The sequence below is a fragment of the Nelumbo nucifera genome, chromosome 7, assembly GCF_055504915.1.
Source record: "Nelumbo nucifera cultivar China Antique chromosome 7, China Antique-T2T, whole genome shotgun sequence".
Lineage (NCBI taxonomy): Eukaryota > Viridiplantae > Streptophyta > Magnoliopsida > Proteales > Nelumbonaceae > Nelumbo > Nelumbo nucifera.
In genome coordinates, this window is record NC_142655.1 from 25,518,577 (window position 1) to 25,662,755 (window position 144,179).

The following is a 144,179-nucleotide window of genomic DNA, read 5'->3' on the forward strand; positions in this document are numbered from 1 at the left end:
TGTCATATCTACCGTCTTCATTGCCGTATATGAGGTCGACTTACAATGTCAAAATCTATCATCATCAACATTATTACCAGTAGTTAATGGGGTCGTTGCATGAATCCATTCTGTTCTATCTAATTACCAATTATTACCATCTATAATGTTATAATGTTTACCGAGGGACCCAAATCCATTGCATTAATTTATGAGAAATAAATACTATTGCTTGCTTAATTTTATGTTAGGTTTAAAGTATTGATATAGGATGTATCGTATTTTATCATGTTTACAGCTGTTTTTATGAACTGCTTTTTGTTAAATAATATATAATTATATTTAAAATAGAAATTTGAAAAAAAAAAAACTAAAAAAATAAAAAGCGTATTGGTTAAAAGTATTGATTCACCTCTGCTCATACTTTAAACCATGTATTGATGATACTTTGAACCATCATTTTATGTGGTCTCCATCATGGCCCTGAAAAGCAAGCTTGGGCTGTTTCAAAGCTTTCTGTTCATGACACGTTATTTCACTTAGTTCTTCATTTGTCCTTCTCGATCAAAAGATATTGATTACAATTACATCTTTACCCCACACCCACGCTTTCGTGTCATTCACATAAAGCTTTAAAACAGACTTCCCAAACATACCCCGCCTCAGTGTGGGCCTGGCCCAGAGTTTTTTATTTTTTTTTTCCCTGAGGCCCAGGAACTTTTGTGCTGGCCCCTTCAGGCTTCAAGTTGTAGAACCACAAAGTTGAATAGCTAATACACACGTAGTCATGCTTCATGCAACCCAATCATAGCCAATGCTTACCCTAAGAGAAGTAGGATTACACTATCAAATGGGCAAATCATGCTCCACGTGTTGATTATTAAACTGGACCCACGAGGCATTCCTCATTTCTCAGCCTTTGGATTGGAATGTTGTATTGGTTGGGGTTGGGGTTGGTCTTGGTCCCACCACTTTATGTATTATTCAATACTAATTGGAGACCTCCCATTCAAAATTATTACTTTCCTTCCTTAGAAAAGTAAAAAAAAAAAAATTACATTTATAATTTCTGTCGTATCGTTCAGATTTCAGAAGGCAATTTGCAATTTCCATATCACCAGAGCCTGAGGTCTGATCTCTTTAAAAGGACTCAACGCGTGTGCTTGCCTACTTCTCACTGTGTTGTGCACCTATCTATTTGATTCCTACCGTCCTACACCGAAGAAACATGTGATTCAACTACTTCTCCCTGGCCCCTCCCACGGCCACCTCTATAACTATAAGAGATCTCCACCATTCAATCCTTGGCGTTGGCCCACCACGCTCCAGATTATCACGTAACAGTTGTATTTGAGGTTAAGTGGGTCGGTTGATACTAGATAATTTGTTGGGTTAAGGCTGCAAAGAACAAATTTGAGGGGGATGGATTTGTTCTACCCATTTAAAAATTTCAACGGCCCAGATTCATTATGGTAAAAAAATCTGTTAATTAAGAGTGGAAGTGGCCCGTTATCAAATGGCCCCCTCATTATTTAGTTAACCGGTAACCGATAAATCCCCGTCAACTGACCTTCGTTTCCTTAAGAGCTACGTCTGAGGATTGACTAACCGCTGATCTCAATACAGTAAAAAACTGCTGGCCCAAATGGTTTCAGTTGTGCAGGTTATCGGTGGCCCCACCTTCGGGATGAAAACAACACAACCGGGCTCCGGTGGCCGCCCACATTTGTTTGGTGCCACGTGCCACGTATTAACAATTCCGTCTATACATGCGGTCGGTGGTTTACGGACGTCGTCGTCGCACATCAGGTCGCAGACTCGCAATGGCCACGTATCGAATAATAGCGTATACAAATTAACGGATCGCCGTCAAAGTTAACGTCCGTTTAGCCTCGGAAAGAGAGACCAATTGAGAATTTCTCTCCTTTGGTCCGGACAAGCTGCGGATCTTTCGAGATTGTCCCGAACCAAGAGCCTCGGTCTTTGGTTCGGATTCATGCGATCGGACGGCCTAGATTGGGTCTCTTATTTTGTTTTGATATTTTAGGCCCAACCACCCAGAAAAGGCTTATACAACACTACTGCTGGTGCTGGAGTCTAGAGCTCAGTTCGTTGTTTGGGGTTTTGGCGCCGTCGTTGTTTTTCGCCGATTTTTACTTCACCGGACGTTAGGGTTTCCGATCGAACTACCCTTTGAGAGCAATGGAAGAGCACGCCGGGGGTTCGGCTCCTGCGTCTGAGTCCATTATGGAAAAGATAACGGAGAAGCTTCGTCTTGGCCACGATTCGTCGTCGTCGTCTGATTCAGACAACGAGGAATCGTCGCCGTCGGCCGTCACGGCGGCGGTTTACCGGCTCTTTGGGAGGCAGAAGCCTGTGCACAAGGTCTTTGGTGGAGGAAAACGTACGGTACCATTTGTGGAAATTGGTTCACTTATTCGATTACTTCCTTTTAGAGCGTAGAATAGTGATTGCTGGTTAAGATTTCTCGATGGGGATAACCCTATCTCTTTTATTTCTTTGCTGCTTTGATTTTTCTGGCTTCGGAATTAGAGTTTATGGTTCTAGATTTTTAGGGTTTGATGATCCACGGCTTATGTTTCTCGATTTTTATTCTCTTTGGGTCGTATTTCTTTTAATACTTGCTTATTCAGATGGATCTTATATTTCGATCAATCGAGCTCCTTAGATTTAGAAGCTAGGAGATCTCGAAGCTTGTAAAAAGCATTTCTATTTTACCGAATTGCGTCGATGCGATTGATGCTTAAAAAGGTTCATATTTTTGGCTTTCTTTTGGGATTTTCATGTTCTTTTCAAAGTAGAAAAGATAATTTTGCGACTCTTTCTTTCCCCCTTCACTTCAATTTGGTAGCTTTGGAACTGTTGTGCACCATAATTTCTGCCCTACAGAATCTGGATTTTTGTTAGACTACTTGAACTACTATTTGTTATACTTTTTTTTTTTATAATAAAAAGTTGGACGGGAGCATGAAACCACCCAAATAATTTTCATGCAGCTGCCGATGTTTTCTTGTGGAGGAACAAGAAGATTTCTGCCGGTGTGCTTGGTGGAGCAACTGCGACGTGGGTTCTCTTCGAGTTGCTGGAATACCATCTGCTGACTTTAGTATGCCATTGCCTGATAGTCTCCTTGGCTGTGCTGTTCCTTTATTCCAACGCCATCGCATTTATGCACAAGTGAGATTTTGCGCCCATGATTCCCGTTCGTTTGATCTAATCGGTTGTTATTTGTATTTGGAATCTCAACTCTGCTTTTCATGCAGGACGCCACCACGCATCCCAGAAGTTTATATTCCTGAGGATCCAGTTCTGCAGTTTGCTTCCGCTTTGAGAATCGAGATCAACCGAGCTTTTGCAGTCCTCCGAGATATTGCATCAGGAAGAGATCTGAAGAAGTTTCTCGCTGTATGCCCATCTCTTTCCAATGGTTGCCATAAAAGCTGCTGATTTTTTATCGTTTGGAAGTCTACCTCTTGTTAATGGATGAATGCTTTCGTATATGGAACCTCATATACTACAAGATTGCATCTTGCAGGCATGATTTATTCAAACTTGTTTTTATACGACTGATAACTCATTAGGGATCATTGGTTGTGGTTAATCAGGTCATCGCTGGTCTTTGGGTTCTATCAATTGTGGGGAGTTGGTGCAACTTCTTGACTTTGTTTTACATAGGTATTACAATGAGCTTTTTTTATTTCTCTATATTTGCTTGTTTGCATTCCTCTTAACATTGACTAATATATACTTGTCAAACAAAAAAACAGCTTTTGTTTTGCTCCACACTGTACCTGTACTCTATGAGAAATACGAGGATCAGGTTGATTCCTTCGCGGAGAAGGCAATGGCAGAGATCAAGAAGCAATATGTAATATTTGATGCCAAGGTTCTAAGTAAAATCCCAAAGGGACCATTGAAAGACAAGAAACATGCATAGGGAGGAAGCTGAGATGTTCTAGTCATTTGTAGGTTCAGACATTTGGGTAGCTTTGGTTTTTTTCATGGTGATGATGTGACTCTTATATCCATTATTGGTTTGAACCCTATGTTTTTGTTTATGTTTTCTAATGCTTTTTGGGTTCCCAAGTTGGATGAGAATGGTGTTTCAAGGATTGGTTCAATCTTTAGATCTTGATCTGCTTGCATTATCTACATGTATGGGAGCATTTGCATGGTTGTCCTTGTCATGAGCCAATCTGGTGATGATATTGATATATTGCCTTGTAAATGGTTTTCCTACTTTGTTTCTTTATCTGTTTAAAACATTAATTCCTATTTGTATTACTTGCAACAAGAGGGTTATTACCTGACTCTCTGTGACATAGGGTATGTGTATTTTGCTTCGGCCAGTAGTGGTTGTGAATTGTAAGGAGGCTTCTTATGTGGGCCAGTTGTGCTTTAGCCTTTAGGTCATGGAAATTTTCATTGTTATGGTTTGAGTTTGTGAAGGGATATAGAATTCATATAGTATGTATCGTGCAATATCTGCATGGTGTTGGCTTCTGCTGCTAAAAAAGTAAATATACTTGGGTATTAGGGATTGCATTGTCTCTTTGAAAGGGATAAATCATTTTGAGAATATCTCTTTGCCCACAATATTTCACTCGAGAAGTAATTATTGGCAGCTAAATGAGCACCGTGTCTCTATTTTTTCTGGCTGGATTTGTTCAGAAACCGGTAAGCCTGCTATGAAAATGGTCTCAAGTTTCAATTTTTCGGGACTTGGTAAACTGTTAGTGTGAAGGGTTGTGGTAAACGTAGCGGACGTGGCATACTAATATGACCAAGATACTAGTAGGATACACCCTAGAACAGAACACTGCGGTAATTTGTCTTGGTCCCTAGTGTTTTGTTATTCACCCAAACACTATAACAAGGCTGGCTATGACCTGGTTTCACTTGAGGTTTTCTGAAACTTTTGATTGATTCATTTTCTCTTTCAAGGCTTGAGTTTCTTTTTTCATTTTTTTTTTTTGTTGATGGTTAGCTGGATTACATGTTTGTCGATGTAGTGTTCAGAACGAATTTTAACTCTTGCAGTGTTGTTGTAGCCTTTGGTTACATTTGTTCAATCAAAATCATCCATGTCTGCGAAAGTATTAAAGCTTGACAATTTGACATGAATCGGTTGCATCATGCCAGCGTTGTGTAACACCAAAACTGAAATCCCAACGGGCTCTGTACCAGATGTATGGTATGCTTTCATTTTCCCACCCTTTTGCTTCTGACGGCTGACCAACCAGTTTTGGAAAAGTTGTTCCTGTTCAAACGTTCAACGTACATACATTGCACACCATGTCGAATTTTGCAACCAATGCGAAAAATGATCGCTATTCATGCCGGAATACCCCCAAACTCAGAAATATACATCCCATATTCCCAATCATCTGCAGCATTTTAAGTTACTGTTACTTGAAACATTTTAAAATTCCCAAAACAACTCTTATTGTACAGGTGTTCAAGATATATATGGACATTAGGAAAATCTATGATACCAAGTATTGGAAGAGTTTTGACCAATCAAAATCACTCCCATGAATACCCCTGACCCTGAGTGGTCATCTTTTTTATGATACCGGTTGTGGGGCGGTATATTTTTCCGACATCATGTCTTTCCCGTATGATAGACATCCTTTTATTTAAGGGCTAACGGCATTGGACCAGGGTACTCAAGTGTTGCATTTAAAATTCAGGTACCCATCTTCTATTACTAAATACTACCCCGAAGTATAAGATACTTACCTGTAATTTACCTAATTTATATAATTTATTTGACATTAAAATTTCAAGTAACTGGCATAGGTCCCAAACGTTGCATCATCTGTTTCATGTGATCAAAGAGACTAACCAAAACGAGCACTCGTTTTCTAAGGTTCCATTATCACATATTATCTCTCTAGCTGGCTATTAAGACCATAGTTTTTGAACCACTGTTGACCTGGATGGTTGGACCATTCGGCCAAAGAACCATCCAGGCAACCAGTTCTATTTTACCCCAAATCCAGTTCCTCCAAAAACCATTGATCAGGGTGGTTGAACCATCAACTTGTTCAATGACTTTTGGCCATTATTAAATTTTAATTATTTTTTTATTTTTAATTTATTTTGTCAGAACAGGCCATCTATTCTGACCAGATGGTCGAATCGTGTCCCGTTTTTGGGTCACTTTTTAAAACATTGATTAAGACGGTGCTTCTGTTTTTTACAAAAATAAAAAAAAAAGTTTAATGGGAAAATGTGTGAGCAAATGTTCTACAAATGCATATCGAGCCCTCAAATCCAGGAAGGTTCCTTCGTTTAATATTAAGATAAAATGGAAGTCATGCCATGCCAATGGAGTTTAAACTTTGAAGCAAAGGACATTTTTCAAACATACCCACCTCAGATATTTCTTCAGGTGCCATTACCAATTACCAATTTTTAAGAAAATGCCGCCTACTGCAAATTTCAAACATTTTGGAACATAAATGCCAATCTTGTTTTTGTCAGACTTACAAATGTTACAGAGACCACACAATACACATTACGCATTCACAAAATAAACCACTCTGCAAATTTCCTTCATATATGAAATACCTACTTTTTGAGTTTTCTCACGTAATAAATAAAGGCCAATTCTACATTGGTTGTATCCCACACTGGGTGGGCTTCAAGGGCTTTTTAAATTACAAGGGGCATATGATACAACACCATAAAAAAATTTAAGACACAACCCTAACAAAGAAAGCTCTAGACCTAATACTTGGTCTTCAGACTCCACAATATCATGTGTTTGATGAACAATGCTTAAATCTTCCAGAGCACAATTGGAGGCAGTAGTTCACTGGTACATGATGCACACATACCTAATATTTTCTGGGAGAAAACCACATGGTGGTGGTTCCAGCTAACCATGCACGGCAATAGCTACATTTTCTGGTGAGCTTTCTTCCTGTAAAAAACTGTGAAGAGCTTTTTATCAATTACTCACCAATGTCAGCATCATCCATAATCATTGAGCTTCGTATACCTTCTCTAAACTTGTATTCTTTTTCAAAGAGAACGGTGCCGGTGAGTTCAGAGGATGGGATGCCTCCTTCAACCACCCCCTAAAGGAAGTATGATAACTGCTGCTTCTTCCTTGAACCTCCTTCCCCATACAATTCATTCCACTGCTTCAGTTCGCCCATAATAGACCCCTCAGCTGCAAAACTAGCCGCAACCTGCATTTCACAGTTAAATTATATTCAGAACTCGGAAATGAAATTTCCTAGGTATTTCACTAAGATGGACGCCTATTAAATGATCCTGATTGGTTGCCACTTTCGGTACCGTTTGATTGGTTATAAGTTTTTTCGGCATCATAGTCAAACCCTTTTGACAATTAATAAATACTACGATGATATCATTATTAAGATACACCTAGATTCATCATGAAAGATAGTCACAAAATACAACATGATGCCACAGAACCACCCTTTACTTAGTCCTTTAGCTTTCCAAAAATAAAATCTGCAGATATTCCAATCTTCACAACAATGACGTCACATAGACTTACCTGATTCTTTGCCTGCCTCATGTCTTCCATGTTTAGTGGCCTGAGGGTAATAACTCTCTCCTCTTTACCCTCTTCTTTTGTATCTGAGGCCTCTTCTGAGTTCTGTCCTTCAGCTTTGTGCTTTCTCTCCTACACATACCAAAGTATAGGACGACTATCAAAAGGTAACTCTGATGCATTCATCTTGCAACGAGTTGGTCAAAAAGAGAAGAAAAAGGTAAAGAAAGGTGCGCATCTTCATTATACGGTCCAGAGCACCAAACTGAACCAAACCAAACCGTAGGTGCGCACGACTATCAACGGTCTTTTATGGTGACTAAAAGACCGTTATTTATGCAAGCATATATGTTGTTTGTGCTTTCTACTTGGCTTAAGCCTAATAGAATGGCCCAAACCATAATAAAATGATTTGGTTTGGCCTCAGATCTCTAAACCACACCAAACCAAATCGTGAACACCCCTAAAGAAAAGGAAATTTCAGAAAGAAAATATTCAAAAGTGTATACATACCAAATCCTTGAGTTTTTCCTGCTGGATTAACTCTCTAACTGGCCGATAAGCTGCTGTTGTACACAAGTTCTGTATTCAACAGTTACAACTTGCAGTTAGTCAAATCAGATAATAAATCAAGTTGTGAAATGATAAATATAGAGATACAAACCTTCAGGTCACTCCCACTGTATCCTTCTGTCATGTTTGCAAGCTCCTTAAAGTCTAGTCCTTCTTCAACCTTTTCTTTGGCCAAAAGTGTCCTCAAGATCATTTCCCGGTTCTCCGCAGAAGGTAAACCAACCATAATTCTGTCCATCATAGCGAGAATTTATAAGAAGCACTATTATAGCTCAATGACAATATTTGGGCGTCATATCTACAAAGTTTTTGTTTCTTTAATAAACTGCCCATTCAAATGACTTAAAACTTGATCTTAGTAACAAGTCATAATTATCAGATCACAATTGAAGGTTCTTAAATGTAAATTACTGAAAGAGGTGGCTTAAGACCAATAAGTTGGCAACTAACATAACATCTGAAAGTCATTTCTTGATATATCTTGGCTTGCTCAGTTTACATTTTCCCTGATACTGCTCCCACAACCCCACCATATTGATTTTCAGTTCGTTAAATGGCAGGATAATAGTGAAAAACTTTCCAGCCAAAACACAGTCGTCTAAGAAATCAAGATGGATGAATAGTTAATTGGAAATTGTTATAAACTGTCAAACTTTAATTCCCAAAGTAAGCGGTATACCTGCGTTCAAACCGCCTAATAATTGCTTCATCGAGATCAAATGGCCTGTTTGTTGCAGCAAGAACAAGGATACGTTCACCAGGTTTCGTCAAAAGTCCATCCCAATGCGTCATAAACTCATTCTTAATCTTACGCATGGCTTCATGCTCCCCAACCCTGGTTCGCTGCCCAAGCATGCTATCAACCTCGTCCACAAAAATAATTGTTGGGGAAACCTTCGCTGCAAGAGTGAAAAGAGCCCTGACATTCTTCTCATCTTCCCCAAACCATTTTGATGTGATTGTTGACATGGAGACGTTAATAAAGCTAGCACCAGCCTCTTTGGCTATTGCCTTTGCCAGCATTGTCTTTCCAGTACCCGGAGGTCCAAAGAGCAATATTCCTCTGCAAGGCTTCAAAAGACCTCCTTTAAATAGGTCCGGTCTTCGAAGAGGAAGCATGACCAGCTCCTGAAGAGATTCCTTAACCTCATCTAGTGCACCAATATCAGAAAATGTCACCCCAATATCACTTGCTGGGATCACCTCTGGCCTTATACGCTTCTCAAATTCATTGTCTGGAGGAACTTCCTGTCCAGATAGCCCTTATTAACACAAAGCAGAATTTAAACTTAATACTAAGCATGTGCTAAAGAACCATCCAAACTTGAGATTTCCTTCTCTTTTTTCTATATATTGTGCAAGTCTCCTAGCTTTTAACCAGATACCAAAAAAAATGAAAACCTAACATTTTGCATGATTCTTTTGTTTTAAAATTAAAAGCATTCACTTACCTATAAAAAAGGTAAAAGCATATACAAAGAACATGCACATCAGCAAAAAATACCCAAGTGCCATAAAACATCAACTAAAATCATGCAAGTTGAAGGAGCACAAACTGTTATCATTTTTCTGTATAATGTTGAGGAGATCGGACTTACAGATGCTTTTGCAGGAGCAGATGAATTCTCACCATCCTTCTTCACTACAGGAGCAGACTTATCAGCCTCACTTTTGTTTTCTGCTGCCAGAGTCTCAACTTTTGATTCAGGCTTCAGACCACTAATTTCATCCCCTTCAGGGTCCTAAGACCAATGAAAGAAAAGAACCATTATCTGATTTGATTGATCAGTACTCTCAGAGTGTTGAAGTAAATGGAGATAACTGAAACCAACCTTATCAGGTTCAGCATTTGCTTCCAGCTTTAAAGTATCTTTACCATTGCTTTCGCCATCCTGGAATATACTCAATCCATGGGACAAACTGTTCCAGAGTCAAAAAAGTAAGAAATAAAGCTTGAACAAGGCAAATTGGAAAACCATCATTAAGTTTGACATCTGACCTCTTGGATGAGATAACAAGCTTTCCATTTCTGTATTCAGGATCTTTGTTGTTCATCAAATGATAAGAAATTGCTGATACAATAATCTCTTCTATGTAATTACTTAGAACCATAGTATCTGCAAGGCATATTGAACCCAGATCATCACATTCGAGATCATTTGCTGCAAGAACCTCAGTAATGTGGTTCCTGTTATCCTGATATTGGATCATCTTCATGTCCTCTTCCAGTTGGGTTTTCCAGCTAACAAGGTGGCTCTCATCTTCAGGTGGCTTAATTACAATGTTGTAAGGAAACAGAAGAGTGAGCCTCTCATCTACTTCTCCATAGTCATTGCCCGGATCCAAAATCCGTGAACCAAGGATCAGCACTGGTCCTGATAATTGCTTAAACATTTTCTGGAACAAAGTGTATATCCCTTGAGATCGGAAAAGAAGTTTCTCAACATCCCTCAGGTAGAGGACAGTGGCACTGGTTTTTGACACAGAAACCAGAACCTGTAAAGAGAAATGAAATTTGATTGATGCCCTCAACATCTTTGGGAAAAAAAAATCCTTGAACTACATAAATAGCTAATGTCAAAATGGCTAAGGCATTTTCACTAACTAGACCACACTAGATATCATAGGAAGTTCAAATTCACTGCAATTATAGCCAGATCACAGAGCATTACCTTGTAAAGTGACCGTAAAAGAAGTTTATCATCAAAAGCCCAACTGCTGGTGCGCTTCAGAGAAGCTAAAGAACACGAGGACCATTAGAAATTTAGAAGTGGCAAGAGAAAACATGTCATTCAGTAATTAACAAAGTTCATATTCCAATCCATTGTTCAAAGCTATAATTTACCCTCTTGAAGTTTATAACTGGTATTGTTCAGGGATGGGGAATTGTGAGTGTAGGATCCTACACTAATCAAATCAGGAGAGAGGTGATGAGCAGAAATGGCCAGCTTATATTTACTCTTTGATTAATGCAGAGTGATGTTAATGATTATTTGTCCATTCATCATAGATTGCTCTTGTAAAAGTCATTAATATCAAATGATTAACCTTCCTCACAGAGAAAAATAGGATACATAGATAGAGTTGACAGTATAGGTGGACCAAGGTGAATTGTTACTCATGTCACAATGTAAATGTCACATATAGGGAACATTTTGGGCAACCACCAAAAGGCTCAAAAATCATTAACCTATAAGAAAATCAACTAAATTGGATGGGTCTAATGGTTCAGTTCATAGTAATCATTTTGTAACCATACACAACATGAGTAGTGCTTCAAGAATACAATTCAGAAACTCCAGAGGTAGGTGGTTATTCATTTGATTGCTTAAGCAAAGCCTCCTAAAAAGAGGCCACCAAAAATCAAATCCTACACTCCAAGTAAGATGGTTTCTTCCAACCTGTGCAATCATGAGGTGTGGAACTAACTTGAATATTTATCTTAAAATGATCAATAAATCCATGATCTCAAAAATAAATAAATAAATAAATCCATGATCTCAAAAATATAAAGAAAGAAAGAAATCCATGATCTCATTGCTAACCTACCAAGGCCATTCTTGCATAAAGAGAAATAATCAAGATGAAAAATCCAGTGATACCACATAGAAATGTCATAATTAATGCTATTAGGCAGAAGCCCTAAATGCCCCATAAGTTTCCAATCACTCTTATGACAAATAGAGCTTACTGTTTAACAGTCTTCTAACAAATTGAAGTTTTGAACACAAACCTGAATTTACAGAAGTGCATTGTGAGGCAGGGCGACTTATGTCAGCTGCAACAGAAGCATTTCCATGATGCTTTGAAGTATTATTAGAACCTTCTGTTCCCCTAAAGGAATAAGACAAGTGAAAAAAAAAGAAGAAATGCATAGTCAATATCTCTGTGTGTGATATAAATATAATTTAAATGTCTTTTTTGTGATTAATCAACAATCTATGGTTTGTCATACCTTGACCTGATATCCAAAGCGCTACTTTGCCTCCATAACTTACCTGTGGCAAAACACTCATTAGATCCATACTAAAATAAAATCCGGTATGAGTAGAAAATGAAGAGAACTACTGAATCCAAACTTGACTATCAAAAAAGCAGAGCTATTTATAAATGTAAAAGTAATTAGCCTTTGATTTTAAGGGAAACTCTCCCTCTTTTGATACAATTCTCCAACATATATATATATATATATACATGCGGAAAGATAAAGATATTAATCTTTTATCACTACATATAGAGATTTTATTTATGTAATTAAGCACCCAATCAACCAGTATCATAAAAGGGGTAACCAATCAGGAGGTATTCATCAAAATTCATGGGGGTTTTGAATTGATTGGTCAAAGCCCTTCTGACAGCATAGATTTTCACTTAATTTAATCCTGGTCAGCAATACCTTTGGAATCAAAAGGTTCCATTTTATAGAGAATAAGCTTTTTGCCACTTTATGGGGTATATGGAGAAACATGTATGCAAGACCATTTCACTACATCAGATCTTTGATTATGTATTGAGTTTTGGCTCAGAATGATTAGGAAATGAATAGCATTGATTTTAGTCCAAGTCCTCGATCTGATCAATCCATCATAAATTTCACATTGCTTTGCAATCTGGGGACTCGTGAATCCAAAGAGCCTAGATGAAATAGGGGTGAATGGCATTAATAAATGCCATTAAAAACAGCCTAGGTCAGTATGCAATTTCCGATTACAAAACTGAGCTTTATCTCCTTGTGTAGAGTCACAGTTTGGGGAAGGGTGCTATATGTGGGTTTTGTAGTATTTGGGTCACAATGTCTGAAGCACCTTTGGGAGTTGGAGCTTCCTTCTGTGTGAATATTTCTAATATTTACTTATAGATAGCAATTTAAAGAGGCAAGCAGGATCCTCACATGAAGAGGTAGGCATGTTTACACATAAGGAATCATTGGGACAGAATGAAAGAAGAGTTATTGAGTTCTAGGCTTTGCTAAAGTGCATACCTATTGTAGACTGGCATATACATCATTGATGTTCATAACTAAGACTAATTCCATTATTTTTTTCTTTTTTCCTTTTAAATGTAGTAACCGATCCACCAAAACACACTTTTACCACCAGATTATCTTATGAAATATTCACACTTCTATTTTAAGATTCAATTAGTTTTGGTTTTGCAAGATACAAATGAAGCCAAATGTTAGTTATGGAGATTTTACTAGGAGTATCAAAGTCATGGTAGTTTGGATTCAAAAATTAGAAAAGTGCTAAAGACAGCTAGGAATTATTTTCTCTTATCAATTTTGTATGCATGCATCAATGGATGGAACAATACAAGTATAAATGGTGGGTTGATTAAAAACCATTTTTGCCACTGGTGTTAACTGAATCATATTTTCATGTAGGAAATGTTTCCAAGAGTGAAAATGTTCTCTTATGGCAGGGAAAAAAGTTTTAAACTATTTTGCGTGAAATACTTCTCTAAATTACATTAAAAATGTATTTGACCTTTTTCTAAATTACAAAAAAAATAATTGTATACACCTACGCAAGTATGGGAAATGTGCCTTGCACCCCTAGTAAGTCCTGTAGTTTATTCAATACGATTACCAAAACATTTGGGGCTTAGTCAGGGGTAAATAAATCAGTGATGGCTTCTAGCTAGCAGTTCAAATTAAATTCAAGAATTTAATATCCAAAATTATTTATTGATCTATCTAGCAGAGAAATTAAAAAATATATCGGCTAAGTTTATTTCCTAAGTGGAAACGATATTTAGTAAAATTTATATGAGAAGGCAACAGAAACCGCTTTTCCCTGGTTAAACAAATTGTCTTACAGAATCTAGAGGAAAATCTAAATTACAAGAGAAGTACTATGAACAATTCACTGCCCATTAGGTAAACTCTTCAATATGAAATTAAAACCTCAAAATGATTTTAAAAAAACAAATTATGTTAAGTGTAAAAGAATAAGTGATCAATAATACTTGGATAACCATATATACCTAGTGAACCAGTCAAGGTTCAAAATTTCGATACGATATGCCCCATATCGGGTGTATTGTATCGTATCTTTTGGGTCCCAATACGCCTGTTTACAGGTGTTTCGGGACCCCACTCTTTTTTAATGAAAAATACATGTATTTAACTCCTCAAAAACCAAATTTTGAAAAAAAAAATCTAAAAAAAACATGTTTCCACGTGTATCGAAGTACCGATACGCCTCTGCCGATACACAGAGGTGTATCAATACTTTGAACCATGGAACCAGTATTAGACATGATACATACCTGACACGATACCAAATACTGAGTGGACACTTGTAGATACATTCAACAGCATTCACACTTAATTTAAATAAAATGATATGTTTTAATAAATTAAACTGTAAAAGAAAAAAAATCTGTGCTAGAAATTTAATTAAATTTGACAAGATTTGAGTATTGAGAAATGACAATTAGCTTCAAAAAACCAGGTAAAAAGACATGACATGAATATTATATGGGATAGCTGTACACCATATCCATATCCATGATTTTAGGAAATGAAAGCCGTACCCCCATTTCCCAATTTGTGTCTATATCAGTATCTAGATATGGATATCATAGGGAATGATAGCTTAAAAAAATGAAGAATAAGGAACATAATCTTTTAGCTTTTCTCAAAGCTAGACTTCAAGGCATTTTCCCTTGAACCTTGCCTCAAAACTAGCCTCAACAGACAAGCCTTAACCACAAGTCTCATTTACTATCCAAACAACTTAATTTAGCAAAAGTTAAATTAAAAAATGTGCCCTCCAAATACTGGTGTAAGGCATAACTTGAATTTTTCCCTTTGCTTCTAGTCAAGTGCTGTTGTTGCTGAATGGACTGATTTTATAGAACAAATCATGACATGCAAACTTGAAAACATATGGATTTTCATGTATAAGATGATTACAATCAGAAAGTGATCAAATGGCTAAAGAGAGCTACTCAACTTCACAATCAAGAATTTAAAATTTCTAGATCTGAAAAAATGATTAGCGAAAGTTCTTCCTTTCTTACCTTTTGTATCCTCCCTCTGTGGAAGGATTGAAAATGAACCAAATAAACTGGACATTCGCTCTAGTGCCGTCTCAGAGATGGACCTCTTAAGGGACTACAAAAAAAGGTGTTACAAGTACATAAGGAAATGTTTCATTTGGAATAGGGTGGTAAATTAATCTCACCAAATAAGAAACATCACACATGACAAGTTATAGTTGTGGGGCAGGAAATGAATGGAAGTAATTTAAAACATCTAGTAAATTCTCATTTGGTTATGAAAGAATTAAGGAGTCATTGTTTGGTGTAATGGTAAAATCGTGATCTGACAAGCATGAGAATGCAAGTTTAAATCTGAGAACGAAGTCTTACAGATTGTTTATTTCCAGTGCCGTATTTGCTCTGTATCTGTAGCAGAGTGACATGAGAAATATTAGGTTTCTTATTGGTAGGACAAGAATAAGCATCAAAATTGAAAACTAACACTCAAAGCCAATACAGCTAACAACCAGACGACCCTACTAGTTCACAAGAGAAAAAAAGAAAAACAATATGAACAGACAAAATTGCCAACCACCCTTACACACCTTCAATGAAAAGTCAGTAACATCTAACAAAAGCAACTTTGCTTCAAAGTAATGTGCTAAAGCCTTTGCAAGCATTTGTTGGTACATCTCTTCAAAAAAAATGGAAATTTGCAATCAGTTATGGAGGCGGATTATGCATAAACCTAAATATTTTCTAGAAAAAAAAACAGATGGATATTTGCAAGACAGCAAGAGAACCTACCAGCAGGTCCAGATAGCAAAATAGTCCGACTCGCAGGAGAAAGGTTCCGGGTGTACTTACAAAAGTTAGCTTCTTTCAAATGCATATAGGCAGCACTAGTCAATAACACCCGTGTCTGCTCACTGCCATTCAGATCAACAAGCGAAGTATATGAGAATATAGATATACTATAACAAGGAAACAAAAAGTAAAATGACATATTTGGGATGCATTAAGTCAAACTTTGGAAGATATAGACAGTATTGCTGAGCTACTGCAGAATTATGGCTCCGATCCCCCATTCCCCTACTCTACCAAGTATCTGGAAAAATTAGAAGAAGAACCAATAACTTAAGAGATCAACATACTCAACCTAGAAGAAGATGATATTGAACTAAACCCATAATAGCAAGACATGACTCTAATCTAAACACGTACTGGTAAAATAGAAATCATTGAGTTCATAATCTATACATGGTTTGCCAGCCGGATATAAACTTGGTCTCAGCAAACTGATGGTTCTTGTTAACCTGGGATATGAAATTATAACCATTAAGGTTCAATCAGCTGAGTTGACCAGTCTATGAAACTGCATGGCAGACCAATCTATTTTTCCAATCCATATGTCCAATAATTTATCAAGTATAAATGACTTTCTCAAGTCCACAAAATCCGTTAGAGATAAATTTAAGAACAGTAACAGCGAAACTATTTCAGAACAAAAAATTTCAAGGACAATGTCAAATTTTCTAGATTGTAAAAGATTGTTTTCGCAAAACCTTATGATACTAATTTAAATTACAACTTATAGTTATGGAGGAAAATACTATCTTGATAGGCTAATGTATATTTTCCCCAAGAATTCTGCATATAATAAGGTCAACTAGTATCTACAAGTTTAAACTTATGTAAAGAGAACTTTCAATGTTTCTCTTGTTTCTTAAAAAGGATTGGATATCCTAACTATCCCTGAAGAAAATAAGGAAGAAACGTAAAGTATTAGTTCAGACAAGTGCTATTTATTTCATAATATATAGGATCTCCAACTCCAACAATTCCAACTATTTCTGCTCAACTACGTAGCAATTTACGACTGGAGATGGGTGAATATATTCACCAGCAACTACCTACATAAACATGAGATAAGAATGAGCCTAGTGCCTCATTCTAACACATGTCCCCAACATTATGACTCTCAGCCTCAACAGTCAATCAAGATACAATAGGAAATCACGAATTGACAATCTTTTACAAATTTTAAGAGGATTTAATAAATTGATAAACATAAGTTGGTTAAATTCCGAATTCCACATAAGATTTTTTTTCCAATTCTCTAATCACATTAAATGAGACATACTAAATCGGGATCGTGAAAGCTTTTTTTTCTTTTGGGTGGGGGTGTAAATGAGACATACTAAATCCCGAAGGCCCTGAACAGAAAACCCATCATTACTAGAGCACCATCACGAAGTCTCTCCACGCCATAATATTAAATAGAAAGAAGCATTGAACTATAGACATTTAAAATTGAAACAGAATCACTCTCGTAATGGTAGAAAATAATGAAAAGGACGGATATGCACTGTAACTCCACAGAAAACTACACTCCCTTCCCCGAGGCAACGTGATGAAGCAGATCAAGATTGTTTACCGTCGTTGATGAAAATAACAGAACAGGGGAACACAGGATAAGCCTGTATGTTTTCTTACCTGAGGTAATAAGGGAACTCATCGAAGGTGACGTTGCTTTCTTTCCCATCGACAACCTGTCTCATCAGCTCCTGCTCGATCTTATCTCCAGTAATAGCATTTGAAGAACTGAGATTCGTCCATTTACTTATTGTCTGTCCAGAGGCTAAACCAAGCCCGACACCGACACCAACACCGACGCTCAAGGCCGACATGAGAATGTGTTTCTGCTCCATTGCCTTCGAACTCCCCAAACCCTATCTCTTTGTCCGAACTTCACCTCCCGTATTCCTATGTTTATTAATACAAAGAACCAGCCCGTTCTCCAAACTGAAAGCGATCTCTCCTTTTCCGGAACAAGGACAATAATTAGAAATTAATGCTTAAACTCCTTTGAGTCCTGCACTCAAATCAAGAAACAGAAATTTTGGAAGTTAAACGAAGCACGGAAAATCCTTCTTGGACTGAAAATCCACTCAAAATCCTGATGGACAAAGAGATGTACGACAAAAGCCGTCCAAAGTGCAAGTAAATATCCGAAGTCGTAACTAGATACCCGATAAATAAACTAAAAGAAACGTTCTAAATAGACAATATTTGCCAGTAAAGGAGAGAATCCGGCATCTCTATGATTTTTTTTTTTTTTGGGTAGAAATATCTCTATGAATATTGAAACGATAAACTAAAATCCCAGAGGCTTCAGAAGATTATCTCTCGACGAACTGAGGAACAAACCAAATGCGGTTCAAATTCGTCGGAATATCCGATACTTTTCGTTCATGAAACAATCCGAACGAAAAGTCTAGCGTCATAAGAAAGAAAACAGGATTAATATCTTCCTAACTGTCGAAAACGACCAGTAAGAGTAGGGCGGTAAACCGATTTTCAAACGCGGAGGAAAACGAACCAGAAAGATCAGTTCCCTTGAAGTTCCGACAAGAGAACCTAAAAATGCGATTGGTGTGACGTGCGTCGATCGTTTCTCTACCTGTCTCTCTCTCTTCCCTGCCTCGTTTTCCTCAGAGATCGCTCCCCCAACCTATATATAGCCACCGAGACCAGAGGATCTCGAGAGTCGAACCCTAAAAAGAAAGGCAGAAAGAGAGTCGTCGCTAGTCGCCAGTCGCCAGTAGCCAGAGCCTTTTTGCTTTTTGACTTTCCGTCCTCCGGAAATGTGAATTCCCGGTAAAAGCAGAGTCGTAATTTATATCGCCGGAGAGTGACACTGGAGTTGGAGTTGGAGTCGGAGTCGGTTCCCGCTTTTTCAGGCTTCTCCCTCGGTTTTTGAGCTTTATAGGAGATGGGTTGGCATGTAAAGTGCCGTGAATCCTACGTGTCACATTCTTGGCGGTGGAATTTGACGATCACTGACACTCCCAGTTGGCAATTTAAATGGTACCGAAGAATACGGTACCTCAGAAACCCACGTGAATTGGATGTTGGTGGTGGCTGACTGTTATTTATTATGTACCATGCCTTTTCGGCACCATACTCGCAATCATTTCTCTTTTCATTTTTAACTAAACTACTAAAAGTAATTAAGACTGGAGTCCACAGAATAACAGGTTACAGCGGTCGCTGGACGCGCCGAAATGTGGAGCCAATAATAGAACCGAAATTTGCTCCTCACATAGTCCAACTCACAAAGACCACGTATCTCCATCCCACAGTCTAGTAGGAATATCTCTCCATCAGTCCCATCAACTCACATGGACAAAAAATTCCAAAATTATGCCTTTACTAGCACGATTCATTCTAAATTTTTTATGGGATTGATTTGGTTTAGCGTTTAGCCAAATGTTTTCAATCCGCCGTTGACCCGGCCGTTTTAATTATCAACCGGCCAGGATTCGGTTCAGTCAAGCTCCGTAGATGATGAAAACCATTAACTTTGTCAAGAACCGTTAGATTCGGCCGGTTCAACTGTTGTTCTGTTTAATCCAGTGACCACTAGGTCGTAAGTTGTACATTATAAAATTTTTGGAAGGTATAACTTTGTATTTTATTGTTTGATTGGGATGGTTTTTTTTGGGTAAATTTTTGAGATTTATACGTCTTTTTTATCTTGCTATTTTCACAAAAAAAAAAAACTTTTTAGCCTTAAATTGTTTTTTTTTAATATTTTTATAAATAAAAAATTTAAAACTAAATTAAAAAACATATATAATACATATAACATATCTGAAACATATTTATACATTATTTATTGCTAAAATATATTTATACATACACACACACACATATATATATATATATATATATATATATATATATATACATACTTAATATATAGGTGATGTGGCATGGTCTAAACCATTCGACCCTATTTGTCGAACCGATGACCCACGACCTGGAGGCAAAAACGGTTTGGCCTCCATGTCAGTTTTTAAAACATTCATTTGATTGTTGTTTTTATTCAAAAAATAAATAAAAATAGGATGTGGCCAAATCACTAAGTTTTACTTTTAATAATGCTTTTTCATTCCATTTAAATTTAATAATGTAAGAGCATGCGTTATATATATGTTCGACCATCATACCAGGGAAAAACTTACAGCCAACAAGGTGAAGGTTCTTTAAGTCCAGCACTTGAAGCAACTCAATGCTTCCAAGCTCGGATGGAATCATTTCGTCAATGGTATTTGATATGGCCAAAACCGACCACCAGTTAGAAACTACAAAGTGGCAGCATGTTGGGGGCAAAGTTGTCAATTGATGAGCTGACCTAGTCTTGACGAGCTACAAGTTGACCTGGTCCTGATGAGGTACCAACTAACCTAGTCCTAACGACATACGAGCTAACCTAGTCCTAACAAGCTACAAGTTGACCTTGTCTTGACGAGCTGATGTAATACCAACTCATAACATGCACAAGTAACACATGGCCAAGTTGATTAGAACATCAATACCAGCACATTCCATGTAGGCCCACTACCTACCACGTGTACACAATGTGTCAACTGAGGGTGCGACTAGTGGACTAAGCTCCAACCATGTGTGAGAGACATGTCGGTTCTTGGATGAAACCCCTCTCCTATAAATATGTGAGTCTACCATTCATTTGGACACAACTAAACATGGTAGTACGCTACTATGAACAAGGCACGCCGAACACCTCAGCACCTGGAGCTCACCAACTCTCCCTATGAGCTCCCCAACTCATCACATGGAGCTCACTAGCTCCCCTTAAAAGCTTTCCAACTCACCCATACGAGCTCTCCAACTTATCCATATGAGCTCTCCAGCTTTCTTTACGAGCTCACTAGCTCTCTACACGAGCTCTCATCTCATCTCACTAAGTTTTCCAGCTCACCTTATTTTCTCTTGTCGTTACTGACTTAACCGCAAGAGTCCATGCCCCTAGAATCGCCCAGGGCCTCTAACATTTCTTATGGTTGCAGGTCTCTCTTAATAGTCGAGGTACCGAGACGAGGTGTTGAGCCAATGTGACACTTCAAGACGAGGTGACACCCTACTCCAACAGCTTTCCACCCTTGCCCTTGTGGTCAATTTTGATCCTCATCAGTATTACTACGCAACCTGAGGACATAAAGCCTCTTCAGTTCTCCAATTTTCATGGGAATGCTCCCATTCAACCTGTTAAATCCTACACCTAAAATCCTTAAGGTTTTGGAGTTGGCAATGCTAGAAGGTATCTGCCCAATTAATTCATTTCTCGTAACATAAAAAATTTTACTCGATCACTACATACTCTGATCTTTGGGATCTTCTCCTGAAATTGATTAAAAGATGCATTGAGATAACTAATATTCTTCAACCCAAGGACATCTAAAAGGATTGGCCCAATGAATGAATTGCTACCTCCAAAAGTTCCAAACTTTGGCAAGCTATAATCTTCTCAGCCACAGACAGAAAATTGCTTCTTACAGATACATAAGCCATGCTAGGAGGGACACAAATTTGTGCAAGAAAACTTCCACGGAGATTGCTGAAAGAAAAAACAAAAACCAACGAGGCTCATACAGTTTACTATAGACAAGGGATTGAACAAAGCCCAAGGAATTTCACCAATAAAATCATTCCTCAACAAATCAAACAAGCAAAGATTTTGAAAATCACCAATATACTTAGAGATTTCAAATCCAACAACCAGTAAACCGATTCCCATATAGCAATATTATCCTTAGAGATTTCAAGTTGGATAGACTTGGCGACAATACTCCTGCAATACTGGTGTTCCACAACACAATTTTCTCCACTTTCATAGCCAGTCGTTCAAGAATCAGACCTTTGATTTTGAGTTCTCGCATGTGTTTGACCGTGGAAGTTCATAGGGGCTCCTCTCCTCTATAATCTATAAATCTTGTTTCAGATTACCCAGGTGCACAAATGCAAGAATTGTAATTAATGAGACAAGCAGTATGAACAGTAAAAAAATGTGATTTCCTAAATTAATTTGGGCATTTAGAAAACTTTAAATGGTAAAATAAATTAGAAAAGGATAATTTGGGCATTTAGAAAACTTTAAACAATTAGATAAGAATCTTTTTCAAAATTAACTAACGGAATACTAACGAAGGGGGGGTTGTGTAACGGCCATAATTTAGGGGGGTCTTTGTCGTAAAAAAAGTGCAATAGGGTTTTTATCATTAACCCCATAGTATAGGGGTCTGTAATTTTCCCTTAATTTATGATATGCACTCAAATCAAGTCAACCCCATAGCATTTTAAGCGGGGAATATTCAGTGTATAATTTATTTTATTTACTAAGAGGTTATTGTTGCTTAGTTCATTTCATTTGTTGACAAGAGAGATTGATGATCTCATTTAGAATTAGAGTATGATGGACAGAATTATATGGTCCATAATATTGTATGGAGTTGAATGGCAATTAATAAACAACAATGTAAAAAAAAATGAATGTGGTGGAATGTGAATGTTAAATGAGTGAAAAAATTTAAATTAATAAAGGTCAAGATTAAGTCATTCAATTAAGGAGCTTGAGTATGGCACCAAAAGGTAGTAAAATGAGAGAAGATATGCTAATATGGTTTGATCACATGCAGAAGAAAATCATCTACAACATCTATAGGAAGTGATGTATGACAAGTTGGGGGGATTGAAAAGGGCATTTGATTATACTGCGCTCGACCGTTGACACTATATGGTTGGAATAAGGCTTAGATGACGATGAGGTGCACATCAATTACCAATTTTGATGCCCTAATTGCACCGCTAGATGATGATGATGACTATGATGAAGCAAATTGTTTCCCTAGTAATATAAAAGCTTTAAACAAGATGTGGGGAAAAGGTTAAAAAAAAGAAGACATTTGTTTATGCAACTCTAAGTATATTTTCCTGCTATAAAAAATAGAGCAACTCTTGCATTTTTTGCACTATTGAAATGTTAGGGCACAATAAAAGACATTTTCTAGGGTGAAGAAAATTGTTCGTTGTTTATCCGCATTTCTACACAAAGAATAAGGAAATGGCATGTTTAACTCCTTCATTCTTCTTTACAGCAATGTTTTTAAACCGTCTTTGATTTATTGTCAGACTTTGTAATCTATGACCCGGTCACATTACTGAGTCTATTCCACCCTTGATTCGATTATTGGCAAAAAAGTGTTGATTTAATCAATAATCAATTATGCAGCCAATTGAACCATTAACCCATTCGACCCAATGACATAATGAACAGATCACAAGTTAAACATTAATTTTTATTCTATCTTTTTATAGTCATTTTTATCATTGATAATAATTTGTATAATTCAATATAATTAATATAATTAATATTAAAATATGCCCAACTTTTTTCCTTTTGTAATTTTTTTTATAATTTCTTTTATTTTTGTATATTTTATCTATTATTTAATTATTAAAATACATTACTGTATAATGTATTGATCCATTTGACCCATGTGGTCGAACAATTAACCCACAACGTGAAGACAAAAAATGGTGAGTCGTATCTTTAAAACACTGATTTACGGTGTAGCTTATTGTAACAATGGTGCTTATTCTTGTTCTACTAGGAAGCCCCAAAGTGGGACTGAGATGAGCAATAGCAGCCAATTCTTTACAACTCAAAGCAAACTTTTTTTGTCTTTTCATTTTGGCCACCTTTGTCGAAAAGAAGTAAAAGAAGAAGAAGAAAAATTAAAGAACGCAAAACTTTCTATTTGTTTTGTTTTTTATTCTATATTTATTCATTGCCATTTACTTTAAGGAACACAACCTCTTTCATCAACTTGTTTACTTTCCACGTAGTGGCCATCAGTTTTGAAATTTTTGATATTACTTTTCGTAATCCCCCAGTCCCAAACAAAAGCATTAGAAGACAGATTGTCATTTGAGCCTGCTTGCGCAAGAGTGCAGTGGGCAGAGAGACGGGAATGGCTCGTCATGCCCGCATCTGCTACAGAGCGCGCCTCACACCTATTTTACAGCATGTCCTAGTCTTATACTGGGAACATCTCCCATACTTGTTTGTAATATTGGGTGGAATGTGGCTGTGAGGTCCTTATGAGACGCGCTTTGTGAGGAGTAGATCCCAATTCTCACCACACCATTGTAACATTGCAATGTAATTTGGCACTGGAGCATTTTCACAAGTTTTTTTGTTTTTGCTGATGTGTCATTCATGCCACATCAGCAAATAAATGGAATCGATAAGAAAATCTCATTTTAGTAGTATGTTTTTTTTTTCAAATGTTTGATTAGCTTCGGGAATTGGGAAAGGAGGGATTTCTTCAATGTCAAATTGGCATTTCTTGAATTGTCTTGATGATATTGAATTGTTAAGGTGATGTGACACATTGAAATTTGAAAAAAAAATCGACTTCTTTATGACATGTCATTCTTCAGGCAACAACCCCATTCAAACACGTGGCAACCTCATTTCTCAATAAAAATTGATGCTGCGCAATATGGTTGTTCCTAGCTGGAGATGACTCGGCTTCCAGCAAACGACGGACTAGACGGATCTGCACATAGAGAACCCGGGGGTGCTTATTCGGTGAGGTCGCTCCGATGCTTAAGTCAGTATGTGTGAGTCGAAAGTGATCAGAAAGCAAGAGAACTAGTAAGCAGTAATTGCACGTACCTCTACCCCCAAAGGGTTGGGGTCTTTATATACTGGAGTCCTCGCGGGCTTTTTGGAGTGGTTCTGGGGTTCTTGCCGTGATGTGGCCTGTTACCGGATTAATAAGAGGTGACGTCGCCAGCCGATAAGGCATACGTTGCCATCCGAATCGGTCGGAGGAGATAAGACCAGCTGTTACGAAGCATGATCCCATAAAACGTGGAATCCGGTGATGAGATTTTCAGGGTCAGCCAGTAAAGGTCGGTCAATATTACCTGAACTGGTGCCCCCTGGGTCCGACCTGTTACGAACGCCGAGGTGACTGGTAACCAGGGTGACCTTGATGCAATCGTGCCCCGGAAAGGATTCATTCCAAGGTGAACCTGCCCCGAGGTGGTTCGGTTATCCGAGCTCGGTCTGTCGCAGACTTGGGTACATTGAGATGAGCTGTTGTTCTGCCAGCTAAGTTGTGTCCACGTGCCCCTCTATTATTAGGTCGGGCCAAATCACCCTACATCAAAAATCATATAAAAAGTGGACTATTCAAAATTTCAAAGATATCCTAAGAAGTAGGAAACTCTCATTCTCAATCAATTCCTAAAATACAACAAAAAATGCTACAGCAGTTATCCACAACCACTTTTGCCTACAACTAAACTATCATTTTCCCTTCCAAGTTTATCAAACTGCAATTTTTTCATCTCTGATGACATAAACGACCACCGTCGATCATTTACGTTAGTCGGCCGGTGACCAGGAAGGTCATACGAGGTTGTTTATGGCGCTGGTGGTCAAGTACCGCACTCAGCGGTGGTTGAGCAATGGTCGAGAAAACAATGGTGCAACTTTGAATAGTGGGCCCCATATCATCATAAGTTAACAAAATTATAATTTGTACGGTTGTACCTGCTCAAAGATAAATGTAATTAAACCTTAATTAATAATCTTAATAATACCATTAATGTTTATTCAAAGTGGGCCAATAATAATTACTGAATAGAGTAATTAAACCTTAAATCATTAATGTTTATTTGTAAATGCAAAATATGAATTAACAAATCCATTATATAATAATTATATTTGGTTAGAAAAAATATTTTAAGTAAATATTTAAATAATTACAAATTTAGTTAATATTATTACTATATAACAAAAAATTTAAATTAAATACTAAAATAAATTAATAATAGTAATAATAATATGAATGATTAAATTAAAGTAATAAACGGTTTAAGTTGAACTTAATGACTCGTATAATTTTACAGGTTTGACATATAAGGGTCAATTTATATGGACCCGTAGACTATACGGGTTTGACATATAAAGGTCAATTTATGTTAATTTACGGGTTTGACATATGGGTCTCTCTCTTATCGGGAGAGTCTCTTTCTTCTAGGAAGAGTCCATCTCTAGGGTTCGAGAGGTTCTCTCTCTCTTATCTAAGAAAGTCTTCATCTTAGGGTTGTCCCTAGGCTCTTCTTCCCTCTCTCTCCCTTTCTTCTTTGTTTTCTTCTTCCCTTCTCCCTTTCCCTCACTTCTCTTTCTTCTTCTTGATTAACTAAGTCCAATCCTCAACTCTCTTTCGCTTCTCCTTTTTCTTTTTTTCTTTTTTTTGATTTTTCTTTTGTTCTTTTTTGCTGGAATTTTAGTACAGGAGGTGGAGTGTTGGGTGGTGACCTTAATCGCTACTTTGATTTTCACTGCCAGTAAATGTTCCCTTATTTTATTCCATCGGCACTTACAGTTCCGGATGGTTAACGTTCCAGTTCCGGCGATAACAATTTCTGAAGTTTCAGTTCCGAGTGGTTAAAGTTCCAGTTGGTTCCACTTTTGTCGATAACAATTCCGGCAATTTCAATTCCAAGTGGTTAAAGATCTAGTTGGTTCCACTTTCGGTGATAACAATTCCAACGATTACATTTTCCAGGTGGTTAAAATTCTAGTTGGTTCCAGTTTCGACGATAACAATTCTGGCAATTTCAATTCCAAGTGGTTAAAGATCTAGTTGGTTCCACTTTCGGTGATAACAATTCCAACGATTACATTTTCCGGGTGGTTAAAATTCTAGTTGGTTCCAGTTTCGACGATAACAATTCCGACGGTTATGGTTCTAGCCTATTAAACTTCCAGTTTAGTAGTTAAAGTTCCGGCAGTTATGGTTACGGATTATTAAAGTTTTAAGGCGAATCACGATTATATTTATCCCTCTTTCGGTGGTTGGGGATACACTCATTTATCTCTTTTGTTAGTGATTCTGCCTCACCATTTGTCTATTGCAAAACTTTCTTCATTTTGTCCTTTATCCATTGTGAGTATTTTGTTCTTTCTAGAGATTTATATTCTCGCTTGATTGTTACCACTTCTTTGTTTTCATACAATGTTTTTGTGCTTTCTTGCTTTGTACTATGACAATTGCCTTGCATTCATACAAGTTTCATAGTTGAATGAAATACGGTATATGTTTGGCATCAATGCTACATATGGTGCTGCTGATGTGTGGGTTGGAAGCACTGTTTTCTAAGAAAATGGTGTCTCTATTTTTTTTTTGTTTGGAAACATTGCTACCTGGTAGGACATTTCCTAGAGAAACAACACCATTTTTTGTTTGACACCAATGCTCCAGGAAACGTTTTCAGCACTGATAGTTATTATCTAGTGCCATGTCATGTCCCTATCATTGCCACCTCATGTCCTTGTTGGCAGCAACGAATTGCAGTTCTAGGAAATGCCAAATTTGGAGTTGCTCCAAGCCATGCTTTTCCGATTTCCAAGGCATGGCTTGGAGCACCATTTTTTATGAAAACGATTCCAAACAAACAAGTGTTTCCTGGAGCACCGTTTTTTTTTTACGTGGTGCTGATGTGTCATCATTTTCTGGAGCAATGGCATCGATGCCAAACAGATGCATGGTGTTTTGCCTTAAAAAAAAATAGCAATTTATAAACAGTAATAAAAAAATGTTAATAGAAATCAAGGTTTTTAAAACCAAATTGGACAATGAACCGGTCAGGGGTCTGGTTCTCAAGTCGAATGGTCCGACCGTTCGAACCAAACAGACGACCCATTCTGATAAAAAAATAAAATAATTTAAAGAATAAAAAAAATAAAAAATAGTCAAAATCGTTGAACGATTTAACCACCCGGTCAATGGTTTGCTGACCAAATCAACGTTTTTGGCAAAATTCCAGTTTTATCAATTCCTAGTCCGACCGTCTGATCCGATCCAATTTTGAAAACCATGATATAAATCATAAATTAACTTCTCCGTACTTCATTACTAGTATATTATAATAATAAGCCAAATTACTTTAAAACGCTCCATCGTTCAACCTGCATCTCAATTCTTTTTGGATTTTTCACTTTTTCAAAAAAAACAAGTGAAACGAAACACTTATGAAGCAGGGCCCAGTTGTGAAACACTCAACCCACTAAGTGGTAGACTAGGCATGAGGTCATTTGGTCCAGCCCGATGGCATTCAAGCAAAAGTGGTGGTCCAGACTAGACTTGGGTATTGGGCCGAAGTGTAAATGAGTTCCATTATTGGCTATGTATTTCATGATCAGGTCCAAAACCAGCAAAAGTTGTAGCATCACTCGCCCACAAGATGTTCGAGAAATTAGCTGAGAAGTGAGAACAATCTGATCCCTTGATGGAATGGCCAAAGACATAAACAATTGAAAAGAAACCATCATGGTGTGGCAGAAGCCTCCCATCCATTCAGGATCAACTTTGATAGATCGTCAGTGGGACAACATGGAGAAGCGACAATAGGGTGTATGGCTAGAGATCAATTGGACACCGTATAAAAGACAAATAGGAGAAATTTTTAGGATTATCTTCAATGAATTTATTGAAACAAGCAGAAAATCAAATAAATGATAATTCATACTTGGAGAATGACATGCAACCACACTAAAGTGTTGCACGTCTTTTGTGAAAGCGTTGTGGCAAACAGAGACTACCCAGAAGAACTATACTGAGTGATGTGTTCAATATGAAATCATTAACTGCAGAATTGTGTTTGAAAAATATACATAAATGATATACAAGGGTATTATTCTCCTCACCATAGTTTCTTTTTATCCTTTCTTTTATGGGTTATACAACCAACAGGTAGCCCATCCCACATACCCTTATAATCCAAATTTGCTCATCACAAAGTGCTCCTCATACCAATCTCGCCACAGATGTGGAGCATTTCTTGTACCACCCCACCCCGGTAATGAAATTTGATCCCAGGTCTCCAGTACAATGAAGCATCCTACCAATACCAACGAGTTGGTAGTTTTTGTTTATGTTTGTGACTTATTGAAAATATGCCTGGCCTCCCTAAGGCTCAGTTTGGTAAGAATATAAAAAAAAATATGCAGAGCATAAAACCTCGTATTTTATATATATTTGCGCTCTATATATTTGTATTTATATTCTTTCGAAACTGAGCCTAATATCCTGAAAAGTGGTTTTTATATTACCATCACATTCAAACATCCTTCAATAAGAGATCAAATCAGCTCCCCACAACGTCCTACAGCATATCCCTGTCGTGTATTGAGAACATCTCCTGGTGACACACCAAAAATGAAGATGTCATCATCGGAAGATGTTCCCAATATATGGTGGAGATATGCTGTGGGACATTCTGGGGGGAAATTTTGTGGGGGCTGATTTGAACTCCTTCAATAATGGTTTTTTCTTGAGAGGTCTAGGTTTGTAAATGGATCATATCTAGATAGGATTATTTAGAGTTATATGAATCCTGTTTTGCAAAATAGGCTCCAAATCCTTTACTGATCCAATGATATTATGCCAAGTGATTAAAGTTTAGGTGATATTCATCAAAATTCATCGGAGGTTGTGATGGTCAAAGCTCTTCCAGAATTCAAGTATTAATGGTTATTTCTATATCCACTAACTACTCAATGAATTGGTATGATATAATTGGGCCAACAGAGGATTTGGAGTGCAAGGGTCGATGCAATATGAGAATGTATCGATTGAGTCTATTATAAAGGATGCTTGCATAGGAGTAAAAATTTTCTCACATAGATGGGAACTTGTGTGAAGAGAGAATTGAATAAAGGCCTTTTTATAGTCTATTCCATCTCAGAATTCATAAATTAATTTCTCAAATGTATTTATCTCCACCCTCTACTAGTATTCCTCGTGAATTAGGAATCTTTCCCCTTGACACTAACCCAAACTATTCAATCGCATTATAAATTCTGAGGTGGACTGATGTAGCATAGAAAGTGGCGGGAAATTCTGCTGGCAGTTATGTTTGTTATATTAGTTGGGATGTTAGACAGTTATGTTTGTTATATTAGTTAGCATGAGTGAGCTGGCAGTTATGTTTGTTATATTAGTTGGGATGTTAGACAATTATGTTTGTTATATTAGTTGGCATGAGTGAGCTGGCAATTAGTTGAGCTAGCGGTTGGACGAACTGTTATAAAGCTCTTGTACTAAGTTGAATGGGGACAGAAATTATACATCTACATTCTCTCATTCCCTTCTTTCTTACTTGACTTCTTTCTTCCATTATCTCTGTTCGTGTGGTTTTCTTGTGCTAACCATACCTGCAGGATAATCCAACAGTTCTTGGAGTGCTTCACAACCTGAGCTGCATCATTGGTATCAGAGCTTGTTCTGATTTTGGATAATGGCTGAATCGACATGACAACAAACCTCCATTCGAGAAGTAGAGGCAGTTTTAACAAGGAAGTTGAATGAAACTAATGCTCGATTGGATCAATCCATCGCTGGGCTAAAGGATATGATAATGGCACTGGTTAATCAGCAAGCAAGGCATGAGCAGACAGGGGGGACGTCAGGGAGAGGACACCCAAGAAATGGTGGAGATGGTAATTCTCTTTCTGATTCCTCCTTCTCCACGAGGGTTACTAAGGTAGATTTCCCGAAATTCAATGGAGACCATGTGAAGGATTGGCTTTACAAATGTGACCAATTCTTCTCTTTGGATAACACTTCATCTGCTGCTAAAGTCAAATTGGCAGTGATCCATTTGGAAGGTAAATCACTGCAATGGCATCATGCTTTGATGAAGTCTAGACTCACTAATAACCCCATGAATTGGGAGGATTATGCTAAGGCCATCGCGAGTAGGTTCGGTCCTGCCTTTGATGATCCGATGTCAGAATTAATGTCGCTCAAACAATCAAGCTCTGTTGTTGAGTATATGGAGCAGTTTGAGAACATCTTGACCAGGGTGGAATTGATTGAAGAATATAAAATCAGTTGCTTCATTACCGGGTTAGAATATGAAACACAGATGCATGTGAGAATGTTTCATCCCACGACTATTCAGCATGCTGCCAACTTAGCAAAGTTATTTGAATCTGCGCAAAAGTACAAGCAGTCGAAGTATATTTCTCAAATCAAGAATGTGTATCCAAAGGCTATGAGTAATAATCAGACATCTAAACAAGGTACTATTAAAAACCCACCATCTATTCCTCTCAAGATTTAGGGAATACCTATCTTGGACAAGCCACCTACGGTGTATTCAACTGTAGAAATGGCTGATAGAAGAGCTAAAGGGTTGTGTATGTTCTATGATGAACCATTTACACCAGGACACCAACTGAAACACAAGAGAGCCCAATTATATGTTGTGGAACTAAATGATGATGAGGATGAAGATGACACTACAGAAGAATGTAAGGAAGAAGAACCCCCTGTTGAGCTTTACATATCGATGAATGCGATTATAGGAAACTCACATTTTCAGACTATGAGGGTGACTGGGTATCACAAGAAACGACCTCTACAAATTTTGATTGATAGTAGTAGTACACATAACTTTGTGGATGAGCAAGTTGTGAAGAAGTTGGGGTGTAAAGTGGAGACCACTAAGCCAATGGTTGTATCAGTAGCTTATGGTAATAAAGTGTATACATCAACCCTCTGTAAAGGATTTAGTTGGCAGATACAAGGCACCACTTTTGTAGCAGATTGCATGGTCTTACTTCTAGGATTCTGTGATGTGGTACTGGGAATTCAGTGGTTGTCAACCTTAGGACCTATAGTTTGGGATTTCCAACAATTGAGAATGGAATTTAGGGTTGATGGGAAGAAGCATGTTGTTAGAGGAGCTACCACTAATAAACTAAGAGTAGTTGATGGCAAAAGAATAGCTAAATCACTGCTGCAAGGAGAACAATTAGCCTTGTTGCAACTCTGCAATATTGAAGAGGATGTTGATGCAATATTACTCTACAATATTGAAGAGCAGCTGATGGCAAAACAATAGCTAAATCTCTGTTCTTTATTACTCTGAATAATGCAGCCATACCTGAAGCAGCAAGCTCTTGGACAAGTACTCATTGTATTTGAAGAACCGGTCGGCCTGCCCCCTTACAGAGAAGGCTTTGATCACAAGATCCCAATTGAACCTGGGGCTCTCCTTGTCAATAAGAGGCCATACAAGTACCCATCTTTACAGAAAAAATATTATTGAGAAGTTGGTAAATGAAATGTTGGAGAAAGGTATTATACAACCTAGTGTAAGTCCTTATGCTTCTCCTGTTGTTCTAGTGGGAAAGAAAGATGGTTCATGGCGCCTTTGTATATATTACAGGGAATTAAACAATAGAACTGTGAAGGATAGGTTCCCCATCCCACTTTTGGATGATCTCTTGGATGAGCTATCTGGCGCTAGTGTATTTACAAAACTGGATTTAAGATCTGGTTACCACCAACTTCGAATGCATAAGGAAGATGTATTCAATACAACTTTTAAGACACATGAAGGGGCTTTTGATCAATTGAAGGACACTCTTTGCTCTGCCCCAGTCCTAGGTCTTCCTGATTTTTCCAAGACTTTTTTCATTGAGACTGATGCTTTAGGTGTGGGTATTAGTGCAGTTCTTATGCAAGATAATCATCCTATTTCTTATATAAGTCGCACCCTCAGTCCTTTGCATCAAGCAAAATCAGTATATGAAAGAGAGTTGCTAGCTGTCTTGTTTGCAGTCCAAAAATGGAGTACATACTTACTGAATAGACATTTTATTATAAGGACGGATCAAAAGAGCATCAAATATTTGTTGGAGCAGAAAATTTCTACTCCAGCACAGTAGGAGATAATGGTAAAACTAATGGGCTATGACTTTGAAATTCAGTACACAAAAGGGCAGGAAAATAAGGCAATAGATGCTCTTTCCAGGTTGCAATCTTCAAAGCTTCTGTTATTGGCCTTGAGTGCACTAGATGCAGACTTGTATCAACAGTTGCAGCAGGCTTGGCATACTGACTCAGCTTTGTAGAAATTGATCCTTGAGCTTCAACAAAATCCAACAACTCACCCTCATTATACTTGGAGTAATGGCCAGTTGCGCAGAAAAAGGAAAATGGTTGTGGGGTCTTCTGCTGCTCTTAAGCAGTCTTTTCTTAAATGGATGCATGATTCACCATTTGGAGGTCACTCTGGGCATACATCAACTTTGCAGAGGGTTAAGTCACTGTTTTATTGGAAGGGAATGTCTAAGGATGTCCACTGATACATACGGTCCTGTAGTACATGTCAAACATGCAAATATGATTCCTCAGCCTATCCTGGTCTACTGCAGCCCTTACCTATCCCTGATAAAGTTTGGTCTGCAATATTGATGGACTTTATTGAGGGGTTGCCTACTTCTTTTGGGAAGGATGTTATTTTTGTGGTAGTTGATCGCTTAAGCAAAGCTGGCCACTTTATGGCTTTACGACATCCATATACAACCCTGCAGGTAGCTCAACTTTATCTTAATGAGGTCTTTAAGCTCTATGGGTTGTCGGATACCATTGTCTCTGATAGGGATCCGGTGTTCCTCTCTGAAGTTTGGACTGAGTTGTTTAAATTGCAAGGTGTTGAATTACTCCATTCCTCGGCATATCATCCTCAAATGGACAGCCAAACGGAAGTTGCCAATCGCTGTCTCGAAACATATCTTCGTTGTATGTGTCATGATTAGCCTGCTTCATGGAGTAAATGGCTTCCTCTTGCTGAGTGGTGGTATAATACCACCTTCCATACCTCTGCTGGTTCGACTCCATATGAGATCTTATACGGGCAACCCCCTCCTCTGCATCTGCCTTATTTGCCAGGGGAGTCTAAAAGTGTTGAGGTTGATCGCAGTCTTCTCTAGCGAGAAAACATGATGAAATCTCTTAAATTTCATTTGTAGAGAGCTCAAAATAGGATGGCACAATTGGCAAACCGACATCGGAGTGAAAGGAGCTTCAATATTGGGGATATGGTATTCCTTAAGTTGCAACCATATCGCCAAAGCACCGTTGCTGATCGCTCAAATCATAAACTCAGTCCCAAGTATTATGGCCCCTATAAAATCCTTGACAAGATAGGTGTTGTTGCCTACAAGCTCGAATTGCCTACTGGAGCTCAGATTCATAATGTGTTTCATGTATCCCAGCTCAAGAAGGATTATTCGGTTGTTGCTGCTTCTGATTTGTCTCCTTTCAGGGTTCCTTCCAATGCCCCAAAAGTCCCTGAAGCTATTCTTGATCGTCAGATGGTCAAGCGGGGGGAAGGGGGCTACTGCAAAGGTCCTGGTCAAATGGCATAATTGCCTTCCTGAAGCTGCCACTTGGGAGTTCTATTATGATCTCTACAAGAAGTATGCTGGTTTTGACCTTTGAGGACAAAGGTTCTTAAGGGGGGGGGGGGATTTGATGTAGCATAGAAAGTGGCGGGAAATTCTGCTGGCAGTTATGTTTGTTATATTAGTTGGGATGTTAGACAATTATGTTTGTTATATTAGTTAGCATGAGTGAGCTGGCAGTTATGTTTGTTATATTAGTTGGGATGTTAGACAATTATGTTTGTTATATTAGTTGGCATGAGTGAACTGGTAGTTAGTTGAGCTGGCGGTTGGACAAACTGTTATAAAGCTCTTGTACTAAGTTGAATGGGGATAGAAATTATACATCTACATTCTCTCATTCCTTTCTTTCTTTCATTATCTCTGGTCGTGTGATTTTCTTGTGCTAACTATACTTGCAAGATAATCCAGCAGTTCTCGGAGTGCTTCACAACCTGAGCTGCATCATGGACTGAACTCAAGTTACCCCTTGAATAAATAGCCAATCCCAACTTCCCAAGGGTATTCTTAGTTGATGGAAACATAAGATTGGCCTTATCATGCATTTAAGTGGTATAAGTATGATTAATGTATGAGAAAACTCCCTACTTGACTCAATTAGGAAGTTCTTACATAAATTTATATAAATCTTCTTGATGAGCACAGGTTCAGGGGAGAGCTTTATTCCTCCGCATTCGACAGCCTATGCTGTCCATGGGCTCTCCTCTATGTGACACGTTAGTTTATACAACCATGCCTCCGGCACTATTAGTGTAATAATACAATTACAAACTTACAACTTACATAGAGGTTTGGAGTTTGTATGGACTAGTGTGTCATGCAGGGAGAGCTCTGTGGACATCACAGGCTGTTGATGTCGACAGCCAATTTTTTTTTCTCAATTTAATGGACTTTTAAACTAATTAATTTACCATTTACATTCATCCCCTATACTTGATGATATTGATGGAGTCTACATTGGTTAGAGACAAAGTCATGCACAACCCGCAGGACAATCACACACCAGTGTTCTATACATATAAAGTATAGGTCCCATGTGGGCCCTATGTGTATAAAATACTAGCGTATTCACTCGTGATAAATTCTCCCATCCCGATGTACACATTGATCAGATGGATTTTGGATGATGAATTCACCCTTTGACAACATTAAAGCACTCTTCAAAGTCTAAACCTCTAGGAGAAGCAATCTTCCTAGGTACAGAGGGGTCTTGATTCGTTATATTCCTTGGCATTTTTCTCTTTATTGGCTTTTCTCAGAACGGGTGGACCCAAACCACCACAACAAATGAGGCGAACAGTGCAACCATGTTATGTAGGGGGACCCTGCTGGGGCCCATCCTACAAGACTGCCGGCCCAATTAAACCCAGAAATTAAAGTTTATAGTTAAGGAAGGCCGAGCAGAGATTGTTGAGAGCACGTATCAGTTATCAACCCTTAATAAGAGAATCTCTCCCATGGGCCATGGGCCATAGGCCAGATCCCTATCATCAGCAGCCAACACACTGCATGAGCTCCTTTAATCTTTATTACTTTGGTCGCTCATCGACGAGATATGTGGGTTACACGCAGTGCCACTAATATATAGTGGCACTTTGATATACAACCACAGATCATTCTGCTTTTTCTTTTTTCTTCTTTCTTGAAAGGTGCAGGAAAGGACTGAATTCATACTTTCCACTGCATTTTCAGTTTTATTAGAGAAGCAAGAATTGAAAAGCAGTTTTGACTCGTACGTACGATATTAGATTTTCAAAAAGCAGAATCTGGAGGATGTAGACAGAAACCAGATACTCCGCTCCACCACCCCTCGTGGCGGTGGCCGGTGGGCTCATTACAGGCACGCAATGTACACAAATACTTGGGAGCCACTTAGCTTTAGTCTCAACTCAATGGATCGCCTTTGTCTGTCGCCATTAAACTATACATTTTTATCAAACACGTTTGGACTGGTTGTTCTTGTTCATGTGTATGCCATTAAGGATTCCACTAACTTTTTTCTTTTTTTCGTTCTTCCTTTTCTTTCTTCACAAAATGGAAAAAAAAAATAAAGAAAAAGAAGCTTTACGACTTAATTAAGGAAGAAATGGACCCAATTATGAGTCACAATACAGGATAGAGTAGTATCAGGCTGTCATAGAAACGGGTCTGGGGAGAAAATTCCGATTGGGAGGTGGGAAATTAAAAATAGCAGGATTAATTAATGGGTAAATTACAACTTATTAATTAACCTGTATTTCCTGAATTTTCATTTTTCTATAAATACCGTTTTGAACTTTTAGGTTCCAATAAAGACCCCTTGTCCGTTAAGTTGAGTGATGGAAGAAATTAATCTACCAAAATACCCACTTCAGAAATTTCTACAAAATAGAAAGTGCATAAAAAAGACCGAGACACTTCTATAAAAATCTGGAGTTGCAACTAAAATTCAAAATATCAATATGATACATCCTAATGTAACATTCAGGGACTGATACACCTATTTACAGGTGCTTTCAGGAACCCTTTTTTATATTAAAAAAAAAACTTAAAAAAACACACAGATGTATAGATATTTTGAACCATGATTGCAATACAATACAATTAATATCAACTAAACCAATAACAAATGAAAATTGAAAGAAAAAAAAAACTAAACTGAACCCCAACACTTCTTTTAGATAATTGCTGAAAAAAAGACAGTTTGAAGATAAAATGTTTAAACACTTACATAAGAATCTTTTTCAAAATTAATTGATGGAAAGCTAATAAAAAGGGTCTTTATGGAAATCTGAAAGTTCAAAGGGTAACTGCCACTATCCCAAAAATACAGGATAATAATCTATAATTTACCCAAAATTAATAATATAAAACTCGATTTGGGTATGAAAATGCAGGGGGAATTAGGATGGTGGATGGATGAAATCGAAATCCGGCCCTAACTTTGTCACAGTTGGTCGGTCGGCTGTACTAAAAAGCTTGGCCTACCAACTTTATCTGTCCGCCGTGGTGCTGACTGCTGAGTATTGTCATTGCCATCTCCAGAAAGGTAGTTGCACATAAAGTTGATTGCACATGGATGCATCTTTACGAGATTAAAAACCCCATCTCTCTCACTGTGAAATTTAATAAATCCCTTGTTTGGTAAAGATTGATTAAAGTAAGGGAGCTTGTGTGGTTAGGTTTTTGTCATCTGTGTACGATAATCACTACTATTGGCTCCACAGATCTGGTTAGGTTTAGTTTATGAAAGGATAAAATTCTTAGTTCTATTTCTATCTTTCTGTGTTAATTATTCGAACATCTGGAAGGTAAATTAATATAAGCTTTAAGTTTACCTAATCAAGCAAGTTATTATTTGTCCCCTAATACTGCTTTCTAGATGCTTTGCCTTTGTAGTTAGTGATGGAGACTTGTGTCAATTCTGTGTGCAGTTCATCCAAACTATGCTGTTTTTGTCTCAAGTCCTAACACGTTATGAACACGTAGGAACATGGGAGCACGACCAGACCACCTTGTTAGCTGCACATGCCAAATGCTCATTCTTTTTAGAAATGCAATCTTAGGCATGCATAGTGCAATGGGGTGGTAATATTGTTTTCATGTTTGTTCCTTCTTTTTCCTTGTCCATTTCTTATGACAAGATGGTGGGGAGTGTTTGTTGGCCTCAAATGCCACACCTTCACCAATTGAGTGGTGGTTCGATTGGCATGTAAATTGGATAATTAGTCCAAGCGAGATGCGATTTTTGAGCCTTACTATCGGTTCTCCCCACCTTTGAGAAGAATTATTAATGTTGCTAGAAAAAGTATTGTATTATGCTATGTAAAATTGAAATATGGCCCCTATGGGGGCAAAGGCGAGTGATTCAATACCCAAAAAAATTGCCACAACTTTGACGAATCTTGTTGATTAAGAAAAAGCGAAGAAAGTTGTAGAAGAACAATATTTATGTTGTTTGTATAGTTTGTGTCCAGGTAGGGGTGTCAATCGGACTGGATTTGGTCCAATCAGATTCAGTGCAATGTGAGTCTATTACAAATGGACCAAGTCCAATCCAATCCAATGAATATTTTGGACTGGTCCAAATCAATGTCTGGACCATCCAATCTGTTCTATTAATTCTAACCCATACCTAGTCTATTGACACCTATATTCTTATCTTCTATGAAGGGGCCAGATATTGGCTCAATCCAACCCAATCCAATATAAATTCATTACAGATGAACCAGGTCCAATCCAATCCAATAAATATTTTGGACCACTAAGTCTAGATTGGTCCAATTCACTTTGTCTTTTTAGTTCATCCAATCCATCCTAATTGATTTTGGTTCAGATGGGATCCAATCCAAAACCAGTCAATTGATACCCCTATGTCCAGGGACAAAGAATGGTCTGTTTTGGTTCACTGGAATAGGGGTTTGGAATTCCAACCATTTGGTTGGACAGAATGGGATTCTGACCCCTCTTTGGAATGAGAATCTCATTTCAGTCGACCAAGAAAAGACCAATGATATAAAAAACTCCAAACCCTATTTATTATCCAAGTTCTCATTGGGAGTCATACACATCTTATGGAATCTGATTTCAATTGTCATCTGAACCAAACCAGTAGGGGAAGAAGACAATTTCGATTTCAATTCCAGTGAATTTCAATTCTGATTCTGACCACGAACCCAATGGTCCTGAAATATTCTTTTGGAAAAAGGATGAAAAACCTGCAAGGTTGTAAAATATATATGTAACCTTTCCTTCATCACCCAGAAAACTCCCAAAAACTTGAAGAAATTGTAATCTGTCTCTTTGTTGCGAGACTCACAACCACATTGTTTCTTTTCAAGAGTAAACTAAATTCTTAATGCTGCGTTTGGTTGTAGTCCAAATAAATTTGCACTGATGCAAAACAATGATAGTGTAATGATTTGGGTGCAAGCTCTGATGTATTTTTGTTTTCAAATTTTACCTTATTTTATTTGATTGCAGATTTGCAGTATTAATGAAGTAAATTAAGACCTGAAGCAGAATTTACATTCTTTTAGTTTGCATTCCCACGCATTTGTATTAGTGCAAATAAAATTGCACTGCAGCCAAACACATCCTAAATAGCAAATGTTTTGAAAATCTATTGAGGGCATTAAATTAGAAAGGCCTTGGATTCCTTGTTTTCCTGCTTCAATGACCTGGTTCGATCATGGGTTCAAATTGCAAAGTACATCTATTAGTCTTCCAAAGAACCACTAAATCCTATTTTGGTCAAATTAGGAGATTGGAAGGGGACAATATATATTGAACCATCACTTGATTTTTAAATCTGAACCTAAATCCAAACCTTAAACTTTAAACCCTAAAATCTAAACTCTAAACCTGAAAGTTAGTATGTAAAATAGCTTGGTCGGATGTATGTCCTCCAACTATAGGAGCCAAGTATTTCTAATTTGTCCATTGGAAAAGTGCTTCACTCTCCCCTTTCCTTCTAAACCCCTAAATTCATTTATGCTCAATTTGGAACGAGTGCAAATACACATATATACAATGCAAAACATTATATATTATATTTCTAAACCTTGCATTTGCATTACTATACATATTTATACATATTTGTATTTGCATCCTTCCCAATCTGAGCCTTACATATGATGAAACCATAGGGGGTGGTGACCAAATATTTCATAGAAATCCACTTAGTTACTTAATACCCATACATCTTTGAGGCGACTTCCACAGTCCTCAAGTGTGAATCCCCTCGTTAGTCCTAACATTTGTTTCTAAAACCACCACATCAGAAAAAAATTTGAAAATACAGATAATAGCTAGGTGATCTATGAAACATGATATCAATCTCCAGATAAAAGCATAAAAGCATGTACTTTTTAAACCAGAAAATCAATTAAGAACACGTGCCTTTGGTTTCAACATTGGAAGCAAAAAACACACATAATCCATAACATGTTTATTGTGTTTTTGTCTCAAATTGGAGAATACATATTCCATAAAAACTGTCATCTTTTTTTTTTTTTTTCATCATAGCCAAAAGGCCGAGAAGTACATACCCTTTAAAATCATACATGATTGTATGATTAAAAAGATCGTAAGTTCGTAACTATGGTCCATGATTTATGTATCATGATAAGTAATGTTAAAATTGTTAGTGGCCCTGCCAAGTGTGATCTTAGTATTGTGTATTGCGAGAGTGCTGAAATTGTCTCCCAACCCTTGGCCGCGAAGGTCACGTCGAACAACCATTGAATCCTATCAATCAGATCGCGTGATTGATGTCACCTAGTTTCCAATTTTGAACTTTGAAGTATGGTTTTCAAAATTGGATCTGACCCGAAAACCCGGGAATCAATTAAGTTATCAGTTTTTTTTTTTCGAAATTGGATTTTTTTTCCAAAAACCGTTGATTTTGGTTAGCAAACCACTAAACCGGATGATTAATCATTTGAACAATTTTGATTGTTTTTTATTTTTTATTTTTTCCCTTGACCAATTCGTTCTCCGAATTAGTTTTAAAAACCTTGCTTTGAAGCATCCGATCATTATAACTACCCCTGTGTTTTGTTTTGGGAAAATTGTATCTTCCTTGGCTATATATGGTAGGCCAAATTTGTAATAGAGGTTAAATTGAATTGAAAGAAGAATTCCTTTGTTCCAATTACTTATCCTCTCCCTTTTCCCTCTTGGACTTGTTTTGGAGCCAAGGAGGCCAAACCCTTATCATCTTCCATGTGAGTAGAGACCAAGGTCATTCTCTTTAACAAATTGCAAAACCAAAAGGTTAGTACTACCCTTATTTCTTAGTCCCTAATTATGGCAGTGTTTTGTTGTTGCCGGTAGTTCTTGAGAGACTTAATATGTGTTTGAAATTGTGAGCATTTATTCACTAAACATTTGTATTTGATTTGTTTGCAAAACCAAGAAAAGCAATAATGAACTCATTTATTGACACTTAGGCGCCATTAAGCACCACATCAGTAAAACAGTGAATAAATGCCTACCCGTTGGAGAAACACTAAAATGAAGCTTCCCCCAATGATAAGCACACACATAAACCAATGCCTGTTTTTTTGAATTTCTATGTGTATGGATCCACATAATGGGGAAAATGCTGAAATGGCACATATGTGACAACACTTATTCAATAAACACCCATAGTTACAAATACACGCTTAGTCTATTTAAGTACTACTAGCTTTGGTTTTATTTTGAAAAAACAAAACCATTCATGTTGGTGATTGGTGAACATCACCTAAGAGTGCTGCAACTAAGGCAAGTTTGGGTTTGGATCATTAGCAAAAAAATTGGATGAGCCTGGCCCAGGTCAAATGTTGCATAAAATTCTTACATCCCTATCACCGAAATGATTCAATTAGAAAGTCTTTTTTTCTAGGAAAAAAATCTATGATGTTGGAAAGACTTTGACCAATCAAACCCCCCGGTTGAATTTTGATAAAAATTCACCTAATTGGTTACCTCTTTTATGATGTTAACATCATAAACCCCCCGGTTGATTGCTTATTAATTTTTCGGTCTCATGTCTTGCTAACATCATAGTCAAACCTTTCTATACAAACTTTAAGATAAACATGTTTTGCAATATCAATAAATGTTACACATATTGGGTATTAAGATAAACATGTTTTTCAATATCAATAACCTATAAATTTTGCACATATTGGGTATTAAGATAAACATGTTTTGCAATATCAATAATAACAACACTACATCCTATAAATGTTGCATATATTGGGTATTTTGTTGTTGTACCTTCTGTACAATGCTCTTGAGGTGTAACAATAACAGCTTGAAAGTGCAAACTTTATGGTATTATAGTGCTTTATTGGTATTGGGATTGGGAAATGTATTTTTGGACAGTAAAAATGCTCTACAATTAACTTCTCAAGTAATCAGTGCAAAAGCTAAACTGCCAACATCATATTTTGATAATTGGATTTTCTGTTATTAAACAAGAGTAATGTTGCAATTATATCATTGCATTACCAAAAATTGTTATGCAATATCATAGTTTTTATATAAATCAAGATGCAAGGCCTTTATTTTCTTCCTCCATCTTGATCTTAACTTTATGGAAAGGTTTTAAAAACGACCCAACATTGGAACCGTAATGGCCACTAGTTTTTGGATCAACGGTTTGACTATCTAATTTGAATGGATGTCCTATTCTAATTTAAAAAATAAAAAAATAATAATTAAAATAAAAAATGGCCTAAAACCATTGAACGAATCGATAAATCGACCATCCAGATCAATGAGTCATTGACCAAATCAATGGTATTTGGCCAAGGACTAAGTTTGGGGTAAAACGAAACCGATTGCCTAGATGGTTCCCAAATTGAATGGTCCAACCGTCTAGATCAATGGTAGTTCAAAAACACTACTTTATGGAGCTATATAAGATTCTCTCTTGTTAGAGTCTTGAGAGAATGAATTTTTCTCAATTTCAATAATATGAAATAATTGAGTATACATTTGAATGCATAAAGATATACATGGATATCTATTTGGTTGACGAGTTTTATGAATTACTCCTTCATTATTTTATCTTAAACTAGCATGTTTGATGCTTTGATTTTTTTTTAAAGATAAATACTTTATACTTTGGGGGTAATGGGGGTAATGACAAATAGGTACCCTAAATTTTCAAATGCGACACTTGTATCCCAAACTTCTAAAAATAGACAATCTCATCCAATACCATTAATCCATATTACGGTATGCAATAAAAATTATCAAAATGCCCATATATGGTATATATTTGAACATGTATCTAACTTTATCTCACACATCATCATCATCATCAACATCTACTACTCCTACCATAATAAAATCAACTTTTTTTACTCTATTTAATTATTATTAATGTTTTTGGGCTTTCCGGGTCTTTTACCAAACATAGCTTCATGACATTTCTATGAGGTAGCCCGCAACCCTATCCGATATTGAATTAATAATTGGTCTGGGATGCATAGCACATAATATGTTAATAGACCAGATTCGGGTGGGTTTAGTGGAATCTGATTAATAATCAGATCGAATTTGGACGTACCCCAACCCGATCAAAAAAAATGTTATTGTTATTATTTTAAATTTATTTAAATGCCTTAATAAATTTTCATTATTAATTGGTACTGATATGAAAGGGCAAATCCCCATTACCCATTTTCCATTCTCATTATTGATTAATTGATGGAATTATCAAACATGGTACAATACTCTTCCCCATTCTTAAAATGGCAAAGGCAAAATCGAATTTGGTCTTGCAGCCTTGCATTAGGAATATCTCCCCATGAAAAAAAAAACATACAACTATTAAGATAATCTCAATGCACGAATGTAAAAGGTTGTGTGAACGATGTGAACACGATCTTGTGAGTACTGAAGCCGATCTCAGTAAAAGCATCGTCATCAACCAATGAGATTGTAAGGCTTCATTCGTTTATCAGTAACATGGGAAAGTTGGTCAATGGGTATCTTTTTTCCCATTGACCAATTTTTCATGTTCTTTTTGCATTAAGCTTGGACTCCACGATAAAATCATCTTTACTTTCTCGGGTAAAACTTACCCATCTCCTAAGTGGGTAAGTAACTTTCCCACCTATGAGAAACTTTTGTAAAACATAATGGGACCATTTTGCCTATTTTAATACTAACTTTTTGTGGGTAAAAATGTAATTATGTTACTTACCTAGGAATCCTAGAAACCAAAAGAACATTGGTAAGGAATATACCTAGGTAAATGTTTAGGTCATGGTTTTTAAAACCGACCTGGTGACCGAACTGGTCAGGGGTCTGATTACTAGGTCGAACGGTCTGATTGTTCAAATCGAACGCTCAGCCCGTTCTGACAAGAAAATAAAAAAATGATCAAAACCATTCGAACGATTAACCACTCAATTCAGTGGTTCACTGACCAAAATCATCTGTTTTGGGGAGAATCCGGTTTTTGGGGAAAACGGAATGGTCACCTAACCGGTTCCCAGTTTTTTCGGTCCGGTCTGATTTTGAAAACCATAATTTGGATAACACTTACCTGGGTAAGTGCACTTATCCAAGTAACTTGTAAAGTTGTAAACGAATAAGGACTAAGTGGAAAATTCATCGATGTAAAACTCAATAGATGGATTTAAAATTTTAATGGAATGTTTGAGCTTTTTTGATGTGATAATCGATTATTGATGGAAAAGTCAACTGACGGGAAGGTTTTACATCGATTTTCCATATAAACTTTACATTGAAAACAAACCTATGAAAATATGAACCAAGAATGAAGTTTAATGCCGATTTGCATTTACACCGATAGCAAACGCAGCCTAAAAGTATTGTGTGATGAATCACATGATTAAGTTCTTCTCTGATTTATTTGAAATCGCATATGTGAACCCGTTCACCGAAGTGTGTACCTACAAATGAAAAATAAAGACATGGACTTAATGGGATTTATTTGTTAACGATGGTCCAACCACTTGAATTGTCCGCTACATGAGAAAAAACAATAAAATCCAAACATTTGGGCCTCCTCTCATTAGAACTTCCCTCCCACCATCTCTCAGCATGTTGTAACTTCTTTCTTTTCTTGTAGAGATTTCCGCTGATCAGGTTGATTTCCTGAGTCCATCCAAGAATATCCACTATTGCTACAAAGGTGGGTCCTAGCGGTGCAAGCAGCGCTAAGCAATGATACAAGAGAGAGAGAGACAAAATTCAGCGGGATTGCGAGTGTTTGTAAGTATCTAAGCAAAAGGCAGTCGGCATCTTTTGCAATGGTAGCGGTGCAATTAGTGGCTTTTGATGCAAGGAGATGTGATGAACTTGACAATCTGTTGTGGTTTCATGATGTGTGTATAATTCAGTTTATAGCGACAGGAATAACTTCATAACTACAAATTAGTTATGTATTAATTTCTCATGTATATCTCTCTACAATTTTGATAAGTGTACATAACTTACAACTGTAATATAAAAGAGTATTCTTCTCTCGTTGATTGAATGAGAGAACTTAATTCTACTCTGTTTCTTTATGGTATCAGAGTTTTGATGAAGAACTTTGATTGATCGTGTCCTCATTTACTCCTCCTTAAAACTCATTCCGATTCAAGTTCTTTGGATGATACTGTTTCTGTGACTAACTTAAACTTACCTGCCACAATATCTCATTTGATTTTTGTAAAACTTGACCGAATGAATTTCTTGTTATGGCGACCTCAATTTTTGCCCATATTGAAGGGATTCTGCGTGATGGGGTATGTTGATGGTTCCATACCGTGTCCATCCAAATTTATCTTCAAGGAGGGAGAACAGACCCTGAATGCTGATTTTGTTTTATGGGAACAACAAGACCGGTTGTTGCTTAGTTGGGTTCTCTCATCACTTACTGAAGGCGTGTTGGCCCAAATTATTGGTTGTAAAACATCTAAAGCAACCTGGGATACTCTTACTCAACTATTTGCATCAAGACCTCAAGCCTGATCAATGCAACTCAGGTTTGAGCTTTCTCATCTCAAGAAGGGAAGCCAAAGGTATGGCTGATTATATTCAAAAAGCTAGGCTCATATGTGACAACTTAGCTGTTATTTGTGAAACTATCTTAGACTTAGAACTGATCCAATATGTACTTAGTGGGTTGGGTCCAGATTTGAGTCCTTAGTAACTACTATAATGGTGGGTTCTAATGATTTCACATTTGATGGTGTCCAAGCACATCTCATGAACCATGAGATTCGCATGGAACACACTAGGTTATTGTTTGATAATTTTCCTATCACTGCAAATGTGGCCTCTCATAATGAAAATCATAAAGAAAAATATGTTTATACTAATCGACAGAAAAACAACTTCAAAAATACTAATTTTACTTCAGGCAAGAAGTCAAATCCTTTTTCAGGGAGTTAAATATGTGGCAAATTTAATCACACTGCACAGTTGGTATCCAGACTCTAGAGCCAGTCACCATATGATGTCTGACTTGGAGAATTTGCAATTACATTCAGATTACCTACTCTTCTATTACATATGAAGACGCCATGGGAACTTCTTTTTCATACAACAACATAACTCCAATAAGTTGCAACATTGGTCTACCTCATGTATTTTTATTTTTATTTTTTTGGGATATCATGACAACTATAGAGGATACAAATGTTTGCATCATCCAACTGGTTGCATTTATCTTTCCCAGCATGTGTTGTTCAATGAAGATTATTTTCCTTTTCAAAATAATTCAACATCAATTCAGTCTTCACCTACATAGTCATCCTCATAAATTATTGGGCCACTACCGATTCTTTCTTCTATTCGCAATGGGCCGGTTTGGCTTGTGGATAATTGTTCCATTTCTACTATACCTCATGCCTCTTCCAATGGTGTGTCAGTTCTTGCTACTGTTCCTCCATCCACTAATGAGCTATCTCAACATTCTCCACTACCTGTCAGTGTTGTTCCTATCACATGCTCTCTTCTTGTTGGGCCTAGTACTTCTTCTGGCTCACCAGCAACAACTAACGTTCATCCTACGATAACTAGAGCCAAGAGTGGGATTTTTAAACAAAAAATGTTTTTGGCTATTGCTCACCCTCTTGATCCTATAGAGCGCAAATGTTATTCTCAAGCTAGCAAGGATCTCAATTGGAATGCTGCCATGACTGATGAAAGAACCACACATGGGATTTAGTCCCTTCATCTGTAGATATGAATTTAATTGGATGTAAATGGGTTTTCCGTCTTAAAAGAAACCTTGATGACACTATTGCTAAATACAAGGCGAGACTTGTCACCAAAGGATTTCATTAACGACCGGGCCTTGACTATGCTAAAACTTTTAGTCCAGTTGTAAAGCCATCTACAATTCGGCTTGTTCTTGCTATTGTGATCTCTCAAAACTGGGTTGTCAATCAACTGCTTTCCTCCATGGAGAGCTTACTGAAGAGGTATTCATGAAGCATCCGCCTGGGTTCTCTCATCATGTGTGTTGTCTTAAAAAGTCCACTTATGGGCATAAACAGGCCCAAATGGGCTTGGTATGAGAAGTTGTGTTCCTTCTTAGTTGCATCTAATTTTCACAAAGCTTCCTCTAACTCTTCACTCTTCACTCTTCATTCACCAGACTGCAAATAGTTCTCTCTCTATGTACTCATTTATGTGGATGACATAGTTGTCACGGGCTCTCAATTCAGTATGTGATCTTATTACACAAATGGGCCGTCAGTTTGCTGTAAAGGATTAGGAGCCTCTTCACTATTTTCTAGGCGTGGAAGCCCATCTTTCATCTGCTAAATATATTTGTGATCTCCTCACTAAGGCCCACATAAATGGTGCATGGCCCATCTCTACTCCCATCAGTTCTACATGTCATCTCCCCAAAGACTTGGGCTCTTCTCTAGATGGTGGTAGTCATTATTGGTGAATTGCATCTACTTATGCTCACTTGTCCTGACATAGCCTATTCAGTGAACAAGGTATGTCAATTTTTGCATGCCCCCACGAGTGAGCGTTGGGCTGTTGTCAAGCGTATTCTCCATTACTTGAAGAGCACAATTGATAATGCGTTATAGGTTCATCCCTCTACTTCCTTTCAATTGCATGCTTATTCTAATGCTGATTCGGTAGGATGACGATTCCAAGGCAGGTACTATGTTTTTCTTGGTGTTCCAAGAAACGAGCTATTGTATCTCGCTCTAGTATTGAGAGTGACATAGCATTGCTATGTTTGCTTTAGAAGTGATATAGCTCCGCTCTTTCTTAATTGAGTTAGGTGTCTCTCTTTCTACATCACCCATTTTAATGGTGTGATAATCTCATAGCTACATATGTCACTGCTAATTTGTTTTTTTATGCACGAATTAAACACATGGGTTCTATGGATTTTTCATTTCGTGCGTGAACAGGTTGCAAAGAAGAAATTGCTTGTCCAATTTATTTCGTCACATGAGCAACTTGCTGATGGGTTAACAAAACCTTTGCCTCGCCTCCGGTTTGACGCTATGTGGACCAAGCTGAACGTTCAAGGTTTACCGTTCACTTGAGGGGGGCTGACAAAGCTATGCAAGAAATATCTGCTGCGGTTACATGACGTGTGTATAATTTAGTTTACAGCATAACTATAAATTAATTATGTATTAACTTCATGTATATCTCTACACAATTTTGACAACTGTACATAACTTACAATTGTAATATAAAAGAATACTCTTCTCTCATTGATTGAATGAGAGAACATAATTCTACTTGTTTTTATTTGAGGTACACGCTTCCCGTGAACCGGAAGGTTCACCGGATTTGGATGAAATCCGATAATCCAACAACTCCCACGGATTCGAATTCGGACTAAGAAGCCATCAATGATCAATCCTATCTGATTTCGGATACCATGCATCCATAATCGAATTGAATTTGGATGGAGACACACCCGGTTCGAGTCAGATCTGATTACAGGGTAGCAGATCCGACCCGTCCTCACAACTTATGACTGACACCTGTTCAGTCGCACGTGGTGGGGCGTGCCCGCGTGCGGAGTTAACAGGATGCACGTTAACCCCGTCCGTTAGCCCCGAAACGATCTCAAAACGGCAAACTGCGAGCTTCTCCCATATTCCCGCCCCCCCTCTGACCCCGTTCTAGCCCGAGCTCAGATCTCCGCCCCCATCTCCGGCACCGGCGATCGCTTCAGTCACCAGGTAAGCTCTAACCCTCGTCTTTTTGTGTGGGACTTAGTTTTTTTTTATTAAATCCTCCTTTGAAGCGTCCGTGATGGTGGTGAAGTTTCCGCTCCCGTCTTTGGCCACCGTAAGCACGTCATTTGGATTATAGTCACCGTCGAATCTCTGTAATATCCGACGATCTTTCCTGGACACCCACGCCGGAAAACCCATGAGACGACGGTTAGAACCTTCCGTCACTTTTCTGAGCTCCTGCTTCGGCAACATTGAAAGTGAATTACTAATGTGTCTATAGACACTGGCTATGGACTGGACTATAACTGACTTGAGAGGACCCGTCGCAGAATCAAGACCTTCCAAACAAGTGTTTTTGTTGGTGAGAGACGCACTGAGGAATGCTTTAGCGTTGGATAGTTTCCGGGTGTCACCAGAACGAATCCGGGACAAAGATTTCTGTAGAGAATTCATTGTAATTTGGTGCAATTCCTTGCAATCTTGGATGGCTCCTTTTTTCTTTTCGACGACCCCCAAGCTTCCAATAATCAGGAAGAGATCCAAGGAGGGTTTAATGAAACGAGGGTTATAGCTTACCTGGTGACCGGAGCAATCGCCGGTGCCGGAGATGGGGGCGGGTTTTGGGGCTAATGGGCGGGGCTAACATCCTTCCCGTTAGTCCCGCACGCGGGCACGCCCCACCGCGTGCGACTGGACAGGTGTCAGTCGCACGTTGTGTGGGGCGATTGTGGGGCGAGGCGTGGTGGGGCGGAGATGCGAACTCTCTTCTTCCTCCTCAGTCTTCATTTTCTCGTATATTGAAACGACCAAGCACCAGTGTTCCTCTCTCTCTCTCTCTGCCCGTGTGGTTGATAAAGCTTTTTATCAGACGGGGTTTCTCTTCTTCCTGATTTTTTTTATTGAAATCTTCCATACGAATCAGGTATACTCTTCTAGACTCCATTTACAGGGTCGACTTTTCTAGGGCCTTTAACCTAACCTAATATAATTTATGTGTTCATTTGCTTTGTTTTGACTGGCAGGTTATTGGTTTACCGTTTACCCTCTCAAAGACTTCTCTTCCATCTCTAAATCGTGTGGTCAAGACACTCAGGTATTACTTTCTTTATTCATTTTTGAACTTTTCCTTGGTTTGGTTGCAATATTATCTAGCCCGAGGCTGCAAAACTAAACTTAATTTCCTAATTTTAGATGCTAATGTTTCGGTTCTTGATACCTAGAAGAAAGAAAAGGCCAAACCAAGTGTCTGAGAATTGAGTTTCCACACGGAAATTGATGCTGTTTCTTGAGACAGTAGTTTATAATTAATGCTGTCTAGGTAAATGTATGGTATCCTCTTATACACAGTTTTGACACAGTTTTAACACGTAACAGTAGAGGTGGCTGCCAAAAATGGGTCAGAATACTTTCATAGTTCCCTCAACGTTTGGTTCTCTCTTTTTTTCTATCAAACCAAATACAGAATCTCTTCATTCTCTAATTTAATTTGAACTGGCATGGTTTTTATCAATAAGGCAATTCTGATGTGGCATGGACACCCAATGAGTCTTTTCACCTTGCTGGTATCAATCAAAGGAACTTGTATTTTCTATTCTTTGTGATTATTTGCCTACTTCTTTTATTGTTATGGCTGCAATTAATCTTCTGTCAATTAGCAATTCGTGATAACCTTGCTGATACTCTTCAATCAATTGATGGGCTATACAAAATAGAAAGGATTTGACACCATGACTGCAAAGAAATTATTCCCAATTCCATTTTACTAAAATGCAAATGTGGCATTTGCTTTGGCAAGTTTGAAAGGGGTGAATGTTCCTGAAGTCTATTACCTTAAAAAGACTTACAACACTTGCTGTCTTGGTAGCTGGATTTTTCTTAGGAAAAAGGGAGGCCTTCAAAACATGTATTAGATTGATCATCGATCATTATCAACCTAGAACCACTTCGTAGATTGATGATTTCCATATGTTCACTTTCTTATGCCACATTGGCATATAAGAAAGAAAAGAGTATTCTTCTCTGTCATACTTCTTTGTAGTAGGAAAAAATGCATCTTAACATCAACAAACATTTAAGGAGCTAAAGTTTAAATTTTGTCGAGTACATTTCCTAAGTGAAATATGCCTCAATTCTTTAAAAGTGTAAGTTTTCTTGAGTATATAATTTTCAGCTGCCCTCCAATTCAACCATGCAAAATACTTCTTAAGTGAACCATTGTCTACATCAACAAACATTTAAGGAGCTAAAGTGTAAATTCTCTTGGGTATGCTTCTTAAGTGAAATATGTTTTTAGTGCTTAAAGAAAAGTGTAAATTTTCTTGAGTATATAATTTTCAGTAGCCCTTCAATTCAACCATGCAATAGATGGCAAAAGATTCTTGATTGGATTGAGGTTCCCATTTGCTTTAGGTTCCTTGCTGTCATCTGCATCATGCAAAGCCCTCTTTGGTTTCTGCCTTTTACTTATAATCAGTGTTTTTTTTGTTATAATTGAAGTCTGTTCTGCTTCTCCTTTTTGTTATGAATATTTCTATAATTTCTGTTCAATTGTTGTACTTGAGGCCCTTTTTTGGGTAAGAATTGTTGGGAAGATACAATACAACAACTAAAAATAACACAAACCCAAGATAAGATTCCTTTCCCCTAAAAGTCGTATGGGAAAATGAGTTCAACCAAAACCACATTAATAAACAAATGATTCTGGTTGAATCATTTGAATATTTTTTTCTTCTCAAAAAACAAAAAAAAAAAAAGATTCAGCAAGGTAACAAGAAAATAGAATAACAATCACCATAATGCAAGACACCATATTTTTACATGGAAAATCTCAAATGGGGGAAAAACCACAAAACCTATGGTCTGAAATATAACTTCCACTATGTGAGGATAATGGTGTTACAAGAAGTTCTTCTCCAGGAGACCTAGAGGCTCAAAAACATCAAGAGACAATTCTTGGATACACATACAAACATCACCAAAGGTGGATTACAGCAATATCAACATGTGTTCTGTAAAATAAGAGTAAACAGAGGAAGAAGAAGAATTTATATTATTATTCATCAATCTCGTATGTATATATACAAGTTACAAATTCTATGTTAGGAAAGAATATATTAGGAAAGAAGACTAATCAAATTCCTACAAATCAGTCATACAATCAAGGTAAATCATATCTCCCTAGTATTTACTTCCTATTTTAATTATACAGTCTGTAACATCTTCCTATTTTAATTATACAGTTTGTAACACTCCCCCTCAAGTTGGAGCATAGATATTAATCATGCCCAGCTTGTTACAAAGATAATCAACCCTAACCCCATTAAGAGCCTTCGTGAAGATATCTCCTAGTTGTTCTCCTGTTTTCACATAACCTGTGGAAATCAAACCTTGCTGAATCTTTTCACGAACGAAATGGCAATCAATCTCGATATGCTTAGTTCGTTCATGAAAAACAGGATTTGATGCAATGTGAAGAGTAGCTTGGTTATCGCACCACAACTTGGCTGGTACTGAAGTTTTAAGACCTACTTTAGTCAGAAGCTGATATATCCACATTATTTCACACACAGACTTGGCCATAGCTCTATATTCCGATTCTGCACTCGAACGTGAGACAACATTCTGCTTCTTGCTTTTCCATGAACTAGATTCCCTCCAACAAATACACAATAGCCTGAAGTAGACCTTCGATCTTCCTTGGATCCTGCCCAGTCAGCATCTGAAAAACATTCAATTCTAGTATGACCATGATTGCCATACAAAATTCCTCGCCCAGGTGCTCCTTTTAAGTAGCACAAAATTTGTTCTACAGCTGTCCAGTGATTAACTGTTGGAGAGGACATGTACTGACTCACCACACTAACTGAATACGCAATATCTGGACGAGTTACAGTAAGATAATTCAACTTTCCAACCAATCTTCTATATCTCTCAGGATCTTCAAATAATTCACCATCTTTTGTAAGCTGCAAGTTAGGAATCATTGGAGTGCTACATGGCTTAGCTCCCAACTTTCCCGTCTCAGACAACAAGTCAAGTACATATTTTCTTTGAGATAAGAATATTCCCTTCTTGCTTCTTTTAACCTCAACACCCAAGAAGTATTTCAACATTCCCAAATCTTTGGTATGAAACTGAGTGTGGAGAAATGATTTAAGGAATGAAATCCCTGTAGTATCACTCCCTGTAATGACAATATCATCCACATACACAACTAACAAAATGATGCCAGCAGTAGAGTGCTTGAAGAAAACAGAATGATCAAACTTACTTTTCTTCATACCAAAATTCTCGACTGCTTGACTAAACTTTCCAAATCAGGCGCGAGGACTCTGCTTCAACCCGTACAGAGACTTATGAAGATAGCAAACTTTCCCATACTCCCCCTGAGCAACAAAGCCAGGCGGTTGCTCCATATAAACTTCTTCTTGAAGATCCCCATGAAGAAAAACATTCTTGATGTCTAACTGATGAAGGGGGGCCAATTATAAGTAGCTGCCATAGAAATAAACAACTTGACAGAAGTAAGTTTAGCAACAGGAGAAAAGGTATTAGAATAATCCACTCCATAAGTTTGAGCATATCCTTTAGCAACAAGATGGGCTTTCAATCGGGCAATGGACCCATCAGGATTGACTTTAACTGTAAACACCCATTTACACCCAATAGCCTTCTTATTTGCAGGTAAATTTACCAAGGTCCAAGTACCATTGTCCTCTAAAGCATTCATTTCCTCAATCATAGCATTACGCCATCCAGGGTGAGAAAGGGCTTCTTTAACAGTCTTAGGAATAGAGATAGAATCAAGAGATGCGATAAAAGAACAAGAAGAGAACAACAAATGATTATAAGACACAAATGAAGAAACTGGATAAGTACACTTACGCTTACCTTTACGAAGAACAATAGGAAGATCATCATTAGAGATTGGTTCTGATGACAAAGGAACATGATCAGTTGAGACTGGATCTGCCGACGAAGGAGTTGGTGCAAGACATGGATCCGGAGGGGTTGGTCGCCGAGAATAAACCTGTACTGTAGGTGGCTTAGGCCTGGCAGGAGCAGATTCAATAGGATGTGAACCAGATGATGTGACAGTATAGATTAACAAATCATCATCCTCCCCTTGAATTGAATGAGTAGTAGATGGAAAGAAAGGTGTATCTTCTAGGAAATTAACATCACCTGACATAAGATATTTGTGAAGAGTAGGACAATAACATCTATACCCTTTTTGAACACAAGAATACTCAAGAAAAAGACACTTCAAAGATTTTGGATCTAGTTTGGTAACCTGAGGACGAACATCCCGAACAAAGCATGTACACCCAAATACCCTAGGTTCAATAGGAAACAGTGTTTTATTTGGAAACAGAACATGATAAGGAGTCTCACCCTGAAGGACAGATGAAGACATACGGTTAATCAAAAAACATGCTGGGAAACTGCATCAGCCCAGAAAGGTTTAGGAACCTTCATTTGAAATAACAAAGCTCATGCAGTTTCAAGAAGGTGTCTATTTTTCCGTTCAACAACCCCATTTTGAGATGGTGTATCTACATAAGAAGTTCGATGAAGAATGCCATGCCGAAGCATGTAAGTTTGAAAGGATTCTGACAAGTACTCCTTAGCATTGTCACTTCTCAATATTTGTACAAAAACATTAAATTGAGTTTTAACTTCAGCACAGAAAGCAGAAAAATGAGAAAACACCTCAGAACGATTTTTCATTAAATATAACCATGTCATATGAGAGTAATCATCAACAAAAGTAACAAAATACTTAAACCCAGTTTTGGACTCAACTGGACACGGACCCCAAACATCTGAATGGACTAATTAAAAAGGAGCACTAGCTCGTTTATTGACTCTAGGACTCGAACTAAGACGATGGTGTTTAGCAAACTGACAAGACTCACAATTTAATGACGACAAATTCTGAAATTGAGGACAAATTCGCTTTAACACATGGAGAGAGGGGTGGCCCAACTGACAATGTGCTTCAAAAGGGGTTACAACTCCAGAATAGGCTATGGATCTTGGAACTTGTGTATCAAGGATGTAGAGACCTCTAGACTCATGTCCCTTACCAATAATCTTCTTCGTCGTAAGATCTTGAAATAAACAATAATCAGGAAAAAATGAGACACAACAATTAAGGGTACGAGTGAGTTTGCTAACAAAAATTAAATTAAATGATAACTGAGGTAAACTAAGAACATATGACAAAGGAAGTGATGGTGTTGGACTAATTGTGCCAGACCCAATAACACAAGATGTTGACCCATCTGCTAAAGTAACGGGAGAGGTAGATTTATGTGACTGAAAGGTAGAGAACAGACTTGAATTACCTGTCATATGATCTGTAGCTCCAGAATCAATGACCCATTTTGAAGAGGAGGAAACAAGACATGTATTGGGTTTACTTGACTTGACGATGGCAGTAACAGGAGTAGATTGAGGTTTCAATGATTCTTGGTATTGAGCAAATTTGGCATATTCATCTGCAGATATCATAACAGACTTCTCAGAAGTATCCGTGGTGGATGCAATATGGGCTGACTGAGTTTTCTTATTTTGCAACTTCCTGCTTCATATGTCCTGGCTTATGACAGTAATGACACACTATCTCTCCTAACTCCTGTCCACGAGTATTAGTATTCCTGTCATAGTTACTTGACCTACCACTACCACTCCTGTATTGTTGTCTCCCTGATTCAGATGTATTATTGCGGCTGACAAGGGCACTACTAGGCTGAACAGGTGGAGAACATTCTGTACGAAGGACCCTACTGAAAGCATCTTGTAGAGAAGAGATCTCTGAACTGGAAAGAATCTGAGATTTAGCAGTCTCAAATTCAGAAGGTAGGCCAGCTAAAAAACTCATAACAACCATCTTTTCTCGCTGAGCTTGTTGAACAGTCACATCAGTACTACACGGAAGCAACATATTAAGTTCTTCATATGTTTTCTTGAAATCCATGAAATAGCTTGTAAGAGATCTGCCGCCTTTGTCCGCCCTGTAAAAGGCTTTGCACACATCATAAATGCGGGAAATATTCCCCTTTTCGGAGTACAAGAACTCTAGATAGTTCATTAATTCCTTAACAAATCCACAGTGAGTGACTAAACCAACCACCTCACTTTCAATGGAGTTGCGTATCTGCAAGAACAAACGGGCATCCTCCCTCAACCAAGACTTTCTCGAGTCATCATTAGGAGGGTCATCAGTCAAATGGTTATCCATAGCAATACTCAGCAAATATAGTTGAACAATTTTACTCCAATCCAGATAATTAGAGCCATTAAGCTTATGCTCAGTTATTTTTGACATCACTAGAATAACATCCGACATAACTACTGATTTCTTGTCTGCCATAATCTCAAAATTCAAATAAACAAAATATTTTGAACACCGAAAATCAACAGAGCACACCTGTTGAAAACACCGGAATGGATATGCACGTAACAAAGCACAAATATGTGCTATACAGGATGAGGCGAGTCAAAAGACAACGACCGAAAAAATTTTCTGGCGATAGATGCGCCTCCACGTGCCGACGCGTGTGACTGTGGCAGAATCTTCAGGCGGTGTGTGAGACACGCGTAGGGCTGCTGACTGCCGGACTTTGCAGAGACTAGATGCTCTGACTGCTCCAAGGAGGTGACCCGAAACACCCAGAAATTTTCCTCTACCTACTGTTTACTTAAAGAAAACAAAAGGGCAGGCAGAGACTAGATGCTCTGATACCATGTAAAATAAGAGTAAACAGAGGAAGAAGAAGAATTTATATTATTATAGTAGAAGATCAAGACTGTAATCAGTCTTGAATCCTAATAGGTTTTAGGTTTGCAAAACAGAAGAAAAGTGAGAGAAAGGAGAGAGAATAGAAGAGAAACAAGAAAACACAAGGGACAGATTTTGAACTGATATGCCGCCGCTACTCTCTTAATATTGATAGGTTATGTTTAGTACATAATGGAAAGTAAATAAAAGCTGAAATAAATAACAACTGAATTAACAAACTGACTCAAACTGAAACAAATAACTACACTACTGTCCTACGAACACAGTGGGGACCACTGCAGTGGGGCCCACATCAGTGTTCTCTACACTCCCCCTCAAGTTGGGAGTAGATATCTATCATTCCCAACTTGGATAGGTCTGTCTCTAACTTCTTTCTTGGTACAGCCTTGGTGAGGATATCCGTGAGCTGCATATTAGATGTGATGTACGGAAGACACTTCTTGTGATGTGACCCTTTTTCGCACAAAATGTCGATCAACTTCGATATGTTTAGTTCTGTCATGCTGCACTGGGTTGTGGGCTATATTAATAGCTGCCTGATTATCACAATACAGCATTAAGGGCTTTTCATAGTCAATACCCAACTCTTCAAGTAGTGACCTCAGCCATAAGATTTCAGCCACTCCATTAGCCATTGACCTGTATTCCGCTTCAGCACTGGAGCGGGAAACAACACTCTGCTTCTTACTCCTCCACGAGACAAGGTTACTTCCCACCAGGGCACAATATCCAGAGGTAGACCTTCTGTCATCAACACATCCAGCCCAATCGGCATCTGTATAGACTTCCACCCTCATGTGATTATTGTTCTTGAGCAATATACCTCTACCCGGGCATCTCTTCAAGTATGTTAATATTCTCTCTGCCGCAAGAAGATGAGAAGTTCTAGGGGAGTGCATGTACTGGCTAACAACACTAACTGCATAGCTGATATCCGGCCGAGTGAGGCAGAGATATAAAAGCTTTCCAACCAACCGTTGGAACATAATTTTGTCTTCAAGAGGCTCCCCACCCTCTGCACTAATCTTGTGATTTTGTTCAATGGGTGTATCAGCCGGCTTAACACCCAACTTTCCAGTTTTCGCCAATAGATCTAGAACATATTTTCTCTGAGAGATAAAAATCCCCTGCTTGGATCTAGCAACCTCAATACCCAAAAAGTACCGTAGTGCACCAAGATCTTTCACCTCAAACTTTTGATGAAGGAGCTGTTTGAGGGACTCAATCTCATGACTGTCATTTCTTGTCACCACAATATCATCAACATATACTGCTAGTAGTGTCAGAGAGGACTCCACCCTCTTGATGAATAGTGTATGATCTGACTGGGCCTGTACATAACCAAACTTTCCAAGGGCTAATCTGAACCTATCAAACTAGGCTCTAGGTGACTGCTTCAAACCATACAATGCCTTGTTCAGTCGGCAAACCTTCTTACCTGTCTCTATATCATAGAATCCAGGAGGCAACTGCATGTAAACCTCTTCTTGTAAGTCTCCATTCAGAAAGACATTTTTAACATCCATCTGAAACAGGGGCCAAGAATGATTTGCTGCAAGGGATAACAGAACTCGGATGGTGGTCATCTTGGCTACTGGGGCAAAGGTCTCCAAGTAGTCTATACCATAAGTCTGAGTGAACCCTTTGCAACCAGTCGGGCTTTGTACCTTTCAATAGAGCCATCAACATTATGCTTCACAGTGAACACCCATCTGCATCCCACTGGTTTCTTTCCTTTTGGTGGGTCAACCAGTGCCCAAGTATTATTCTTCAACAGGGCATCCATTTCGACTTGCATTGCATCTTTCCATTCTGGAACTGATAAGGCTTCTTGCACTGTTCTTGGAATAGGGACATCGGTTCAACAGGGCATCCATTTCGACTTGCATTGCATCTTTCCATTCTGGAACTGATAAGGCTTCTTGCACTGTTCTTGGAATAGGGACATCGGCAATGGAAGTGAGATAGGACCGGTAAGATGGTGACAGACGACCATAGGATAAGAACTGTGAGATGTTGTGAACTGTATAAGTGGTGCAATGTCGTTTCCCTTTGCGAATGGCAATAGGGAGATCAAGGTCATCCACAGGAGGGGAAGTGGCAACAGTGAGAGGTATCTCAGTAGGCTCTGGATCTGGAGCCGCAGAAGGAACTGGAACTGGCCGGGACTGCCGAAGACTAGGATCAACCTGCCTGCATCGCCTGTGATAGACTCTCAACTCCGGCTCCCTCTGACCACCCTCACCACTACAACCTTCATTACCTAGTGGAATAGGTAAAGGAACAACCCCACTTCTACCAGCCCCACTTCCACTCTCACTACTCTCTCCCTGAGGAAAGAAACTCAAAACAGCCCCACTCTCACTGCTCTCCCCCTGAGGAGAAACCCTAGGATAATAGGGTGTCTTCTCAAAGAAGGTGACATCCATGGAGACAAAACGTTTCCCTGAAACCGGATCATAGCAGCAATAACCCTTTTGAGTTTGTGCATTACCAAGGAAAATGCATTTGGAGGCCTTAGGTTCAAACTTGGAATGATGAGGCCCGAGAAGTTGAACGAAACAGGTACAACCAAAGGTTTTAAGGGGAACAATGAACAACTCCTCGTCTGGGTATAGAAGGGAAAAGGGGGTTTTCATATCAAGGACCCGGGAAGGAACTCGATTGGAGGTAAACATAATGCTTCTAGCCACCTCCAAGATATGCCTATTCTTCCTTTTGGCAACGCCGTTCTACTGTGGTGTATAAGGGCAAGTGCTCTGGTGAATAACTCCATGGCTAAGAAGGTAGGAGGTCAATGGCTGAGCAAAGTATTCCTTTGCATTATCAAATCTAAGGACTTTGATTTTGGTCCCAAACTGAGTGAGAACCATCTGATGGAAGTTTTGGGTCAGAGCAGGAACCTCATCCCGAGAACGCATAAGATAGACCCAAGAAAAACGGGTATGGTCATCAACAAACAGTAGAAAATATCTGTACCCACCCATAGAAGAGATATGATATGGCCTCCAAACATCAGTATGCATAATATCAAAAGAGGAATTACTCCTTTTATTACTTAAAGAATAAGATACAATGTTTGGCAAACTCACAATTCTCACACCTCAACTTTGATAACTCAACAGACTCAAATAAAGCAAGAAACAGACTCTTCAAAGACTAAAAAGACAAATGACCTAATCGGTTATGCCAAAGCATAACCGAACTCACAGACTGGGAAACAAAAGACTTCTTATCCACTGACTCCTCCCGACGAGAACTCTCTCCAAGCAGATAGATCCCGTTCGTCTCACGGCCAGTTCCAATCACCTTCCTCGTCTCCAAATCCTGAAAAACACATCGGTTAGGGAAAAAGGTTACTGAACAGTTCATGTGTTTGGTAATACTACTAACTGAAAGCAGGTTAGTATCAAGCTTAGGAACATGCAAGACAGAAGATAAAGAGATAGTATCCGATAGCTTGATGTCCCCTTGCCCGAAATGGGAACAAGAGAGCCATCAGCAATGGATACTCTATCTCGGCCAGAGGACAAGTGATAAGAAGTGAACAAAAATGGCAAGCTAGTCATATGGTCAGATGCACCTGAATCTATTACCCAGTAGTGATCAGTGTTACCTGGAGCTGAAGCATGGTAAGTTGAGGCTCGAGTACCTGAATGTGCAAATGCAGATGTGGCAGGAGCTGATGGTGACTGAGATGGCTGAGCTGAACTCCCAACTTCCTTTTCCAATTGTATGAGGGCAGCCCGAACAGCAGCTAAAGTCTCTAGGGATGTGCCTGATGAGGATGTTGAATCAGTGTTCACTGCCATATGAGCATTACCCTTCTTATTTCTTAGTTTTGCTGGGACCAAGTGAGGATGTAGCTTCCAACAAGTATCTTTTGTGTGCTTGGGTTTCTTGCAATGTTCACATACCAGATCCCGTTTATCTTCTTTCTTCCGGTCCCTTTTTGAGTCACCTCTTGGCTTAGGTTTAATAGCTGTCAAGGCTGGGAAAGAGGGCTGAGGCTGCATCATGACTTTCCTCTTGGTCTCTTCACTATGCACCAGGGAGTATGCTTGAGAAAGGGTCACACTATCTCTTGTCAATATCTGTTGTCGCATAATGTCATATTCTGAATTCAAACCAGCCAGAAACTCAAATACCCTATTTGTCTCGATTTGCTTTCTATGAGTTTGTGCATCTTTGGGACTCTCCCACTCAAGGGTCTCTAGATGGTCAATCTCATGCCACAAGGATTTCAAGGTAGAGAAGTAGACAGAAACTGGCTTTTCTCCTTGTTCAAGGCTGTTCACCTCACACTTCAGTTCATAGGCTCTAGCAACATTAAGGGGTTGGGAGTAGGTTTCTTTCACAACATCCCATATCTCTTTGGCTGTCTTTGCCCACAAGTAATTTCTGGCTGATATGTGGCTGCATAGAATTACACAGCCATGCCATAACCAAATAGTTCTCTTGGACCCACTTGGTGTATGTTGGGTCCTCCTTGGAAGGTTCTTTCACATCTCCCAAGAGGTAACCCAGTTTTCCCCTTCCTCCAATAGCCATCATGGCTGATTGAGCCCACTCCAAATAATTTGACCCATCAAATCTCATTGTTGTAATCTGAAACCCGGTTTCAGATACACTACCATAACTGTGGTTTCCAAAACTACTTCCTCCCTGACCCTTAAACTCCATCTTTGATCAAGATTCAGTGGCTACAAACTGTTAGAGCCACTATACCAGAAAACAGAGTCAAACAAGCAAGTCTGGAATCTGATCCGAAACCAACACAAATTTGATCTGATCTGATCCGATCTGAAACCAACCCAAATCTGATCTGAAATCAATCGCCTATCACAGTATATGCAAGAAATCAACTCAAATCTGATCTGAAATCAATCGGCATGCACAGTACCAGGCAGCCTATCAATCTGAGATGCTATTTTCTGAAATCACTACTGTGGGGCCCACTGGTGTGAGAGCAAAATTAGGGTTTCAACTGTAGGTCTGAAGTAAGTGCTCAGCTGCACTCTCCAAGCAGTCCGCACAAGTGGGACTTGTCGTAGGGCAATATGAAAAAACTAATCACCTTTAAAGAGGGGGGCTCGGCCCAACAGTCAAACCCTAGAAACAAACTTAAACACAGTTCGGCAAGCCAAACCCTAGAAACAAACTTGAACACAGTTTGGCCCCTCTTTCTAGATAGGTCCAACCTATCTTGACTGATTGCAGTCTCTGAAACTCAGTAAAAAAAAACTTACTTATGCACTTCGGTTTATTGTCTTCTAGGGTTACCTGAACCCTAACCTTCGCTGCTTCTTCCTGATTACCAACTCTCTGCAAGCCGCGACAAGTCTTCAACTGCTGCGAACCTCTTCTGGTAATCTCCAAGATTCAGCCACGAAAACTTCTTCAAAGCTTCTAGCCCTAGCTAGTCCTCATGTGGTCGGCTGGACTAGACACACATGAGAAGCCCTAGATAGGCTCTGATACCAAGTAGAAGATCAAGACTGTAATCAGTCTTGAATCCTAATAGGTTTTAGGTTTGCAAAACAGAAGAAAAGTGAGAGAAAGGAGAGAGAATAGAAGAGAAACAAGAGAACACAAGTTGTTGAAAGGAGGGACAGATTCTGAACTGATCTGCCGCCGCCACTCTCTTAATATTTATAGGTTATGTTTAGTACATAATGGAAAGGACACATCTGCCCTTAGTACTTACATAATAAATAAAGTAAATAAAAGCTGAAATAAATAACAACTGAATTAACAAACTGACTCAAACTGACACTATTATAACTGAAACAAATAACTACACTGCTGTCCTACAAACACAGTGGGGACCACTGCAGTGGGGCCCACATCAGTGTTCACTACAATTATTCATCAATCTCGTATGTATATATACAAGTTACAAATTCTATGTTAGGAAAGAATATATTAGGAAAGAAGACTAATCAAATTCCTACAAATCAGTCCTACAATCAAGGTAAATCATATCTCCCTAGTATTTACTTCCTATTTTAGTTATACAGTCTGTAACATTATATTTCCCTAGTATTTACTTCCTATTTTAGTTATACAGTCTGTAACATTATATCTCCCTAGTATTTACTTCCTATTTTAATTATACAGTCTGTAACATCTTCCTATTTTAATTATACAGTCTGTAACATGTTCAATGAATCATCTGTTTCTCACAAAGTGGGTTAGGACTTAGGAGAGAAATTGCCCAAGGAGTGACCAAACTCAAAAAACAAAGACAGTAGATTTGTAGAGCTTCTTTAATATGCTTATTTTTGGAGGCATGCATTCATGGGGTGGGCTGCTCATATGGTCTGGATGCACACCCAACAAGAATAAAGGGATCTTGCGACTAATTGCTCTTTTCTTAGATCTTGGTTAACATTCTTTCTTTCTTTCTTTCTTTTTATTTTTTTATTTTTTTATTTTTTTTCCAATAGGAGTCATTTTTCATTCTCCTTCTATTTGTTGCATAGTCTGTGGTGCGTAATTTGTTTCTTAAATAGGTAAAGGGCATGAGTGTAGATTAAGAAACAGGTCCATCTATCCCCAACTGCATTGGGTAATAATGGAATTACCAGTTAATCCAGAGAAAACAATGATCTTGGGTATGTATACAGGTCCATCTATCCACAACTCCGTTGTAGAATAAAGGTGCTTCTCTCTTAATGGGTCCAGTTGATTTAAAGTCATTAAATAGTTTTTAGAATTTACAAAAATTTGAAGTTCAAATCTCATCAATGGGTGATGACCTTGGACATTTTTTAGCCCATTCACAATGTATGATATAGTACAAGAAATTGGATAATGGTGTCAGAATCCTCGTCAAATAGTCCAAAAGTAAGAGCTGAGTGGAAAACACCACCTTCCACACACCTCAAGTTACATTTTGATGGGTGCAGCATAGGCAACCTGGCCTTTCCATAGTGGGAGGAGTAATTAGAGATAAGGAAGCATACCAGCCATGTTCTCAGGCCCAATTGGACATGGGAACTCAACAAGGGCTGAATTGCAAGCAGTGTTGTATGGACTTCAAAAAAGCAAAGTAACTGAACTGCAAGAACTTAATTATTGAAGGGGATTTGAGGGTTGTAGTAGGCTTGTCGCAAAAAGAACAAGAAGGATTATGGAAGTATAGACATGTAGGAACTGGGAGCCAAGGCATTTTGGTTCTATAGGTCTGCTAACAGTTTAGCTGATGGTCTAGAAAAACAAGGAGCAACAAGAGAACAAATACTTTGGGGATATGTCTGAGCGGAATTTGTAATTAAAAGGTTTCAAAGGTGGTTAGCTGAGGCTAGCTGCACTCCTCATCATCATAATGTGCTTTATTCTGAGTAATTAAAAGTTTTGATTGTTACTGATCCACAAAAAAAAAAAAAACCGCCTGTTGCTGTTGGTTCTCAGTCCGAAGATCAAACCATAGTCTGATAAAACTTATTTCGATTTAATCATGATCTAATTCATTCAATTAGGAGGCATTAATGTTTACATGATCTGCCAGACTATTCCATGTTAATTAGATTGATTACTTCTTCTATATGTTCTTTATAAGTTGATAAACATGGATTCTCCATGCAGGTGTGTTCTTTTCTTCCATCCTTAAGATGAATTTGATGCCATTTTCATCTGGGACACCCACACCCTGGTTTCCAACATTGCAACCTGTCTCCTCAGCATCCAGTTCTTTTTGGGAGACTGGACAGGTGCATGATTGTCTGAGAAACTTACAAGATACTATTCAGCTAATGAAAACAGTGTATGGAATCTATTCTTTAGTTTTTTTTTTTTGCAGATATTGTTTTAATTCATGTTAAGTTGATATTTAAAGTTTTTCCTTATTATAACCTGTATTTGTGGTTATCAAAAAGTTTTCCTTATTATGGTTATGACCCAAATAATCACAAACAGGCAGAAAGAACTAGAGGTGATGCTTGTGACAAAAGAAAATAATGGTTCGTTGGAGAATGTAGATGGTACACCTCTTAATGTTTCCTTTCATAGATTTTCCGAAGTAATTAGAACAAAGAGGGTTGGTTTAAAACTACAAGAATCCCTCACATTGGAAGCTGCAAACTCTTTGTGCTCAAGTGTGAAAAGTCAGCTTGAGCCGTTTAATTCTCTCATCAGTCAAACAAGTTCATGGGAGGAGATGTCTGCCGCAGTCAAAGTGGCCAATAGAATACAGAAATCCAAACGAAATAAGCATTGGAGGAAGAGGAAGAGGAAATTTATTGCAGAAATGCTTTCCAAGGTGATTCAATTCTGCCTTAGGAGGGGAGCTATCTTACTTCTTTCCTTGACATTTTTCTTCCTTCTCTTCTACTTTGGGGAAATGTTTGTTTATGTAATTTGTTTTTTCTATGACTTTTAGGAGTGTGAACGATTTGACCAAGCTGATCAAGAGGCTGATGAATGGAGGGCTAGAGAGATTGCAAAGGGCATTGCAAGGCGAAAGGTACAAACCTCTCCATTAAATAAGTAACATTTGGAATTCACATCAAATGAGATAATTTTACATTAGTTTTCCTTTGCATTTAAATACCTAAAGTCATGATTTGAAATGAATTTATTATTGAGTTGAAATGTTTGTAAAAATTAGAAATCTTCTAATACTGAATTGACTTCATTTTACTGCCCCCACCCCAAGACTTAATCTTATCATTCCATGTGGTCTTGTGAAACCTCATTCTTTTTAATTTTTTGTTCTTTCTTTTTAAATTACATGAATATTTTGGGTATGACATGTCCTCCTTGTGGCAAAAAAATTCATGGGCTACAGGACATTTAGCACATGGTGACAAAATATGATTCCTCTTGCCATTCCAGAACTAAAATGTTTCAGTTATCTTATCTGTATCTTCACTAAATCAAGTAAAATTGGTTCAAAAAATGCATATTTTTATATATTTATATTTATTGCTTGCATGGATTTTGCGAAAAGTTTTGTTATCATCTCCCTGATTGTTTATGGGTGATATAATGGTGTGGTCTGTTTAGTTACATATTTAATATATCTAAATGTTTAGTTTAAAAAGACTATATTATGGTATTTGATTTATGAAACAGTTTTGATGCATTAATGGTATTTTATTTTGGTATTAAAAAATGCAATCAGTTTCTTTTCCATTATTTTCTTTCTTATTAGTTTTTTTTTTTTGTTTTTTCCCTTTCTTGTATGTTTGTTATCCTGATTGGTAGCTGAAATTGCACATAGAATTGCAGATTTTATTAGATCTTCTAACTTAACATTGGGTATTTACAGGTGGAGAAGATGAAAGAAATTGCAAAACTTAAAGCAAATGAAGAGAGACAGAGACTAGAATCTGAGGTAAAAAGCATGGGAAACTTGAACCTGGTGTTCAGTTTGTATTTACAGTGTTCTTTTCCTTCCTTTCTTCCTCTATTTTCTCGTTCCATTTATGTCTTTCTTTCACCTGGGGGAAGGAGGGTTTGATAGATACTGGAGATTCTGCAGCATATGTACTCATAATAATTGGGGAATTAATGTCTACATTTACTGATAAAAAAAAATTAATGTCTACATTTCTGGAATATTTTGTTTATTATATGGGTTGATTTGGTCTTTACCACCATACTTTGTGACTTAATCTATATGGGTTTCTTATGTTGTAGCCATATGCTCATGTAGTCCTAGTTCTTTGGTGCTTTAACCTTTTGTTCCTTAATTTTATTTGTGAGGTTTTGTCTGGTGAGCCATTTTAGATAATCAATAAGGGAGGTTTTTGTTTTAAGCCTGCTAGTTCTGTTTTTTTAGTCAGTAAAGTCTGCTAGTTCTTTAGCCCTTCCTTTCATGGTAGGTGCACCTAAATTAAGAAAATCAACAAGGGAAGTTTTTGGTTGTGATGTTTGTCTGGGGAAATAGGTTTGTCAGACCAGGGGAATTTCACTCCAAATCTAAGTCCAACAATTAATTGATTTTGATCCCACAGAATAAAATACAAGCATGTGGAATAATTATCTGTAGCCAAATCTCTTTCTCTGCAAATTGTTGTATGTACCTACTTTATATAGGCAGCTCCCATCTTCTTGAAGCACATGGGAAAAAAGAAAAAGAAAAGAAAAATCCTTTGGAGGGGCTGTTGAGGGCTAAATTTTTTCAGCAAGGAATAGAATTGAAGCAAAACATTAGCTCAGGGCAAGCCATATATATAGCAGAAAAAGCAGAGAAGCCAGTAAAAAAGCAAATCCATCAATATCAGCCATACTCTGATCTGTGGCAAATTCTATGTTCCAAAATACACTAGGGTCAGACCATGTAATTTCAGAAAGGAAAATCTCTTTTCTTCCAATGCTAAAACAGCAATTATGCTTCTGCTATTATTGGGAGAAAGTTGGCTGGAAATATTTTAAGATTCATGCAGCCATCCTTCTGAATAAGAAGAACCCTCTGTTTCTTGCACACCCTGGAATAGTTAGGATAGTTTAATATTTAACCCTAATGATCTGAATTTCACAGTTATTTGCTTGTAGGGTGGGTCTGATCTGATTTTCAAAATACTCTTGTTTCAAGAGGTTGCACTCTGATCTCTACTCAATAAATTTGGTCTCTTTCTTAGACACGACAACTAACTCAAAGTAAACCCATCCCTCCATCCATCACACAGGTTCATATTGCTTTATTAAATTAATTTTCACAGTTTTCCCATTATGTATCAAATCTTGACCCAACATGCTCAGTGGTTCAGTTTGTCAAGGTTTTGTCGATACAACTCAATCACCTAATAACATGTCTGGATTTGATTTAGGAATATGCTGGTGCTGACTTAGAGTATGGGTAATGTGCATAGCCTTAATTCCACCCATAATCCAGCTATCCTTTTCTTTTGAAAGATAATCAAAGAAAAAGGACTTAATTAAAGAAAAAAGAAAGTACATTAGGAAGGTGGTAATGTATCACCTTAGAGAAGAAAACTAAATACCTAACATTTAGTTTTAACTTTTATTGTAATTCATAGTTGTTCTTTGAGTTGGTTCAATGGATTGCCTTTATTAAGTGTGTGTGATGGGTGATTATGTTACATTGATACGAATTTATTAAATTCTTTACTATTCTATGGATTGCTTTTCTGTTTCTTGGTTTTCCATCATAAATTTGGTTCCCCTGCTTTTTTCCCAGCTTGAGCTGGTTTTGATTGTGGAGAGGTTGCGAGAACTACGTTCCATCAGAATCCAAAAAATGAAGAAACAAGGCAAGGACCTGTTTTATTTGTTTTGTCTCCATGAATTCTGAAATTGTCAAATCAAGTTTGGATAATTTATTGAAGTTCCCTAGATTTGTCTATGCAAAATTTCCTTAAGTGTATATACATCTTATTTAATGGGGTTGTGATAGCATCCTCAGATGTACAACAGGGGCTGTCATTTGAAAGATGATTTGGTCTCAGTAGATTTTTGTTTTTCAATCAGTAACATAAACTATTGTTTTTTATTAGTAACTTAAACTTTAAATATAAATATGCGTCAGCACCCAAATCTTGGAAGATCAGACCCCTATTTATCGTACCTGTTGATCAGTAATTATAGACTGATTTACTAAGGATTAAATGCTGTTCTGTATACTGTTTATATGGTTTATTAGAGGTCTTCAGGCAGCAGAGTAGTATGTCCTTTCATTTCTATTATTAAGGGTTCTTCTGTCCTGATTTTATACTAAACAGGGGTATAATAGCAACCACAGTAAATACAAGCACCCAGCTGACCCGGTATCCTGTGTATCATAATTGCCAAGTTCTTTATCAAGTATACATGGTTAGATGTGGAGCTGCTGCATTGCAGCACTGTCCTAAGTGATCCTTCCTGGCTGCTCCTCCCTGTCCTAATCCGTAACCTCTCCACCTGCTGTTTTCCTTTCAGCTTTTGTGCTTTTTTCTTTTGCAACTTGGGACCTTCTTTCTCACCCTTAATTACCTTCTTTGACCATTGATGATGCCTATTTCTATTGAACAAAAAAATTTATTTTCTACCATTTCTCGTCGGCTGGTAAGGAGATAATCAGGATAACGGAATGTGGTAGAGGCTCTTTTTATCTAGAAAAACAGGGCTGTGAGTTGGTTTGCTGATTTTTTTTTTTTTTTCTAAATCCGTAAAGGATGAACAGAGTAGACGGTGGAGTAAATTTGTAGAGAATGGCCAATCCTATTTTGTTGAGAAAAGGAGCAATGATAGAGGGCATTATATGGTTTTGTTGAGTTCTTTGGTCAAGGCCAGTCAAAATCTCTGCATCCCTTACGGTCAACAGGGAAAAGGGTGGCAAATCTTCTTGGAAAATCTCCTATGTCAAGAGAAAACATCTGGGGGTCCAATTGGAAGAGTAATAGCTCCAGAAGGTGCGCTAGGTGGAGATAGGAGACGGTGTCAAAATTTTAAAGAGGCTCTGCTTCAAAGAGACCGAAGAAATGTGGTGGTATCCAGGCAAGCTTGTCACACCAATACATCTAATAGTTAAGAGGAATCTAGTAGCTTCATTTGGGAAACTGCACTGGTCTGCAAAACTGATGAAGTTCCCAATTGGAGGACTTTAAGACAAAACATCATAGCCATTTTCAAACTAGAGGGTAACTGTACCTTGTTATCGCTGACCGAAAGGAAAGCTATAATCCTTTGTTCAAAGCTGAGAGAAAAAGCAAAGAATCTCCTTAATCATTGGGTTTTTTTCGAATCAAGGGTGATTTAGATTGTACCCCTGGTTTCCTAAAACTAACGAGGCTTCATGGAGGGGTGGCATGGTGGACATTTACAGTTTTGGCTTACCCTTTCACTTGTTGACATGGTTGGTCTTCAAGTCAGTCGGCGAGTGTAATGGTGAATTCATGGAGATTAATAGCGAATTTGCCACTTTGCAGAACCTCAAATGGGAGAAAATCACAGATTGAATGGTACATCTTTGTAGAGTACCGTGAGTGGTTCAAATGTAAGTAGGGGAACAATCTTACGAAGTGGCCATAGAAGCAAGGAATAATGGTATGATGGTAGGACTATTGTCTTCTCTGGAAACTGCAGAAGGCAGTGATGGTGTTAGACATGATGTGCAAATTCAGGGTATGAAAGGTTCTGAAATGAGAGGTGTAGTCAAAATTCAAATTGAAGACTTGTATATCCCCCCCAAGGGCAACTTTGGTTTTTGATCGTTTGCAATTTTTGAGAAAGGAAAAACTCCCTGAACAAGCAAAAAGAATGGTGATAGAGGGTGAAAGAGAGAAGGTGGCAGCAAAATCTAGGCTCAGGTCCAATGGTGTTAGGCAGTAAAAAGGAGGGCCCAAGTGGATCCACACATGAATACAGTTGTAGGAAAGCCCATTCTAACAGGCCCAGTGAATCTTTAATAAGCCAGTCCGATCAGGCAGATTAGAAATGTTTTAATGAATCAGAACAAATGGGTCCAGCAAAGAGGGTCAATTGAATCAAAGGGGAAAAGTCTCTTATTTAGCCGATTGAGATTCTTTTCCTGTGTAGTACATCTGCTCATGTATCCTCTGCTTTTTTTTTAATGAAATCTGGTTAACCTTTTTCTCAAAAATAAAATCAAAGGGGAAAAGGAGGTATGGGGGTGTTGGGAAGTTTTAAGAGCAGGGGAAATCAACGAGAAGACTTCAGAATCTCCATTAGCCAAAAGTAAAGCAGGTGAAGAAGAGATGGATGAGGGTAATGATAGAGAAGTTGGTCAGTTGTTGGCATCCTCTACAAAGTTGAGATAGCAAGTGTGCCTGAAGAAAAGAAACCTCTGTAATATCAGATCGGAAGAAGTAAATGACAATTTTGAGGAAGCTTATGGCTTCTTTTTTTGATGCAACCTCAGGCATTGGTAGTATAAATGATGACATGGTAGGTTTGTGCTCTACAACTGTGATTGTTGAGAGTAATATCTGGCAGGAAGGAGATCTAATGTTGTTGTTTAATGAGTTGTGGTTGGAGGAAATGACCCAGGTCGAAGTGGTGGGGGATAAAATCACCAAGATGGAGTCCTTCAGTATGGCAGTGGCAATTTAATAGGTCAATGGGAAGATGCTGATGCCATCTCTGGGGCAGGAACAATTCTATGAGGAAATGACTACAGGTTACAGAGACAATTGGGAAGCCTCCTCAGAAGGTGAGTAATGATGCAATTTATAATTCTTGCAGTATACCTTTGTAAATGGATGGGAGTACAGACCTACAAACAGCCCAAGAGGGAATAGAAAACCACCCCGACCCTCAACCTGCTGATAGCCGTCTACCTCAACAAGGTGCGATCTTTCCCTATGCTCTTTTTCCTAGTTCTTTGCCTAGTACTGGTAGTGGGGTTGAATTTACAGGTAGGGAACAGCATACACAGCATGACAATGATCTTAATGCTACAGTGAATTAGTCTATAGAGCTAAATGAGTTAAATTGGCTTGAAGAAGAATTGGAGTTTGCAGGGGTAATTTGAGGCATGATGGAGAGGTATTTGAATTTAGAATTTATTAGGGAAGAAGAGGGGTTTCAGGAGGGTCAGGATATTTTGGAGATAGAGGGAAGGGGAGAAGAGCCATAGAAGAGGGAGAATTAATATTTGAGACAAAAAAATAATTAATTGGGTGCCGGGAAGGACATAGAGAAAATGGAGGACTTAACAGAGGCTATAAGAATTAGTTTGGTGGAATCAAGGGAAGGGGAGAAAAAAGGAAAGATGAGAAAGAGGAGATCCGAGGTAGAAATATTAACAGTATCTGGAATACAAATAGATCAGAAATATTCGAGGAGGAGAGGTAAAGAGAAGGTAAACAAGAACTTGGAACAAGGGCAACAGAGCAATGTTTTAAAACATGGAGGTGTGATGGGAGGCATTCCACTACCTAGATGTGTGAGGCGTAGTTCAGAATGTGAGAGGCATAAGCCTTCCGAGCACAAGGAGGCATAAGCGTCATTGAGAGGAGGGCGAGGGATAAGCGTCATTTAGAGGTCTAGGTAGTGCAAGGTTTGGGAATGGTTTTCTTCCTTGCTTGAGTGCCAAATGTACAAAGACTGTTTGGCCCTACCTTTGTTAGTTATCATAAGAAGAGGGGAAGAACTTTATGGAGATGTACAAGGTCTGCAGTTTGCTGGACCTTATGAGAAGAGAGAAATCAGAGGATGTTTGAAGATAAAGAAAGAAGTAGGGATGCCTTAACTAAAGTCATTACAATTAGGGTGAAGAGGGGAAGAACTTTATGGAGATGTACAAGGTCTGCAGTTTGCTGGACCTTATGAGAAGAGAGAAATCAGAGGATGTTTGAAGATAAAGAAAGAAGTAGGGATGCCTTAATTGAAGTCATTACAATTAAGGTGATACATTGGGTGAAGTCTTTGAAGCTTTTTGGTGGAATTCCAACTGCTAATTTGATGAGAAAATGGAGGTAAGTGCTGACTCTGCGCCAATGAAAGAGATAATAGTGCCAACATGGACTCCCCCAACCAATGGATTCATTAAATTGAATTTTGGTGGTAGTAGTGAAGGTAATCCTGGACCTTCAGGAATTGGGGGAGCTTTCAGGGATGAGGATGGCAGAATAATGGCTCTATATTTTGGTGAGAGCCCAGATCCTAGCTGTGATGGAAGGAATTAAGAAAGCCAAAGGATTATATCTTTCTAAACTGATAATTGAAGGGAACTCAAAGCTGGTTATCGGCTGGCTCCAAAAGGAGGAGAGGGAGTGGTGGGGCTAAATCAATGAGAAAAGGGAGTTTAGATACTTGACACAAGGAATGGAAGTTAAGTTGAATTGGGTTAAGAGGGATGCCAACTGCTTGGCTTATACGTTGGCTAAACAAGGGGTGCGAAGAAATAATGTTTTTTGGGCTATGTTGTAATTGATTTTCTTGCATATGTTTGGGGGAGTTAAGAGAGTTTATCTCCCTGTTGTTTCTTTGTTCTCTCTTATTCTAATTAATGAAATGAATTTTAGTTATTGATCGACAAAAAGGTCTAGGTAGTGCAAGGTGTCAACCAGCTGGTTGGTAAGGTCTCCTGCTGGTTGTAGCAGAGGCTTGGGATTGAATCCTGCCTGCACCTGGGTTAGGGGGTTATGGGTTGGTGGATGAGCTACCCCCGTTGTGTAGCCCTTGGAGCAAAAAAAAAAAATGTATACCTTTTATCAGAAAAAAAAGGTCTAGGTAGTGCAAGAAAGAGGATTCTGAAAGACTTTGCGCAATCTCAAACCTTCAATAGTCTTGATACTAGAGACCAAACTGGAGCTGATAACAACAGCTTGGGTGAGGATTATTTAAGGATCAAGAAATAAATAAAAGACGAGTATATTTACCATCAATAGGAGCAGCAGGTGGAATTTTAACCTTGTGGGATGATCTAGAGGTGGAGTGCCTTGAAAATATGTCAATTTTGGTGAGTCTTAAAAATAAATCAAACAATGTGGAATGGTGGTTGACAAACATTTGTGGACCCTCTTGGTACAGGGAGGGAAATTTTGTGGTGTGAGCTGCATAGCGTTGGGAGTCTTTGTGAGGGGGCTTGGTGCATTGGGGGAGATTTCAACCTGACCCGCTTTTGGTTTGAAAAGAACATAGGGTTTTCAAGAATGGCTACTAGCATGAAAAATTTTAATGAATTCATTAATGATTATAATTTGAAGGAGATTCCTATGCATAATGCAAAATTCACACAGTCCAATTCGCAAGCAAACCCTGTGTGCTCAAAGTTGGACATGTTTGTGGTGTTAGTTGAGGTGGAGGATTTATTTGGTTTATCATCTGTTAAGGTTTTGGCTAGACCTATTTTGGATCATTGGCCTATACTATTGCAATCAAAGGAATTCAAGCAGGGTCCCACCCATTTAGGTTTGAGAATATGTGGATAACACACCTCACTTTCAAAGCAAATATTGCATCCTGGTGGGGGGAATGTCAAGTGGATAGATGAGAGGGTTTTCTGTTCATGCAAATACTGTAAGCAACCAAAGAAAATTTCAAGGTGTGGAATGAGGAAAATTTTGGGAGAATCTATGAGAAAAAAGATGAAGATCCTGGGGGAAATAGATTTGATTGATAGGAAATCTAGGTCTGTCAGGAATTGGAGTAGGGGACTCTGCAAGAGCAGAAATATCAGACTTTCATCATGGATTGAAACTAGCAAAGCAATGTGGTTTTAAGAATATAATATCTTGGATAAATGATAGCAGTCCAGGTGTGTGGATGTTCATACATCTAATAAGAGAAATCAAGAGCATAGCAAAAGAATTAGAGGTAAACTTCATTTGAGTAAAGAAAATGGCAAATGGGATGGCTGATGTTTTGGCAAAAAAACAAGAGGTGTATAGGGATCAACTTTTTCGGGCAGATCTGTGATAGGGACTGTAGAATTTGAAAAGTTTCTTTTTATTCCTCCTTTGTATCAGAATCTTATTGTAATGTTTTCCTCTTAAGTTAATGAAGTGATTTACTGATTACTGGAAAAAAAATGATTTGATTGATAGGGAAGAGGTAGACGAGTTTCTAAAGAAAATAGGAAAGGCAAGAGTTAGAGGAAATAATAAGAAGAGAAGAGATTAATTGGAGCCAGAAGTCTAGGTGCATATAATTGAAGGAAGGAGATGGAAATAGAAAATTCTTTCATGCCTTAGCATATAGGAGTAGGAAGAATTTAATAATGGAAATTGTGGTCAAGAGGGTGGGAAGTACAGGATAAGAAAGAGATTGAAGAGATTTTAAATCACATTTTTAAGCTTTGTACTCCTTCCTTGGGGAAAGAAGACTTTTATTAGAAGGGCTGCAATGGAATAGGATTTCCGCAGAAAGTTCTAGGAAGTTGTAAGGTCTTTTTTTTTTTATTTTTAAGATAACAAAAAAAAGAAGATCACAAGGAAGGTGATAAGCAGTCACCCGACAAGAAAAGCCATCCCAAATCAGCACCCTCAGAGGCAAAAACAAACCCAAATCAACTAAAACTGGCCCAAACTAAAATAAGACCCAACTATGAAATCCCTTACCCATAACAGTACATATAAAACCAAAAAGACAAAAGAAACCAAGATATCAATCCAGCCCAATGCCCAACAATGCCTAAAAATTACCTAAACAAAACTTCCGACCACAGGATATTGATTCAAGCATCTTTCTCAGCTTTTTGAGCACCATTTTGTTGTCATTTTTTGACTGTTCCTTTGGGTTTTTTTTGACAAGCTTGTTAGGTTCCATTCTGAAAAGACCACCTTTTAACCTTGTGAAAACCTTTGAGACTGGGATCTTCTGCTGTGTTTTTTGTTTTTTTGGGTTCTGAATCTTCTGACTGCGTTTAGATTTTCCACCACTGTTTCAGTATTCTCTGCTGGTTTCTAAACCCTGTCTTCAACTACCACCCCCTCGACCTCTTCTTCAGTCTTCTCTATGATTTCCCCACAGCCTCCGGTAATCACCTCCATCTCTTTCTTCTTTGAATTATCGCCATCAAGATTAACCTCTGAATCTATCGGGCCTTCATTCTTCCCAGAGGTTTCCTCCACAGATCTAAATGCTTCTTTTGCGAAATCTTCCCCTCCTAGAAAAAACAGACCCAAAATCTTGCTAACTTTCACTCCCCCATTCATCACTTCCTCGATGTTAGCAGCCTTTTCTACCATATGGGTCTCATCCATCACTGGTTCAGACTTATTTTCTTCCCCTGAATCTGTTTCTGGCTCATCTTCCCCACTTTCCTCTTCTGGCTCATCTTCACTTCTTGGAAGAAGTGAAATCGGCTGTCATGGAGATGAGCACTGATAAAGCACCAAGATTAGATGGCTTTTTGATGGCCTTTTACCATGAGTGTTGGGATGTGATTAAGGAGGATCTGATGAAAGTTTTTGAGGAGTTTTGTGAAAGAGGGAAAGCGGGGATGGGGATGAATACAACCTTCGTTTCCTTGATCCCTAAAGGTCTAGGTGCAATCTCAACAAATGACTTCATGCCTATTAGTCTTACCACTAGTTTGTATAAGATAATGGTCAGTCTTGTTTTTTTGATCAGTGAATTGTAAGATTTATTAATTCAAAGCCAAACAAGGTACAATTTAGGGAGTGGCACGAGATGCTACCTCCCCTTTAAGGAGGGGAGATGGAGGAAACCATCAACCCTTTAGTTACTAAACATAACAAAGGACAAGAAAATTACAGAGAGGCCCAATATAAGGAGACCCGAGTAGCCCCTTGTTTAGCAAGACAATCAGCCAAGGCATTAGCTGATCTCCCCAACCACTGAAATCTGACTATCATGTCCCTTAATAGCCATTTGACCTTTTTTAAAATATCCTTAAACTGCCAAGTGACAGTACCTGGGTCAGCCAACCATCCTACTACCACCTTGGAATCTCCTTCAATTATTAATTTCTGCACTCCAAGTTGATAAGCAATCTGTATCCCTTGTGCTGCAGCTAGGAGTTCAGCCCTCACAGAGTCTCCTATTCCCACCGGTCCCGAAAAAAAGACAATGATATTGCTGTTCTCATTTCTAAGTAAACCACCAATCCTAGACAGACCTGGGTTACCCTGACTACTTTCGTCAAAGTTCAGCTTAACAAAACCCTCCATCGGTGGAGTCCAAGTTACTTGAACTCTAGGCTTCCTAGAGGAGGTGAGGGCAACTGCAGACTAATTCCTCATTAAATCATCAAAGGAGTAATTATCAAAGAGCTTTAAGGATTTCAGCCACAAAATAGTCCTTGTAAGAATACAGTCCTTGACTTCAAAAATGCTTCTTTCCTTCTCCTGAAAAATTTGGAATTTCTCTCTTCCCAAATAGTCCAAAGGAGAGCTGCTCTTATACACTTCAACATAATTCTCATTCTTTTTGTGGTCCACACGAAGGTAGAAGGGGAGAACAGAAAATTTACCTCAGTTGGCAAGTTCCACCTGCACTCAAACAAATCAAAAACCCAATTCCAAATGGCTGCACCTAAAGGACAAGAAATCACTAAGTGGTAACAGTCCTCAAACTGCGCTTTGCACAAAATACACCAGTTAGGGGATAAACATAAGAAGGGTCTTTTCTTCCGCAGGTTATTCATCGTATTGATTTTACCATAGAAAACTTCCCAATAAAACACAACTATCTTTGGGGGAATAGGCCTAGACCAAACTTCCTTAACTGGGAAAGCACAAGGAGAGGAGCTAGAGCAAAGGGAGTTAAAGAAAGATGCGCAAGTAAACGACCCTTTCAGAGTCAAAGTCCAAATCTTCCTATCAGGACTGAGTGGGTCCAAACAAATAGAATCAAGTAACAATAAGAGCTTAGAAGCTGATAAGGATTCCTCATCCCTCAACCCTCTACGGAAGCCAAGGTCCCAATTTGTAGACAAAGGGGTATACGGGGACAAAATAAAGGAGGACACAGGTTCTTTTTTATAAAGGGAAATGGAAAAGAGAGGGGAACAAGTCCTTAAGAGGCAAATTTCCCACCCAAGTGTCTTTCCAGAAAAAAACATGAGTCCTAGAGCAAGCATCTTACCTTACAAAGCGGAGGAACTGGGGGAGGATGCTATGAATTGCCTTCCATGGTGTTGCAAGAGTTGCTCGCCTGGATACCCCTGCATCCCAACCATTTCCGGAACAGCCATGGATACTCGCCACCACTGCATGCCATAATCTCTCCCTTTCTAAAGGCCATCTCCACAGCCACTTACCTAGAAGAGCTACATTCTTATAAACAATATTCGCTAAGCCTACTCCTCCATCCTCCTTACTTCGACTAACTAACTCCCACCTAATCAAATGATCTTTCTTCTCTTGCCTCGGCTCCCACAAGAAATCCCTCATCATCTTCTCTATCTTTTTAGCTTCCCTAGTAGGAATCTTAAAGACAGACAAAAAGTAAATCGGCAAATTAGCAAGTGTGTATTTGATCAAAGTCACTCTACCCCCCATAGAGATATAATTCTTTTTCCAGCGAGACAACTTTCCAAACTTTTCCACAATGGGGTTCTAGAAGCGGCTCTCCTTTGGGTTAGCTCCTAGGGGAAGACCTAGCTAAGGGCCAAGACGAGGTGGAGCACTCTAAGCAATCTGCAATAGCCTCCAATTCTTGACCATCCATAATGACTCCAACCACAACTTTTTTCAAAGTTGATTTTCAGATTTGAGGCCTTTTCAAAGAAATTTATTAAGTTCTTAAGGTTCCTAACCCTCCTAAAATCGCTACCTTTACAAAAGATTATAGTATCATCCGCAAATTGAAGGTGAGTAGCGGGCAAACTATTTCTCCCTATTCTCCAACCACGCACTATCCCTTCCCTATCTGCCTTTGAGATCAATCTACTTAACGCATCAACAACAAGAGTGAATAGAAAGGGGGAGAGAGGATCACCTTGTCTCAGGATCCTACATGTTGGGAAGAAATCCTTAACTTCTCCTTTGACAATGATGGAATAATGGCAAGAAGTGAGACAATCCTTAATCCACTTGCACCATCATTCCCCAAACCCACACTTACTTAGCACCTCTAAGAGGAAACTTCAGTCCACCAAATCATAGGCTTTTTCGAGATCCAATTTGCAGACAAAGCCTTTTTTACCTAATCTCTTCATTTCCTCCACACGTTCATTAGCTATCAAAATCTGATCTACTATTTGTTTGCTTTGTACAAAAGCACCTTGAGCTTGACTAATTAGAGAGGGGAGTACCACTTTGATCCTCAATTATAAAACCTTCGCCAAAATTTTGTAAACACTAGTCACCAAGTTAATTGGTCTGAAGTCCTTAGGATGTTTAGCGACAACCTTCTTGGGAACAAGAGCTACAAAAGTAGCATTAACTCCAGGGCTAACAATAGAATTATCCTCAAACTCCCTGAATACCTCAAATAGATCATTTTTAACTATGTCCCAACAATCTTGAGAAATGAGAAGGGAGAGATTTTGTTGCTCTACTCTGGTCCCTTGGGAATTGGGAACTCCATCAGGGCAGAACTCTTAGCTGTTGTACAACGGGTGCAATTTGCAAACCAGATGGGGGTACAACACCTAATAATCGAGGGGGATTCCAAAGTGGTGGTGGGTTGGTTAAAAAATTCTGAAGAGGCTATGTGGTGATACAAGAATGAAATGAAGAAATTTAGTTGGTTGACAAGGAATATGTTGGTCACTGTACAGTGGGTGGGGAGATCAGCAAATACTTTGTCAGATGTGTTAGCTAAGCAAGGGGTAAATAGGGAAGAATTATTTTGGGCTCAGTTGTGATTATTGTTTTTCTTTCCTAGTTTACTTGTAAGACTCAAGGAGGGGCTGCAGCTCGTGCCTCCCATTGGGATGATGTATGAACTCACTCTAAAGTTGCTTCTGAATCAATAAACTTATTATTATTCATCAAAAAAAAAAAACAATCTTGAAAAAAGGCCATCGTAAATCCGTCTGGCCCGATAGCCTTAGATCTATCCATTAAAAAAATTGCTTGTCTGATCTCCTCCTCCTCAAAGTTTCTTTCCAACCATCCCCTCTCCCTCGGAAATATTTGACTAGTCTAGACCATCCACTTCCACCATACAATCAAGAGGTCTTCTAAGAATTGACTTGAAGTGATCTTCAAAGCATCTAGCTATCTCTTCTTGAGAGGAAAATTTCTCTCCATCAATCTCAAGTTGTGCTACAAAGTTTTTGGCCATCGCATGAAAATACTTTGTGTTCCCATCTCCTTCTTAGATCCATTTGACCCTTGATTTTTACCTCCAAAATATCTCTTCTCGCAACAAGACCCTTATAATTCCTTTTTTAGTTTCCATTTCAACTCTTGCTTCTGAGCATTCATAGTCTTTTGGGATTCCTTCTTATCTAATTCTTCAATCTGAGTTAACAACGAAGATTTTGAATCCTCTATTCTCCCAAAATGGTTCCTGTTCCAGGCTTTTAATTTTGTCCTCAAATTTCTTAGCTTCTTATGAAATCTAACTCCTTTCCACTTCACCCCCCTTATCTCTTCAGTCCACCAATTCTCAACATTTTTTTACAAAGTTTGGGTGAGACAACCACATATTCTCAAATCTAAAGGGTCTAGGTCCAAAATCTAATGGTTCCTCTCCTAACTAAATAGGGCAATGATCCGAAGTAACTCTAGGTAACCCTTTAGCCATCAAGCCCCTTAAATGATTCTCCCATGCTTCATTGAACAAGAATCTATCTAACTTCGAACAGGTTGGGTTTTCTTGAAAGTTGGACCATGTAAAATTGGCTTGCGAAAGAGGAATCTCCTTCAGCTCACAAAAGTTGATAAATTCATTGAATTTCCTCATACTAGTGGCCAGTCTTATTTGCTAGGCTCAAAAAATTCTTCACCATGTGGCATCTCAAGAACAAGGAGCATTTGTGGGGAATCGCCAAAATTTGGATCAGATTTTGATTGCAAATAAGGCAGTGGAAGACTTTAGGAAATTGGGAAAGAAAGACTTTTTGTACAAGTTGGATCCACAAAAAGCGGATTAAGAAATCTTGGTGGATAAAATGGATGATGGGGTGTTCGAGAACAACCCATTTTTCTATCTTAACCAATGGTACCCCTAAAAGATTTTTTAAAGCACCAAGAGGTTTAAGGCGAGGAGATCCTTTATCCCCAATGTTGTTCATCTTGGTGGTGGAAGTTTTGAGCAAATTAATAAAGAGAGCAGATGGGAAATCTGTTTATAGGGTTTGGGATGGGAAGAGAACAAGTGGTCTCACATTTGCAATTTGCTGATGACACGATTATTTTGGGGGAATTTAGGGAAGTACAAGATGTAAGAGTACTAAAGAGGGTGTTGGAGATGGTGGAGTTGGTGATTGGCCTTACCTTTGGGAGGAAACTACCTTTTTGGGAGAGGGTTATCGAGAGATTTGCTAAGAAGTTGGGAATATGGAGAAAAACTACTCCCAGGGTGGAAGGTTAACTTTCATTAAATCTACCTTGTCAAACCTTTTAATTTATTTTCTCTTGATCTTGAAAGCTCCAATGAAGGTGGTGAAGAGGATGGAAAAGATTATTAGAGATTTTTTGTGGGACTCAGGGCATGATTGGAAAGTCACCTGACTAGGTGGGAAAAGGTGAGTATGGTTTAGGAGCAAGGAGGACTAGGGAATTTGAGAGAGGAGAATTTGGTATTGCTGGGGAGATGGCTCTGTAGGTTTCCAAAAGAGACTGAGGCACTGTGGCATTTGGTCATCAAGAGTATTTATGATTTGCACACAGAAGGTTGGGATTCTGGTCCACCCAGAAATACCAACTCCAGAAGTACTTAGAACTTGCAAGGAAATCTTGTTTTTGCTCCCTACTTTTCTCAACATGTTAGATATGACCCAATTTCTGGTACAAAGGTAAAGTTCTGAGAGGACCTTTGGTGGGGGGAAACTCCACTTAGCCAAAAGTTTCCTAGAATTTTTAACCTCTCTTGTTTCAAAAACAAATGTATTTTTTTTATAGGAAACAGTAACTTTCATTATCTTTAGTTTCAAAAACAAATCTATTGCCAATCTAGCTTCTGTTAATGGATCCAATATTGCTTGGAATTTTGGACTGAAAAGGGGAACATGAAATTGAAGAGTTGGTCAACTTTCTTGAGAGCTTAAAAAATGTGTCCCTGAGTGTAAATGGGGTGGATGAGAGGGTGTGGGTTTTGAATTCTAATGGCCAATTCTCTGTTTCTTCCTTCTTTAAATCTTTCTTCCGTCTGCTCAAACCTAATCTTTACAGATTCTCAGTACCCAAAGCAAGCTCTACATAGACTCATTTCCCCGTGAGGACAGATCCCCAAAATAATTGCCTTCTCATTGCAATTTTTCAAGTAGGGGATTTATTCAATACATTGGGCTCAGGCTAACTTCTCGGTCCTTGTATTAACACTGTTTCATGGAAAGCTTATGTCTCACTTTAAAGGGACTACAACTATGGCAGTGCATCCTCATTACATTCTATCAATCCTCCAGGGTAAAAGGGGAAAAGTCTATAGAATGAGAAAATTAGAATCAGAACACATCATTTTAGCATAAAGCTACATCATCCAAGTTCACCATTTATGCACTGCTAACAAGAGCTAAACTTTGCTAAGATTTATTCTAGCATGTAAATGACAAGAGGGATATAATTAGCCTTTTTGTCCTCATCAAATTTCAAAGTGACACACATACTTCCAGTGCTTGGTTCTTTGTAGAATCATATCCATTGGAAGTAAAGATGTAATTGCAACATCATAAACCATTGAAAACACTATGCAATGTTTTAAAGCATGGAGCTGTGATGCAAGGTGTTAAGATCTTCTAATGTATGAAGTATAACCCTCAAGGTGTGAAGCTGAAGCTTCATGAGATATCATTTTCTCAGGAAAAACATGAATTAAAATGAGAGAAATGTATAGAACTAAAAAAGGACTGCATTTGTAAATAAGAAAGATGGATTAATTATCATATAAATTTGAATCCTTCTGGATGATCAGAAAGCTTTTGTGTAAATTGAAACCTCGAATAGCTGTTGAAAACCCTAAATGTTTATGCAAATAGAAACACACACAAAATCTTAGAATTGGTCTTTAGTTCGTTTTTATGATGAGAGCTCTACATCAGTTAATGTGTGAATATATTCTTGACATCAGCACTCGGAAGCGTGATACATGTTTATTATACTTCTACGCATTGGTTGAGCCTCAGTATTGTTTTCCTTAAGCCTTGCTTTGAGGCAAGGCTGAAGGCATAAGGTTCGCATGCTTTTAGAATATTGACACTGTGTTTCTCTGGATATGATTGATTTTATCATTGCAGGGCATTTTCTCCCAGAAGAGGATGACAAATTTATTGAGAGAGTCAGATCTGCAGTTGAGGAAGAGGAACGCCAAGCAGCTGCTGCTGCTGAGACAGATGCTGCAAGGGATGCCATTGCAACAGCTGAGGAATCTAGGAGAATCATCCAGAGCAGTAGGTCTGACCCTAGAGATGTCAGTAATAGTCAAGGTGGGGGTATGGAAAGTCAGGATTCCCTCATTGAGACTGCAAGTGAAGGAGGCCCTGGTGCAGCTAGAGACCAGCAACGTGAGTCTGATGAACAAGTGTCGGAAGGACAGGGTTTTGGCAGGACCTATGATTCTATAGCCAACTTACCAGTTGAGTTCTATCACTATTACCATGGCGGCAACACTGACATGGGCACTCTTATTGAGGTAATTTCTACTAGTTCATACCAAGCTTTGCATTTTTTTTGGTAGGGATGCCCCATTATTGTTAGGAAGCACCGCATGTACCAACCAATCTATGATCATCTCTTGGAAGGTCTTGGCTAAAAGAGAGACTCTAGAGAGAGTAACATTGGATCAGCCTTTAGATGTCCAATAAAATCATTCCAATTTTCTGCTCAAAGGTTCATTACAGGGCAAACAGGATTGCCTACTTGATGTGTCTTTGGGCTACCAGCCATTACAAATAGTCTATGTTGGATAGCTAACAGGCATAACAGCATCTGCCCCTTATAAGCAGCCTTTCTCTTGACTTGAGGTTTTTTTATCCATGCAAATAATCTTATGTATCACAAAAGAAACTCCCATAATTAATCTGTATTTTAAAACCTTTAATTACTGAGAATTGCATAGCACCACTCTTGTTTGTTCTGTTCTGTTTTATTTTATAGAGATCCTGCATCTTCTTAGACACATCTATGGAAACCTGGAGGTCAATACCAAAGTTTTTCTTTGTTTGAATTAAAGGTGATTCTCTTTTCACATACAGGTGAGGAAAACATGGGATGCATATATAAGACCAGGAGGAAGGTCAGTATATAGTATTCACTCTTTTACTGTTCACTGTTGCTTCACTTTCTTATATGTTGATTGTCTGATTAAATCAACAAAAAGTATAAACAACTAAACTCAAAAAAGTTTTATCCCAACCACATAGAGTCATATACACAAATCTTGTTTTTTCCATTTCATTCTATTTGAGACCACATCCATGTATTGGTATTCAAAATATTGACAAAGAACACATTTTTCAGTTGTTTGCTTAACATCACCATGCTTTTCTTTTCCCTACATAGGGTGGAAAAGAATAAAATGTAATACTATTTAGTATTTAACAGAAATAATTCCTACTTTTTTGTCAACTGTTGCTGGGCTGTGAAGTTGGATGATTCCCATAAATGGTTTATTTTGTGGAGCTGCCAAAAGATATTGAAAGGGAAAATTTAATTTTTAATGCCTGTATGCTTGTATGTGTATGGTTAATGGGTTTTCTAGTCTAGTTATTTTAAAGGAGCTCCCTAAATTACCCAATAATTTTCTACATGGAAAATCAGTTTGGATTCCTCTTTGTGTTTCTCTCTCCACCCATATTTAAGGAACAAATTTCAGCCTAAATAGCTAGCTGCCCAGAATAAGCTCTTTCTTGTCGTAACATTTTTGTTAAAAGATTAAGACGTCAAGCAACTAATGTTAAATCAGAAACACATCAGTACAAGTGATGAGAATCAACTTAAGGTGTACCAAGAGAACCAAAGCTACTCCTATTCTTCTTTGGCATCATTACAGTGATGTAGGCCCACATGGGAGCTGGGTTAGCAGTGGAATCAACTTGGGAAGATCCTAAAATCTTCAGTCCACCGTAAGATACTCTTTTTGTGGTTGAGATAGATTGCTTAGGGCTTATTTGGCTTTCTTACATTTCTTGACAGCAAGGGCATTTTTGTAATTTTGACGGGGGGGGTATGTTAGGGGACAGGTCTCAACCCATTAATTTTCCTTTGTTTGGCTTTATGTTTGTTTGTTTGAGGGCAGGTTTTATCTAATTTAGCTTCTTTTGTAAGTGGTTTGTGGTGCAAGTTAAGACATATTTGGTGTGGTTGCCAAGTTTAGGATGGGATTGCCTTCATACTTAGGTGTGATTGCCTAGGATTCTCATCTTACTTCCAACTCTTCTCTTCTTTCTATTTGATATTTGTTTCTAACTTGCACATCTACAACCTGATTTTTTTATTATTTTTATTTTTTTATGAATGAATGGTGATTTTATTAATTAGAGTAAGAAAGAGTACAATCTCCCTAAGAAAAGGCACGAGGTGTTACCTCCCCTTAGGAAAGAGATCAAACCAAACTCTTATCAGAATACGATTATAAGGTAGCCCAATACAAAGAAACTCGACCTGAAGATGAGGACAAAAGGTTGCTATCCTTATTTCTCAAGATCCCTCCTACACCCAAAGGTCCTAGATTGCCTTGATTACTCCCATCAAGATTCAGTTTATAGCACCCTTTTTTTTTTTTGATCAATAACACTTTCATTAAATCATCAGTAAATCATCAATAAAGAATTTACAAGAGGAAGACAAACACACTTATCTTCCAAGAGCCACAAAGAGCCTCATGAAAGGAAAAAAGAAAAGAGGACACTAAAGTTACAGCTTAGCCCAAAATAGTGAATCCCTTTCTGCCCCTTGTTTAGCTAAACCGTCACATAGGGAATTAGCCGATCTTTTAACCCAACATGTCTTAACTTCCATCTCCTGCACCAGCCACTTGAATTTCCTCCTCTCATTATTGTACTTCCATAAACCATTTTGATCTTTAGTCAGCCACCCTATCACCACCTTTGAATTCCCTTCAATTATGAGTTTCTTGATGTTACTCCTTAGCTTTCTGGACTCCTTCCATAACTGCAAAGATCTCAGCTCTAAGGGAGTCACCCACTCCAATTGGGCTTGAGAACATGGCAGAGATGACCCCATTTTCGTCCCTAAAAACACCCCCAATCCCCGATTGTCCCGGATTTCCCCTACTACACCCATCAAAGTTTAATTTCAAGAATCCACCAGGTGGGGGAGTCCAAACCACATTCATTTCTGACTTGGTCTGTGTGCAATTTGCAATTTCACCCCACTTCCTCAACATGTCATCCAAAGTGTAATCTGTGAATAGTTCCAAAGATTTCAGCCACTGTACCGCCCTAATATGTATGATGGCCCTCAGATCTCCTGCTCCTCTCTGGGTTTCTGAGAATATCCTGGAGTTTCTTTCTTCCCACAGTGTCCAACATACTGCAGCCCTTAGTCCTCTCCACATTATCCTTCCCCTTTTTATCCGCCACCTGAAGAAGGAAAGGGAGAAAAGGCCCTGTAAATCTGATGGGGGATTCCACCTGCATCCAAATAAGGAGTAAGCCCAATCCCAAATTGACCTCGCAAAGTGGCAAGACATCAGTAGGTGAAAACCAGTCTCCCCATTCGCTTTGCACAGAACACACCATTGAGGTGACAAGCAAGTATTGGGTCTCTTCTTTTGGAGTAGATCGCCAGTGTTGATTCTTTCCAGATAGGCTTCCCAACAAAAACTACCAACCCTAGGAGGTATTGCTCTGCACCAAACCTCACCAACAGGGAAAGGGGGGAAGGTAGGACTGGAGGACTAACTTAAGACTTTGAAGAACGAAGCACAAGAGAAGATGCCACTGGGGGTAGGTGTCCAAATTCTAGAATCCGCCCTAGTGGGGTCTAAAAGTTATCAAGAAGAGCAATAAGGCTCGAAATACTGTCGAGGTTTGAGTCCCTCAAATCCCTTCTTAGACCCAAGTTCCACCCAATCTCAGAAGTGGAAGAGGATAGGGTGGTGAAAGACGAGATCAACTCATTTTTCAAATCGGAAAGAGCAAACAATGAAGGAAACTGATCCTTCAAAGGGGCACTCCCCACCCAGGTTTGTTCCCAAAATTTTATTGAGTTACCGGAATTCAAGTCATACCTGATATTAGGGGAGAAAACTGGTAGCAGGTCATGAATGGCTTTCCAAGGAGAATTGCTTGTGGTCCTAGCTCTGATTCCAACATCCCATCCATTGTGCTCCAGCCCATGTATACTTGCCACTATTCTAGCCCATAGCTTCTCCTTCTCCATAGGGAACCTCCACAACCACTTCCCCAACAGAGTCATATTCCTTCTCCTAATACTCTCAAGCCCCAAGCCACCACAAGACTTACTCCTACATACTATCTCACAACTAACTCTATGATCCCTCTTCTCCTCTCCTGGCTCCCACAGGAAATCTCTTATTAGCTTCTCTAATCTGTTAGCAACCTTCACTGAGATTTTAAACACTTACAAGAAGAAGATGGGTAAGTTAGCAAGTGTGGCCTTAATTAGTGTAATTCTCCCACCGAGAGAGAGGTAGTTCTTTTTCTAGGATGCCAATCTTTTTTCAAACCTTTCCACCACCGGGTTCCAAAAGCTCTCTCTCATGGGATTATCACCTAATGGCAACCCTAAGTAATTCAAAGGCCACCCCGAAACTTCACACCCCAGCACTTCAACACTCTCCCTGATCTCTCCCTCCTCCAAATTCACCCCCACTACACAACTTTTCCCAAGGTTAATCTTCAAGTTAGACATTTGCTCAAACAGTTGTATCACCAACTTCAAGTTTCTGATAAAGCTCACATTACCGCCTTCACAAAATAGAATCGTGTCATCAACAAACTGTAGGTGAGTGAGGGGGGTTTCCACCCTCCCAACTCTCCAGCCTCTAATGAGATCGTGTCATCAACAAATTGTAGGTGAGTGAGGGGGGTTTCCACCCTCCCAACTCTCCAGCCTCTAATGAGCCCCCTAGAATCTGCTCTGTGAATCAGTTTCCCCAAAACCTCCGCAATTAGAATGAACAAGAAAGGAGACAGGGGGTTTCCTTGTCTTATACCCCTACTAGCTAGAAAGAAGTCTACCACTGTCCCATTCACTAGCACTGAATAATGACAACACCGGACACAACTCATGATCCACTTACACCATCTAACCCCAAACCCAAATTTAGTCAGAACTTTCTTCAAGAAGTCCCAATCCACCAAGTCATAAGCCTTTTCCAAGTCCAACTTACAGACCACTCCCTTCTTCTTATCCCTCTTAAGGTTCTCCACACTCTCATTAGCAATTAAGATCTGATCAGTAATTTGTCTTCCACTTTTGCAATTAAGATCCCTCCTTGGTAGTGTGCAATGATATCTGGCAGTACCTTCTTCAGCCTCAAAGACAACACTTTTGCAATGATCTTGTACAAGCTATTAACCAAGCTAATTGGCCTAAAATCCTTCGGGTGGGATGCATCTTTCTTTTCTGGAATTAAGGCTATAAATGTAGAGTTCACACCCGGATTGACAATTCCTCTCCTGAAAAACTCCTCGAACACTTGCAAGAGATCATCTTTCAAGATATCCCAACAGTCCTAATAAAAAGCCATTGTGAACCTGTCCGACCCTGGAGCTTTTGTTCTATCCATAGAAAACACAACCTCCTTGATCTCTTCTAGATTAAAGCTTCTTTCCAACCTTCTCCTATTCTCCACCCCTACATCTGGCCAGTCCAAACCTTCTACCCACACCCTTCTACTCATAGGCCTTCTTAGAATAGATTTGAAGTGCTCCACATAGGCCCTGGCAATCTCCTCTTGTTGTACTAACTCAACTCCATCTACTACCAATTTGGAGATAAAGTTCTTCCTTCTCTTGCCATCTGCTAGAGAATGGAAATACCTAGTGTTCCTGTCTCCCTCTTGCAACCACTTACATCGAGATTTTTGCCTCCAACTAGTTTCCTCCTTGTGCAGGCATTCCTCTAGCTGTCTTCTCAAATCTCTTCTGAGATCATTGTCTTCCTCTCCAAATTCTCCCCTTTCTTCTTTATAGTCAAGGCTTTCAATCTTATCCATCAGATCTCCCTTTCTTTCTTCTATCCTCCCGAACTCTATCAAATTCCACTCCTTGATTCTTGCTTTCAAGAATTGTAGTTTCTTATGGAATCTCATCCCCTCCCATTCCACCAGTGGGTTACAGTCATGCCACCACTCCCTCACTTTGTTAGTAAACCCTGGGTGAAGTAACCACATATTTTCAAATCTAAAGGGGGTAGGACCTCCACACCTTCTTTCCTCCTTACATAACACTATGGGCCAGTGATCTGAGGTCACCCTTGGGAGAGCTCTAGAAGCCAAGGTTCCCCAATGTTCTTCCCAATCCAAAGAGAACAGGAATCTATCCAGCTTAGAGCAAATGGGTCTAGATTGGAGATTTGACCACGTAAGTGTCTTATGGGCTAGGGGAAATCTCTTTAAGCTCAAAGGCATCCACAAAACTGTTAAACTTCCTCATGCTTTTTATCACCCTTTGATTAACCTTATTGGACTCCTCCGAGAATCTGATCACATTGAAATCCCCACCCATGCACCAAGGCCCGTCCCACAAATAGTCATCCTCTTGCTGCTTAAACTTCATAGACACCGAGTACTTTCCGATTAGCTCCTCCAGACCTTCCACCACGTCCCTCTTCCACATTGTTACAATCCCCCCGAAAGCACCCCACGAGGGAGCAGCCACCCAGCTAATTCCCCTGGCTTTCCATACACTCCTTGCCCATTTATCATTAAACTCCATTCTCTTGGATTCTTGCAGCAGCATAATGTTTGGGTCACACCGTCTTATTACCTCTTTTATTGTCGCTCTCTTCCTTGCACTCCCAATTCCCCTCACATTCCAACTAAGAATCTTCATTCAGCTTCTTTTTACACCCCTTGCCACCTACCACTACTATCCCCTTTCCTTCTATCTCCTTTTACCTCAAGCCTCTTGTCTCCTTCTACATCTCTCTTCAATCTCTCTACTTCACTCAATCTCCTCTTCTTTATTCTAATCTTCTCCTTCCTCTTCTGTAAGCTTTCTTTCAACACATTCAAATCTTCCAACCTGCAGCCCAACTTCCCTACAAATTCTGCTATCATGTCTTCTCTCACCGAGTCCACCAACCCTACCCTTCCTACAGAATCTCCTCCAACTCTGTCCACCTGCCCTTTCTTCCTCTCCTCTGGTTCCACCTCTATTCTTTCCTCTCCATCCTCCTTCCCTTTCCTATTACCTCCCTCCTTCCCTGCTCTCCCCCCGTAGTCCTCTCCATCTCTACCCTCATTCCTTTCCCTCCTCTCCACTATCCCCTCCCCTCTTCCTTCCTCCCCTTCCCTCCTCCAGATCAGCTTTCCTTCCACTTTCTTGAACACTCTTTCAATGATTTCTCACACTTTTTCACTCCTATACCTTCCTTCTGGCACCTTCCCACAATCCTTTCTTCCCCTCTCCCCCTCCTCGGAGAGCCCGTCTGCTGGCTCGGCTACATATTCATGGGCTACAGAACATGAAACAGGAACGGAATCTGGAACCAAAGACACAGGAGACACATTAGTAGCACAAACCGAAATCACTTGGTTACCTGGGACTGATGGACAAGCTAGAAGAGGACTGCTCCCTGCCTCCCTCTCTTGTTCCAGAGGTTGGTAAACGTCTATCTCCCTGAGTTGGTTGGGAAGTACTTCCGTAGATGTTGTGTTCCTGCTCTGCTTCCGGTTCTCCTGGTCTGCCCCTTCTGGTAATCCTTGCACACTCTGTGGTCTTGGGACTGAGTTGAGCCGCTTACAATCTTCACCCTGGAATAAACTTGCAATATTCCACCCATCCATGTCACCTCCAGCACAACTGCCTTTGTCATTTACATTGGCCACGCTAGTACCATCAACAGAAAAGTCCTCCAGTTCTTCATCACCTTCACTGCACTGCACCCAACCTTCATTCTTCTCTTCGTTCTCTTCAATTCTTCCCCTAGCATATCTTGGCTTCGGCCTCTCTGAGGGGCGTCGCAGGCGGCTAAGCTCCTTCAGCCTTCGTCGCGAAACCCACTGCAGATCGGGCTTCTTCTTCACTTTCCGGTGCTGCACGCGTTCCCACCCGTCTCGCGACTGGGGACGACCTCCGGAGGGGTTATCCACTTCGCTTGTATTCTATTCTTTTTGGAGGCTGTGGAGTCCACCTCTACCCAACCCCTTCGAAAAAAATCATCATAGGAGTAATTCACGAAGAGGTCTGAAGTTTTCAGCCAAAGAATTTCCCTTGTCAATATACATTCCTTTACTTCAGTAAGGCTGCTTTTCTTTTCTTGGAATATTCTAGCATTTCTCTCCTCCCAAATAGTCCATAAAATGGCTGCTCAGATATATTTCCACATTAGTTTCCTTCTCTTGGTTGGCCACTCAAAAATTAGATGGATCAAAGAGCAGATTTACTTCAGAGGGCAAGTTCCACCTGCACCCAAACAACATAAAAACCTCAATTCCAAATATCTGCAGCAAAGGAGCAATATATTAGTAAATGGTAACAGTCCTCGTTACACTATACACTGTACACCAGTTATCTAAAACTTGATTTTGGTAGCAAGGATAATGCTGAATCACAAAGGTCCTACATCAGTTTGGTATTAGAGAAAGGATCAGCACTATGATAGCTCGTAGTGAGAAAAACTTTAGAGGGAGATTGACTGATATGCAGCATAAAGAGGGGCCTGAACCACATGCCTGTGACCCACAAGATTATGGGTATGGATCACCCAAGGAAGATGATTTTGGAGACTATGATGGTACTGATTTGCAAGGTAATGATGTAGATACTTCTCTTGTGATTGTGGTGAGATGAATATTTTCTGTTTTCCCCAATTCCACTTGACATTTAATTCTACAAACCATCTCCTACTTGATTAAATGATGCTTCCTTCCCCTCAGTTCCCACATGAAATCTCTTATTATTTTTTCAATCTTCTTAGCACAATTCCTTGCAGAATTTTAAAAACCAACAAATAGTACATTAGAAGGTTAGCTAAAGTAGATTTAATTAGGGTGATCCTTCCTTCTAATAAGATGTAATTCCTCTTCCACATTGTAAGTCTTTTAGTAAACCTTTCTAGAACTGGATTCCAGAATCTATTCTCTCTAGGGTTAGCTCCTAGGGGAAGATCTAGGTAATTTGTTGGCCAGTCTATGATAGAACACCCCAATATGCCTGCACATTCAGCTATCTCCCTACCATCCATATTTACTCCCGCCACACATCTTTTATCAAAGTTAAATCCTTAGAACTGATAAATTTTCAAACAACTCCACTGTCAATCTTAGATTCCTAGCCCATTATGTCCAACCTCCTTCATAGAATAAGATAATGTCATTGGCAAACTACAAGTGGATTACTACATTATTCCTCCCATCTCTCCATCCTCTAATTAGCTGCAATATATCTGCTCTTGATATTACCCTGCTCAAGATATCCATTGCTAGAGTGAACAGAAATGGGGACAATGAATCCCCTCTCCTAAGCCCTCTATAAGTTGGGAAGAAATCTCTTACTTCCTCGTTGAGAAAAACTAAATAAAGACAACCAGGGATGCAAATCGGCTTGGCTTGAGTCAGTAGTTTACATTGCTTTAGGTTTGAGCCTTTGGGCCGAGCCCATATAAATTTGACAAAAGCCAAACCATGCTCACCCAAGTTGCACTACCCCGGAATCCACCTAAGCCACCTCTCCCCAAATTTGCATTTCCTCTTGATTTCCAATAAGGAAGACTAATCCACCAAATCATAAGCTTTCTATTATATCCAGCTTCTAGACCAACTCTTTCCTTCCTAATCTCTTCATCTCTTCCACACGCTCATTTGCTATGAGGATTTGATATGTAATTTGCCTATATTGTACAAAGGCTCCTTGTGTAGGTATGGTAATAGCAAATAGAACCAATTTTGGTCTCAAGGACAGTATCTTGGTAATAATTTTGTACTTGGTAGCTACCAAATTGATAGGTCTAAAATCTTTTGAATGTCTAACCTTAGGTTTCTTAGGGATCAAGGCCAAAAAAGTAGCATTTAACCTAGGATTGATTATTCCCTTCTCATAAAAGTCTTCAAAAACTTCCACCAAATCATCTTTTATTATCTCCCAACAATCTTGTAAAAAAGCCATGGTGAATCCATTTGGTCCCGGAGCCTTTGAGCTGTCCATTGAAAAAGTGGCCCTTACAAAGCCTTTTTGAGCTTACACACACTCCCTCTAGGCAAGTGTATAAAATCTAGGTGTAATGTCCATGTACACCTCCTCATGAAGTTTGCCATTAAAAAATGCATTTGTGACATCCAATTGATGAAGAGGCCAAGAATGATGAGTAGCAAGAGACAGGTGCCACCTTAGCAACATGTGAGAAACTCCACTCATAATCGACCCCGTAAGTTTGACTATAGCCTTTAGCCACAAGCCTTGCCTTGCACCTTTCTATAATGTCATTCGCCTTGTGCTTGACTATGAACACCCATTTACACCCAATAGGTGTCTCACCTTCTGGCTACTTAACAATATACCCTGTTTCATTCTTTGGTAAATCATCCATCTCTTCATGTATAGCTGTTCTCATACCAACTTATAGATCTGAGCTACAAAAAGGAATAAAAATAATGTGCAGAAGAGATCTAGCAGATCCCCCATGTAAAGTAAAATTTTATTAAGAATTTAAGATAAAAAACATGGTACAACAAACTCCTGGGGAAGCAGAAAGCCTCCACCCAGGAGGAGACACCAACTTACAAATCCCACAAACTTCTAGAGCTAGGCAACAGAGAAACATTCTGCTGCTTGAAGTCTTTCACAACAGAGACCCAAGACACCACGCAATCAACAGCCAAATGGATCAACTCATCTAAATACTTCTTGTTACAAAAAATTCTACTATTTCTCTCGGTCAATTCCATATAGTCCCTAAAACAGCAGTGGGGAGAGATCTCCAAACACAAGTTCATTTTTTGCTCAGGCCCAGCAGGTTCCAGTACCACAGAAGCTCTTTAACTTAACCTGACATGACCTAGAAAATCCCAACAGCTCTGAAGAAATGCCCCCAGATTTAGAAGAAACTGTATAATGAATGCACAGGTGGTCAACAGTTTCCGGTTCCTGTCCACACAAGCCACAGTTCAAGTCCTGAAGTTGCATGGCCCTCCCAGACAGATTCACTGTATTCTGACAGGGTTCCATATGTGCTTAGGGCAGAAACACTTAGAGAAATAAAGAAAGGTAGCCCATAGGCCCAATAAGATTATATTAGTCTCACAAATTAATAAAATAAATAAAAATCAACCATAAATCTGGCTTGCCAACAGCAGGAATTGGTTACATTGTGTAGGGAAGATCCCTGCTTTGATCTGATTACAAAACCTATATGTATGTGATTGCTGCTTTAGGTAATAAGTCATTTACTTTATCATCATCATCATCATCATCATCTAAGCCATAGTTGGTGTCAACAGTCGACTCATGGGTAGCACATTAACATTTTGTCAATATTCCTCACCATAAGATACTTTGAATCAAGTGCATTGTTTGTATGGTTTTTCTGTTTAGAGTCTTCTGGAATAATTGCAAACACTTTAGACTCTTAACATGTATAGAAGAACCTCACTATACATGACACTTGTCCTTGTTTCTTGATAGTTGGATGCTAATACATTGTGTTACCCATTTCTCAAAAGAAAAAATAATTCATCTAGGCCTCATCCCAACTATATGGAGTTGGTTACATGATTCCTGTTCTGCCATTTCTTTTTGTTCAGTTCCATAGCCATTGTTAATTATGAGCTTTTAAATCATTTCTTACCATTCAACTCGTGCCTTTTTTGGTCTGTTCCTAGCTTTTCTATCATCTTCAACTTGTAACAGATCACTTCTTAGTAGTGCTGTAGATGGTCTTCCGCACATGCCCAAACCATGTTAGTCTACTTTCCCTCATTTTATCACCCATTGTGGCTACTCTTAGGTTCCTTCTAATAAACTCATTTCTCATCCCATCTTTTCTAATTTTCTCAGTCATCCATTTCAACATTTGCCTTTCTGCTACACTCATGCCTTACAAGTAGAATAAAGACAAGTTCAGTCTTCATCTGGGTTTGTGGTTTCGTCACTTCTTTGGAAATACATAAAATTAATTATTACAGTAGTTAGGATGTCAACCGACTGAAGAACTGCAACATGTAGATTGTAAGTCCCATGTGAAGTGCAAATTAAAAATCTCTTTGACTCAATGTTTTAAACTTCAGTTTTGGTGTAAACTTTGACCATGTAGAAATAGAATTAATTCATGGAAGTCCATAGAGAGATTGTAATATTGCTGAAACTATGAAAACACTATGAACATTGGAATTCTACGACAAATCTTTAAGAAAACAAAATAAATGTCAATACTTCATGTCATTTGAGATTTTCAAATATTTTTGTTTTAGTTTGGTTAGCTTCTAGAGAGAACATATTCATTTCTTATTATTTTTCATGATAATTCCATTCTTCTTCTATTATGCTTTTCAGAGTTTTTTTTTTTTTTTGAAAAAGGTAAGGTAATTTTATTAAGAATATAGAGAAAAATACAAATAGGCCCCCGGAAAGAAGGCAGGCCCAAGAACCAGATAACATTACAGCTCAAAGAGATTTCTAGAATTCAGCTGGGCTCCAATCTCCCTAGTTTGGGAACCATTTACAGAAGCAGTCCAAGACACCACTTTTCCAAAGGAATTAGAAATGAGGCTGTCTATTCTTTTGGCCTTGTTGTTCTGGAAAACTCTGATGTTTCTCTCCTCCCAGATGGTACTAATCACTGCTGCAGGAATTGATCTCCAAACACTTTTGGCCAATTTGGAAAGCCTTAAACAGTCCCAGCACCACATCAGACCCAACGGACTTTGGCATGACCCAGGGCACTCCTACCGAGGAAAAGTAGTGATTCCATAAAGACATTGAATCAGAGCAGTGGAGGAACAAGTGATTGTTATCCTCTTCCTGTTGACCACATAACATACAACTCAGGTCTTGAATCTGCATTCCTCTCCTCAACAGGCTTTTCTTGGTGAGACACCTATCCAGGGTAGCAGCCCAAACAAGGGCTAGGGCATTTACTTTGGTAGGAGCAGTCGCATTCCAAATAATAGCAGCTGGAAAAAGAGGTCTGTTATCTCCTTCCAAAACTTTGGCAAAGGACCTCACAGAAAAGAAACCATCTGCACTCTAGATCCAGCTCCATCTGTCATCTTCCAACAGGTTTATGGTCTGAGTTGATAGCAGCTCAAATAACTCCCTTACTTGATTAATTTCCCAATCCTGAAAGTTTCTTCTAAGTGAGGGGCTCCAAGTGATGGAATTGTTTGAGACTTCATAACACTCAACCACCAAAGCATCTTGGTTATCAGCCAGGCAAAATAACTGAGGAGACAACTGCACCAAAGGCCTTTCTACACACCAATTATCTTTCCAGAAATTTAAGTTCTAACCATTTCCCACATTCTGAACCAGACCTCTATTCAGCAGTGGGTACAAATCCATGATCTTCTTCCACAGAGAGCACCCTAGGGAGTTACCACTAGGACTGGTTGTCCAATCACTTTTGTCTGTTTCATATTTAGCTTCTATCAGCCTCCTCCACCAACTCTCCCTTTCTGTCCCAAACCTTCAGATCCATTTTCCAAGGAGCGCTTCATTAAATATCTTCAGTTTTCTAATCCCTAGACCCCCTTTTCCTTTGGGAGAACAAATTTGATCCCAACTGACCAAGTGCATTCTTTTTTCCTCATCCCAACCTTTCCATAAGAATCTTTCTGGATCTTTTCCAGCTTATTGGCTACCTTTAATGGAATAGGGAAGAGAGAAAGAAAATAAGAGGGCAGGTTTGAGAGAGAGCTTTTGAGGAGAGTGATCTTGCCTCCCAAAGTTAAATATTTGGATTTCCAAGAAGCTAGTTTTCTTTATTCATCAAAAAAAAAAAAAAGAAGCTAGTTTTCTTTCCAACCTTTCAACCCCAAATCAAAGAAGTACACTTGGCTCCTAAAGGGAAGCTGAGGTATATGGTAGGCAAAAAACCAATCTGACAGGTCAGGACCTCAGCTAGAGAATCAAGATCCTCAATCATTTCCACTGGAATTAGTCTACTCTTAGACCAATTTACTTTTAGCCCTGTTACCACTTCAAACCAGCTTAAGACCCCTAATAAAATTCCAAGTTGATCTAATTCAGCATCAATGAAGCAAAGTGTGTCATCTGCAAACTGGAGCAGCTAGACTTTCTGCCCCGCTAGACAAGCTTCAAAACCTTTCCACAAGTCCAATTCACCCACTTTATTTGTAAACATAGTTAAGATTTCCATCACACAGATAAACAAAAGTGGTGAAAGGGGGTCCCCTTGTCTAAGGCCTTTGGAATTTTTGAAGAAACATGCTGATTGATCATTCACTAAAACTGAAAATTTTGGAGAGGTGATGCATACCTTCATCCAATTTCTCCATTTCTGACCAAAGTTCATGCTCTCCAAGACAAAGTCCAACCCTTCCACTTCGCATGGTTGTAGGCTTTTTCCAAAGTCTAGTTTACAAAGCAACCCCGGCCTGCCCTCCCTCTTCCTTGAGTCTATCAGTTCATTGGCAACCTGAACACTATCTAGCATTTGCCTGTCAGGCACAAATGCAAACTGGTTTTTTGAAATTACTGAGTCAAGAACTTTCTTAAGTCTTTCAGCTAGGACCTTGGCCAAGATCTTGTAGCAGCTGTTCAGTAAACTAATTGGCCGAAAGTCATTAATTTTTGTTGCTCCCTCTACATTGGGAATTAGAGAGATGAAGGTTGCATTCAGACTTCTCTCCAGGGCAGCATTGTGATGAAAATCCTGAAAAACCTTCATCAAATCACCATTTACCACCTCCTAGCACTTCTTGTAGAATAAGCTTGTTAAGCTGTCTGGCCTTGGAGATTTGTTGACTTCCATATTTTTAATCACTCGCCACACTTCCTCCTCTGAGAAAGGGGCTTCTAGTTCCCTTTGTTGTGCCTCTAAAAGTCTTTTAAAAGTCCAGATTGCTTGGAAAAGGTCTTCTTTTCCAGTCTTCTTTAAACATGTCTAAAAAGTACCTTGTGGCAATTCTTTTCATGTCTGTCCAAGTTTCTCCCACCTCCCCATCTAATTCCAATCTCTCCAACTGATTGGATCTTTGCCTTGCATTTGCCATCTTGTGGAATTAGCTAGAGTTTCTATCCCCCTCTTTTAGCCACTTTACTTATCTCTTTGCCTCCATTTCAGCTCATCTTTATAGGCTAGTTTATCTAACTTCAGTTTAGCTTCTGCCCTCTTTTTTCTATCCCCTTCTGACAAAGGACCCCCCTCTTCCACTAAATCCACTTCCTTGATAGTTTCTAAACACAACCTCTTTTCAAGTTCCGTCTCATTTTTGGAATTCTGTTTCCATAATTTTAGAAAATCTTTAATGAGGCTGAGTTTTTTTTTTTTTACAAAAATGAAAGAGCTTGTTCCTTCAATTTGAATTTCTGACCACTTGGATGTAAGAAAATGGACCAGCTCCTCTTCTTCAAACCAGGCATTTTCAAGCTTGAAAGGAGCTTTCCTTGTCTTTTAAAATCCACACACCAGATGAATAGGAGAGTGATCAGAAACTGGCCTAGGAAGGGCAACCTGTTTTAGATTTTTACAAGCCGCCTCCCATCCAAAAGAGATAAAAAAACTGTCCAACTTTTCCAGAACTGGATTCTCCTGATTGTTTGTTGAAGTAAATTGAGCCCCTACAAGCGGTAGATCAACAAGTTCAAATTGATTGACAAATCTGCAAATTTCCTCATGTCCCTTGACCTACGGGTTCCTCCCTTCTTATCCTCCAAAAATCTCACCACGTTAAAGTCCCCTCCAATCACCCATGGTAAAGAAGATCCCCCTTTGGTTGTTGACAGGTTCTCCCACAATCTCGTTTTCTTTAAGTTCACAGTTGGACCATAGACATTAGTAAACTGACCCTGAAAGCCCCCCTCAAACTCCAACACCACCAAGAGTGAGAAATCCCCAACCTGAAATGAAACCAGTTTGCATTTTAAAGGATTCAAAAGGATTAACAGGCCCCCTGCAGGCCCTCTGGCTGGTTTAGACACCCACCTCACTTTACCCTGACCCCACACACTTCCGATTATACTTGTGTCAACCACCTCCAGTTTTGTTTCCTGAAAGAACACTATATCTGACTCCCATCTTCTGATCAAGTTGCAGATCACCAGCCGCCTCCTACCAGACCCCAGATCCATCTCAAAACAAAAACGGAAGACCCCCGGCCCCTGACCCTTACAGCTTTTTTCCCCCTTCACCCCTGGACGACCCCTCCCCCTTGAACTTGCTAGTGGGGTTACTTCCTCTGCTTCCTCTGAAAATGTGGCCACCTCGATCACCCACTCTCCACTTCTTTCCCCACCTTGATGCTGCAAAACTTCTGTCTTCGACAAGTTTCCCCTGGGTTGTGTGACAGAGAAGAGGCCTCTCTAGATTATGTGTCTTGGCTCTCCTTCCTCTGGTCTTTTCAGAGTTTTACTCATGTTTAACCCAAATATTTTTATCTTATCAGTGTAATATATTTTAATTGTAATAATTAAAGGGGACTGATTTGGGCACATTCTGTTTTTGATAATCTGGGCATATCCCTAGTAAACAACAAAGAAATCATTGTTTTAACTTTTATGATTAAATTAAAAAAAAACATGGGATACCTCTCTCTTTTCATACATGTACTTCTTGTCTGAGTTGTCTCGTAATTAAGGGTGTGCCCTTTTATCAAAATGGATCCCCATTAATTAAAACTTACTGAACTTGACCAGAAGTTAACTAATCAAAAAGTTCTAACCAGAAGTTATGGAAGTAAAAGCATTTGAGTGGACTTGGTTTATTATGGTAAAAGTTTAAAACCATGCTTTGGTCATTTCGGCAAAAGCTAGTCGTGCATAATAACCTTTGAAATTTCACCTGCCTTTCCTTGTCGAAACTTTTATTTGCTGCTTCAACAGGAAAATTCCATGGAGAACAGCAAAATACTTTTTCTGTAGTTTGATATTTTTCTTTGACAATCTAATTTTATTGAATTTGGGTGCAGCCGAATACCTGGTCACTGGGTTCAGCCACCACCTCCTGCAAATGAAATATGGGCATCCTATTTGATAGGACCTAAATGATGTCTGATCAGAGGAACCGTCTAGGTAGTAGATATTAGAGTTTCTTATTTCTTGTATGCTTATAACATAATATTTCAAAATTTCAATCAGATCAGTCTTCCTTAAATGGTGTTTGACAATTGACCACTATTATCAGGCCTTCCCTCCCAAATAATTTTGGTCTTGATGAATTGATGGTATTCATCATTATTAATCAGAGGATAGCATGTCTTACAGAAGAAGAGGATATTAGGCTGCATTTGGCATTCCTTCTTTTAAGGGCATATCTCCTTTTTGCAGTTAAGAACTCAGTGTTCATAGGGGCATTTTGACTGCAAAAAGGAGATAAAGTCCTTAAAATAAGGAATGGCAAATGCAGCCTTAGTGTGAGGGTAGAGTCGACTATTGAGGAATCCTCAACAGTGACCTCTGCAAGCAACCACTACTAACACTGTACCACCAAGAGGTACTTAGTTCAGCCATGGGATTATCAATTGGAGTTGCTTAGCAAATTTATCTTTCATTGATTGATCAATACCCACTTTCATGACTCTGGTTGATTATGATTGGTTTGGACTACGACTATAGCCCAATAGTCTAGGTGCCTGTCTGTTTATGAGAGCTTTCAGATAGCAGCTTTTGGCTTTGTGAGTGGGGCTCTACCAAAACAGCCCATAAACTGTGGTGCCGTTTGACAAGTTTTTTTTAGAAAGATCTTTCAACAGTCTAGATGGCCAAAAGACGCTGAGCTTTTGGGGCCTTGTCTCTAAAGACAAAGACCGTTTGGTAAGTGGCTTGGTCTATCGTGCTTTTAAAAATACGTTTAGAGGCTATCTATCATGCAGAAAGACCAGAAAGCTTCTTAAAATTTGGCGTTTTTTATCTTTTTGGGTCTTTTTGCACATGCGTCTTTTCATCTTTCCAGCTTTTAGTTATCAAACAGAAAAGACTGATTTTTGGCCTTTGGAGCTTACTGAAGCCCAGAAGACCATGCAGAAAGACTTGTCAAATGCTGCCTATGTTTGGTGAAAACCCTAAAGTCTCAAAATAGCTGTCTTTCATCCAGAAATGGGCTTTTCACTGAAGCCTTGTTTGGTGGCTTCTCCAAAGTAGCTTATTGAACAAAGGTCAATCAAAGTTTCAGCCCCTACCAAAGTAGCTTATTGAACAGAGCCTCGTTTGGGTTTGGTGGCTTCATCAAGAATTGGGCTTTTCACTGAAGCCTATAGAGCTTTGGGCCCATCGAGGCTCTTGTAAGCAAGGTTCAAAGTATCGGAAACGCTATGTGTATCGGAATGGCAAATTTAAGAGACATTGGGATATGCCTTGGATACGTATGGATACGGACAAAAAATTAAGATACGCATGAAAACACATGGAAATGCTATAAATACTCTTATAAATCATAAATAAACATCAATATCATTAAATATAAGACTTAAATGAGCTATTTATAAATAAAAATCACGTTTTTAATGGGTTTTTATAAAAAAATTATATTATAATCAACAAACGGGAACAAAAACATACTAGTTAATAAAATACTTAATTTAGTTCCAATATTCCAAGTTTCAATTTTAAATTTTAAATCTATTATAATTTACAAATTCAACATTTGAATCCCATTATGATGTTTAAAAGTTAAAACTTTACATGAAGTCATGAATCACATAAAAGTTCAATTATTATATAAATTAACCAATTTTAAGTGTTAATGTGTTAGTAAATTAATTTTCAATTGTTATTATGGAAATTTTTATTTTTTAAAATATTTTTTCAATTATTATCTAATACAAATATCCAATTAAACAAATAATAACTGTTTTCATATTTTTGAGGCCACAATTACATTCACATTTAAATTATAAATTATCATGTGAAATATATCAATGCCTTTTATTTTGTATTTTTTAAAAATTTGTAAATATTACTATAAAATCTTTTTAATTGTTTTAAACATTTTTCCAAGTGTTATCTAATCCATTTAAGCAATTAACAATCATTGAATAAAATAATTATGTAAATTTTGTAATTATTGAATCAAACATTTTTTTTTGTATTTTTAAATAGTTATTTATTTTTACTCAAATAATTATTTTGCATGTTTTATTCTAAAAATTAAACAAATATATTTTTGAATGGCTTCATGGACATCTATTATTTTTATTCTAAAATTAATAATTATTTTGCATGTTTTATTCTAAAAACTAAATAATTATTTTCATGTTTTAGTCTAAAAATTAAATTAAAATAAAAAAGTAAATATGTAACAGAAAATTTGAATGAATTTATGGACATAATAGATGAAATACTTATTTTTGCATATTTCATTCTAAAAACTAAATAATTATTTATTTTTATTGAAATAATTATTTTGCATGTTTTATTCTAAAAAATAAACTAAAATTTAAAAAGTAAATCTGTAACAGAAAAATTGAATGGGTTTATGAATATAATAGATCATCCATATATTTATTGTGAATATTTATTATTAGAATTTATCATAGCAAAAAATTAGAAAAATAAATAAATATTTATAATCTAAAAATAAAAAAAATCTAAATTTTTCATATGATATTTCAATATATTGATGCCATTCTTATCTCTACAACATACTCAACCTATAGGGTTAGATCACAAAAAAACTGAAGAAATTATCTATATATTATATATTATTCTAAAAATAAAAAAATAAAAAATCAATTATTTAGAAGAAATTTAAATTGATCTATGGACATGATAGATCATCCATATATTATCTATATATTATCTATATATTATATATTATTGGATCTTGGAAATTTGTGGATGTTTTGATGGGTTTTGGCTAGATTTCAATCTCTAATAATGGTATGAAGGTTTCTAGAGAGTTTTGGGAAGAAAGAGGGCTTCTAAAATGGGTTTAGAAGCCCTCTTTCGAATGAAGTTTTTTTTTTTGGTTTTCCACAATAGTAAAATCGCACTGTATCGGCCAATACGCAACTGATACGATAGCGTATCGGCCAATACAGAACCGAAATAGGCCTATACTCACCGAAATGTTACCGATACGGACACAATATGTTTCTAGAACGGCGAAAAGGAACGGTACTAAAGATTTGGTACCGTTCCCCGTGCCAAAACCTCAAAGATACGATATGTATCGGTCGATACGTTACGAAATTTTGAACCTTGCTTGTATGTGAAGAAATAAAAGAACTAGTGAACAATGTATCACCAAAATTGCCTCAAACTCGGTAAATTTGCTTACAAGTAACAAAACTTATGAATATATCACCATTATTACCTCAAACCTCTGTAAATTTGGTGATTATTTTCATTTTGCTTGGAAACTCTTAGGCCTAGGTTATGTGTTTAGGCCAGGCCCAGGCCCAGTCAAGGTTTGAAATTTTGATAAGTATTGGATTGTATCAGTCGATATATATCATATCAGGGGCTTCCTGATGCATCCCTACAAGGGGAGTTTTGGGGTTTAACCCGGTTCAGGGGGTAGACAAGTCGTATCGATATTTTGAACCTTAGGCTCAACCAATATCAGGTTTTTAAAATTATTTATATCATCTATATTATATCAAGCAAATACTTTTCTTTGATTTAATGCAAGTCATAAAAGTTAAATTTGATTATATAATAACTTATATTTTGTCCTTGCACAAGTACTTAGAATGTGCCTATACACTAATATAAATTAAATATATATATATGTATTATGTGTCACTTTATTTTATATTTAATATGCTATATATAAATATATACTACTTTAAAAAGCACGAATAGCCTCAAGAATATTTTTGGAATTTTCTATGGACAATATGCACCCCTTCATATTTAAATTTATTAATAAAAAATGAAGGCAAATAGGGTAAATGGTTATTGGTAGTTTGATATTAAATGAGTTGAAAAAAGGTAAGTTTAAGATATTCAATGCATTCAATTCCCTCTCATTAAATCCAAGCATCCAACATTTAATGTATTAACTTGCACTCACCTTCATTGAATCATATGCTTAAGGCATTTTTGTTTCTTCTCATCATTAAATTCTATTAATTAAATCCATACATAATAAATTAATAATTCCAATAACATAAAAATTTGTTCTTTTAAATCTACTTAAAAAAAGTGTTTTCATCTTGGTGATAGTAAAAAGTTAAACCATTTTTTGTCAGATGGGACAATCCATGTTGCCACAATTAAATAATAAAATGAAAAAAATATATAGAAATTTAAAAATTTGAGAACTTTTTTAACATCATATATTTGACATATTAAACAATAATAAGTATGATAAAAAAGAAATGTTTTTATTAATGATGGAAATATAATGTAAAATTTAAACCAATTGGAAATAAAACTATTTTCTTATTCTCTCTTATTAAATATAATATCTTAGGTATATTCTCTCATTAAATCCTATATTTAAGATATATTTTTCTCATCATTAAATTCTACTAATTAAATCCACAATATTAATTTTAATAGTATAAAAATAAATATTTTGAAAAGTAATTTGAACACAAAACCATTTTCTTCCCTTTCGATGGTGGATAAGAAATTCAACCATTTGAGGTCAAATGAGTTAATAAATAATGTCATAATTAAATAATGAAAAATTAAAAAAAAGAATTGGGCATATCTCTAATATTGTATATTCATTAAAACAAATAAGTATGAAACGTAAGAAGTATTTTTATTAATGATGAAAATGGAATGAAAAATTTAAAATCAACATAGAAATGAAATGATGTTATAGTCAAATAATAATGGTTTTAAAAATAGAAAATAAAGAATCACAAAAATAGAAAATAGAAAAAATTTGGGCACATATCTATTGTTATATATTTATAAAAAATAAAATATTGGGTACATCACTAATATTGTACATTCATTATATTGAATAAAAATAATTATTATACATAAGAAATAACTTTATCAATGCAAGAAATGTAATACAAAATTTAATGTCAACCTAGAAATCAAACTATATTCCTTTCTAGGTGGTGGGTTAGTGGTTTGGGTCAAGTGGATTAATCGATGATATGATAGTTAAATAAAAAATCTTTAAAAAATAAAAAAATACAAGTAATCAAAAAAATATTTAAAAAGTTATATATTAATTATGTCAAATAAAAATTAAGTGTGATAAGTAAAAGTTGTTTATACAATATGGATGAAATATATAATTTAAAACTGATACGAAAGCAAAGCTATTTTCTTATCTAAATGGTTGGTTAATGATCTAAATAAACTCATGATGTCATAATTGAATAATAAATATTTAAAAAAAGATACAACACAAAAAATGAAGAACTACAAAATTTTGTTAAAAACATTTGGGAACATTTCTAATGTTATATATTCATCATATTAAATGAGAATAATTGTTGAAATAAAATTATTTTTATTTATGACAAAAATGAATTGCAATTTTAATAATAATAATAATAATAATAATAATAATAATAATAATAATAATAATAATAATAATAATAATAATTGTAATTGTAATCTTAATTGAAAATTTCCACGTGTGATACACGTGCACATTTACTACAATCATTTAAGTTTATTTTTAATTATATTGTTTCTTTTATTCATTTTTAATTTCTATCTTAACTATAATATATCTAAAATTCAAGTAATTAATATGAAGAAAAATTTCTCATGTGCAACACACGTGCTTAATTACTAGTATTACAATACAACACAATTCATATTATAAATAATATTTTATACTATTAATTGATTTATACATATATTATTTGTTAGGGTTCGACTATGATGTTGGAATATCTTGTAATCAATCAATAAGTATCATAAAAGTAGTAACCAATCAGGTGACATTTATCAAAATTCACAGCGAGCTTTGATTGGCCAAAGTTCTTTTGGTATCATGTCGTTTTAGCAACATATTTGTTATATTAACTTGGGGGCTAGACTATAACCCTTACTATAGGTGCTCAGCCTAGCACAACCAGTATAGGCCCATGATCCCCCCTACCAAAATTCGGGGTTTTCCACAATATGAATGGTTTTCTTTTCTAAAAGAAAAACAATTGCTTAAAATATTTTATTTTTGTTTTAAAAATAAGAAAACCATTTACATTGTGGAAAGCCCCTTTAAAGTATTATTGTCAAGCACTTGAACTCTTAGATAAGAATCACAACCATTCATTTTCCTACCTTTGGTTGTTTTCAAAATAGTGGAGTAAATGGTTTTGGGCAAATGACTCACTTATCCAAGTTCACTGTAAGAATTTCTTAGTTTTCAAATAACTAGCTAACTACAAGACCTCCTCCATTTTGCATAACCAGGGTAAGGCGTTTCCCCAAGCAAGTGACTCCTAGGAAGCATTACTCAGGTAATCACAACATTGGACTTGGCCAAGGATTACTCAAATAAGAAAATTGGTGTTTTTGGCGGGTGGATAAATAACTTACCCATATTGATTACCCAATAATACTCTTTGAAATTATTATGGGCCCCATTATAACAGTGGCCAAACATGGGATTATTGTATTTCTATGGGACCAATCTACTTACTCCCTTCCCCCATTTTTACTGCAAAACTAACGGGACATAAGGCTTAGTTTGTTTTTGGGGTAATCATTTATTTGGGCAAATGTTTCCTTGTAAAATACTTGGATAAGTGCACTTACTAGCGTTTTCCTTTTTTTTTATTTTTTTATTTCTCAGGAGGTAAATTAAACAATAACCTTTTTACCTTTTTATTCATTTTCGATAATATTTACTTAATTAGGTACTTGAACCATTCAGAAATCGTTCTTTTGATAATTCCACACAAATTTTGTAAACTACGGTGATGGATAAGACCCAATACAACTACAATTTCAACCAGGGACCAGGTTGGATCCGGGTCAAGTCCATGCATAACAGCTTAAGTCTGTCAATATCTCGCCCAATTCTGAAATTCGGTCTGATATGGATCTCAGATATCAAATGAGGACCGCACAGGGGAGAGCCTTTTAGCACGTGACAAGGTGTTTACATCCGAATTTATCCGAACTTCCTGAAAAAAAAAACTCTTTTTGAAGTCATCTTTGGTACGACAAAAATGACTCTTACATTAAGATATTTTTACAGAAAAATAGCATCACGGTCAGGATGGCCGAGTGGTCTAAGGCGCCAGACTCAAGTTCTGGTCCTCGAGAGAGGGCGTGGGTTCAAATCCCACTTCTGACAAGATTCTATTTTTTTTATGATAAACCTTTTAGGCCAAGTTTGGGAAGAGTGAAAAAACCCTAATCATTCATTTTAATTATATTTTATGGGAGAGTGGTTACATTCATAAAGAAACTGAATTGGCTGTCACCTAGTTTAAATGGTTTATTTTGCCAAAAAAAAGTTTTTTTTTTATGGCAAAGTTTCCAGCTCTTTATGTTCTAAGTTCTAACCCGATTATTTAATTAATAATATATAAAGATCTCCTGTTTACTTTTTTGTATTTTTTATAGTATTTTATTTGAATTAGAAAATTATATGAGAAAGATTAATATGTGTTCCAGGCTTCCATCTTTTGAAATGGGTAATTGTATGTTTAAAGTTAGAGTTTTTTTTTTTTTTTTTTTCTCTAGAGTGGAGTTAACTATTCTCACTTTTTTGAGAGTGGATAAGCATGTATTTAAGGAAAACAAATACTTCTATTTGAGAGTAGAAAAAAATTCTTTGAATGCTCTTTCTTGGGAAGATATGGTGCCATTTCTCTGAAGTAGAAGTTTTCTAGCCGAAGGGCTTTTCTTTAGTATGTATACTAGAAAATGATCCCATAAAAAGTATTATTAATTTGACACCCATTATCTTTGTTGCAAATTTAGGTTAACTTTTATGTTTGATTTTTGATTTTTTGGTAAAGATTTTTTTATAGATAAGTTTTTTATTTGATTTAAGATATTAAATCAGGTTTTATTTGTAACTAATAACCCATTTTATCTAGAAGAATGAGTTTCACACCATTTATAATTTGGTTTGAGATTTAGGCTGCATTTGGATGTGATGTAAACCAAGAATTGATGTAAATTTTACATCGGTTTGGTTTTGTATGCATTTGGAAAGAGGGTATAATTATTACCGATGTAAAACTACACTTCAGTTCAATTTTGCATGTGTCTGGATGGAGTGTAGTTTTACGTCGATAATCAATGTAAAACCTCATCAATTCTATAGTTTTAATCGATAATCGATGTAAAAACTATATCGATTTTATCGTTGTAAAATTTACACTCTTCCACCCATCACTATTTTCAAAAAAGCAACGGTCACTTTCTAGTTCAATGTAAAACGTCATCAGTGTATTTGACATTTTACACTGATTCCAAACACAACCTTTTTACTTATGTTTACGTGGTAAGTTTGATTTGGATTTCTTATTTAATTTAGCACATTAAATTAGGTTTAATTTGTAATTGATGATCTATTTCATTTAACAGAATGAGTCTTCTATTTTAATTAGGAAGGTTAGTTACAAAGGCTAGTATAGAACCATGTCATTTGAAGTGGTGAGTTTTATTTTGATGGGTAGCCATATAAATATTTCAAATGAACTTTTGAGAATAGAGGTTTTCTTTTTTTTTTTTGTGAGTGGAATCACCCACTTCTTAGATGCTCTTTCTTCATAAGATAGGTTGCCATTTGTCACTTGCTTGAAGGAAAAGCCCTTTGATGCATGCATGTGTGTGTAAAGTGTGTTAACATACCAAGAACATGTCATCTTGTTGCATATTGGGAACATCTCCTATGCATTTAAAATTCATGGGGAGATGCTCTTATGCAATTGGATGAAGTGCTTTTAGCATGTTTACATACTTTTTGCTTTTAGCTCATATAGAATAGATGGGGGTGAGGGAGAGGATAAGTGTAGATTTATGTACCTTGTCACATTTTAACTTCATTTCTTCTACATAAAACTAGCAACAAAGAGAAAATGCTTTTTTACCCTAAATTGAGACAATTAAGGTCCTCATTTTTCCCCATTTCCCCTTTTAACTAAAGTATTAGATGAGGTGGTGAGGCCGATGACTTACAAAGACAAAGTCAGAGGCCCGAAGGTGGTTCCCCGGGGAGGAGCACTCCGACGCTTAAATCTGTAAGCGAGAGAGGAGATTGGTCAGGCTAAGTTGTTGTTGAGGACAAGCGGGTCATAGGGTAGAAGAGTTGAAGAGAGAGAGCAAGGGCGCAAGAGAGATAAAATGTTAGAGTGGGAGAAGGAAGCCATACCTTTATGCGGAGAGTCCTCGCTTTTTGGGACATGTGCCATGCGCTGGGGCATCCTTCACCTGAGTTCTCAGGGCAATTCTGTTCTCCTCGTTGTGGAAGGCTGTAGAGGATTCATCATCTGCCACATTCCCCTCATCCGGATTTTCTACCAACCCCATTCTACTGCTAATTCAATGACTTGGTGACAGTTGTTCCATTTTTATGTGACCTCATTATTACTGCAACAATTTACACGTGAGATATCTTCCCCTCCCACCCCCTTCTAGTGCTACTGCAACTTCTACAATAAAAAGAAAGAAAAAAATAAAAATAAAAATACAATCCTGCACAAAAACAACGACCAAGGCAACCGAACCACTCCCTCCTATGTCGCCTTCACTGATACACAGAGACTGATCGGTGATGCAGCGAAGAACCAAGTGGCCCTGAACCCAGCCAATACCGTCTTCGACGCTAAGCGGCGATTCTCTGATCCGTCTGTCCAGTGCGACATGAAACTCTGGCCCTTCAAGATTATTGCAGGACCCGGCGACAAGCCCATGATCGTCGTTCACTACAAAGGCGAAGAGAAACGCTTCTCTGCCGAAGAGATCTCGTCCATGGTGTTGACTAAGATGAAGGAATATGCAGAAGCGTTTCTGGGTCATGCAATCAAGAATGCGGTCATCACTGTACCGGCGTACTTCAATGATTCGTAGAGGCAGCCATCACTAAGAAGGACAACATTTCATTAAGAAATTTGGAAAATCCTACTTGCAGACATAAATCATCAAATAAAAATGATCACCAATTCACTAATTCAGATTGCTTCCTAGTGAAATGAGTGCAATCGGATTTCATAAATGAAACCCAATGTGTCAAAATTATAATACCATAATCAATTTCAAACTTATAATTGTTAAAATTTGCATTCATCAGTACTATTGTTACTGTTCAACTTAAAACAAAAAAAAAAGAAAGAAATCATAGGTTTTTGATTGTCAATAGTTCTAACTTCTAAGTATATGTTTGGCATGATGCTACAGATATAACATCTGAATTGTTTTATTAACATGAAATTAATAAAATAAAAAATTCAAAAAAAAAGAAAATTTTTAGACTTTCTTGTTTTAATATATATATATATATTAGCAAGGACCCGTGCAATGCACGAGATTTTATTAAGTCAAAGATAAACAATAGAAACATGTAAGAGTATACGATTGTTTTATATAATAATTAATAATCATTTATATTTTATATACTATTTTTAATAATTTTTTACAATACAAAAATAACAATAATTAATTTTAGGTAGGGTTGTTTATTAAACTTAGGGATAACAATTTTCCCCATTTCCCTGATCCCATGGGGATCTACCCAGAATGGGGCAAGGATGGGGATAATTTCCCCCTTGCAAGGACGGAGATGGAGAAAATTTCATCCCCATTGGTGGGGACGGTGCGGGGATAGGGGGAGCACTCCCTGCCCCGCATGGACCCCAATCCCCACTAATATATATGTATATACATATACGTTTATATATGTATATATGTACACATATGTTTATATGTTAATATTTTTAAAAATATGGTTGAATATGTTTGAATCTTTTCTAATAGGATTGTAAATCTTAATTATTTTATTTTTTATTTTTTAAATAAAATAAAAAACATAATGGTTGACATTATAAAGAATCATGGGGAGTGGGGATCCCCATGGAGATGGGGATGGGGAGAAGCTCCTTGTCCCCGACCCACCTTGCTGCCATTCTGAATCAAACTAATGAAACTGACCAATCCAATTTTTAGTATTTCCAGTTGGCTTTGGTTCAACAATTTTCCAACCTAACTGGGATGGACTACTTCACTTTGGCAATTTGTAAACTGACTAAAACGAACGACCCGACCATATATATATTAATATTTTATATTTTAAATATATGTTTTTAATACAGGAAAATGAGAAAATTCCAATATTTCTTAGGCTAAAATAGTTTATATCATAAATTTAAATTTTAAACTTATTTTTTTTAATAATACCATTGTAATTCTTTTTTTCTAATTTAAACTTAATTTCTTAAGTTTAAATCTTTTGAACCGACCGATCAAACAAAAAATTTACCCAAACCAATATAACTTGAGTGGCCAGCCCCCCAACCTAACCAGGTCGATTTGGTTGGCCAAACAAAATTGAACCAAACCAACCTGTGAACAATAGTTTAATTTCCAATAATTATTAAAAATTTATAGCAAAATACACAATAAATTAAATTTAAAAAGCTAAATAATAGTAATTTAATTAAACCTCAATAATTATTGAAAATTTTCTATTAAATAATAAAACAAAAATAGATTTATACAGAACTATTGAAAATATATTTATCATAAAAACAATAATTAATTACCAAAATACAATAAATATTAATTTTACTATAGATAAATATATAATAAATAAAGACTAAGTTTTTAAAATTATTATTAATAAACAATAATTTTTTGAAAGTTATTTTTTAGAATTATTAATTGGTATAAATGAAATTAGTTATTTACAATATTAAGTTTTTTATTTAAATAATATCATTATTTAAATTTTAAAATATTAATTACTTGTTGAATTTAATAATCCATAAAATTATAGTACTATTAATACATAATTTTGTTTTTTTAACTATTTAAAATCTAGTTATGTCAAGTATTTCGTTATTTCAAATACTTAGTTATTTAACTAAATATTTATAATCTTAATCTATTTATTATAATATAAAGTTATTCAGTAACTATTTAAAATATATTATTAATTGATTTAAAATATTAATTTTAATATTTTGTTATTTATGATATTTAGCTATTGAAATATTTAAATAATATTTCATTTTTAATGTTAGATTTTTATTATTTGAATAACATTTTGACTGAATAATCCAAAAAATCATAATTTATATTGTTTGAACATAATTTCGTGATGAATTTTGTAAAAAATATAATTTTTAATAATATAAATATTATTAAATCGATTATAATTATTTTTTGTCTTTTTAATAAATATTTTAAAGCTATTATATAATTTTGTTAGAATATTTAAATAATTGTTAAATTATTTAATTCAAACTTTCTTTAGATAGATGTAGATAAAAAGTCGGTGAGAAGTAAATAAGAATTATAGATAATTAATTATGAGAAAAACTCAAAGTTGGGGATAGTGGAGAAGGTTGTTTAGGAGAAATTTTAAGATATTAGATTATTTAGGTTATTAGAGAGAGAGAGAGAGATTTTAAGAAGATATTTTTTTGGGGAAAGTATTACTTTTAATTGATAGTTTCGAAAATGACATGGATTTAAAAAATTAAAAAATTAAAAAAAAGAATAAAATTTCTAGACTTCCTTATTTAGGTGTTAAGGAGGATAAGAAAAAACTTTTTTTTTTCTAGATTTACCCACACATGTTTTATGGGAGAAAGTAGGATTTTGTGCTACCTAGCAATGGGGTGAGAGGACCTCTCGCCTCCCACACTCCTCTATATATTATAGACACAGAGGATTGCTAGTTTGTTACCATTGCTTACGAAGAAGGAAATGGATATGAACTGTATCCCTCCATGGTGAGATGGGTGGGCTGGGCATATATGATGGTGGAAAAGTATTTTGTCGATTCCATCCCACCCAGCAAGGTTTCTGACACCTGGCACTTACACCCTTCTTGAACTGTAAATGGAAGTGGCAAAATTAAAAAATATCCATAACTGAGGTTGATCTATAGTCCCTTTTTCAAAATTGCCTCTCTCTCTCTCTCCTCTTCCTCTTTCTCTCTCCTTCCACTTCTCCATTGCTGCAACCAATCCGAAAACAGAGGCACTATCCTCCCTTTCTCTCTCAAGTAATTGTTCAAGGGTAAAGTTTAAGCTGGTAGAGGGTAGATGGGCCTTCCCGATATACTCCTACAGAGGTATTTCGGGTTAGACAGTGGTTCAGAGGGTAGATGGACCTTAAATCGATCCCTCTAAACTAGATTAGAAAAAACAATAATAGAGAAAAATTCATCAAAATCGGCCTATATTGATATCTTGAACCTTGGGTCCCTGAATAGGTTTTTATTTTCTAACATGAAGTGTGGACAAACACAGGCCCACCCACCCATTCCTTGTCCTTAAATAGGTTTCTATTCTCTAACGTGAAGTATGGAGAAGCACAGGCCCACCCAATCATTCCTTGTCCCTGAATAGGTTTTTATTCTCTAACACATTCTTTTCCTCCTATATTAAATAAACAGTTTTACTAAATCATGTATTTGATATAAACTAAATATCAACTTGTAGCTATTATCCTGTCGGTATTTTTAATTAATTGTTAGCAAGGTTCAAAAGCCCGAATAAGCATATCGAGCAGTATAGATATTTTTTTTGTTTTTTTTTTTTTTCAAATCAAGTTCAGAGGGGCCGATTTAAGCTCTATCCACTCCCTGAACCGGTCAAAATCTCAAAAAACCACCTGAAGAGGCATATAAAAAAGCCCCCGATACGATACATATCAGGCCGATACGTATCGAAATTCCAACCTCGATTGTTAGATATTTCCTTTAATGGAGGCAAAGAAATTCAATTTCTTGTAATGATATCTTATATATGATTTGTACACCATAACCAGAGCATGCGACAAGCCAACTTCAGTTACGCTTTAGTTTCCATTAATGGGTACTTGTACTTAAAAGAACGAAAGAACTTATCGTACGTGACTTGAACACAAGTCTGAACTGAATAAATCACATGAATCAAGAACCGTGGGGGACTTGTCCTCTTGTCAGTGGTAACATTTCTCATCTTATTTTATTATTAATTTATTTGTTTTGTGGGGACAGTAGTTGTTTTAATTTTTTTCTGAAGTTATTTGTCAATTTCTGAGTGACCGAATTCTTCTTCATTGTTCAGCTTGCCTGCCACGTTTTTTTTTTTTTAATGCTATGTTTGATTTGAAGAAAAAAAGTAGGGCAAACAAATGCTTAAAAATATCAAACAAAACGGAAAGTGTAAGTTACATCATGCGCCTTTCTGTCCATTTCTTTGTTGAATTTGATTAATAGTAAACTTCAGATAGTAGAACTTTGACTTGGATATCTTTTTTGTCTACTTCTCTTTTGTTTATTACACTAAGGCATGTGGCAGTTTGACCATGTATTGTTTTAATCTTAGAGTCAACTCTATCGTCATTTGTTGATTTTTTTTTCTTTTTTTTTTTTATTATAACCAAACAAGTATTAATGTTTTTTTTTTTCTTATGCATAATCAACTTCTAACACGTGGTTTATGTCTCTCTATGGTTGAAAATTGGAACATAGTGCAGATTTTAGTTCTTTCTAGAGTTGAGTTTCATCAACACTCCCCTCTAATTGATGTTCATGGATAAGCCCATATTGTTTGTTTAAGTATAAAGTATAAAAAAGTAGTATTTTCCTTTGAACCTCATATATCATGAGTTATTTTTCTTCACAATTTCAGATATATATTTTTAAAATGTATCTACCATATTCTTAATAGTAGAAGATTGGTTAGTTTTCTTCACAATTTCAGATTTATATTTTTAAAATGTAGCCGATTACCTAGGATGAAGTTTTCAAATTTATACATTCATTGTCCTTTCTTTGGGTCCATGAAATGTGTTGTCATGGGGGTAGCCCATCCACCAACCAACCCTTGTGCAGATCCCAAGCTTTGATACAAGCATCAAGAGGCCTTACCAACCAGCCAATTGGCACATTGTGTAAAATTTGTTGTCATATCTATCTATTTAAGCTAGTATTTTCTCCTTGGAATTCTGTAAATAATTCCAGGATATTTGTTTTCTTGGGACTCCTTAGGCCTGGGAAGAACATATTTGCTTTGCTATTGAGGCTATACTCATATTTCACTCCTATCTAGCAGTCAACTGGCTCCTACCTAGTGATGTACGGTACCTAAAAATAAGACGGTGAAGGATTCCTGAGGGACTTGGCCGGTGGGAATACTCCGATGCTTAGGTTAGAACACTTGAGAAAGCGGTAAGGAATGCAGAGAGAGCTAAAAGTGCGGGTAGCACTAGATCAATGAAAGTTAGAGATTAATTCAAGATACAAGATGCAAGACCGCCACTAGCCCCCTACGCAACCATTATTTTCTAGGGCTGCGCAGGTAACTGTGGCAGGGTACTGCCCAATCGGATGAGAGACATATACCCAGAAGGGACAGACACGCCACCACCTGTCGAGGGACATGGGTGCAGTCTGCTGGGTTGGCAAGGACTACACCGTCAGCGAGGAGACGTGATGTAGTCTGACGAGTACGGTCTTGTCAGATAAGAAGCTTCCTAAGAACTTCGCGTCGCTTAACAACGAGCTGCTTTGTAGCGAGCTATCCCATAGCGAGCTGCCTTGTAGGGAGCTCTTGGATGTGTCCCGAGGTGATTCTGCCTGAGGTTGCCTTTGGGGCAGTCTCCTTGCCTAAGTATTGGAGCGAGCTGGTTCTCTCAGTTTGCGAGCTGGGATAGACTTGTCTTGGAGTATTCCCTTTCAGCATACTGGGGTTCTCGAGCTCGTGCTGTAGCGAACTCTTTCCGTGGCGAGCTATCCTGCGAGCTTATTACTTTGTCACAGCTAGACTGTTATGCTGAGCTGTTGCTTATGCTGAGTCATGTCCACGTGTCACCTTCTCAAGAGGTCGGGTCAAATCACCCTCTATCATCCATCAAACTGACTGCTCAAACTACCAAGTTTTTGAGTTAGTTACTACTTGGTTTGAAGGAGAGAACTGTTTATGTAAGTTGTATTATTTATCCAAGTAAGATATAGTTTTCCGGCTACAATTATTGATCAAATAGAAGAAAATAGGGCAAAATTACATTAGTAAGATTTTGTTTCTAGTAATTAACACTTGTGAATATCTATCCATGCATTGTATTCATTCTTTCAGTCATCCTAGTATGAATTTGAAGTTCTATTTATACTCCACAACACCCAGATGCAGATTGCTTTCTTTCTTTCTTTTTTTTTATTAGTGTTTCTATTTACTTGGTTTAGTTAAGACCAGAATCCCAAGAAAACAGTTCTAAGAAAATATACTGGTGGCACACAATCATTATTCTTCATAAGGCAAGGTAGGAAGAAAATGGTAGAGATCCAATTTATTTATTTATTATTATTATTATTATTATTGTTGTTGTTGTTGTTGTTGTTGTTGTTAATTTTATTTTTATCATCAGTTGTAGAGCTTCATCCAAATCAGTATATGTGTTTGGTTATTGATGAGGGCGGATTTGGCCCTTCAATGATATTATGACACATGGCACCTCGGAACAAATAGGTGACACTCAGAACCACTTTGGCAACAACTTGCCTTAGCCAAGTTGATGGTGTCCCAACTAGCAGTCTGGCCCTGGCGCGAACTAGCAGCCTGGCATAGGCGCGAGCTGGTAGCCTGGCACAGGCGCGAGCTGGCAGCCTAGCACTGGCGCGACCTGGCGACCTGGCCCTGGCGCGACCTGGTGGCTTGGCTCTAGTGTGACCTAGCGGCCTGGCCCAGGTGCGAACTAGCGGCCTGGCCCAGGTGCGAACTGGCGGCCTGGCCCTAGCGCGACCTGGCGGCCTGCCCTAGGCGTTGACCTGGCAACCTACGAGACGTGCTCGACGACAAATTCAGCATGCATATCCAAACACTCCTACAATCCTTGCAAGTTAGCCCATGTGCCGAATGATCCAGAGGGTGGTCAACGTGCATGGCGGTTACCTTAGGGAATCTCAGACCACTTAGACGACTTCTCGAAAATCTCGTATATGGTGCGTGAAGCCCACGCCAAACAATGCCTATATAAAGGCACCAACCCCAATGGCATGAGGGGGGCAAGTAAGCATATTCTAGCTCTCATACTTTGTGATTTTTAGCTCATAGTCTACTATGAGAGTACTGATTTAAGCATCGAAGCGACCTCGCCGGGTTAGCCACCCCGGGTCCTCTGACATTGATTCCTTGCAGATCTCTAAAGAACTACGAAGCTCAACAATTAATCCAACTCGCCACCAGGCAGCTTGGCCCTCTGGTCAGTTCGGCAACTAATAGGCAGCTAGGCCCTCTGGTCAGCTCGGCAACTAATAGGCAGCTCGGCACTCTGGTCAGTACATCACCTAACCTGCTTAGCTCGGCCTAATTAGCTCATCACCTAACCTGCCTAGCTCGACCCAGTCAGTTCGACACCTAATATGCCCCCAGCTCGGCCTAGTCAGCTCGGCATCCAGGTCCTCATCCAGCAAAATTTCACTTCGACATCTGAGTCATCGACCACTTGGAAACAGATCAAATGACGAGGTACTTAACACAAAAAAATTGATACATCACCAAAAAATTGATTCACCAGTTATACTGTGTGAAACTCAGCAACTTGAATTCCTTGGGCACATTTCAGTTCTGTTTTTCGAAAGATTCCAAAAAGAAAAGAATAGAAAAGAACGAAAAAAAGAAGGAAAACGGAAATCCAAGTCTGAAGCAAAGTTGTTTCTGAGTTTTATGTTGTTTTACTAGTTACGGGCTTCTAATAATTGTGAATATATAAAATGAACAGCCTGTTCATATAATTAGAGGGGAAAGGTATTATATCATTTTATGGCTAGAAGTGGTATGGGAAGGATTCTAGATTTCTTCAAGACTGCAAGGTAATTTTTTGTCAAAGGATTTCTTTCTTGTTTTTGTTTTTGGTTGGGGGGTGGGGAATAAATCATGCAAACTTGTGGTCGAGGATCACTGACAGTTCTGAATACATCCATCTTCAACATCTTGTCAAGGATTAGTGGATATTTCTTACTTCCACTTTCAGGGAGAAGTATTCAGTAGAGAAATCAGTTAATGGTAATGAAATTTCTGCATTTCCAAAAATTAATTTGCCGTTTCACAAACCAAAGTAAATTGGTCTAATATTATTGTTTACAGTTTTCTGCTACTAATCTTTTAAATTGTAAGAGTTTATCATTTAGATGAAATACAAATTCTAGCTGACCCTATATAGTTGGGACAAGGCTTAGATGATGATGAAATAAAACTTCTAACTAATACCAGCATGAAGATAAAGCTAAAGGATAGTATGTAAAGAAGCTATATGCGTTACGTTCATCTGATATGGAACTGCTTTTAGCTAGTAAATGGAATTCTTCTTTTTTCCCTCTTAGTGAAAGAGCAAAGTATAACCAAAGTTTCTTACATTTTGTAGCTGTAATGTAAATTGGTTGACATGGAAGACAACAAATGCCAGGATTCTCCTGAAGAACTTCCACCCCTTCTCAAGTATATAGCATCCGAGACAGTGTCTGGATTTGATAACATTGAAGAGTGTGGTATCCTAAATAATCATCATTCAACCACTAACACTCCAACTTCGAGTCCTGTTTGTATATTAGCTAAGGTAAGTTGTGTCTTTAACGAATCTGTTATATATTGATAGAGATTGGTCCTGTCATATATATATATATATATATATATATATATATATATATATATCCCGACTTAATCTTCACTTGATTCATCATGTCTTAGATGACCTTAACAAAGTCTGGGTACATAAATGAGCAGTGTAAAGGTACACCGGGTACAAGCTGTGTCTGATCCACTACTCAAACAACTAGAGCAGCACACCTCTATAAGCTCTTGATGCATGCTTTATACACTAGCATTATTCATTATATATATATTATCCTTATGGACATATCAATGGCTTATCTTGCTATTATATATAATATAAGTCACAGATGTCTGTACCAGTTTACATCCTCAAATGGGTTTGCATAAAGTTATTCTATTTTTATAATATTGAGTTGTTATTCAATTTGACTTACTGAACTATAGGCCACTGCTTTCCAGAGACAGGAGGGTGCATCTCAAGTCACAAATTCTGAACGGTTGCATTCTTTCTCTATCAGCATGCCTTCTTCTCCTTTGGGGATTCACTTGGAAAGCAATAGAAAAGTTATACTAATGGGTAATGATAAAATGTTTGTTAGCAGTAAGAACCCAAACATTAGAGCCACATCAGTGGATGTTAACAACAAACAAGCAAAACAAGCTAAGTTTCATTCTCAACCAATTCTAGGCATAGCATATGTGGATGCAATTTCTAGTAGAAAAGTTTCTGATCCTTCAGAAGGACAACTAAGGAATATTCCAAGGAGGATTGATGAATTCAAGGACAAAAGATATGATTCTTTCAGAACATGGTCTGGAAGACTTTAGAGGCAGCTATCTCATTTACGTGGAAAGCAGCGTGGTCCTGAACCAGAAGTTCGCACTTCACAGAATTTTGAAATTGAGGTTTTACCTGTGGACTGATACTTTGATGCTTTAGAAGGGCCCGAATTGGATACACTAAGGGTATGCGATTTTCTTGTCATATTTTTCCCCTTTCATTTTTGGTGAACTTGTTATCTTAATTCAGTATTTCGTTCACATGATCTTTCCTTGTAAATGTTTTTTCTTTTAATCCTTTCCATGGGTATATTTAATTAGCTCTGATATAAACAATATATATATATATATATATATACTGAACGAAATTGTATATTCATAATAATTACTTAACATCGTAGATAGCATGATTTAAATGCTCATTAATTTCCCATTCCTTTTCCAGGATTTAGAGGGGTTGGTGCTTCCAGAAGACAAGTAGTGGCCTTTCCCTCTATGCTATCCAATATCTTCTTTTGGGATGTGTTTAGGGGTTAGTAGCCAAGCAATTCTGTGGAAAACCCTAGCAACTTCCACATCCACAAGTTTCCTCCACATAAACCTATCTGTAAATCTTGTCCTTTGGTGTATCTCTATTGGTCTTACAGCTCTGATCTTGTTAATTTATTCTCTTAAAGTGATTTTGTACTTTGAAGCTGTCCGGCGTGAGTATTATCACCCCATTCGTGTCAACTTTTTCTTTGCTCCCTGGATAGCCTTCTTGTTCTTAGCTCTTGGTGCCCCACCTTCACTTTCCAAAAACCTGCATTTTGCTCTCTGGTACATTTTGATGAGTCCAATATTCTGTTTTGAACTAAAGATCTATGGACAATGGATGTCGGGAGGTCAACGGAGGCTTTCAAAAGTGGCAAACCCTTCAAACCATCTAGCCATTGTTGGGAACTTTGTGGGTGCATTGCTTGGTGCATCTATGGGACTAAAAGGACCTATCTTCTTCTTTTCTATTGGGTTGGCTCACTACATAGTGCTATTTGTAACTCTTTACCCGAGGCTTCCAACAAATGAGACACTTCCAAAGGAGCTCCACCCAGTGTTCTTCTTGTTTGTTGCAGCACCTAGTGTTTCTTCCATGGCATGGGCAAATATTCAAGGGTCGTTTTGATTATGGCTCAAGGGTTGCTTACTTTATTGCTTTGTTTCTCTATGTCTCACTGGTTAGTCTCTCTTATCTCTTCCATGGATGTTTGAATGCACAAATAAGCACATAATTTCACATTCTCTTAGGAGAATCAATCTATTCAAAACATATGTTTGGGGGTGGATGGTGCTCGCCAATAATGTATTATTTGTTTTTTAAAACAAAAACTACTACCACATCAGTAAATTAAAAATAATATTGCCAATCTCTAAAGGTGCCCTCACTACTGAAGTTGGATGTGTGATGGAAATTGTGGGATTTGCTCTTTGATGGGTTCCCATATGATAAATCTCTTTGATGGGTCACCATATAAGGTTCTTGAATGGGTTTTACTTTTTAACAAGCCCCCTCACATGAGGGTCTATTAGGCTCGAAGTGTGGACAAGCAAATGCCTATTCATACCTCATGCTGAAATTTAATTAATTATAATGGAGTGACGGGGATTGAACACTAGATCACTTGGTCGAATAGTTTCTGATTGATGATATTTCAATGAACTGACCACCTAAAAGTTTAAGCTGTTAGGTGAGGTCCATGATATTCTCTAACAAAGTCATTGCAAAGTATCTGCTATCATAGCTTGTATTGATATTTATTCTTCTTTTCAACTTTATAACATAAAATACATCTTAGTTATTTTATTTTGTTACTTTGGATGTTTTTCGCAGGTTGTTTGGGCTAATTTGTTTAGGGGGTTCAGGTACATTTTTCTCCTTCTTCTTCTTCTTTTATAATTTTGAAGTAGCCATTATCTTTCCCCACCTTTAGATCCACATTTCTGAATTTTAATCTTTCCCCACCTTTAGATCCACATTTCTGAATTTTATTTTCATCCCATACCGCAGGTTTTCACTAGCGTGGTGGGCATACACTTTCCCAATGACAGGTTTTCCATTGCAACAATGGGGTACTCAAGTGTAGTCACAAATCCAGTGACACAATCTCTGTCTGTCATACTCTGTCATTTCTACTCTCACAGTGACAACTCTACTCATCACCACCATCCTTCATGCATTTGTATTTCGTATTAAATGTTGCTACACATTTTTAGGAGTCATTGAATCAATTCTCTCGAAGAACAGTAAAGATATGCTATCTTCCAATGTTTGTTTCGTTCCAATATAAATCGTTGCATCTTCCAAAATTAGTTAATTCCAAAGTCTGTCGATTCTTCTCCCAAGGAAATTAATGTCAGTCCAAGTCCAATGTAAGTTGGTTCACCTTCAACCGACTTCATCTAGTATAAATATACCTCCTCTATACTGATTCAACACAACTAAGAGAAACGACAGAATACATCTCTATTTCCTTCTTTCAAATTACTAAGTTTCTTTCTCTCCCTTCTATCATATATTTTTACTATTTTCTGTTATAATCTTCTTCAAACCATCAGTGGTATCAGAGCTACGTCCGATCTATTTTCTGGGCGTGATTTCTTCTAAACATTATGTGTGTTGATGCCAATTGCTCTACTCTTTCTCTTCCAATTTTCAATGGAGAAAACTATGACTTCTGGTCCATCAAAATGAAGACCTATTTTCGGTCACAAAGTCTATGGAAAAATGTTGAAGAAGGGTTCTGCATTGCTGATGATACTTCCACTCTTTCAGCAAATCAAAAAAAGATCTATGAAGATAATCAACAAAAGGATTGTCAAGCACTATTCTTCTTGCAGCAAGCAATGGCTAAGGAGATATTTTCTCGAATCATGGGCACATCAACTGCAAAAGAAGCGTGGGGCACACTGCAGGAGGAGTTTCAAGGAACTGTCAAGGTACGCACTGTTAAATTGTAGAAGTTTAGAAGGGATTTTGAAAATCTTAAGATGAAGGATAATGGGACTGCAAAAGATTACTGTTTTAGAATAAAAGAAATAGTAAATCAAATGAGAGCCTATGGGGAGAATATTTCTGACAAGAAAATAGTCGAAAAAATTCTAATCTCTTGTACAGAGAGATATGATGCAATAATCTCGGTGATAGAAGAAACAAAGGATCTAGAAACACTATCACCAACTGCATTAATGGGCTCTCTCGAGACATACGAAAATAGGCGTGATAGGCAGAATGAAAATTCGGTTGATGTTGCCTTTCAGTCTAAAGTTAATCTGCGGTTTCATAAACCAAAAGTTGATGGGAGAAAGTCACAAGGAAAATCAAAAGAAAATAATGACAAGTATTCTTCATGTGGTATTTGTAAGAAGAGAAACCACTTGGAGAAAGATTGTTGGTTTAAAGGAAAACCACAGTGCCAAAATTGTAAAAAATTCGGCTATGTTGAAAAAGCTTGTAGATTGAAGAAAACTCATCAAGCTAATTTTTTAGAAAAGAAAAATGAGGAAAATAATATTTTTTATGCTTGTCATTCTATAATAGAAGAAAAAAAGGATACTTGGTATATTGACAGTGGGTGCAATAACCACATGACTAAAAATGAAAGCATCTTTCATAATCTTGATAAAATCAAGACAAAAGTCAAAATTGGTAATGACGACTTCATGGAAGTAACCAACAAAGGCATCATTGTTGTTGACACCAAACAAGGGAAGAAATACATAAATGATGTACTTTCGGTTTCCAACATTGATCAAAATCTACTCAGTGTGGGCCAAATGATTGAAAAAGGTTACTCTTTACATTTTGAGGGAAACTCTTGCACAATCTATGACAAGCAAGACAAGTCCCTTGAAATTGCAAAAACAAAAATGACTAAAAACAGATGCTTTCCCATTCAATGGAGAGATGCAAGTTATATAGCAATGCAAGCATAAGTGGATGAGTCGTGGTTATGGCATAGAAGATTCAAACACTTTAACTTCCATGGATTAAAGATTCTTCAGCAGAAGAACATGATGCGTTACTTACCAACTGTCAAGGAGTTCAACAATGTTTGTGAAGGGTGTATGCTCGGAAAACAACATCGACAACCCTTCCCATCCGGCAAAGCTTGGAGAGCCAAAGAGCCACTAGAGTTAATTCATACAGATGTTTGTGGTCCAATGCATACTTCATCAAATAATCAAAACATGTATTTCATTCTCTTCATTGATGATTATACTAGAATGACATGGGTTTATTTCTTGCGAGAAAAATCGCAGGTTTTTGATATTTTTAAAAAATGATCTAAAAGAAAGAACATAACAGTTATGGAGATAGCAAGAGCCATGCTCATGGAAAAAGGGTATTCCCAAAATTTTATGGGCAGAGGTAGTAAGCACTACTGTCTATCTGCTCAACAGATGTCCAACTAAAGTTGTGCCAGATAGGACACCAATTGAAGCTTGGAGTGGGCAAAAGCCATCAGCAAAGCATCTCAGTGTTTTTGGGTGCATTTTCTACACACATTTCCAACAAGAGAAAAGAGGCAAACTGGACAAGAAGACTGAGAAAGGAATTTTCTTAGGCTATAGCACTCAATCAAAAGGCTATCGAGTATAGCTTAAAAAAAAGAAAAACTCATAATCAGTCGAGACATAAGCTTCGACGAGGATGCTGCATACAATTGGGAGACAAAAGAAGATGAAAGGAAGACTATCAACTTGCCTCTATTATCAAGTCAATGAATTGAAGAAAATCATGAACAAATCAGTTCGCCAACACAATCGGAACCGGAACAAGCTTCACAGTCCACTCCGGACTCACCACCAAAGCGAACTAAATCCTTAACAGAAATATATGAAACATGCAACTTGATGATTATAGAACCAGAAAGCTTTGAAAAAGCTTTTAAGGAAGAAAAATGGAGAAAAGCTATGAATGAAGAGATAAAAATGATTGAAAAAAATGAGACTTGGGAGCTTGTGGATCGTCTACAAGACAAAGACACTATTGGAGTGAAGTGGGTTTACAAGACAAAGCTTAACTCAGATGGCTCAATCTAGAAGCTTAAAGCAAGACTAGTTGCCAAATGATACTCACAACAATAAGGTATCGACTACAATAAGACATTTGCTCCAATTGCTCGCCTTGACATAATCATGGCATTAATAGCACTAGCTGCACAGAAGAAATGGAAAACTTTTCAACTTGATGTGAAATCTACATTCCTCAATGGCTATCTTAAGGAGGAAATCTATGTAGGGCAACCTCAAGGGTTCGTGGTGCAAGGACAAGAAGACAAAGTTCTCAAATTAAAGAAGGTATTATATGGCTTAAAACAAGCTCCATGAGCTTGGTATAGCAGAATCGACAATTACTTCTTGGAGCAAGGATTCAGGAAGAGCTATAGTGAGCCAACACTCTACATCAAGACTCAAGGTACAAATGACACTCTCATTGTTTCTCTATATGTTGATGATCTCATTTATACAGGAAATAATGAGAAGATGGTCAGGAAGTTTAAAGAAAACATGATGAAGAATTTTGAGATGATCGATTTGGGCCTAATGCACTACTTTCTTGGAATTGAAATAACTCAAGAAGAAGAAGGGACTTTCATCTCACAAAAGAAGTATACAGAAACTCTTTTGAAGAAATTCAAAATTGATGGGTGCAAAACAATCTCCACCCCATTAGACAACACTAAAGCATTCAAAAAGGAAGATGGCTCACCAAAGACAAATGAATCACAATTTCAGAGTATGATAGGAAGTCTTCTCTATTTAACTGCTACAAAACTAGACATCATGTATGCAGTTAGTCTACTATCAAGATTCATGCAGAATCCAAGTCAAGTCCACCATGGAGCAGCTAAAAGAATACTAAGGTATTTGCAAGGTACAAAGAGCTATGGAATTTGTAAGGTACAAAGAGCTAAGGTATTATTCAGTCAAAATGTATGCAATTAGTCTTCCAATGTTTGTTTCATTCCAATGTAAATCGTTGCATCTTCCAAAATTAGTTAATTTCAAAGTCTATCAATTCTTCTCCCAAGGAAATTAATGTCAGTCCAAGTTCAATGTAAGTCGGTTCACTTTCAACTGACTTCATCTAGTATAAATATACCTCATCTGTACTGATTCGACACCATTGAGAGAAACGACAGAATACATTTCTATTTCCTTCTCTCAAATTACTAAGTTTCTTTCTCTCCCTTCTATCATATATTTTTACTATTTTCTGTTATAATCTTTTTCAAACCATCATTTCAAGACCTCTTCCTCAACGATATTGTCATTGCCATTACAACAAAAATGCCGAAAAAGAGCAAGAAGCAGCTCCATTTGAGATCTGGAAATTCAGATGCCAAAGACATTGAAGCTTCTTTGAAATCTGCTGGTTCAGATGGCAAAGGCATAGAAGTTTCTCTGAAATCTATGAGTGCAGATGAAAAATAGAAATGGAATCTTCCTGCCTAATTAACCAGTATCAATGTTGTACAATCTGGTTCATGGTGTCAACACCATGCTGGATTTTCTGCTTTCCTTTTTGTCCTTCTTGAGTAGAGACTAGTTTTCACCGCTCTGATGGTCGAACAAGGTGGTGATGGAGTTTTGCATCAATAGTCATGGACAAATGTACATGGTGAGAAGGGGTGAGCGTGGATCAGTTAGTTTTGGTTCCATGGCAGAACCTAGAACATACCCTTTAGGTTGGTGGCTTTGTACGACATTTTGTAGGAGGAAAGAAAGGGAGGATGGTGGCTTTGCTTTTGGCATGGTTGCAATGATCGTGAGGTGGGGGGAGAGGAAGAAAGTGGAAGCAGAGAGAAGGGGGAATGGAATTATCCCTGCTAGGTGTTAAAACTCTATGACATTATCGTAGCAAATGTGATTTTGTTATCAAACATGCTTTCTCATGGCTGCCTTTGGAAACGATGCAAATAAGTGTGAATGCAAATATGTAGAGTGTAAAATGGTTCATATAAATTGCAAAATTGGGTTAGTTTTGCACTGACAAATTCACCTTCTTACCAAACAGACTTTTAGATGTAATGGATGCAAACATGTATTCCAATAAAGCATATGCCTTTTTTTTTTATCAAAATCCCATTTGAATGCAAATTTACTTCTTTTTAAGTGATGTACTTTTATCAATGTAAATATGCATTGGTCTGTCATTGAATGCTGCCAAACATAGACAAAAGTGAACCAGAGTGCAAATTTACCCTGAACTGGGATTTACACACCATTTACACCGTTTCCAAATGCAGCCCATCTGAAAACCTTTCAAGATAGAAGTGTAGATAAGCATAGGACCACACACCAACCCAACCACCTATCCTCTCACCTTTTAGACCATTTCGGACCGGTCTAATTCAATGTTTTGACCATCCAATCTGTTCAAATATGTTTTAATTTAGATTAATTTTAATCAAAACCTGGTCCATTGACACCTATATTCTTATGTTTTAGCAATGGATCAGATATTGGCTGCATCCATCCCAATCCAATATAAATTCATTACGGATGGACCAGGTGAAATCCAATCCAATAAATATTTTGGACCATTAAGTTTAGAATTGTGCAATTTAATATATCTTATTAGTTCGCCCAATCCGTGCAAATTGATTTTGGTTTGGACAGTATTCAATCCAAAACTGATCCATTGACACATTATTCTTATCTTTTATCAATGGACTAGATATTGGCTCAATCTATCCCAATCCAATATAAATTCATTAGGGATAGACCAGGCCCTATCCATTCCAGGAAATACTTTGGATCATTAAGTTTGCAATGGACCAATTCAATATGTCTTATTGGTCCATCCAATCCCTCCAAATTGATTTTGGTTTGGACTTGGTCCATTGACACCCGTAATTCCAAATAACATGGACTAGAGGTCAGGTTTGGACTTAAAGGACCATTTCATATGGAAATTGCTACTACTGCTAGCACTAAAAATCATTACTTTTAGGAGCCAAAAGTCAAAACATTACGATTACAACCAAAGCTCAGTTTGGATGGAATACAAACACAAATATGTAGAGTGTAAAACCTTGTATTTTCTATTATTTTGTATGTATTTACACTGTACATATTTATATTTGTACTCTTTTCAAATTGAGCCCAAAATAGAAAAATTATTGATTTAATTTATGCACTTCCATCCCTTTGAATCGCATAACATCATTTGATGGATTTGTTGACAAATTTGGGGCCAATATCACCCTTAAGACTCATGATGCTTAACTACCCAACCCATCAGTGTGCATATGCACTGTAAAACCCCTCAAATCCATTAGCAACATGGTGTGCGATGCACATGAAGATCACATAGCTCTACACTTCACCATCACTAAATGGTTTTGGCATAGCAGTAAGCACTTGATCCTAATAAGTGGTGTTAGAGCAAGGTTGCTTAGAACATAGAGCTTAATCCCCCAACCCACTATGTGCCGTGTGTGCATTGTGAAGCCCCTTGGACCCATCTACAACAAAATGTGTGGTGCACATCGGGACTTATGGGGCTATGTGCTTCTACAATAAGGAAATAAATTTTCACCCTGACCATCACCAACTGGTTTTGGCGTAGTGGTAAGTCCTAATAGGATTGGCATCAGCTTTTATTGGGAAATTTGAAAAATGCCTTCTCTCTTACATATTTGGAAGCATTCCTTCCATATATTCATGTTCATGGTGGTATTCTTAACCTTTTATTTGTATGACATTTCGTAGGATGAAAGAAAGGGAGGATGGTGGCTTTGTGTTTTATTTTGTTGCAATGATTGAGAGGTGGGGGAGAGAAATAAAGAGGAAGAGAAGAAGGAGAGAGAAGGGGGAATGAAGTTATCCCTGCTAGGGGTTATTAGCATTGGTCATTTCGGTTTGGTTCCTCGATAGAACCTGGAACCTACCCTATAAAGTTCGGTTTTAGGGTCGATTCTGGCCTTGGTGTTTCAGGGTTAGTTCTAGTGTCTACCCATGGAACTCTTTCATTCCTTTACTCTACCCCTTCAAAACCTATACTTTAATTTTAAATTTGGTAAACCTAACATATTATATTACTTATTGTACACATTCAAATATTAAAATGAAAATAGATGATCAAGCCACTTGAGTAATTCAATGGTTAAGTTAGACTATGGCCTTTGTAAACATGAATGTTTGGGTTCAAATTTTCACATTCCCAAAAGTATTTTGGTGTTTATTTTGAGGCAAGTTTGGTTGTAGGAAAAATTCCACCAATGCCGGTTCCACCAAGGCCAACCAAGGCCGGTTCATTGAGTCAGCTCATGTAGGGTAAACCCTAGACCCTGGAATCAACGTGGGTGTGGGCCAGTTCTAAGAATTTAAAACCAGATGCTACACTGTAATAGATTTGGTAGTGTCAGTTCAAGGCCGGTTTGAGGTTGGTTCCATTTGGTTTTGGTAGAACCTACCCAATTTCTCAACTCTAATTGCCACTACCCTACTTCCTAGGTGAAGGCGGGAGATAATTAACATTGTCTTGGGTCCATTTACAAACTGATCGGCTTTGGGGTGAGCCAACTTAGGGGTGCAAGTCAGGTTAGCCTGAGTTAACTGTTTACACTGTTTAAGTCTTGGGCTTTGGGTTGGTCTCATTGAAATTTTGACAAAATCCCAATCCTAACCTACAAAAGTTGCACCGCTAAGACAACTAAGCTTATACCATGTAAAGGTAATTTACAAAGAGTTCACTTTTGCCACGACACCGTTGTAGTGTAGGAATAAAACAGAAAATTATGGCCTTAAATGAAATGTAGTGGCTCATCAAGAAGTCACTTCATCTAATTTGAAGTGTGGCCATGGCAACAAATCAAAGGCTTTGATTTAATTGGTTCAGCCAAGGGCTACGACACTATCATAGAAAATGTTTTTTTTTTTTTATTATTATCTAACATGCTTCCTCATGTGAAAGTCTATCAAGCTTGAAGTATGAATAAGCATAGGCCCACCCACCAACCCACCCACCTATTTTCATCTGTTTACATCTTTTTCTTGGCTCACTTGGACCATTTCGAAACATTCCAATTCAATGTTTTGACCATTCTGTTCTTCTTTTTTTTTTTTTTTTTGTAATTTAGATTAATTCTAACCCAAACCAGGTTCATTGACACCTATATTCTTATCTTTCATCAATGAGCTAGATATTGACTCAATCCAACCCAATCCAATATAAATTAATTAGTGATGGACCGGGCCCAATCCAATCCAATAAAAACTTTGGACAGTTAAGATTGGAGTGATCAAATTCAATATGTCTTATTGGTCCATCCAACCTGTCCAAATTGATTTTGGTTTGGATGGGGCCCAATCCAAAACCGTTCCATTGACATCCTTAATTCCAACTAACATGAACTGGAGGACGGGTTTGGACTTAAATGGGCTATTTCAAATGGAAATTTCTACTTCCACTAACCATTCTTATAAAGAGTACGATTTGCCTGTGATCGAGTAAACCCAATTTTAAGAAGAGTTTTTCAAAATCTATCAAACCAAGCCCTAGGAGACTGCTTGAGACCATAAAGGGATTTCTTTATATGATAAACCTTCCCCTCACTATTAAGGAAGCTTACTCCCTGGGTAATATCCATGTAAAACTCTTCTTGAAGATTTCTATTGAAGAATTAATTCTTTATGCCCAAAATTTTAAATATGACAACACAAAGATCATCTAAATCCTACACCGTTTATCCCTTCATCTTAAGACCCAAAGCCAAAATTGATTATGATTGTTCTATTGGGGTCATTTTGATCTTAAACCTCATTTCACATTAAATTATAAATTGAACACTATAAATTTAATACGTAAAGGCTAAAATTCCAAATTTGATGATACCAATATCATCCAAATCTGGCACGTTTACCCCTTTCATCTTAAAACCCCAAGTCATAACCAATTTTGATCGTTTGATCGTGTTATTTTGATCCTAAACCTTATTTCATATTAAATTAGAAATTGAACACTATAAGTACGTAGAGCCCAAAATTATAAAACCGACAACACAAAGATTAACAAAATCTAACACCATTTAACCATTCATCTTAAGATCCAAAGCTGGAATTGGTTCTAATCATATGATTGAGATCATTTTGATCCTGAACCTTATCTCCCATAAGGTCATAAATAGAACACCATAGATACATAGAGCCCAAAATTCCCAAATCTGACAACACTAAGATCACCCAAATTTGACATCGTTTACTCCTTCATCTCAAGACCCAAAGTCGGAACCAATTTTAATCATCTGATTGGGATAATTTTTTATCTTGAACCATATCCCACATGAAATAAAAATCCAACCTTTTAGATTCATAGAGCTCAAAATTATGAGTCTAATGATTCCAATATCATCAAATTCTAACACTGTTAACCCCTTTATTTTGAAAATTGAAGCTAGACTTGACCCAGACCCTCCGTTTGGAATCTTCTTCGCTACAACTTCAAACCTAGAGAACCACATGACCAAATCTTTCTTCTAGCCTATAGAACCATCTTGAAATTTAAAATTTAACCAATAAGTGAGCCTCCAATCAATCAAGTCAATCACTTAAACTTGAAATGTTCAATTTAGGCAAATTGGTAAAATATTTTATTTACTGTCTTGATTGGTTGAGAGGATCTCTCAAGCTGTCATGGCAGCCCCTTGTCTCATTCAATCTCCCTCAAAAGCATTTTAAATCTCATCCATTGATCTCTCCAATCTCAAATCTCAGCCCTCCATTCCCTTCTAGAATCCCCCCTAAAACTCTATAAATGCCCACCCCTTCTCACACAATGGCACATTCTAACCTAGGGGAAAACCCATGCAAACACCTTAGTTTGCATGTCTTGATTTCTTTTAGACTTTAACGTAACTTTCATCTAGTGGAGGCCATTTATTCTCACCAAATGAAAATCCATTTCTAATGTCTCTAAGTGTGTTTTATCTCATATCTATACTATATATATAAGTGCAGATGTAGAGTGAAAGGTTTTCTGGACTAAAACTATCTTCTAATTCTTTGTTTAAGAAAGGGTATAAAATTCATTTTATAACATCTTTAAGGTTAGCTTTAATTGCTACTAAAATGCCTATATTTTATAAATTTAATGTTAGCTTTAATTAAGGTATTAAATCCCATTTTCTCTTACTAAATCTTATATTTACGTTATTTTTCACTAATAAATGCTACTAATTAGATCTATGTCAAAATTTTTAACAATATAAACCCATATATTTTAAAACTGACTCAAAAACAAAACCATTCTTTATCCAATTGGTGGCTAAACATTTCAACCATCCAAATCAAATTAATCAACCCATAAAGTCAAAGTTAGGTAATAAAATTTTTAAAATAGAAATAAATATAAAAAAATAAAAAAAAATGTAGTAAAAATTAGATACATTTATGATATTTTTATTAATCAAATTAAAAAAAAAGATAAGTGCAATAAACAAGAATTATTTTTATTGATAATGAAAATGAAATACATAATTTAGAATTAATCAAAAATGAAATTATCTTACTGTTTGACAAAGATCATTAGCTCAACTTTTGGGTCAAATGTGATAACTTTAATGTCATAAATTTATAATAAAATTTAATAAATATAAAAATACAAAAATAAAACATACATAAATTTTGTAAAATAATTCAGGCACATGTATAATATTATATATTTAATATATTAAACAAAAGGTAAGTATGACATATCTGAATTATTTTTACACAGAAATACAAAAAATATAGAAAAAAATTGAACACATCTATAATTCTATATTCTATATTTACACAACTATTAATAATATGAATAAAATTGCGGAACCTTCTTTTGACTAAAATACTCATTTTTGAATTTACTCCTTATTTAATTATGAGGTTTAAATTGCAAATTGAACTACTATTTTTCACCTCATTTAATTCCCCTATTTAAACCTTACATTTTCTTTTTATAAATGAACAAAAAAAAGATACACCAAAAAGATAAAACATTACAAAAAAAGAGTCTAGCCAAGCAGTTTGTTAGTGATAATTGAAACTACACAACTCGATCCAATTATCACATATTTGGATTAGGTGTTTGTGTAATCAAATTTGGATTTTGCAATTTTCATCCAATTAACAATAAAGAATAAAAAATACATAAAATTTATAATAAATTTGGATACATTATTACTATCATTATCATAATATAAAATTGTCACAAAGATGATTGCTCACATGCACACTTACTAGTGCATCAAAAAGACCACATGTTTCTCACAAAGATGATTGCTCACGTGCATGATGACATTTAGTAAAACTAGTAAGTGCATACGTTTTTTGCACAAGGCAGTTCTAAGAGATGATAATGATAGTAATAATGTATCCGAAATTTTCTATAAATATGTATATTTTATTTTTTATTTTTTATTATTAATCGATGTAAATTACAAAATCCAAATCTGATTACATAAACACCTTATCCAAACATGTGATGATTGGACTTAGTTGTGAAGGTCCAAATATCATTGATAGGCCTACCTACTTGGCTAGATTCTTCTTTTTGTAATATTTTATTTTTTTGTGTAGCTTTTTTGTTTATTTATTAAAGAAATGTAAGATTTAAATAGAGGGAATTGAATAATGTGAAAAGTAGTAGTTAAATTTACAATTTAAATCTCACAATTAAATAGGGACTAAATTCAAAAAATGAGTATTTTAGTTAAAAAAGTTCCACAATCTTATTTATATTTTTAATTGTAGTGTAAATATAGAATTATAGATGTGTTCAATTTTTTTTATAATTTTTGTATTTTTGTGTAAAAATAATTTTGATTTGTCACACTTACTTTTTGTTTAATATGATAATTATATAATATTCTACATGTGTCTAAATGTTTTTTTTTTGCAAAATTCATGTTTTTTTTATTTTTGTATTTTTATATTTTATTAATTATTATTATTTATTTATGGCACATTTTTGACCCAAAAATTGAACTATTGATCTTTTCTAAATAGTAAAATAACTTCATTTTTGGTCAATTATAAATTATGTATTTCATTTTCATTATCAACAAAATAACTCTTGTTTATTACAATTATTTTTTTAATTTTATTAACAAAAATATCATAAATGTGTTTAGTTTTTTCTATATTTTTTTGTAATTTTTATATTTATTTTTATTTTAAAAATTTTATTACCTAACTATGACTTCATAGGTTGACCAATTTGATTCAAATGGTTGAATTGCTTAGCTACCACTTGGATAAAGAATGGTTTTTCTTTATAGTCAATTTTAAAATATATGGGTTTATATTGTTGAAAATATTGACATGGATCTAATTAGTAGCATTTATTAGTAAAAAATAACTTAAGTGTAAGATTTAATAAGAGAAAATGGGAGTTAATATCTTAAGTATAAGACTTAATGAGAGTGGATTAAATAAGGTGGAATGTAATAATTGAAGTTACATTTTCAACCCTTACAATTAGAGATGGACTAAATAGACAAATAAGGGCATTTTAGTAGCCACTAAAGCTGACATTAAATCCGTAATAAAATGACTTGTATGCCCTTTCTCAAACAAAGAAATTTATATTAATATGTATTTTTTTATATTTTTTTATTTTTATTATTAATAAGATGTAGATTGCAAAATCTAAATCTGATTACATAAAAAACCTCATCCAAATATCATTGGACTGAGTTGTGAAGCTTCAAGTATCATTGATAGGCCTACCTATTTGGCTAGATTCTTCTTTTTGTAATGTTTTATATTTTTTGTGTATCTTTTTTTTTTTGTTCATTTATCAATGAAATGTAAGATTTAAATAGAGATAATTGAATGAGGTGAATGATGTTGTTTAATCCAAGGTGTGTTGAGCCGAACATGTAGTAGATAGTCCTACATATTGGACGAGGTCGAGGTGGAAGGACGACCCGTGCATCGTAATTTGCAAGCATAGAGAGTATCAGAGACCTGATGAATTTATCCCTAGGTAGGCACTTCGACACTCAAGTTAGTAATGAAGAGAGAGATTAGTTGTGTTGAGTAGGTAGACAGTTGGTCCAAGCCAAGGGGAGTAATGTGTGCTAGATCCCAAAGAACTTACCTTGAGGGAAGATGCCTTTATATAGATTGAACACCCATGTTGTAGTTGGATGAGGTCCATTGGGTTGTTAGGATGAGGTCACCCACTGAGGTTCTTGGGAGGTCCTGCTCTTTCCATCGGGCTACATCTCCTTGTCTGTGTGAGACTTTCTTCCTCATGAGGCCTCTTCATGACGCGGTTGTGGTGACGTGTGCCAACATGGTCCAAAGTCACTGGCCATGAAGGTAGATCACGTGGCAGCTTTGGCCAGCTAAGGTGTCACTCGATCAATGAAAAAATAGTAGTAAGGGTGTCACCCGTCCAATCCAAAATCAATTTTGATGGATTGGACAAACCAACAAGACATATTGGATTAGAGGAATTTGGTTCAAAATATTTATTAGATCGTGTTGGACCTGGTCCATCCATAATAATTTATATTGGATTGGGTTGGATTAAGTCAATATCTGGTCCATTGATATAAGATAAGAATATAGGTGTTAATAGACCAAGTTTGGGTTGAAACCAATCTAAACTAAAATGAATTTGAACAGACTGGACAATCTAGACATTGAATTAAATTGGTCCAAAATGGTCCAAACTATTTATTGGATAGGATTGGACCTAGTCCATTTGTAATTGACTCATGTTGGATTGGATTGGATTAGACCAAATCCAGTCTAATTGACACCCCTAGTAGTTCAATTTACAATTTAAAGTCACAATTAAATAGATACTAAATTCAAAATTGAGTATTTTAGTTAAAAGAATGTTCCATAATCTTCTTATTCATATTTTAATAGTAGTGTGAAAATAGAATTATAGATGTGTTCAATTTTTTCTATAATTCTTTTTGTATTTCTATGTGTAAAAATAATTCTGATACGTCACACTTACTTCTTGTTTAATATGATAATTATATGATATTATGCATGTACTTTAATGTTCTTTTAAAAAAATGATTCATTTATTCATTTTGTATTTCTATATTTTACTAATTTTGCTTGCTTGCTTGCTTGCTTGCTTGCTTGCTTGATTGATTTATGACATTAAATACTAACAAATTTGACTCAAAAGTTGAAATACTGATGTTTGCCAAATAGTAAATTAATTTCATTTTTTTTTATCAATTCTACATTATGTATTTAATAAAGAATTTCTTAGCCACCACTTAATATATGATTGATCAATTTGATAGGTTGATCAATTTGATTCAAAAGGTTGAATTTCTTAGCCACCATTTCGATAAAGAATGGTTTTGTTATTGAGTTAGTTTTAAAATATACGGATCTATATTATTAAAAATATTGGCATAGATCTAATTAGTATCATTTATTAGTGAAAAATAACTTAATATATGATTTAATAAGAGAAAATGAGAGTTAATACTTTAAGTTATAAGACTTAATGAGGGGGGATTAAATGAGGTGGAAAGTAATGATTGAAGTTACATTTTCAATCCTTACAATTAGAGATGCACTAAATAGACAAATATGGGCATTTTAGTAGCAATTAAAGTTGGTATTAAAGCTATAATAAAATGACTTTTATACCCTTTCTCAAACAATGAAATAGGGATAGTTTTAGTCCAAAAAACTTCCACTCTACATTCCCACTTTTATATATAGTATAGATTGTTTGGTAATCAATTGGTCATTAATATAAATCCATTAACTTTGTTTGATTAATTTGGATAGGAAAATTAAGACTTTGCCTTTAGGTCTATAAGGATATTTTAATGTCATATTCTCATTCATTAGCGTTTTAAATCTGGATGATCTCATTTAGTCATTTGATTAAATTCGGTTGATCGATCATTTTGGAATTTTTTCTATATTTTTGGAAAATTTTCTATATTTTTTGGAAAATTTTCTGTATTTTATTATTTTTATATTTAGATATTTTTATTTTTTCACGTATTGTTATTTTTCCTATACTTTTCTGTGTATTTTATTTAAATTTCTATGATATTTTTATTATATATAAATATTTTTTATTTTTTTATTTATTTATGATGTCATGGGTCAAACCGTTCGACCTGGACGATTGAACCGACGAACTGGAAAATGGTGCTATGACAGGTTCGGTTCTAAAAACCATGGAGCAAAGTGTTGCCCTTGACTTATAGCATGTTTCCTCATGGTCCTAGGCATAAACTCATTATTTACTAGCACTGCACTTTAATTTATTATTAATCTATTTAATTTTTGCAAAAATAGTTGAATCACCGCATCTTACCTCCAAAGCATGATCCCTCCCAAATGGGTTAATAATCATAACTCACAAGATATCTTGATCATTTCAAAATATGTATAATGCAAACGAACTATTTTATTTTATTTTATTTTGTGGAAATATTATTAATACAGTTTCTCTTTTTTTTTTTTTTTAAATTCTAGATTCTCAGTGCCCACTGAATATCAGTGTAACATGATTATATGGATGATTTTGGCCACAATATAATCAAAACCATAAACCTGGCATCTTATGTGGAAAGAACCAAAACCACACATTTATCTATGCTTTTGCCAAATTGGTAGAGCATCTAATTTACTGTTCCGTGCATGAATCTAAAGGGGGAATTTTGCCTCCTAAAACAAATGCGTGCAAAAGTGAACTAGATCTAAAAATTGCACTCAATTTGGATCTCCTCTGCAAGGAAATAGAGCCACCAATTAAGAATATTATTTGTTTTCAGAGCAACCAAATATAACCAATGCCTCAATTCTTGTTCTTAATTTATGCGTTGGCTTGTCTTTTGACTAAAATGACCATTGCCAACAAAAGCAAAAGCATGAGCCATGAAGTATAGAAAGAGTATGTTGTAGAAGCACTTATAGCACAAGATAGCAAAACCGTGTAGGATGTGTGTATGTTTGTTATTTCTTGTAGGGGTAAAAACATCTATGCATGGTGATAGTTGTATCTCACAATGAAAAGATAGGACGTTGGCCACTTTTGGATGCTAATAAATATTTTTGGATGCGAAAAAATTTGTTACTAAAAGGAATTAGTTACTTTAAAAATATTAAATGCTATTTTTGTTAAATTTTATAATATTTGATAGAAACTTGTAAAATGAAGTCATGGTTGGATTGGATTAATTAGGGAGAATGACGGTTCATCCCAGGGTCAGAATTTTTAGGCCCAAAGTAAAGTTAGGGTGGGTGCCAGCTCGGAATTGATGCTAATTTACGGGTGGGCATTGGTGTATAGAGTGGGGATTTTTGACCTTTTGAATGTTTATAGCTTTACAGTGGAATTCAGAAATCTATATTGAGCCTGTCCGTACTTTTCCCGCTTGTGGAGAAAAGAGGTTTCCATGAAATTGAATGCTAATTTTCTTATATTTTCCTAGAATAAATGTTTTATGGCATATAATACCAAATACAATCATAGTGGATAGGGCTATTCACAGGTCAGGTCGGGTTGGTTTACTAGTTTTTTTTTTCAACTGCTCGGGTCACCTAAAGATTAAACCGAAACCAACCCTCTATTAAGCAAAATCGACCTGGTCGGTTTAGGTTGATTGGGTTGGTTTTGGTTTAAATATATACATTTCCGAAATATATATTTCAGCTTTTAAATATATATATTTCGAAAATATACATATTATATATAATATTTCAGTTTACATTTTCTGGAAATATATTTAAAACTATAATATTTCTGTGAGAATATATTTATAAATAACTCGGTTCGGTTCAGTTCGGTTTTCATGTGTGAAAATCAAAACCAAACCGAATTATCGATTTATTCATTTTTACAACCCGAAATCAACTGGTGGTAAAGAAAATCTGACCAAATCAGGTTGGGTCGGGCCGGATTGACAATGATACTTTATTTAGTTAGCATTCATTGGATACCATAAATCTTTTGATGGCATTCATATTAGCAACGCAATTTTTCTAGAGAAATAATTATATAAAATTAGGCAAAATTTATGGTGCATCGTGCAGCAAAAGAGGTGATGGTTTAATGCATGTACAATCAATATGATTGGGTTTAAGTTTAATGCATGTACAATCAATATTAGTAAATGTGCATTAGTTGAACTCCTAATACTATCATTTCATTAATGGCAAAGTCTATAACTTTTATTGACTTTTCAGCCAAATTTAGTGAGGAAAGTTGATTTTTCCACCAATTTTATAATATTCTTTTTGCATTTTAGTAATAAAATCAGTTCCACTTTTCCTGCCAACACCTACCTTTCTCTCATGTGGATAACTTTTTCACGTGATTAAGTGAATTTTCCCATTTAGTTAAGTAAAGTTAAAAATTGTAAATGAATGAGGCATTAATACCTCCACTTCCAGGAACCACAGTGCAATGTTTTGTTGTGGTTTCATAAAAAGTATTTTTTAAATGAAAAAATAAAAAAACCAGTCCTAACCCATTACATGTCGTTTTATTTATTATATGTGATAAAAATACCCTTAACACGTGCGAGTCATATGCAATTGTGTCAATATTAATAAAAAATGAGTAGCTTTTGTTTAAAGAATAAAATATCTATTCAGTAAGATCATCTAACTGCTTAAGCTTTCAAGTAAAACGGTTCTTGAGAGGTTGGTTCATTATCAAATTAAAAGTAAAAACTTAAAAAAAAGAAAAGTAGAGTCGTCAATTACAATTGCATTTTATCGGGTCGACCTGATAATCTATTGATTTAGAATCGAACTACCATGACCCGGACCAGACCCAACCAACTTGTAGACAACATCTGCTCCAGCGTCATTGCATCAAGCAGAAGATATGCATGAATGATGAAGGGTGCCCATGAAGTGGTGTTAGTTCAAAGTTCAAACCTGTTATAGGGCTCTCAACGGGTCGGGTCCAGGTGAAATCGGAATTGACCCGATAAGATATATTAAGGACATGGAATCAAACCGGACCCGATAGGGTATGTAATTTTAGACTTAAATTTAAATCGATCAGTTCTTGGGACAATCAGCTCTGAGCCGATGGATCCAATTATAATATATTTATTAAAATTATTATATAAATAATATTAATTTATTTACTATATCATACATTTGAGATATATACATATATCTCTCAGGTCGGGTTTAAATCGGTTTGGGATTGAATAGAACCGGTTCCAAACTGATAAGATTCGGAACAATATATCGGGATCCAAACCCAGAACCAACCCAATCGATTTGAATCCATTGGGTCCAACCAGGCCCATTGACAGCCCTAGGATGAGCTAAAAGTTAGGTTGTAAGAGGCTGCGCGGCAGCTGCATGCGTATCCCTCTCTCCACTAACCCACGTTTGAGCCAAGAATGGGATCTGACTTTGACAACTTGTGTGGGCAAGTGGCAATCAACATCATATTGCTCTTCTGATCTAAGGATGATGGGTCTTACCAAGTCCCATTTATCGAATTCAAATCAGCATCCCATAAGATTGCCTCCCACAACGTCCCACAATATATCATCGCTGTGTATTGAGAATGTCTTCTGATGTTCTAAAATTATCATCAGATTTTTTTAATACACGACAAAGATGTACTGTGGGATGCTGTGAAGGGGAATTTTGTGGAAGGCTGATTTGATCTCCCATTTATCAGAAAAGTCTATCCCATTCCGACATCTGTTTTAGAAATTTGTTTTTAATCTTTTGAGGGTATGGCACTAGGCAGGCGGTATTTAAGTAATCACATAAATCATTACGATATCACCAAATTTGACCATGTAAGATCAATCACTATTATAAAACTTGTTTGCATATTATTATCTCTTTCTAATTAAGGATCTACAATCTTTTTAGTTTGATTGACATTTATAGAAAAAGATTTTGTATAATTTTTTTTTTAATGGGATTGGGACAAATGACGAAAGATCAGCACCACCAGGCATCATATGCACTAAACATTAAATAAACACGGGGCATTAGGGGAAAAGTCCAAAATAACATTTCCTCTCACATAACCGAGAAAGACATTTTCTTCATAAATGCTTAACCACATAGTTTTCAAAGTCGGATCGAACCGAAAAATTGGGGCGATCGGCTCCATTTTCCCTCAAAATCAGATTTTCTCTAAAAATTATTGATTTTGGCCAATAAACCCCTGACCTGGTCATTTAATCATTCGAACCGTTCGACCCGACAATTAAATCTTGACCAGTTCGGTCTCCGGATTGGTTTTAAAAACCATGATTAACCAAACAAAAAATTAGATTCTATATGGAGAAATACCTACTTAGTATTGAGTTATAGTCATTTAGAACCAAACAATAAGGGACTTGATGAGGGCAGGCTGCCAGTTCGTGCCAGGGCTAGGTCATGCCAAGCCGCCTACGATTGTATGTTTAGAACCAAACAATATACAATCATAGTGTATAGGGCTCTACGGCATGGGCAACACTACTGCTGAAAGACCTAGTCGCCTCTACGACATGGGCAACAATACTGTTGAAAGACCTAGTCGCCTCTACGGCATAAGCAACACTACTGCTGAAAGACCCAGTCGCCTCTACGACATGAGCAACACTACTGCTGAAAGACCCAGTCGCCTCTACGGCATGGGCAATACTACTGCTGAAAGACCCAGTCACCTCTACGGCATGGGCAACACTACTGCTGAAAGACCCAGTCGCCTCTACGGCATGAGCAACACTACTGCTGAAAGATCCAGTCGCCTCTACGGCATGGACAACACTACTGTTGAAAGACCCAGTCGCCTCTACGGCATGAGCAACATTACTACTGAAAGACCTAGTCGCCTCTACAGCATGGGCAATACTACTACTGAAAGACCCAGTCGCCTCTATAGCATGGGCAATACTACTGCTTAAGACCCAGCTGCCTCGTCGGCATGGGCGAAGTCCAAGAGTGGATTATAAGTCGCTCCCAGAACCTAAGGGCTAAAGTACTGAACTGACAGAGACCTCAGCACCTTACGGGCAGCTCGCTTCCAAGCAGCTCCCAGAGCCTAAAGAAACTGAATCAACGCCTACAAGCTCGTCGAATTACGGGCCAAAAGGAGAAATCTACTCCCTTTGCTGAGTTACTTTCAGTTCGGCAGTGGGGGGCAACTGATGATGGCGGATTTGGCCCTCCAGTGACATTATGACACCTGGCAGCCTCTTGACAGCTAAGTGCAGCCTCTTGACAACCAGGCAGCTCACTATAGGCAGTTTTCCACAGGCAGCTCACCACTAGGCAGCTCGCCCTCATGTAGCCTGGCACCTCAGAACAACTAGGTGACACCCGGGACCACTTTGACAACAACTTGCCTTTGCTAAGTTGATGGTGTCCCACCAGGCGACCTGGCACTAGCACGACCTGGCCCTGGCACGAGCTGGCAGCCTGGCCCTGGCACGACCTAGCCCTGGCACGAGCTGGCAGTCAGGCCCTAGCGCGACTTGGCCCTAGCACGAGCTGGTAGCCTGGCCCTGACACAACCTGGCAGCCTGGCCCTGGCACGAGCTGGCGACCTGGCCCAGGCACCGACCTGGTGGCTTGACACAGGCGCCAACCTAACAACCTCGAGGAACTCACCACCGTACCCCGCATTTCACGGGATTGTGACTTGTAACGGCTATATTAGCTCACCAACTCCTCGTTCTGACGGGAAGGGACAGTATTACCGTTTGACGGCATTTCATCCACCTAACACGCAACAAGTCCCATCACAGCGGGAATCCAAGAACTGGTCCACCTAACCCACGAGGACTCCAGTATATAAAGACCTCACCCCCAAGGGCGAAGGGGGAGATGTTAAGAGGCTAAGATGTAAAAAGGGATGGTAATCTCTGCTATCTAGCTCTCTCATTCTCTTATATCATCTTCAAGCTCTCTACTACTATACTGTGCTAACTTAGCCATCGGAGTGTCCCTGCCGGGTAAGCCACCCCTGGGTCCTCTGACATTTAGTTCCTTGCAGGCCTCTAAAAGAGCAACAAAGTTCATCAAGGTAGCTCACCACCAGGCAGCTCATCAAGGTAGCTCACCTCCAAGAAGCTCATCAAGGTAGCTCACCACCAGGCAGCCCATCAAGGTAGTTCACCTCCAAGCAGCTCATCAAGGCAGCTCAGCACCAGGCAGTTCGCCACTAGGTAGCTCGCCATCAGGGAGCTCCACTTCAGCCTTTAAGTCACAGACCACTTGGGAGCAGACGAGATGACGATGTACTTAGCCAAAAAATTGACACCAGAAACGGTTACATAAAAACTATTTAGCATATCTTTTATGGAAATATAACACGTCAAACGGGGTCCAAATCCTTCGCATTTTTATCTCTTTCCAATATAAATATGGGTCTCTAGACTCTCTACACTCGTACTCATCCCAACAAGAAGCCACGAAAGACAAGAATGCAAATCTGACTAGATTTGCACCACCACTTTGTTGTTGTTGTTGTTTGTGAATGTTTTTTAATTCCTGACGTATCTCAAATTAAAGCTTATGCTCCGATCCGACTGTATGTCGCATAAGAGAGCACAGACCAGCCTTTTCTGCGATTCTCTTGGAAAGTTGTTGGTCTCTAAAGCCTTCTCAGCCGTCATGTTTATTTATTAGTTTTCTTGGTGGTGCATTAATTTTTTGAAGCAAGAACAAATTGGAGCTGCAAGTTACCGTAATGGCTATTGAACGTTTTGGAACCCGACATTTGACCAATCACAACCAAGAATCGTGGGGGACTCATATTCTGGGCTTAATTTTAACTTTAATTCATTGGTTTTCTTTGATGTGGGGACTCATATTATCGATGGATGGGGGATTTGTCCTCTGGATGGTTGTACAAAGTCGTTTTTCTGGTGTCATATTCAGGCTAGAAACAGGCATGCAGACTATATATGCATGTTGAAAGCTATCGGTGCAAGAAGCGTAGATTTCAAACAAGTTAGTTGTCAATTCCTGGGTGATGGAATTCTTCTTCGTGATTCATGCTTGTAATTTTCATGGTATTAGAGACTTAAGAGTATTCTACTTTTCTTGTTGCATTGAAAATACCCAACTGTCGTCCAAATCCCTTGGCTTAGCTGTAGCAAACTAGCAACCGGCAATTGTAAGTCACATCTTGCGCCTCTCTGGTTCTATTTCTTATTCGGGTTTGATTGGAAATATCGAAATAAACTTCAGATATTAGTAGAAGACTGGTTAGTTTTCTTCACAATTTCAGATATATATTTAAAATGTAGCAGATTAACTGGGGTGGAGTTTTAAAATTTATACATTCATTGTCCTTTCTTTGGGCCTGTGAAATGTTTTAATGTCATGGGGGTAGACCATCCCCAGCCAATCCTGGTGCAGATTCCAAGCCTCTGGTACAACAAGTAGGAGGCCTTACCAACCAGCCAGTTGGCACTTTGTGTGAAATTTGCTGTCATGTTTATCTATTTAAGCTGGTCTCTTTTTTCCATGAAAGCCTGTAGATGATTCCAGGATATTTGTTTTCTTGGGACTCCTTGAAGAACATATTTGTTTTGTTGTTGAGGCTATACTCATATTTCTTTGCCAAACTGATTGCTCAAACTGCAAATGATCTCTGAGTTAATTACCAGCTAGTTTGAAGGAGAGAAATGTCTATGTAAGTTGTATCATTTATCCAAGTAAGAAATAGTTTCCGGGCTACAATTATTGATCAAATAGAACAAAATAGGGCAAAATTACATTAGTAAGATTTTGTTTTTATTAATCAGCACTCGTGAATATCTACCCATGCACTGCATTCATTCATTCTTTCAGCCATCCTATTATGAATTTGAAGTTCTATTTATACTCCATGACACCCAGATGCGGATTGATTTTTTTTTTAATCATTGTTTCTGTTTACTTGGTTTAGGATAGAATCCCTTGCAAATTGTTCTAAGAAAATGTACTGGTGGCACACAATCATTATTCTTCATAAGGCCTGGTGGAAAGAAAATGGTAGAGCAATGGTAGAGCTCCAGTTTATTTTATTATTATTCTTATTCTTATTCTTATTCTTATTCTTATTATTATTATTATTATTATTATTATCATCAATGATAGAGCTTCATCCAAGTCAATATATGTGATTGGTTATACTGAGAGTTCTGATTTATGATTTCTTAGTTATTGGAACAATACTGGATATTGGCCTGCTAAATTTCACCTTTTGTTGCCAACCAGAGAAGAAGGCCTCCACTAACAAGACGTTAGATCTTGAAATCTGATAACCAGGACCAAGTTTATTAAGAC

At 37.3% G+C, this 144,179-nt stretch overlaps 6 protein-coding genes, 1 non-coding gene and 1 pseudogene across 19 annotated transcripts in view; 7 read left to right on the forward strand and 1 right to left on the reverse strand.

Moving 5' to 3' along the window:
- Nucleotides 1-2,031: 2,031 nt before the first annotated feature.
- Nucleotides 2,032-4,322, forward strand: LOC104593454 (reticulon-like protein B2). The gene is made up of 5 exons (XM_010253299.2): nt 2,032-2,383; nt 2,997-3,177; nt 3,264-3,405; nt 3,606-3,675; nt 3,768-4,322. The coding sequence occupies exons 1-5, from the start codon at nt 2,182-2,184 to the stop codon at nt 3,935-3,937; spliced, it is 765 nt and encodes a 254-aa protein (XP_010251601.1). The 5' UTR covers nt 2,032-2,181; the 3' UTR covers nt 3,938-4,322.
- A 2,208-nt stretch (nt 4,323-6,530) lies between these two features.
- Nucleotides 6,531-18,836, reverse strand: LOC104593453 (uncharacterized). 4 transcript variants are annotated; one of them, XR_734576.3, is made up of 18 exons: nt 18,477-18,835; nt 17,591-17,969; nt 15,902-16,023; nt 15,700-15,788; nt 15,485-15,520; nt 15,134-15,227; nt 12,063-12,105; nt 11,841-11,941; nt 10,780-10,844; nt 10,107-10,603; nt 9,940-10,027; nt 9,706-9,849; nt 8,787-9,355; nt 8,199-8,337; nt 8,048-8,116; nt 7,538-7,666; nt 7,010-7,202; nt 6,531-6,941 (listed from the first exon to the last, which is right to left on the reverse strand). XR_734576.3 is itself a non-coding variant. In XM_088891637.1 (18 exons), exons 3-18 carry the CDS (start codon nt 16,180-16,182, stop codon nt 7,089-7,091), a joined length of 2,358 nt encoding a protein of 785 aa, XP_088747763.1. In that variant the 5' UTR covers nt 16,183-16,202; nt 17,591-17,969; nt 18,477-18,617; the 3' UTR covers nt 6,531-7,088. The 4 variants fall into 4 exon arrangements, 3 of the variants coding, with proteins under 3 accessions (XP_088747763.1, XP_010251599.1, XP_010251598.1); XM_088891637.1 differs by adding an exon at nt 16,124-16,202 and having other exon boundaries at nt 6,531-7,202; nt 18,477-18,617; XM_010253297.3 differs by having other exon boundaries at nt 6,531-7,202; nt 18,558-18,836.
- An 11,564-nt stretch (nt 18,837-30,400) lies between these two features.
- On the forward strand, nt 30,401-32,098 carry LOC148790307 (uncharacterized). The gene is made up of 3 exons (XM_088892255.1): nt 30,401-31,067; nt 31,155-31,879; nt 31,928-32,098. The coding sequence occupies exons 1-3, from the start codon at nt 30,401-30,403 to the stop codon at nt 32,096-32,098; spliced, it is 1,563 nt and encodes a 520-aa protein (XP_088748381.1).
- A 16,703-nt stretch (nt 32,099-48,801) lies between these two features.
- On the forward strand, nt 48,802-99,625 carry LOC104593452 (U11/U12 small nuclear ribonucleoprotein). Of its 2 annotated transcripts, none has more exons than XM_010253295.2 (10): nt 48,802-48,910; nt 49,930-50,000; nt 64,305-64,482; nt 64,635-64,977; nt 65,098-65,181; nt 65,989-66,054; nt 67,864-67,936; nt 82,441-82,835; nt 83,398-83,438; nt 99,441-99,625. In XM_010253295.2, the coding sequence occupies exons 3-10, from the start codon at nt 64,331-64,333 to the stop codon at nt 99,517-99,519; spliced, it is 1,233 nt and encodes a 410-aa protein (XP_010251597.1). In that variant the 5' UTR covers nt 48,802-48,910; nt 49,930-50,000; nt 64,305-64,330; the 3' UTR covers nt 99,520-99,625. The 2 variants fall into 2 exon arrangements, with proteins under 2 accessions (XP_010251597.1, XP_088747764.1); XM_088891638.1 differs by having other exon boundaries at nt 48,825-49,829.
- A 6,990-nt stretch (nt 99,626-106,615) lies between these two features.
- TRNAL-CAA (transfer RNA leucine (anticodon CAA)) lies at nt 106,616-106,699 on the forward strand. Its single transcript has one exon. It is a non-coding gene; the product is annotated as a tRNA-Leu (tRNA).
- A 2,003-nt stretch (nt 106,700-108,702) lies between these two features.
- Nucleotides 108,703-109,428, forward strand: LOC104593681 (heat shock cognate 70 kDa protein-like). The gene is made up of 2 exons (XM_010253647.1): nt 108,703-108,832; nt 109,139-109,428. Exons 1-2 carry the CDS (start codon nt 108,703-108,705, stop codon nt 109,426-109,428), a joined length of 420 nt encoding a protein of 139 aa, XP_010251949.1.
- Nucleotides 109,429-117,951: 8,523 nt separating this feature from the next.
- On the forward strand, nt 117,952-125,372 carry LOC104593680 (S-type anion channel SLAH3-like; annotated as a pseudogene). The gene is made up of 5 exons (XR_016078834.1): nt 117,952-118,122; nt 119,344-120,112; nt 120,766-120,797; nt 120,943-121,122; nt 125,186-125,372. The product of XR_016078834.1 is annotated as an S-type anion channel SLAH3-like (transcript).
- A 17,068-nt stretch (nt 125,373-142,440) lies between these two features.
- Nucleotides 142,441-144,179, forward strand: part of LOC104593451 (S-type anion channel SLAH2-like) — a 6,317-nt gene continuing 4,578 nt past the window's right edge. Inside the window, exons 1-2 of one of the 8 annotated variants that reach the window (XM_088892424.1) lie at nt 143,068-143,544; nt 143,800-143,896. In XM_088892424.1, the coding sequence (XP_088748550.1) occupies nt 143,883-143,896 (14 nt within the window). In that variant the 5' untranslated portion in view covers nt 143,068-143,544; nt 143,800-143,882. The other 7 variants (XM_088892425.1, XM_010253291.2, XM_088892428.1 and 4 more) reach the window with 7 other exon arrangements.

What these genes read in the sequence shown, in the direction of transcription:
- LOC104593454 (XM_010253299.2), top strand. Translation starts at nt 2,182, where the DNA reads ATGGAAGAGCACGCCGGGGGTTCGGCTCCTGCGTCTGAGTCCATTATG. An exon ending in ATCTGAAGAAGTTTCTCGCT is followed by an intron (nt 3,406 to 3,605) that starts GTATGCCCATCT and finishes GTGGTTAATCAG; the next exon opens with GTCATCGCTGGTCTTTGGGT. An exon ending in CTTGACTTTGTTTTACATAG is followed by an intron (nt 3,676 to 3,767) that starts GTATTACAATGA and finishes ACAAAAAAACAG; the next exon opens with CTTTTGTTTTGCTCCACACT.
- LOC104593453 (XM_010253297.3), bottom strand. Translation starts at nt 17,805, where the DNA reads ATGGAGCAGAAACACATTCTCATGTCGGCCTTGAGCGTCGGTGTTGGT. An exon ending in GCACTGGAAATAAACAATCT is followed by an intron (nt 15,228 to 15,484) that starts GTAAGACTTCGT and finishes CTTTTTTTGTAG; the next exon opens with TCCCTTAAGAGGTCCATCTC. An exon ending in TTTTACGGTCACTTTACAAG is followed by an intron (nt 10,604 to 10,779) that starts GTAATGCTCTGT and finishes TTCTCTTTACAG; the next exon opens with GTTCTGGTTTCTGTGTCAAA.
- LOC148790307 (XM_088892255.1), top strand. Translation starts at nt 30,401, where the DNA reads ATGGCACTGGTTAATCAGCAAGCAAGGCATGAGCAGACAGGGGGGACG. An exon ending in TAATCAGACATCTAAACAAG is followed by an intron (nt 31,068 to 31,154) that starts GTACTATTAAAA and finishes ATTCAACTGTAG; the next exon opens with AAATGGCTGATAGAAGAGCT. An exon ending in ATATTGAAGAGCAGCTGATG is followed by an intron (nt 31,880 to 31,927) that starts GCAAAACAATAG and finishes TGAATAATGCAG; the next exon opens with CCATACCTGAAGCAGCAAGC.
- LOC104593452 (XM_010253295.2), top strand. Translation starts at nt 64,331, where the DNA reads ATGAATTTGATGCCATTTTCATCTGGGACACCCACACCCTGGTTTCCA. An exon ending in TTGCAGAAATGCTTTCCAAG is followed by an intron (nt 64,978 to 65,097) that starts GTGATTCAATTC and finishes TATGACTTTTAG; the next exon opens with GAGTGTGAACGATTTGACCA. An exon ending in TATATAAGACCAGGAGGAAG is followed by an intron (nt 83,439 to 99,440) that starts GTCAGTATATAG and finishes ATTTGGGTGCAG; the next exon opens with CCGAATACCTGGTCACTGGG.
- LOC104593681 (XM_010253647.1), top strand. Translation starts at nt 108,703, where the DNA reads ATGTTAGAGTGGGAGAAGGAAGCCATACCTTTATGCGGAGAGTCCTCG. An exon ending in TCTCCTCGTTGTGGAAGGCT is followed by an intron (nt 108,833 to 109,138) that starts GTAGAGGATTCA and finishes TCGGTGATGCAG; the next exon opens with CGAAGAACCAAGTGGCCCTG.